The 105,916-nt window shown below is 41.9% G+C and overlaps 9 protein-coding genes and 2 long non-coding RNA genes across 18 annotated transcripts; 6 read left to right on the plus strand and 5 right to left on the minus strand.

The window, feature by feature from the left end:
- Positions 1-532: 532 nt before the first annotated feature.
- LOC148320155 (uncharacterized) lies at positions 533-4,185 on the minus strand. 2 transcript variants are annotated; one of them, XM_088278887.1, is made up of 2 exons: positions 3,159-4,185; positions 533-3,075 (listed from the first exon to the last, which is right to left on the minus strand). In XM_088278887.1, the coding sequence occupies exons 1-2, from the start codon at positions 3,829-3,831 to the stop codon at positions 2,108-2,110; spliced, it is 1,641 nt and encodes a 546-aa protein (XP_088135013.1). In that variant the 5' UTR covers positions 3,832-4,185; the 3' UTR covers positions 533-2,107. The 2 variants fall into 2 exon arrangements, with proteins under 2 accessions (XP_088135013.1, XP_088135014.1); XM_088278888.1 differs by having other exon boundaries at positions 535-3,054.
- A 2,477-nt stretch (positions 4,186-6,662) lies between these two features.
- On the plus strand, positions 6,663-10,383 carry LOC148320156 (LRRN4 C-terminal-like protein). Its single transcript, XM_088278900.1, has 2 exons — positions 6,663-6,791; positions 8,294-10,383. The coding sequence occupies exon 2, from the start codon at positions 8,302-8,304 to the stop codon at positions 9,007-9,009; it is 708 nt and encodes a 235-aa protein (XP_088135026.1). The 5' UTR covers positions 6,663-6,791; positions 8,294-8,301; the 3' UTR covers positions 9,010-10,383.
- Positions 10,384-14,802: 4,419 nt separating this feature from the next.
- On the minus strand, positions 14,803-35,069 carry klhl13 (kelch-like family member 13). 4 transcript variants are annotated; one of them, XM_088278876.1, is made up of 9 exons: positions 34,987-35,069; positions 33,872-33,942; positions 26,191-26,262; positions 23,343-23,484; positions 23,015-23,147; positions 22,287-22,483; positions 21,242-22,037; positions 19,124-19,237; positions 14,803-15,728 (listed from the first exon to the last, which is right to left on the minus strand). In XM_088278876.1, exons 2-9 carry the CDS (start codon positions 33,922-33,924, stop codon positions 15,241-15,243), a joined length of 1,995 nt encoding a protein of 664 aa, XP_088135002.1. In that variant the 5' UTR covers positions 33,925-33,942; positions 34,987-35,069; the 3' UTR covers positions 14,803-15,240. The 4 variants fall into 4 exon arrangements, with proteins under 4 accessions (XP_088135002.1, XP_088135004.1, XP_088135001.1 ...); XM_088278878.1 differs by lacking the exon at positions 26,191-26,262; XM_088278875.1 differs by lacking the exons at positions 33,872-33,942; positions 34,987-35,069 and adding an exon at positions 31,072-31,426.
- Positions 35,070-36,151: 1,082 nt separating this feature from the next.
- On the plus strand, positions 36,152-44,383 carry wdr44 (WD repeat domain 44). 2 transcript variants are annotated; one of them, XM_088278865.1, is made up of 20 exons: positions 36,152-36,656; positions 37,036-37,069; positions 37,583-37,657; positions 37,941-38,550; positions 39,604-39,752; positions 39,828-39,923; positions 40,053-40,189; positions 40,462-40,545; positions 40,638-40,744; positions 40,827-40,978; positions 41,064-41,202; positions 41,277-41,341; positions 41,418-41,534; positions 41,617-41,739; positions 41,821-42,012; positions 42,611-42,712; positions 42,838-42,953; positions 43,274-43,401; positions 43,488-43,622; positions 43,707-44,383. In XM_088278865.1, the coding sequence occupies exons 1-20, from the start codon at positions 36,580-36,582 to the stop codon at positions 43,793-43,795; spliced, it is 2,727 nt and encodes a 908-aa protein (XP_088134991.1). In that variant the 5' UTR covers positions 36,152-36,579; the 3' UTR covers positions 43,796-44,383. The 2 variants fall into 2 exon arrangements, with proteins under 2 accessions (XP_088134991.1, XP_088134992.1); XM_088278866.1 differs by lacking the exon at positions 37,583-37,657.
- LOC148320159 (uncharacterized) lies at positions 38,870-42,292 on the minus strand. The gene is made up of 2 exons (XR_015839557.1): positions 42,154-42,292; positions 38,870-42,070 (listed from the first exon to the last, which is right to left on the minus strand). It is a non-coding gene; the product is annotated as an uncharacterized LOC148320159 (long non-coding RNA).
- A 76-nt stretch (positions 44,384-44,459) lies between the features above and the next one.
- Positions 44,460-54,796, minus strand: LOC148320160 (U2 snRNP-associated SURP motif-containing protein). Its single transcript, XM_088278868.1, has 24 exons — positions 54,675-54,796; positions 52,739-52,823; positions 52,538-52,649; positions 52,355-52,464; positions 52,180-52,247; positions 51,966-52,066; positions 51,487-51,551; positions 51,242-51,407; positions 50,963-51,162; positions 49,966-50,009; positions 48,641-48,745; positions 48,501-48,567; positions 48,109-48,278; positions 47,772-47,934; positions 47,297-47,376; positions 47,131-47,218; positions 46,900-47,028; positions 46,636-46,825; positions 46,471-46,551; positions 46,346-46,409; positions 46,097-46,244; positions 45,265-45,375; positions 44,869-45,041; positions 44,460-44,786 (listed from the first exon to the last, which is right to left on the minus strand). Exons 2-24 carry the CDS (start codon positions 52,814-52,816, stop codon positions 44,672-44,674), a joined length of 2,628 nt encoding a protein of 875 aa, XP_088134994.1. The 5' UTR covers positions 52,817-52,823; positions 54,675-54,796; the 3' UTR covers positions 44,460-44,671.
- Positions 54,797-55,518: 722 nt separating this feature from the next.
- On the plus strand, positions 55,519-68,524 carry lrch2 (leucine-rich repeats and calponin homology (CH) domain containing 2). Of its 3 annotated transcripts, none has more exons than XM_088278871.1 (21): positions 55,519-55,940; positions 61,260-61,404; positions 61,515-61,641; positions 61,717-61,822; positions 62,096-62,232; positions 62,324-62,454; positions 62,544-62,631; positions 62,871-62,967; positions 63,104-63,201; positions 63,424-63,491; positions 63,682-63,786; positions 63,968-64,036; positions 64,579-64,638; positions 65,245-65,293; positions 65,372-65,512; positions 65,833-65,883; positions 65,960-66,023; positions 66,561-66,673; positions 66,907-67,044; positions 67,128-67,205; positions 68,184-68,524. In XM_088278871.1, the coding sequence occupies exons 1-21, from the start codon at positions 55,628-55,630 to the stop codon at positions 68,301-68,303; spliced, it is 2,298 nt and encodes a 765-aa protein (XP_088134997.1). In that variant the 5' UTR covers positions 55,519-55,627; the 3' UTR covers positions 68,304-68,524. The 3 variants fall into 3 exon arrangements, with proteins under 3 accessions (XP_088134997.1, XP_088134995.1, XP_088134996.1); XM_088278869.1 differs by having other exon boundaries at positions 55,604-55,940; positions 63,128-63,201; XM_088278870.1 differs by lacking the exon at positions 63,968-64,036 and having other exon boundaries at positions 55,604-55,940.
- Positions 68,525-71,856: 3,332 nt separating this feature from the next.
- il13ra2 (interleukin 13 receptor, alpha 2) lies at positions 71,857-75,137 on the plus strand. Its single transcript, XM_088278898.1, has 9 exons — positions 71,857-71,896; positions 71,984-72,072; positions 72,227-72,378; positions 72,457-72,613; positions 72,676-72,796; positions 73,480-73,664; positions 73,738-73,886; positions 74,297-74,457; positions 74,550-75,137. Exons 2-8 carry the CDS (start codon positions 71,985-71,987, stop codon positions 74,441-74,443), a joined length of 999 nt encoding a protein of 332 aa, XP_088135024.1. The 5' UTR covers positions 71,857-71,896; position 71,984; the 3' UTR covers positions 74,444-74,457; positions 74,550-75,137.
- Positions 75,138-75,342: 205 nt separating this feature from the next.
- On the plus strand, positions 75,343-76,953 carry LOC148320163 (uncharacterized). The gene is made up of 2 exons (XR_015839556.1): positions 75,343-75,621; positions 75,772-76,953. It is a non-coding gene; the product is annotated as an uncharacterized LOC148320163 (long non-coding RNA).
- Positions 76,954-77,914: 961 nt separating this feature from the next.
- LOC148320164 (transmembrane protein 47-like) lies at positions 77,915-84,677 on the minus strand. Its single transcript, XM_088278901.1, has 3 exons — positions 84,265-84,677; positions 81,622-81,762; positions 77,915-78,682 (listed from the first exon to the last, which is right to left on the minus strand). The coding sequence occupies exons 1-3, from the start codon at positions 84,572-84,574 to the stop codon at positions 78,501-78,503; spliced, it is 633 nt and encodes a 210-aa protein (XP_088135027.1). The 5' UTR covers positions 84,575-84,677; the 3' UTR covers positions 77,915-78,500.
- Positions 84,678-90,986: 6,309 nt separating this feature from the next.
- Positions 90,987-103,766, plus strand: LOC148320165 (neuronal migration protein doublecortin-like). Its single transcript, XM_088278897.1, has 7 exons — positions 90,987-91,084; positions 93,148-93,577; positions 95,057-95,400; positions 100,747-100,849; positions 101,848-101,937; positions 103,388-103,482; positions 103,556-103,766. The coding sequence occupies exons 2-7, from the start codon at positions 93,214-93,216 to the stop codon at positions 103,610-103,612; spliced, it is 1,053 nt and encodes a 350-aa protein (XP_088135023.1). The 5' UTR covers positions 90,987-91,084; positions 93,148-93,213; the 3' UTR covers positions 103,613-103,766.
- Positions 103,767-105,916: the final 2,150 nt, after the last annotated feature.

Here is a 105,916-nt window from a genome sequence, read left to right on the forward strand (position 1 = left end):
TTTTCCCCCTTTAATGATAAATGCAGAAATTGTCACACGTCTTTAATGTTAATCCTTCAACCACACCAAATGAACACATCAGCAGCAGTTTGCGTGCATTTGCGACCGCAGCTGTCATTACTTAAGTGTTACTTGGGATGTGTGCGGGGGCGTGTCCAGAGACCGCCACCATGTGTCTGGCTGCAGTACAGTCGTGATGCAAATGAGATCATGCAAGAGTGCAAAGAGAGGCGCTGTGACGTCATCTCACGGCACGAAAGTTGGACCGAAATGTTTTCATTACTGGCTGATTGGTTAGAAAGGGAACAGAGCAACAAACTTACGTTTCATGTTTAGTGGAAGCAAGATGTTAAAACTTGAAAGCTGGTCCACAGTATAAGGGGGGTCGCGGCTCAGGCCACTTTGGTGATGATTTCGCAATCAGGGCAAGTGGGGCAGTGCAACATCCCAACCAGCAGATGGTGATGTAAAACAAAAAAAAAACAAAGAAAAAAAAACGAACCTACAAACCTTTACAAAGAATTTGATGCAGCCATGGAAAAGGGTGATTAATTCAATTGTTTATCCAATAAAATTTAAATATAAACAAGTTAGTACAGTAACATTTATCTTAGGATAAAACGTAACATGTGGTACATTACAGTTTGGACACAGAAGCATAGAAAAAAAAATCATTGCACATTTAACAGGGACTTCCTGTTTTCATCTTCAAGTGACATGCAAAAAGGCCTCTTTTAATATCATTTGAGAAAAAAAAAAGAAAAATTACAGCATTATCAGGGTAAAGCTACCTTGGCAAACCACACTGTGGGTATACAACAACAAACAGTTCACATTTGGAGCATCTTCCATGAAGATAACATATACAGTACTTTGTTTAGATAGCTTGTTTGAGTACAAGATACGAGGAGAAAGACAAGTAGCAGTACTGCAACTATTTTTCCGTTTGAAGGCTGAGGAGATTATATGGGACACAACTGGGAGGAACTTCAATTAAGTGTATTTACACCATGAGTTAGCGATTTTAAATATGAAAAAAAAAAAGAACTTTACCGCACTTCTAAAAGAACCGCCATGAGACAAAATTATTTAAATGCAGCCATATTTACACTACAAAAAGTGCATTAAAAAATACATTTGATGGCCATTCTTTTTCTTTTTTTTTCTATTTTGTTAACCTAATGATATGGCTGGTGTCAATAATATAAGTAATGATCATTAAATAATGCCTCAAGTACCCTGTGAGCTATACAGTAATTACATGTTTAAACCATTTCATTTTTGCGACCAGAGTTGTTGTGTTAACAATAATAGAAGAATTAGTTGTCTGAAGTGGTTCGCCAGTTGAATCTAATTCCAAAATTTCATAAATACGTGCAACTTGGGAACTCGTGACCAGAAACACGCCAGGTAAGAATTACATTCAGTGACAGGACTGACTGATCATTTTAAAATCAGCCCAAAGGCACTTTCTCATTTTTTAAAAGGTTCGTAAATATCCGCTCTAGGTTTTGTCAAAGAGCAGACCCCAAGTAATTACTGTGTGCTCCGTGTGGCGCTGGATGAACTTCATGTGAACTATTAACAACACCGAAGAATGTAAAATATTAAAATGCTTTAAGAAAAAAAAAAACACATTCATACAAACGCAAGTTTGAAAATGTTTGTTTTTCAATTCTGTTCTCACAGATCTTTTTTCATTGATGCTAGCTCATCCACAACGCTAATGAGGACAAGTGTAATAGAAAAGGAATTCTTATTGTTAATCGTTAATAAGTTGCCAATAATTCCCTTTTTTCCTCACTTAACTACAGTTCAAAATCAAAGCAAAACAAGAGTGTCATTTAAGAAAAATGGTTAAACTTTCCCTTAAAAGATTCTTTTCTGGTTCTGATTGGCATACAATGATTTACCGTTAAGGAGCAACTCGACTGCCTTGACCTGCAAAAGCATTTTGTGATGACGCAACGGATACGGGCTCAAATTGTTTGTCTTCTTGATCTGTGGTGCCAAACTGAATTTTCAGAGCTTCTGGATTCTTTGTTCATTGTTCTATTTAGAACCACTTTCCCCCCCCCCACATTGTGGACACGTGAGTATTCGGTCTCTACACACAGTCGACAACTGCGTTCTCCTCCTCTTCCGCCCCCCACTCCTCAAACCTCATCTGTGGGGACGGCGCCGCCGGGTGGAGGTTGTTCATGTTATCGATCGCGTCGGCTTCGGCATCGGCTTCGTCGGTGGTGCCGACGGCCATGTGGCCGCCCTCCTCGCGGTGCGTCCGGATGTGCTTGCGCAGTGCGGCGGGCTCCTTGAAGCTGCGATTACAGAAGGGGCAGCAGCACGGTCTCTCTCCCGTGTGGATAAGCTGGTGGTGCTTGAGGTGCTGCAGGCGGCTCAGCCGCTTGCCGCAGATGCCGCACACGTACGGCTTCTCTCCGGTGTGCGTGCGCCGGTGTTTGCGCAGGCCGTCTAGGTGGCGGAAGCAGTTGCCGCACTCGGAGCACGAGTACGGCTTCTCCCCGGTGTGGATTCGCAGGTGAGTCTTGAGGGCGCCGGACTCGCGGAAACAGCGGCCGCAGACACTGCAGGGGTACGGCTTCTCTCCCGTGTGGATGCGGATGTGCTTCTTCAGGCTGGAAATCAGACGGAAGGTCTTTCCGCACTCTAAGCAGTGGTGAGGCCGATCTGCAGAAGGCTCGGCGGCCGTGTCAGCGCCCGATGGTCCCGCTGACTCATTTGCTCTACCTGGTGAAATACTGGGACCTCTTCCGGGTCCTGAAGTCCTCGCCAGTGGCTTTTGTCCATCCATCATTCGTGGCAGCTGGGCACTCCCGCATTCTCGAACAGGCCTCTGGTGGCGCAGAGGTTGGGTGAAAGTACGCTGGGAACCTCCCCCATCTCCAACTTGAACGTAGCTCAAGGTGTGGGACGATTGTTGGCCATCGCCAAGGGTGTCCTTCCTGTTGTTGTGACTGGAGTTTGAAGCTTGTCCCTGCTCCACTTTTATCTCAAAGCTGCCCGCTTCTCCCGGTCCCTGAGACGGCCTTTCCTCTGAAGCACAAACAATATGAACTATACATGAGTTGTAAGACTAAGACACTTTGTCACTTTCTGCGTTTTTCAAATTTTTTTGCAGGGTATTAGAATCGCCGTACCTGGTCTGTTGTCGTCAGCGCACATGTGAGACGTGTCTGTTGCAAAGGAGTCCAGAGCGTGGTTGGTCACAGAACCATCGGGTTGAATGGACAGCTGACACATCTTGTAGTCATCTCTTGGCTCAAACCCATGAAGCGAGTCATCCACGGAACCACCGAGACCCAAGTCGACACCGGCTCCGCCGTTTCGAGAATTCGGAAGGCCCCGGTCGACGCCTGCCGTCATGGAGGGCAGAGATGGAGCGAAAACCGACTGACCGATGTTATGAGGGCCACTGTATGAGATCTGAAGCTGGTCTATGAGCTTCTGAGCGCTGCACAGACAATCCTGCATCGTCTTCAACTCTCTCTCAGACACCTCCAGACGCACTTTGAGCCTCTCGTTCTCTTGTTCCTTGTGCAGCAACTCTTGATGGGTCTCGTTGAGTACAAGCACCACTTCGCCCAGGAGAGTATCAACTGCAGCCGACATGGCAGATTGAATGGTCGGTGCAAGGCGGGATTTCAGCGATGTTACACTCACGCTGCCGTATACAACCTTCTCTGGTTTGCGATCGTAGCAGGATTCTGCCCCAGGCCTGTCAGGAATGTTGTTGATACTCGGTTTGCGATTGCCACTATTTGACGAAGGAGATTCCACGGTGCTCGTATAACCTCCCCGCCTGGAAGCCATTGCTTTATTTTTTGTCAACGGAGCCTAACGACGCGTTAATAAGCAGAGCGGAGAACGGCCAAGTATACTCGATAGATGGTAAGAGTCAGGTGTCACCGTTTAGTGTGACGTCACCGACCAAAACAATGCAGACGACTCGGTGATTAAACAAGGCCCAAATCCGCAAGCTAGCATTAGCCTGCTAACTATAGCTCCAGTGTCAATGCGAATTCTTGAAAACGCGGCGACGACCGTTTATATATAGGAATAAAGTTCAACTGCGTGATTTACTAAAATGTAAACATTTCTCCCTCTGCCGACTCCTCCTTTTGCAGCTTCTCACCTACGGAATTGAATTTGGCCTGTCGCAATGAGATGACGTTTGCACCAGTAATGAGCTTTGATTGGACTGAAAGGCACATAGCAATACGTGAGGCCAAAATGATATAACGCACGTGAAATTAAATACATAAAATATGTCAAAATATTTACAGTAATTATTCCTGTATTTATTTAATTACTACATTTGAAACGTAGCATTTCACCGAATAGTGAAATTAGTAAATATCTTAATATTTTAATATAGGACTAATAATGCCTTTATTAGTCCCACAATGGGGAAATTCGAGATTCGAACCCAGGCCTCCTGGGGAGACTGGGTCCTGAACGCGGCGCCTTAGACCACTCGGCCATCCTGGCAGCCACGAGATTCGAACCCAGGCCTCCTGGGGAGACTGGGTCCGGAACGCGGCGCCTTAGACCACTCGGATAAATGTTGAAATAATCATATAAATGTTTTAATAATAAAATAGATCTTGTAAAAATAATAAACATCGAAACGATTAAAAAAAATACTTAATTTTGTGTTAGGCATTATGTGTTTAACACTTTTGGTTTGCTAAACCAAACCGTAGACACAAATATAATATAACAAAGTCACAAGCTAATAATAATGATTCTATTTGCAAAACATATTAACACTCATGGTTTACATTTAAATTGAATGACCATGAGTTTATCGACTTCCCAGTATAAACGCTTTGAAATAACTGACGTAAATGAGGTTGCATGCGGAATTTTAATTAGAGACATTGACAACCACTCCACCGAGCAGCACGAACTCAAACTGATATAAACCTCAGCGCGTTGTTTGATTGAAGTAAAAACAATACAGCGTCAACAATACGAACAGCGTTGTGCCCCAACAAAAAGTGCTGTTTCTACTTAAACACGACAGAGGGCGCTGTTGACCGCCACGAACATACACAGACGGTTCGTTAAGTAATACAATAATCCAGTGAAATAAAATTTCTTATGCAGTGGTTCTCAAACTTTAAAAACAGATTTCATTACATTCCTCCCCTCAATGGAAATCCCATGAAAAGTTACACGTTATATCACAGCAAATTAAGTTATGACAGCCGTCACTCATTGATTCCATATTAAAGGAAAATGCGGGACCCATCCCATCCATCCACAGAGGGTGGGGGGGAAACTGACTTGGTTTCTTGCACGCATTTAAAGGTAATGAAAGGAGCTGCTTTGATTGGTCATGATTGAATTTGGATGTGACCACCCCCCACAGCGGCACAGCCCTCCTTCTCACGGTTCCGCTGGCCTGTGCTGTACCTGTATTGGGGTCCAAGCCGTATAAATACTTGGAAAGCTATAGCGGTCAACTCAAATGTGAATACAGAAATAAAGGAATGTTACAATACTTTTGGAAGGGAGTTTAGACAAGCCCAGATCAGGTCATCACTCGAAAATTCTGTGGTACTAGACAGATGTAGTTCACTGTTCCCATGGGGAGAAGTGAGGACAGTCCAATGAATCATTTTGAGTTTCACTGTTACAAAGATGGAATACTTGACGTGTGTGTTGTATCAGTTTGCTTATAAATACCATTGTTTGCTGTCAAACTGAGTGGCTTTTTGTCCCTGAATGTCTCAACAGGCCTCTTTTTACTTGCATTCTCGACATCCAGCCTGCATGAGAAAAGAGGCAAATGTGCAACAGGGCATCATGCAAGTTGGATCTTGTGTATTTCCTGGATTGGGTGAACAGATGTCCCTCAGCCGCATTCCGTTTCAGTTTGGACTTTGTTGGGATCTTCCGTGCAAAGTCATGCATTTTATTTAGGTGAGAGGTCTAACGAGGCGCGAGCAACAGTCTGGAGTCACTTAGTAATCGTTCATGGATGAAGCAGTCATTATGGTCATTTCCTGGCTCCCTTTAAGTCGATGAGAGCTCATTAACAAGCCAGACATACTCCTAAATTTTAAAAATGTGAACTGGGTAAAGCAGATTTGTCTATACCGATGAGAAATGTTTTTAAAGTGCATGTAAAAAGTCTACACACCCCGGTCAAATAAATGTTAAAATTTTGTGATGAGAGCAAGATAAATCAGTTCAAAATGTAGTCCACGACATCATATATAATCTTTAGAACCCAATTGACAAAAAATAAGGGGAAATTAAAATAACTCAGATAATGTGGTTGCACAAGTGTACACCCCCCTCACACTTCTGTGGTTGTGTTTCGAACAAAGTGATCACATTTTATTTTCAGATGTTCCTGTAGGCTTTTCATTATATATTTTTTCTTTTCCATAGACATGTGAAGGTTAAAGGTCACATTAACGGAGAGGAAAAGATATGAAATATGAATTTTTTTTTGGAGAGTCTCAGTTTTTACATTACAAAAACGTTGTGTCAGCTTCTTGCATCCACTGTGAGTGATAGTAAACTTTTTCGAAAAGCATGCAGACTCATTTTACTCTTGACAGGGCGGGCGGTGGTGCGGGTGCATGAAGGGTCCAACTGGGGGCGGGGGGGGGGGGTGTAGTGTGGGAGGCTGCAGTCGTTAGGGAGAGGAGAAGCAGAAATAATACATAAAGGAGAAGCAGGCAAGTGGAGGACAGAACAGCGGATTGAAGAGCTTCCTAAAGCGTTTAAACAACTGAAAACTCTCCAAGCAACAAGTAAGATATTCCCTCAAACATTTTAATTTTCACACTTTGTAGAAAAGCAAAAAATATCAATGTGCTTCCTGCGCAACCAAACAAAAGATTTATCAAGAGGTCTTTGCGATATTTGTGTTGATTCATTGTAAAAATTCCACCGGGGAAGCTTTCCTGTAAGTGGATCCAGCTGACTGAGCTGCACTGTGTCCCGCATGGGTGTGTGTAGGCATTCATCGAACTCTCTTGCGCAATACCGTCTGGAATGTTGAATTAGTGTCAGCCACCTCCGCCAGCTTAACATGTGAGGTTTAATCCGAGCAGATACAAATACATTGCTTTAAATCCTGCCGCTAAATAGTCATGTTTCTGTACTTTTTAGTTTACATAACACTCCAAACAAAAAAAAAACCAAACAGTTCCATTTGGACACAACTAAAACAAAAACAAAAAAAAGATTCAAAATGTTACTTAGTTTATTGTCACTGCCAGACACTTTTTGTTGTTTATCGAATGGCACTTAATTTATTACACATTAAAGACACTCATTGAAACTTAGAAAGAAAAAAAAGGAGTATTATCAAATATCTCCACAGATCAGGTGTCCGCCGTGTGCCTGGGTTTTCGCCCGCTACCTTCTACATTCACAAAAACATTCCGCTCGGGATAAACAGTCATCCCTAAACTGTCTTATAGGCGTGACTTGTCAATAGTTTTCCATGTGCCCTTGTAAATGGCGAGTAACCAGTCCAGAGTGTACCCCCGCCGCTCCCCCTTAAGTCATCTAGGTTGGGCTCCTTCTGAAGTGAAACATTATCAACCATTCTTGGCACATCCGAAATTCTTTTCCACTTGCTCTTGATGTTTTTCCACATCCTTGTTTTCCCCGATGTAAGATGACGAACAAGGCGGGTGGAATTTTCTTGCATTATTTTTTGACAGCGTTGGCAAGTGGACTTACACTCTGTACTTAAGTACAGATAGGCGACATGCCTTTATAAAAAAAATAATAATAATACAAATACAAAAAAAATCAAAATTAATTTCTATTGTCAGTTCTACACAAGATCCGTTTTGACAACTTGGGGGCAAAAACAACAACAACAAAAAAACACAAAACAGCTTCCCTCATTTTATCAAATTAGTGGTTGACACTGAGAAGAAAATGTTGAATATCTTGCATTGTCTTGACTACTGTAAAAAAAACAACAACCCAATAATAAACCAAACAAATTTAAAAAAACAAAAGTCAAAATGAAATAAAAAATAACCAGAATAAAAAAAAAAAAAAAACTGAAATTATTACAACCCCGATTGGTATTCCATTAGTTCCCACAACCACAATTCATCATTCACCCTTGTCCTCCACCAGTTTAATTCGCACGGCAGTGGCTCATCATATCAAATAAAATACCATCAAAATTCCACCCCTCAGGGGGATTAGCAAGGACCCAATGGGGTCCAAGAATTGACTATATAAGTCCATATGGATCCTGACTGTATTTTCTTTGTACCATCTCCAGGCTGTGTGATGGCTGTCAACAGACGTGTTCCCTTGATGGTCATTTGCCTGCTTCTCTCAAGTGGTTCCACTTCCCAGCCTACAACCAATCGGACACGACCCCTCAAACCCAGGGCGTTCCCGTCCGAGGCCCTCACGCTCCCCCCGGATGAATATTACGACACAGAAGACGACATTATCACCGTTCCACCGAAGACCGTATCTGCAAACGGACGAACCTCTAAGAGATGCGACTACAAACCCTGTGAGGAGGACCAGCCGCCTTGTTTTGAGCTCTCAAAAATCGATCACTGCTTGTGTCCGGGGTCAACGTCTCACCTTGTGGCACCGCAGCCTCCGTTCCTGAAAACGGTGACCTGGAACGGTTCCGACGTGGTCCTGCGCTGGTGTGCTCCTTACTCCTTTGTGAAAGCCTACAGGGTAACGGTTGGCGGGACAGAGAGGCAGAGGTTCGGGAGCGGCAGACGCAGCGGAGGCGTGGGCCACGTCGAGAACGTCTCCGAGGTTTGCGTGGTGGCGCTGAACGATGTCGGAGACAGTGAGGCCTCGTGTATGATGTACCGGCCCAAGGACAAAAGTGCGTCTTTAAGAGCCGGGCTCATCGGAGGCGCTCTGGGTCTCTTGCTGCTCCTCTTGTTGGCTGTCCTGCTCTGGAGGCGTCGGCAGCAGAGGAAGCAGCAGAACAGCATCACCGTGAGAAGCACTGCCGGAACCTAAATGAACTAAACGCATGAGACACTTTTTCAACTTTTGAGGCGACTGGTTTTCTTTGTAAATATTGCACGAAAAGTTTTTTTTTTTGTTAGTGTCACACAAGGATAATGCTGAGCGGTATCAAATTCTCTATATTGCCCCAACAAAATAGTGGCGGAGCTATATGACATGAATGTGATATATATAAATATATATAAAAAATGAAATTGACGTACGATAAATATGATGAGGATTTTTTTTATTTTTGGTTATGTCAGGCCAGCAAAGAAGGCCTTGGACACGTTCCCTTGATGCCCTTTCCTTCATTCTGGAAGTCGCGATGTCTTCATAAGAAGGGGCCAACGCCATATTTTCTTTCTATTTTTATTTCCTGTATTACGCAATGGCCAGGTGTTCCAATACTTTTGTCCACGTAGAGTACCTCTCAAGCACCCTCCTCATAATTTAAATCTCAAAAGGAGTGACAAGGCATAGAATGTGTTTAGATTAGATGAGAACAAATATGTTTTTATTTTCTTGTGAACTGTTTGTCATTTCCAGCATCTTAAGCGAGTGACAGAGCAGATTACGGATAAGTGATTCTCTCTCTGGGCATTTTGCCACGTGGTCTGCATCTGACGAGGATCACTAACTCAATCAGGAGTCACTTTGAGTCACCCAATTCATCATCAAGGTGACTCGTATATCCAGCAGCAATTTTGTCACAGACAAAAATTACATTCACAAAATTTAGGTACTTTTGTGTTTGGGTGCATGTGTCACCAAGTTCCTGGTTTGGTGACTCACGGTGACGCAAGCAGCGTTGTATTCATGTGTTTGTAATCTGTGGACTAATGCTTCACAGTTGTTCGTTTTGGATTGTTGCAATAATTGCTGTGAAGTCAAGCGTTCTCCATTTGGAACATGCAGTGAGGAGGTTTGTCTGCCACTGTTCATTACTTACTAATGTCAGCTCTTTGCTGCTCTCTGCTGGTTGAATTACTAATTACAGTCATGAATCAGTTCATCTGAAATTTCTCAAAGCCCGGCAAAATTTAGAACGGGGGTGACTGTGGATATGTTGAATGTGTCTTTATTTGGGCGTAATCCTAAAAAAAAAAAGGGGGAACAGACAACGAGGTGTGTTTCTACATTTTGAAGATCGTTTATATTTCTGAGGAAATTGAGGAGAGTTTTTGCGCATCACATTGAAAATACAGAATACTGAAAATTGACACAAAATCTAGACTCAGAGCATTCCAATCTACTCAATATAAAATATGGCATATGGAGTACATGTTTTAATCGGTAAATTTAAAAATATAGCTTCACTAAATTCGGAAATATTTTGTAAATTTTGAAACATCTTCACCAAAAAAAAAAATCATTAAATTCTAATTCAGCGAGATTCAATTGTACTTGCATGGAGAAAGAATGGATAAAAAAAATGCATTAAAAAAAAAAAATCACTCTTAGTTTTTGACAATATCCTCCGTGTTTTTCCGCTTAACACAACATTCACCACAACTAATTTTAACTCAAAATTTAGCCAGGCTGTTAATAATTCAGGGCTTGAGTTTAAGGGATGCATAGACAGCAGTGGCAACACACACACACACACACACACACACCCCCACACACAGGCACGCAATTTCAGTGAAAAACTAAAATGACAAGGCCATAAATTCCAATTTGGATTTCTTGCATTTTGTCATTAAGTATGAAGCATAAATGATTAAGAGAAGCCATACTTGATAGTTATCTATTCTGTCTGGTCTTGCGTTCATATATCTTGCAAAAACTGGAGGACGTATTACTTAATAATGAGCGAGTGGGTCAACATCACTATACAGCGCTTTTGGTGTCCGAATCACTTAGTCATCATTAAAACGTAGCAGAATAATTCCACTCCGAGATGTTAATATAAGTGGTTAAACATTTGCACAGATGAGACAACAATGAATCTTAAAATGCGTTTCTTTCATTTCACAGCGCACCATTATTTTTTTCATTGGGATTCTGGCATGTCCCACATATATTTTAAAAAAACAACAACTACTGCAGAAATAATTCTCTTTACTCAGCTTCCGGGATCAACTTTCATAGGGCATCCATTCAGGGCCATTGTTGCAATGAGGTCTCTCTGCAAACTGTAGCACATTTTACCAGTTCAGAGTTTTTTTTTTTAACGTAGGTGTCAGGCTTGTGTATCCTATTTGAATTATACAACTTTTATATCCGCTCGAATGACATTCAAAGCACTGTCCTGTTCTCATTAAGATTACCAGTGGTCGTTATTGTCGAGCGAGTTCCTAAGCACCTTCGGCATCAACTCAGGGATCAGGAAACGTGAATGGAAATGAGTCGATCGAATGACAATGAACATTTTTTTTTGCACTGCTGTTTTGTTTTTGTATCGCGTGTTAAAAGCCGTTTTTATTGTTTGCTTGACTTTTTTCCCCATCAGCTGCCCGCCAGGCAAGCAGGACAGCGGCGTTCTCTGCAAGAGTGTGCCGTCAAGTGCTTTTTCATTTCATGTGCGGAGGAATTCAGGTAACCATGGCAACCTGCCATTGTACAGTGGGACATATAGGCAAAAGCACGGGCGATCCGTCAAGACTGTCACGCACACACGGAAATGACCTCAACGGGCTGGCAGTTATTCCCACTCAAAACGAGGGCACGCAATAAACGACACGTGCACATTTGAGCTACGGATGTAAACGGTGACACACATGACTGGATGAGCGCCATCGTGAATGTTATTACAGCCTTGTAGAGGCATCAACCTGCAATTAATTGTGGCATGGCATCTACATGCTGCTCGCTCTAACTTTTATCTATTATGTTGCTGTAACGTAAATCATTTATTCAACGCGTATCATCACCACCACAATGGTTATAATAAATCAAATTTGTTTTGATTTCTAATCTCAAATATGCTTCCTGGTGGCTGTGACACCAGATAATCATGTAATGACACTTACAAATGATTACTTTTCTATCCTAGAGATCAGATTGATCAATATAAATTGAATTTCAAATTAAAACATTTTTTAGGCTTGATAGAAAATGAGCAGGAAAATGAGCCGCCATTCGTTCATTGACGCTTAATAATATTCGACAAGACTCATTAGAGATGCAACATACCTCATTTGGTTGCCGAAGGACTTGAGCAGGTGCTGCCAGCCATTTGGGTCTTTAACCGTGTGGTAAACCTGCAGGGACATGAAGCCAGAGCTGTATTTAACCTTGCGAGATCCCTGAGAAGAGCAGCCGTTCTCCCTGTGCCCCATTTCAGAGCGTCAAAGGGAAATCTCACCATTTCAAGTCTGCAAACGACTACTTCCTTGATGGACAGCGATGTCGGGATGCATCGAGTTTAAGGACAAAGACCGCAAGGGCCGTCAAAGATGAAATAATCCGAATGGCGTCAGAAAGCAAACATCACTGCAATAGCGCGGCAATAACGCATCATAAACACAAGCTCCGTGGTGTATTATTTATTCTTCTGCACAGATGCATGAAAAGGATTAGCCGTACAAAGTCAGGGAAGAGATGCGTCAGTTCAACACACTTTTTGCAAATTGAGGAAACAAGCCGTGCGTTGAAAATATAATCTAGGCCTGTGACATGGGCAGATGTTGAAAAAAAAAAAAAAAAATCCCAATTATCGATACCAACTCTGGCATGAGCGCGGGGGCGCACACGCGCGCGCACGCACACACACTGCAATCCAGCTGTTGTTGGAAGTAGAGCCGAATCAAGGCCGGATGATTCACTACACATTCACAGGGGACCGAGAGCCAGAGTGGAGCACAAAAACTTGACCTATGAATATTCATTAAAGAGGATTAATAAAGACATGTAAACCTTTCTGAAGCATGTAGGCTTTAATAACGGGAGGCAGCGTTTGATTCGGTGCATAAAAGATTTCATGAATACCATTATGCAATGGGAATAACGTCGAGATACTTTGGCCGTCTGCCATCCGCTGGGATCAATAGCCATTAACACCATTGTGCACGCAGTCAGAAGACAGCGAGGATGCGCATCTCTGCGGAGTGTTTCATCACGATTTTGGGGGGTCGGGAGCTTTAGTTACAGTAAGAGCCACCGCCATCGTGCTGCCCGCCCCTTTCTCACCGTTGCTGCTGAGATGTCCCTCCTGACTGACAATGTCATCAGAGCGCTTGGATGTAAACACACCCAACAGGCTGGACAATCTGGGTCACTTCCTGGCTGCATGAGGGAAGACATGGCGAGCCAAATGTGGGCTAGGATGTCGAGGCACACACACACACACACACACACACACACACACACATCTCATCACTTGGCACAACAAGCCAACAGAGCTGACGAAATCCACCAAGAAGCACAGGTAGTAAAAATGATGAAAGGAGGACGTGACGAGGGAGGACGTCTTTTTTTTTTTGGTGTGTGTGTGTGTGGTCTCGAGTTCTCCTTGCCTTCTCTCTTGAGGGTGCATTGTTCATTAAAACGCAGGCGCCATCATGCAATATTGACTCTGGCTTGCACAAACTTTGGGATTTAGAGGAACTCCACAGACTGCGATTCTGCTGTTCCAACTGAGGCAGTTCAAAGAGTTTTTCTTTGAGAGGGCCCACGCATTCCCTCAAAGATTACGATAAGAGGACAGGCTGCGCAGCTCGGATCGGACTACACGGTGTGTGTTGCGTGAACATGGACGGTGAGATAGTAAGGCAACATTTTCATTCTGCAACCCTTGAGTGAGACGTCACGGGGGGCGAAGTGTGAAGGTGTCAGGCTGCAACGTCGCTTCCATAAAAAAAATTTAAAAAGAAAGTCACCATAAGTATAAACTCAAATGAAATCTGAGCCGGCTTGTTTTGACCGCAAAGCTGATTTTATTTCAGGAAGCCATTAACTTCTTCTGGCAACAGTTGAACCTTCTGCAATCTAACGGAAGAGCATTTAATTGTTCTGCCTGTCATTATAGAGCGCCAGCATTTAGATGAACAAAGATTCATGATTTATAGTCAATAAATCATTTTTGGTCATCTGTTGATCTCTCCGGGCACAGTGGTTTTCTATAAAAGATTAAAAGATTACCTGTCTGATAGTGTCGATCTGGGTTGTCAAACTAAATCTCCTGCGCGGGCCACATCGTCGTCGTCATGATTATCCTCAGACGGCTGTTGACTGTGAAAACAAAATCAATGTATAGTAATTCATATTACACAAAACTATTAAAAAAAAAGGCTTGTAATATCCTTTAAAAGTTAGTTTTTTTTTTATATGCGGATTTTCTACCAAAATGAAAAGAACAAACAAACCCATCAAGAAACAAATGAGACAAATTATTGATGTGGTGGGCCAAATCTGTCCCCCGGGCCTTAGGTTTGACACCTGTGTTGATAGCTGGTGCAGGTGTACCTAATAACAAAGGGGAACCAGCGGCAGGACAGTAATGTGCAATAACGAGAGTATAATGAGGATATAACGGCGTGGCCCAAACTCACCTGATGATTACGCAAACCTTTTGTTCCCGCTAACAGCGTGAAGTGCTCGTCTCGGACACCATATGTTGCTATTATGGATTTAATCGGCTGGGAGCAGGTGGGCAGACTGGGCGACGCTTCCGTCTGTCGCAGTGCCAGCAGAGGTAGAGAGCGCCAGTTTCCAGGTAACGGCGGTCAGCGGATTGTTTACACCGGCAGTAAACAATCAGCAGCTGACAGGTGTCGCTGGGAATCGTTCCAATCAATCACAGTGAGGAATCGGAACATTTATCCGAGCAATCCCGTTCCCCGTAATGATGCCACAAAAGGCTTCTTACTTTGAAAACCATCTTTATTAAATTTAGAAAACACCACTTTGTTAACAGTTTTGTAGCAATCGATGGAAAGTAAAACCGAAGGAGTGCTGTTTAAGCGGGCCTGGTACGGAGCCCTGAGCTCTTCCTGGTAACCTTCTTCTCCGCAACGCGCCTGGAGACGTACGACAGGCGGCAAAATCAGGTAGAAAAGTTGATTTGCAAAGTCCCTTTTCACGCCAAGGTATTTCATGACGCAATATAAACAGAGTTTGCAACACGAAGGTGGAAATCGGGTGCCGTTAGTGTAGCGGTATGTCGGTTTAACCGCTTGAGGAGCTTCTGCACAACTGAGTACTGACTTAGTCCGGAAAAGGAAGTGCAAACAATGTCGATGTGTGTTTGTTAAGGTTTTTGGGGGTGTGACCAAAATAGGGCTCCCCCCACATCACTCATCAAGGTGCTGAAAGCGGCGACTCTCGGGACGGCGAGCCCGAGATATCGTCAAGCGGGAACACTGTGAGCGTGCAGGCTCGAATACCGCCGAGCGACTCGGGCAAGTCAAACACTTTGTGCCACTCGTCTTTCTCGGGGTCGTACTTCTGAACTATTTCCACCATGCAGCGATTGTTCCACGAGTATCCGCCCACCACGTAGATCTTATTCTCAAACACGGCCACGCCCACGTCGCTCTGACCTCGCAACATGGCGGCGATAGGAGTCCATAAGTCCAGGGCGGGGGAGTAGTACTCGCAGCTGAGCACGTCGTCGTAGTCGCTGGTGCCGCGGAAGTGGTTGCCGCCGATGACGTAGAGGCGGTCGCCCACCGTGCACATGCAGTGGAGGCCGCGCACGGTGGTCATGGGCGCCTTCTGAGTCCATTTGTCTGCATCTGGGTCAAAGCACATCAGCTCCTTCTGAAAGGTGTCGTGAGTGATGCCGCCTGGAGCGAGAAGAGAGGGCTAATTAGCCTCCATGCCAACCAGCGCAGGAGGAACGTGTGATGCCATCAGCCTATCTGACTCAATCGCTCTCGTACATGTTGGTCAGCGGGCCGAGCAGATGAAAAATATGGTCGCATTCAGTGATGCCATAAAGGAGGTGGAGTAAAAAAACAAAACAAACTCAAGTCATTTGGCATTCACTCTCCAGTGAACTGATGACTACAAAAGCAGAGGGCCACAATGTGCTCACGCAAACATGCACAAACAGACTGTAGACGTCGAGACGCACAAAGCTGAGGCAAAGTGGGGAGGAAAGGGAGGGGAAGAAAAAAAAAAAAAAAACAGGACATGTCTACAGGGAAGGCTTAAAATAAAGAGGAACACAATCCCAGCATGCATTTGGGTAGAAGCCAGCCCATCCCCGCCCCACTCGCACCCCCCCCCCCAGGCAGAAAGACACTCGGAGCGAGAGCGGCAAAGATTTGCGGTGAAGCTACAGCACAAAGCGCTTCGGATGCTGCCCACAGATCGCGTGCGCGCTCGAGTGAAGAAGTTTGAGTCGCCTTTTCGGATGCTGCGATGGGGCGCCTACTCAAGTGATCAAGTCAGACTTTCTTTCGTCAACTGGCCCACACATTGAAGGCGCTGGCGAGAAATCCAGCCAGTATTTAGTCTTGCGACTGCTTTTCAATTGCGCGTCAAAACTCAAATTCGTTTACATGTTGAAAAAAGGTAGATGTTTCATATTTAAATTTTTAGATCGGATTAAAAAAAAACAAAAAAACATGAGAAAATAAGTGACAGTCACAATACTGAATTTAAAAGCCGATTTTTTAAATTTTGTATTTTCGATTTGAGCCTCAAAATGCGTTACGAAGATTCACTTTTTCACTTTCTGTGTTCGATGACAAAATGAGGATCAGAACTTAGATTAGATTATTGATTGCCAATTGAAAACGGAACGAACCAACCCATATGGTTGTGTTAGTCTGGAAAAAAATGTTTTTTGGGCGACCAGAAGAGGAAATCTCGAGACTAATTCAATCAAGAGACTGATGCATTTCTGTATAGGTGCTGCAATTTTTGTTCGCAGCAAACTTTAAATGAACTCAGCGGTTTTAAATGCCTTGTGTTTGGTGGATTAGGCATTACACAGCTATACAGAAAATATTAATAAATGTTTTTCCTTCAATCTGACAAGTAGAGAAAACTCAGTCTCTGGTTTTAGTGCAGGACTGTACTCTTTTGTGTGACACGGATGTGATGGAACAACAAATTGACAGCTCAGTTTGCATCAAATCAAGTCAAGGTTAAGTGGTCATGTTTGTGTTCCTATCAGATGTGTTTATCATTCAACTGTTGCCCCACAAAGGTAAACATGCTCTTCACATGGCCAGTTTCAACTTTAGGCTTAGAATGTATGAGATCTTGCAATAAACGCAATCCTTGAAAAGACACCAGAATGGATGATTTTATATAAAAGTGCTGCACAATCATCCTTCGCACCTCCTCAGTCAGCCCACTTGCTTGCCGGAGGCGTGTTGTGTGAAAGCCAACACTTAACCTCAAGTAGAAGCCATTTTAAAGGAATCGCTTCATGAAAGAAATGTTCAACTTTTCTAAAACTTGTCATTTGAGGAAAGTTTACCCACTGGAGCCCAATTGGTCATGCGGTTGACTAAAAAAAAAAAATTTTTTTAAATAACTGGCTTGAACCGCAGCACCCCAGCTTGCTGCCCCTGCCCTCCAGAGGCGGCGTGGCTCTCGCTGCTCCACTACTCGCATCTTGAACTGCGCCACAGCACTTGAGCTGTGACGGTGCGTGTGCTGAGTGCATGTGTCAGGTTCATCCCGCTGACAGAATACCTTCCGACAGCCGGGCGGCGCGGCCATACAACGGGAGCTGATCCGCTGTGACAGACCAACACAGAAGTGCACTTCAGCGTGGATCACCTTGCAAAGCGGCTCTAATCCGCCCCCGAGACCCCACGGTGCTGCAGGGCCCCGGTGCAACAGAATTCCGCTAATTGGCCATTTACCTGCCTTTAAGCATTTAAGACTTTTCCAGAAGCGGTACTTGAAATCTAATGTTGGTGACTCAAATTCCTCCTGCACTAATCTAACTAAAGCCACTCATTTTATTCCTCTTGCTCTGTGTCTTTATTTTTTATCCAGCGAAAGCAAGTTGGATGCATCCGAAAAAAAAAAACTTGTAAGCAAAGTGTAGGCTGAAAAACAAACATTGCTCAAAAACTAAGGCTCATCATGTATGTTGCTGTAAAAACACGATGCCCACAGCCAGTGCAGATTAACACACAGGATCTTCCGTGTGACACCTCCCACACAGACTTCATCCAGTTATCGCATCCCCATACCCCATCACACACACACTTCCGATTTAAAAAAAAAAAAAAAATGCTCAGGATTCGTCACACAGAAACTAGGGCTCATCTCCATAGCGCATGATACGCTCGTTTCAATCCCATGAAGTGAACAACTACGAATGTGACACCCAAAATGAAGCAAGCGAAAAGACCAACGCTAATGTCGATCATTACCCAGCAAACAAGATTTCGCAAAAGATGAAACAGTTTAAGGGGTTACGAGGCTTACATGTCTCAAAAATAAAATCAGCCTCTTGCTTTGTCTTGTGTCTTATGACTTTCACTTCTACTGCTACTTTGAGCTCTCTCGTCCGATTCTATCCAACGAAATTGGGTCTTACATAACCAAATCAGTGTGTTCACACCTGACAAAGCGAATTACACCAAGTGGGTAAAGTAAGAGATTAAATCAGACTACAGAACGCGGTGTGAAAGAACCCTTTGGCTGTGTTCACACTCGCACATTTGGTGTAGTTGCAACGAACTGTGGTGAGATTGCCCTGAGAGCGATTCATTTGATCAAGTGCGACCACTATGGTTCTAGACTTTGTCCAAGTCAAGGAACATATTTGACTTTAGAAGAATCTTGCGGCAGCGGTAAAAGAGGAATAATCCAAAGCCTTAACAAGTGTATGAAAACGCTGACATTTCAAAAACTCACGGGACTGTTAAATAATTGACTCAGGGAGCAAATGGGTTCATTCCGATAAAGACATATTAAGGAAAGCTTCTGTCAGGCAAATGCACCGTATTAAAAGAGCAGGTGTTAAAAAGATGCTTGATAAGCGGCGAGCAGAGACTTGAAGTCGCTGTCGTCCCTGGCGTGCCAAGATCCTCTCAATGAGGGATCCTCCAAAGGCTTGCACTCATTTTGCAACCGAACCAACCAACGGAAGAAGAAGCATTTGCAGCTTTTAAAATAAATAAAAAATTTTAGTTGAGTTATAATAGTTGAGATGTAATAGCGCATTTAAAATGAGAAACTGTATTGTAAGACGTTCGCAACTTACCTGAAATATACATATATCCACCGTACACCGTCCCAGCATGTCCATAGTGCGGCTCATTCATTTTGGCGACATACGTCCATTCATTCGTCCTGGGGTTGTAGCACTCCACGGTAGCTTCAAGACGACCAAGGGAGAAAACGGCAACGTATTAGTACAAAGTAGGTCAAGACACAAGTGAGGAGGACAAACAGCAGCAAATGAGGCCTTGGAGGGTCTCAGCGTGGGAGCTGAAAACACAACTTTAAAACGCGGGCGGCGCATCCTAAAAACCACATCAGCAGGGAGCAGACAGGAAACTGGAAGATGGTAAGATTGTGCAATCATTTCTATCAAGGTTCCCGGGGATGTTTTCAGAAAAATCGGCAACCATCTGGAAATGAAATCATGTCATGCATTGAATGATGTTTACGGGTAACTCAGTGAATTTGACAGGCTGTTCCGTGAGTTTGTGTGCCTCTTGTGTCAGTCTCCATAACACGAGAAGAATTAAGCGTGGAGCTCTGCAGAACATCGAGAAACGGCTATGATATTGTCATCGTCCCTTATTAGCAACGCGACATCTGCATAAACTGAAAAAAAAATCTCTACAGCAGGCAACGAAAACACGTGCAATATTATCTTTGCAATGATGAATACTGACCAGTAGCAACACAACACAAGACTATCAAACAACAACACTTAGTGGAGCATCGAATACGTCTTGTGTCATTTTCCTGACACGACTAAACTTGGAGAAATAATTTAATTAGTCCGGATATTTGCTGGCGAGTCTTCTCCACCCCGTGGGCAAGCAGAGGGTTTCTCAGTGGGTGGGACGGATGAATACTTTGCCCACTCATCATTGGTCATTAAAAGTGACCTTGAGCTGTGCACAGAAGCGTACGGTTGCTCAAAAGAAGAAGTAAAAACATATTGAAGTGCACTTTCATATTGGAGATTTACACCAGAACATTCTCGTTCCTGGCATGCTTTTGAGTTATCAGATGAAAAGCCTGATTGTTATTAGCGTGACCTTAATAGCCTGCAGGGTTTCCCTCCCCCCGCCCCCTCACAAATCTTAATGGAACCAGTGGGCAGCCGAGAGACAACGGGCAATAGGAAAGAAAAAAAGAATGAGCCACGGTATTTTTGTGACCTTCAGATTTGGTCCAAAACACACGGGGGACAGAACACAGTAATTGGATCGGCAAGCGACAAGTGTTCTGTGGAGGCCGATTAGTCTTAATAATCTCAGGGGATTAAAAAAAGAGGGAAGAAGGAGGGAAAAAAATGCATAGCGTTTAGCTTTAGAGATTGCTTTATTGCAGAAGAGCACACGCGCCCCCCCCCCCCCCCCCAAAAAAAAAAAAGAAAACTGACTGACGAGCACCAATAAAAAGAGAACCTTGCTGACTTGGAACACTCCGCTTGATAAAGAACTATAAGAGAAGGTCATAAAAAGGATCTGATTTAATCCTAAAAGACCATTAAAAACAACTTGACATATTCCAATGACCTTAAAAGACTTCCAGTCACAAAATGAAATCTCTCATTGGTGACACTGAGGCTTACTACGCTGTAATTACTTTGCCTACCAAAATGCCTAAAAGTCTGGCCAAACCCACAAAACCAACAATGTGGTTCAAAAGAACATCGAAAAAAAATGGATCCAATTACAATCACTATATTATGCCTTTGTTCTTTTTCAACTCATATTCACACAATGAATGGTAGGACCGCAACCAAAGAGTTAAAAAAAAAAAAAGGGACTAGCGAGACAATTGGAAGCAGCAATGGGCGCGCAACCTGTGAATTGGGCCGCTGCTTTTTAGTCTAATTACTGCTTCCAGGGTGGCCATTTAAAAAAAAAAAAAACTTCAAATATTGGATGGAGCAGTGTGCTCCACAATTCCCGAGACTCCTTTGACGATGTGTAACTGGTTATATAATTTTTACACCACTATATGGCTTTTTTTGTTCAACGCATCTACTTTTCTACAACTTACAGTCTACTTACTGCATGTGAGAACGGCGGTTCATAGTTGCGGTTTAAAATTCAATTCCAGCACAACAGTAGAACAAAATATACAACGCGCACACTCATATAGAAGCAGCTGTCATCCACAGCAACAAACTTACCGAGCTCCCCAGCCGCATTCCTTCCACCGACAGCATAGAGGTGTCCCTTGAGTGCGCTGAGGTGGAAGAAGGTCCGCTTCTCATTAAGGCATGCCACCTGCATCCACTTGTTATAACGAGGGTCGTAGCGGAACACCGTGTCCACTGCGGTCTTGCCTTTGGTGTCGTAGTTGCTTTGGCCGCCCACCACATAGAGGAAGTTGCCAATGACAGCGATGCCGTGTTGGTAGCGCGGCGCGTCCATAGGCGCCAGCGCTTTCCATTCGTGGGCCTTCTCGTCAAAGAGACGCAGCTCCTTGCTCACCACCAGCTGCTGCCGCAGGACGCCGCCCAGCGTGACCAGGTGGGCGCTGTCCGAGCGGATGGCTGTCCGTTCCGATTGCATGACGGGCTGCATATAGGGCATCATTTGGTAGTTGCTAGCTTCCAGGAGAAGGTTGACGCACGTGTTGTCAGTGCGCATAAAGTCCACCGTCTGGACGTGATTGATGAGCTCCTGCGGGTTCATGAGGGGGAAGCGGATGTTCTTCATGAGCTTGGAGGCAAAGTCCATGCGAGTGTCTTCGTAGCGTAGCCAGCGGCAAGCGGCCTTGAAGAGGTCCAATTCTGTGCAGTGTTTCAAGCTGTTGCTGGACAGCACAAACGCCAAGCGCTCAAACGGCAGCTTGACAAACTCGCCCGTGCCCAAAAGCGAGGGGAAGTTTTTCAGAATGAAATTGTTGACGTATTTGTCCACCTCGGTGAGGTTATATGTGTTAGCGATACGGCCCACCTCGACGCAGTTGTCGAGAGAAACCTGTAAAGTTGGATGAAGAGAACAACATTTGGTATGACGACAGATTGGAACTGTAGCTTTAAAAAATTTAAATAAATTGATTTTTTTTTTCCCTACAAACTCTTTTGGGAGTTCCGTCCAATAGAAATAATGTAAACGCACAACTTCAATTCATTCAAAATGGTTGTATGTAGCTCAAGAGAAAAATGCCATAAAGTACCGTACAACTGGTGAAAATATCGTGCTGTAGTAACGCACACGCTTGCTCACCCCAGATATAAGAAAGACTTTGCAGAAATCCAACACCGGAAGGATTTGTAAGAAGCTGGCTGCCTCGAGTGTGTCTTGCAGATTCTCCATGTTGAGCGACAACTTGGCTGTGTAGATGAAGTCGATGATCTTCTTCAGGCCTATTCGGTTAACTCCGTGGAGCTTGATGCACATTAAATCCTGCTCTTTCATTCCACCTGCATCAGGGGCAAAGCAAGAGGATCAGCAAAAAGTAGATTCTGCCACGCAACTAATACATAATCTTCTTTGACTGACGGCTCTGTGAGCAGCTGCACCCAGGCGATGCTTTAGTCTGGAGGATAAAGAGTTTGAATTTGGCTTTATACAACGTGCATACCATTCGTCAAAAAAAATAAATAAAATATTTGGGGCTTTTTGAAACCAGTGTCAGTCGGTACATATAATTCTGCACCAAGAACTTTATCGCAGCTCATTCTTAATGGCTTGGCATTCAGATTCTTACAATGGTGGAGGTTGGAACCACAGGGTCACTATTAGTGGAACAAGTAACAGTGACATAACAGGTACTGTGTCAAAGAATGGAGGGCCTCATGAATAACAGAAAAAAAAGGATTTACTTGAGAACACAATGAAAGCAAAAAAAAGATGAACCAGCCATTTAATGAATCATGGAAGCACATCCCACGCACAAATTATAGCAGAAAGACACAGGAGGGAGCAAATATCCTGAGTCATTTCTGACCCACCTGTGAACATGGCTTTGAAATAGTCCGAGGATGAGGCCATCATCGCTCGATGAACGGGGAAGGCTTCGTCGCCATCGCCAGCAACCAGCGTGACATCGCATAGCAGGCCCTCTATCCTAAGCTGGTCGAATCCCTGCAGCACAGAAATGACAGATGTTAGTGTGACGACTATTCAAAAAAACGGTGAGCCATTCCAAGCTTCCAATTCTCGTTAAAGAGTATTCAATATTTCATACAATCCGGCTCTTAAAAAAGATGCGATAAATGATGGAGAGAATAATTCCGTTCTCATCTCAAGGTTAACGTTGAGATTGAATCGAGCTCGCACCTGAAGAACCACTGAGCTGTGTGTGTTGCTTGTGAAAAAACGCGTGTTTCCAGTCTTTGATGCCTGAAGGTGAGCGCAGATGCCCATATCACCGTAGCCCAGAGCCACTTTCATGTGAGTGTCGTCGTCCTCCACGAGGGATCTGTGAAGAGAACGACAATTTGATTTGATTCGTGCCACTTCAAATTCCACAGTGGACAGTCCGCTGCAGCTCCACACCAAACAACTTGGAGAAGCAAAACCTGCTGATGGTCATACTGTGACATCATTACAACAGATGAAATGGCATGGAAAGTCAAATTATCGCCGCCATCAATAAGATTGACACTTTAAATAATGTTTTGAATTTTATATATTGGTCAATGAATAGAGCATCTCAATTATTTTCTGTTACGCCCCCCCTAGCAAGAAGAAAACATTTCGCGCCACCACCCACTCTCCGCCGCAACTATAAATAATAGCATTTTCGCCACAAAACAAACCTACACCGTCCAGTTAATACTCGCTGTGCACAATGAGCAAGGAGAGCGCCACTGCCAACTACTGGAGTGGATGTGCAATTACACTTTATTGTAGTTCGGAGGGAACAAAACATGCTCCCCAGGTTTGCCAATTCAAGCATTTTCATAAAGAGGTCATTCATTCCTGCTCCGTCTGCTACTTCAGGGATAATCCCTGTTTTCCTTCGACTGCAGAAACGAGTGAAGACAGTAAACGGCAACAAAAATAAAAAATTAATAAATAAAACAAAAATCAATTCATCCCAAATCATGAACAATTTATTCAAACGGGGACATAAATGAACAGACCATTCGCAAAAGGGCAACAATGGGAAAACAATCCATTCTAAATTCCACTTGAGGGGATATCAATAAATGGTATTTTATCTTCATGCTAAAAAAGTGACCTGACGAAATGTGAAAATTGTGGTACGAAAAGGATGAAGATGACCTTCAAGCAATGTTCAACTCTTAACATTTTATGTGGTCCTCACCACAGATCAAAAACCTTCGTTTGTTTGAAGTGATTTGTAGTTCATGGCACACAGGATATGATTGCTTGTGATGTGTCTCTAACCTTTTGCTGACCTTTATACATGCACATAAAAGATCACAGTAAAAAGACAAAACGTAAGAACCATTTCCATTGTCTGTTTCCAAAACCAGGAGCAGCTCTGCAGTTTTGACATTTGCACGATCCGCGGCATCTGCATAGCAGCCCGTAATAAAGTGTGACACACCGAACGGCCATGAACATGACGTCAGTGCATGTGAATAAAACGTGCATTACCGAAAAGCAGCTTTAAACATGAACAATTACAAACATAGAGCGAGCATGCTCAAATGACCTAGGCGACTTTTCCCTTCCTTAGCTTTGGAGCTGCTCTCCAGAGGTTTCTTGATTGCGCTCGTTTTTAATGCGTAGTGACATTTTTGTGTCTAGACTCAGGCAAGAAACTAATGAGCGCAAAGTGCAGAGATGTGTTATGAACAAAGAACATTATTTAACAACTGGCCCCGGACATTATTGCACTAGATTTTAGAATTAAGAAATCTTTCGAGAGATCTTCATTTTTCATTGTAGTAACTTGATAAAAACGACAGCGTGTGATGCTATTTGAATCAGTTGCGAGTGGAGCAACGGATCATCATGCACCATGGTTCGGGCGGGAAAAAAGACGCAATCACGTTAAGGCAGTATTTCTCAATCGTTTTCTGTTACTCCCCGCCCGCCGCTATCGAGCTCCTGTAAGTGGACAGGCAGTATTTTTGAAAGAATAAAGAAGTCAGTTTATCACCGGAAAGGATCCCGTACAACGGCCCTTCTATCTCCCTTACGTGGACATTTATTCACACCTTCAGTGAATACAAGGTTTAAAAAAATATATTACAGCTATCCTCCGCTGGATAAGAAGATTGAATTGTCAAGGGTTTCCCCACACTAGCGCCGTTTGGTTGGCCTGATTTTGATCAAATATTGTTTTAGAAAAATGTTTGGCTCAGCATAGCAGTAAATCTGTCTCAAACAGGCTCTCAGTCCCTAAGCGAATAAACGTCAAACGTGCATTCCCAGGTGCTGAAACTTTATTTCAGCGTTTTTAAACCAGAATGCTTCGGAGGGCTATTAAATGTTTGATGGGATATTGACAAACAATAAAGCTCAACCTCGTGTTCAATTAGCAGATTTTGGCTGATGCAATACATCAAATAACAGAAGAAAATAAGACGTCTAAAGCTGCTCAACTAACAATCGACAAATCGGAGGCCATAAAGCCCAAAAAGTAACGTTTCTTTCCAGCGCCTCCCAAAGTGATGACAATAAACACACAGTTCATACAACAACACATGATTAAGAAAGTCAAGACTCACTATCAAACACAGTCGTTTAGAAATTAAAGCACGAAAACAGCAGAACCACAACGGTTGAAATAAAATGACTTCAACTCCTTGAGTTATTGGGAAATAAGAGAAATTTTTGTAAACGACAACGCCACAACTATTTGTGTTCAAACTTTGTGGTTCCACTGTACGTGCGACTAGGCATGGTTACAAAGAAGCCAATTACACAATGGGCATGTGATGGATAAACAACTAAGCTTGTGGCTACTCACTACACAATCGACGGAACAGCAAGTCTAATGGGAATTTGTCCAAAGCAAAACAAAAGCACACGGAACAGACGTCACTGCTACCACGACTCGCTTGAATCGTTTTTTTTTTTTTTTTGTTTCTTGAAATGGAGGTGAAGGGTCACACAGGATGGCGAGGACAACTAGCAGGATTTGACACCACCACTGCTCGAAACGCACGGTGATCACAATCACAGGAAGGACACCATTTACATTTACCCTGTCAGGTGGTAAGGCGGACAGGCGGCGAGGAGAGAGTGGTTTGTCCACACCACAAAGGAGTGTTGGTGGCTGCCGGAACGAAAACAAAGAAGACAACAGCTACAGCATCCAACATGAGAGACGGAATCTCTTGCAGCGGTTGAAGTCCATGTTTAGTCGCTCGCCACTCATTTTGACGTATTTGCTCATATTGTGGCAAGGGGGCATTGATTTACTTGACTGCAGGTTGGTCTATTAGTGGTGGAAGGGGATCATTAAACATACTTTTGGATCAACAAGGAATATTAGATGACTTCTTCCTCATTTTCCAACCAAACAGATAATGATTATCGCTATTACAGTCAAGTAAAGTTAAAACAAAGTCAAAAGAACTATTACGGAGAAATGCAGAGAACCCCGGGCAGACTGGGACGAAGAAATAAGTAGTCCCCGGATGCCAGTACATAAACAAAAGCGATCACACATCATTTAATGCCGCAGGGAACTTGTTTGAAATGCGTACTTTGTAGTAAGTCTCTGAATTGGATTTCAAGCAGAGAGACTCGCTTTGGTGCTGCTGTTTTGGTTCGCAGAGTTGGCAACAGACACGTTACGGTCACATTAAAAGTTGCATGTGTTTTTGTAACGTGAACACGTGCATAAAAATATCAAATTTAACAACAACAACAAAAATCCGCTTTGGGCATCACGCCTGTAGGGTCAAGGTAGCCTAAGGCGGTTTGCATCTGCAGAAAGAAAGTAACCCATATTTATCAAATTTGAGAATAGAAAAAAAAAATTGGAAGTCAAAGAAACCACTAAAAAGTGTGAAGTGAAATGAAGAAATGACTAAGGAGGGAATGAAAGTGGCAGTGTATCAAATCCCCTTCATGTCAGTGGAAAGCTTAAAAAAACCATCCTTCCACCAGTGACAGTTTAAGAAGCTAAAGTCAACTTGGCTTTTCCGCGAGATGACAGTGGCTCTTGAAAGATTTATAAGAATAGCTTTGCAGTCTTTCGTTAGCTAGCTGCGAACCAATCGGAAGGCGTTGAAATCATTTAATTTAAATTGGGAGGCATATGACAGACAACGCTGCGCTCCGTGAAACTTAACACGCCCGCAGGGACATGTTTGGAAGAATGTAATTGAAAAATGCTGTTGATGAATGCTTCATGTTTGTTCAAGGACAAATGCAAATACTTGTCATCAAATGTTCTTACAGTCCGTTAGAGGTTTGTCAACTACGTGACAGGATGGAAAATGACAGTCGAGTTAAGAGCAATCGACAAACTCTCTCCAACGCGTTTGACTTACACACGACGTATTGTGCGCGTAAACTCAATCGCTCGCATTTTTCAGACCATCTGCTCCCTTTGTGTACATTTCATAGAACACAAGAAGACTTTTTTTCTTTTTTTAAATAACCCAACATCCCTAGCCATACATTCAGGCATACCTTCCACCACAGAGGAACTCATCCCGGATCAATGGCGGCTCAGAATAGCAACAATGCAAAGGCAGTTGAAGAATGCAGTCCAACATCGACTTGATGACAGCTAAATCTCTTTCAATACACTCCAGATAAATGTATTCTGTTTTTTTTTCGTCATTTCAAATGATCCTGCTTGGATGCTGCTTTTCAACGAGCTTCCACCTGCTTAGATGGCGATGACACACTTCACCCTGCTGATAAACTGAAAACTCAAAACACTAACAGTTCAGTAAAATTTGCGCCAAAGGCAGCTGGACAAAAAAAAAAAAAAAAAGACACAGCCTTGCACTATTGTTGATAAATGTTCTGTCTCACAGCCTGATTCCTTTACTCATGTCCAACTATATGACATACACGTAGGCAGATTGTGCATGATCATAACCATCATCATGAATTCACACAATTTATTCTGCAAAGAAATTAAAATGCATGATAACTTATTTGTAGATGCAATTGGGTATTCAGAATTGTCTTGTAACATACGTCAGAAGACTCAATTCTTCTACCAATTAAGAGAAAATTCTCCAAACTGAACTAGATGAATAAAAATAAATAAATAAAAAAATCCCGGAAACTATATTTACCATATCATCTCTAGTTAATGTTAATTGCTAATCATCAGAATATCAACATTTCTCCTGAGTATGCTGACAAATAGTGCATGGGTGGCACGTTTAATGAAAAGAAGTGCTTTTTGTGGAGCGTCTCAAAAGAAAAATGGACATACCTGAAGCACAAACAGTTAAGTGGGGGGGTGTGGGGGGGCGGGGGAATCAAAGGCTTGCGTGTGGGTGGCGTAGACAATCTGTCAACACGCACAAAATGCTAAATCAACCTGACGGATACTGCGGCAGGAAGACAACCCAGAACAGGATGCGTGCGACTAAAAAAGACACGGGGCGACCGAAATAGCGCTTGCTTCGAGATACTTTACATTTTTAGGAACAGATATGAACACAAGTTGTCACTGTACCACAACCGCAGCAAACACAGCGATATTTTGACAATGACATGATGCAACAAATGTTGCCGGTGCAGAGCAGCAGCATGGAGACGTAATTGCTTGACAGAAAAATCTCTATTAAGGGAAGAATGTCAATCCAGAAATGAAAGAGATCATTAACATTGTGAACGAGTAGAATGAGTGAGCACAGGGCAAAGTGTCGTCTGCTGTAATAGTAATGATGAGCAATAGGATTTAGGTCTGGGTTCTGGGCGGGCTATTGGAAATAATTTTCTTCGAGTGGAACCGTTTGTTCTTTGCACTTGCAAGCAAAAATGTGCCTCTTTTATTATTTCTTGATGAAGGGAAAATGTTTTTTTTCTTTTTTTAATTAGATGATATTTTTATTTCACCATCAAACAAGTGAGCTATGTAATCAGACGACTATTTGTTGAGGGAAATGTTCAGTAGTTTAATTCAATTTCAAGTTCTATCTGCCAAAAACATTGCAACTAATTATTCCATCTATCTCTTGCCATGAAAATGCGTTTTTATTTATTCAGTAGATGTGAGATTCAAAGAGAAATTGATAAAAAAAAATAAAAAAAATCCTGCAGCGCATATTGAGTCTGACGATGTCAGCTGTCAAATCAACGCCATTTTGATTATTTTTGGAACGCAGATCCTGTACTTTGATTAACAGATCAAAGACCCCCGGGTTGGAATTGAAGCAGGTTTCTCAAACTGCGCGAACCGTTTGCCTGAGTGACTGCCAAATTCATCACATGAGCGCAAGCACAAGAGATTCGGCTGCAGTACGAGTGTCTGACAGGCACTTGAAAAAACGACTTGCGGGAAAACTGTCAACTGTAAAGTCCGCTGTATCGTACAATAATTTGATTTGCCCACATTCGCTAGTTTGCAGAACAAAATGAGCCCATATGTATTCAAAACCTTCGCTGTGGATATAACCTTTACCCTAGCAGCATGCCGATATAAATATCACTGAAACCTCAAGGGCTCCACAGTCAAGGACCTGCAAAGAGCGACGTTTCACCGACCACAGAGTAACCTATAATTGGGGGCCCGATATCAACCTACCCCAAAACACAGCTTACAATAGACACGTTTCAAAAATAGCAAGCGGTCTGGTGAGACGGAGTGAGGTGGAGCCTCGGGGCTTGACATGCTTCGCTTGGCAGTGTGCACGCACAACCTCCTTAACAAGACACGCAAACGCCATCCTCGGCCACTTGCGTGCGCTTGATGAGCCCTCGTGCGGCTTGTTGTCCACTAAGAGACATTCTGACCAGACAAGTAGACAAGTAGTGAAATCTCGCTGCATTTTTTTTTTTGGGGGGGGATTTTGTAGAAGTGACTGAGGCGCGCTGCACAGTGAGGAACAAACAGCAAAAAATAATAATAATAAAAAAATAAACGCCAGTCACAGACTTCCAATTCAACATATTGGAGAGGAAGATTGAAGATACGGCAAGATTAGAAAATGTGCTCGATGGTGATGATGGGGTGGCTGGTTGTTTGATCTACAGAACATTATAATGAATCTGGGTGGAGGCCTCAATGGTCACAACTATTGTGGCAAGCGGGTACATCTGAACAAGACAAGTCAATCGAGTTCAAGTGTAGGGAGAAAACTTCGGATATATTCATGAATAAAGTACCAACGTGAATCAAGACTTAATAACAGGCAATGTGTGCACATCTGTCAACCTTCGAGCTGCTTCACTGGTGATTCTTGTGTCAATTTTTTTTTTTTAAATAGCGTTGCTACAGTGTTGACGGTCTTTAAAATCACAAAATTAAGCTTTTAAGTAGCTCAAAAGTAAATCTGTGCAATAATTGACAAATGCATACATCCACTCGAGCAAGAAAAAAAAAAGAAGCCAATACAATTATCCAAGAGGTAGCCTTGCTTGCCCTGCAATTATTGAAACCCACACCCTTATTTTTACTCCTTCCACCCTAAAACATAACGAAGAGGACCGTTAGCGGAGAGCTGATGAAAAGAGGGCAAAAAGAGAGGGCTGGCAAAAGGTTGTGTGAAGACCTTCTGGTCTACCCTCCCCCCCCTCTAGAACAGTAGCAGATGACAATAGCTTCTAAACCAGGGCAAGCCAGACATCCTGACAAAGGCAGACTCCTCCCAAGCCGGCCAGTGCCCGTTTCCAAATAAACAGAACCACAGGGAGACAGCAAAAGTCGCGCATGTGGTCCTTGCAGTGACCAGACAAGCAGCGAATTGAGTGTTGCCCCCAAGGCGTGTGCCAGAGAAACAACCAAATGCATGCCGGACAAGGCGAATCTCTTGAAACGCGACAACCCTCAATCACATTTACGGAACCCGAAACTGAAACCCAAAATGAATTTTAATTCCCCAAAAGTGGGAAACAAACAGAAATATCCCCACATTCACGTTAGCGCTCAATGAATGCGATTACTCACATGTAGGCAGGTGAAAGCGGTGAGGACCGGGACGTTTTAAGGACTGGCACTGGGAATTTCCAGCTGACAGGAGAACCGCTTTTCCATTTCAACGGCATGTTGTTGTCACCAGAATGGTGCTAGAGCAATACCAACAGCAAAGACCATTTCCATGCGAAGCTTCTCAATGCAGTCTTCCATCCCACTCCTGCCCACACCATTAAAGGGGGAGGGAGAGCAGTCGGCGGCGGCGGCGGCGACACGAATACACGGGTGGAGGCAGTGCAGGGTTGTGACATTAGCGGCAGCGCCAAGAAGCCAATAGATTGCATCCACCGCGACTGCTCGCCTCGCTGCATAAGCGGCAGTCTGGTGGTAGGAGGGGGAAGGAGCTCAGCCTCGCAAGGGTTCAGCAAGTGTAGCTAAGCAACAGCGCCACCTTGTTAGCACAGTTGTGATTACCGCTTTGGTCATGCGACGGCATTCTTTGAAGCAAACAGATTAATCAAACATTATTGTTGAATTGCTTTGGACTAAAATGTTGCTTTTCGTATGATGTACAATTACAAAGTGCCAATACAGTGGCACCTTTGAGGTAAAACACAAATCAGTTCCGGCATGACGATTAATCTCCAATTTGGTTGAAACTTGAGAAACTAATGTTTGTTTTGCATTGTTTTTTTTTTTGGAAGGTAAAAAAGAAAAATGAAAATCACCTCTAATGAACATTCATCAATGGTAACATTTTATTTTCATCATACGCTTACAAAGCCATATTTAATTCTGCACATCTTATTGAAATATATAAGTGTAGCCTACATCAGCAGGCTTTTCTTTTTAGTTTACAATAACTTCAGTTTCATTTCCAGGTTGCCACGCTGTAGCCGGGCAATTGACAGAACCCAGAATGTTTTTTTCCCCCTCTCTGGTCCCATTTTAAATCCATCCCTGTTTTTTTATACTCTCCTCGTCCAAGCTAGCACTAAGCTAATTCAGCCCTCAGGGCCGGCCGGTGTCCAATTTTGCAAACGTCCTTTCGTTTGTTGCTAGGACAGCATGAGAGGCCTAGCTTTGGCTTATAGTCACTGACTGCTTAACAGTTGAAAGACTGTTACTGTTATTACTTGCAAGCGTTCAATTGGAACGTAGCGCATATGTAAATTTCAGGCATGTGCATTCCCCACACAGATATGTGCCACTTCTCCTCCTCTTCACAAATTGACTGCGGCCTAAAGTGACTTGGGACTTCATTCCAAATTTGAGATACATCACATGCACATGAACACAGCACAGTGGAGGTCCGCAAATATTCCACTGTCGCCGGGTCAAGAAAAACTTTGCTGCCCCATCTGTCATCCCCTCACTTATACCAGAAGTCATACGCTGACTATCAGCTAAATATAGCCAGCGGTAATACTACAAAGCTCTGAACTTTTCACATACAAGCCTCGGAGGCCTTTTAGAACACCGGTGACGAAAAGGTTGCGCAACAATTGAGGATCAACTACATACACATTTTGGTCAACATGACTCAACCCGAAACATTTCCATTAAATATGAAGCAAAATGTGAAATAGCATGGTAGTATCTTAATTGAAAATAGACAAACCAGTCACATCATGACAATATTGTGTAATGATAAAAATGACAAAACTAGTTGAGGTAACCAAAATACTTGACAAAGCCGTACTGCTCTACGCCACAGCAAACGACAACATAATTTTTTTTTTTTTTTTTTACACAAGTACCTTGGCGGTGTCACTCAAAACTGAGGATTGTTACCGTCTCAAAAGCAATTTCTGTTTTTGATTCAACTTTATTGTTGGATATAATTACATTTCCCAAGTGGACATGAAGTGGCATTTTCACTTCCTGTTGGTGCAATTGCCTTGTGTTCCGATATAATTGAAGCCATATACTGAAGTGGGTTGCAATTCTACATTACCATATTATCATAATGCCTCTAGGGGAAATTCACATCACACTGCAATCTATTAAATGTTGCACAACACAGAGAAGCAGACACCACTCATGAAGGCATGCGAGGAGAGAGGTGAGAGCGATTGAGCATGCAAGCAGCGCATATTCTCTTGCAACGAGCGACCAGCATAATATTTCATTATTTGTTATGAATTCTGTGAATTGTGTGCAACTGATTGTTGCTTCATCATATCAATGGACTAAAAGTCTCCCTTATTTTCTTTTTTTTTTCTGGCAGTTGAAGTTTTTTTTTTTTGTCTGGCCATTTTCCAACTGTTGTGAATGGAGCTGGAATTTAACCAGGAAGTAACAATCAATTGTTTTTTCAAGATACGTTAGTCAAAATACCCAACATTTCGGTTTTGATTGATATTACTTCCCATTAAATCATCGTAGGTTTCTTTAAATAGTTACTGGTCACATCACATTCAAATAGTTGCTCTTTGGCTAAGACCAGTATTATCGATAAAGTAGCAACATTCACACAGGTTGGAAGGGATTCCACAAGAAAATAAAACCACTAACTTTCCATCAGGCTATAACTACTCATTTGTCCAATACTTCTACTGTAGAGATCCTTAAGCACGATCCTCAAGCATCTTAACGCCTAATCAGGTATTACCTAATTAACACCTCTGATTTCACATGGAAGCTTTTCTCCAGATGGTATGACAGATTTACAGCCAGGTCAAGACAGGCCAGCAAACCACTGTACTATATCGTCAACCTTTCATCAAAAATTGATTGCATCTGCCTTAATTGAGGCTTTCATGTCAACTCTCTCATTAAAGTTTAGTAATTATCACTTATTTGCTACCCGTGTAATAGCATTGCACATTACCTGTCATGCAGTCCAATGGGCATTGCGTCCCCTCTGTGCACAGGGTGCTCCATACCCTTGCCAGGCCACACCTTTTGAAACAAAACAAATATTTTCAACCAACGACATATTCAACATCAGTATATCAAAAATAGCGCAGGCAATATTCAAGAGTGAGTTTAAGTGTGGCCCATGTTTTAATGTCTTAAATTACCTGATGGCAACTAGTTCAAAGAATTCCTTCCACACTATTGACAGTTGACTTATCATGAAATTACAATCCAAATGCTGCTTTTAGATTTGGAAATACTCTACTCATCTAGGCAAGTCTACGCGAATTGGCAGTGTTTCAAGTCATCTCACAATGAAATGTGCCATTTTTTTTTTTACCTCAAGGCTTGATTTAGGCTAATAAAATCTAAAAATATCTGTCCGTTGACTAGCATCAAAAGCGCAAAATTCATCATCAATGGAAACGGCTCCGCTGAATTCGAACGCGTCAGTGACTCCCAACATAACCAAATTAAAGTTTGTTTTTTTTAACCTTTCAGTGGCGCAATGCAACGTCTTGCAAACGCGAGAGAAGCGACGGTCATGCGTGCAAAGGGAAAGTGTACTAATGAGTTAGCTAACTTGTTTATGACCAAAGAAAATTGCCGTTCGAGCTGGACGATGTCAACGAGTCGATTAAAACAACACATCGTCACATGAGCAGCGCTGTCAGGCTCCAATAAATGTCATTTTTCCGGGCATTTGCGCTGAACGTTGCCACCAGCCAGCAGGCTAATGCTAACGGCATAGCTAAGCTAACTCGTCAACGTTTATTATTAAGATAGCGCAATAAACGTTAAGAACAGTCGACCGTGATGTTGTCAGTTGTGTTTACTGGTACATTTATATATATATATATTTTACTTTGGTAGTTTAGAACTGTTAAGCAAGCTGGATCTTGACGTGAGTTAGTTGGTCGCATAGTTAGTTGCTACTTGGTCCGGTTGACTTGTCTCGACCAATTAATGGACAGACTAGTTGTCAACCTGTTGTCTGTTGAGTTAAATATGTTCGATAATAAATTCGATTACGGTGTGTGTGTGTGTTAAATCCACTCCATAAACTTTAAATGGTAAATTCCATACCTTCAACGACGAGGTAACGCTGACTGCTGTCCTTGTTTTCCTTCCAAGCCCTCAAATCCACTTAGAGAAACGGAGCCGCCCATTTGGTTTTAGCCAATCGGATTCTCGGTTACTGGTGAAGCACGAGCATACAAACTTTTAATTGGTAGAATAATATGGCAATCTTTTCTTATTGGTTCAAAACTTCCGTTACTAAATACAGTGTTTCTCATGAGACCTGTTCATCCTTTTTCAAAAATAAATATTCCTTTAATTATTAAATAATATTCCTTTAATTATTAAGGTACAGATCAAGACTACATACATGACTAACAACACTTAGGAGGAATTACATTTCCAGTCAGAACGCAGAAAGTCCAATGTACATGACGTGTGATCTTGAAACAGGAAACGTTACTGACTTTTACTTTGAAAAACACAGAGGCTAATCATCTGTGATTTTCAAAGTAAAAATCGTAAATAAATATACTGGGCTAAAATACAGTGTACCAGAGCCGTCAGTGCGCCACCACGGGGCCCTAGTCATGTTTAATTTAAGTTAAAAGAAGAGAATGCCTAATAATTAAAATATAAATGATTTCTGAATTTGAAAGCAAATTACAAAAACTATTTTTCTTTCATCTTACGTTCTCCATTTGGAGAATCCTCAACATATATGAGCATGGGGGTATTCATGGTGTGACAAAACGTTTTGGAGCTACGCAAGCCAAAAACAGTTGGAAAGGCAAAATGCTAAGCCAGTCATGACAAGTCATCAATTTTCCCAGGTTATAAAGTTATTTGATTGACACTTGACAGTTGAGCGGAGCGTGCTTTTATTGAACTCATCGGACACACCCACGACGTTGAAGAGTGGAGAGAATAACTTGATTTTTCACAATTTTGATGCACATTTTATATACTCATTCAAACTCGACAGGTTTGTTGTTGACAACACTCTTCTTTCTCTCTCTGTGGTGTGCCAAATTTACATTCATTTTCACTTTGAAGGGACTTTTAATTGCGCTAGGTTGGCTGTATCACCTACACTTTATTTATAATTATCATTATTATTATGACTGATTTAATGCGTTCAACATCCACATCTACTCCTATACAGCAGGGGGCGATGTGTAAACCAAAGACTAAGACGAACACCACGGCCTCTGCCCCGCCTTCTGGGTATTGGCTGACATTTTTTTATTTATTTATTTGTTTTTGTTTTTTTTCAGAAATGGGTATGTTTATAAGGCTGTCCACTGCCTCCAAACAACTAGCAGGATAACTAGCATAAAGACGCCATTTTTGCTTCCCGGAAGATACCCCGATTGCAAATAAGTAAATGATCGCCGGCTTGTTGGTCGATTTTGTTGTCGACTTGCAGCCTTTCGCTATGTGTCGGTGTAGTCAAGCACAGTGTAACGTAATGCTGTGACGTTGACAGGAAAGTGTTTTCCGAGACAAGACCAAGCCCTTTCCATGTTACCGTTACTATGCGAAAGCAACAAAACCGACACGGGTGTCATTTAGTTTAACTCGATCGCATGTTGTTGTCTTAGTTAGCTGGTGTTTAGACTGGCTAGCTAGATCACGGAGAGCTCATTTCATGTTAGCATGGCGTCAGACACGAGTGACACGGACGAGTTCTACGATGCTCCGGAGGACGTGCATTTCAGCCCATCTCCCAAAGTGTAAGGGAAACACATTCTGCTATTAGATATAAGTAGCTAAAACCAACATGTAGTGCCAGTTTTCCCCGTGTGTTGTGTCGCGCTTCCTAAATAAAAGCATGGAAGAACGTTGTTTTCGCCTTTGGTTTTATAGTGTTGACAAATTCAATTTAATTTTCAATCCAACAAAAATCTTGTTGATAACAAAACATTTTCAATTTTTCAACGCAATATATGGGCAGCGTTGCAAGACTCTTGAATGGTAGAAAGCTTTCAAGTAATGCTCGTTAGTCATGACATTAAAAATGGAAACCAGATGTATCATCTGATCATTTGGAGGTTTATCATAACCAGTAATCTGATGATTAGTAATTCTTAACCATGTTTCTGTGCCCTGTAGGTCTCCTGCGAAATTCGTCATTCCTTCACCTAAGGTTTGTTTATTGAAGTTGTAATTTTGTTGTTTTGTCTTTGGCTTGACAGCGTGACTTACTTACTTTCCATTGTATGTCTGTAAAGTGCCTTCATAGTGGAAGTAGTTTATTCTGAAGTTGCTTTCTCTTTAGACTTGTGTGACAGTTAAGAATGTTAAACCTTAGCTAAAATATTGCCTCTTCATTTAATGTTTTATGATGGTAAGAATTTGTTTAAATGATTTCCTTTTGAGGAAAAGAAATGTGTAAGGCGACCTGTGTTACGGAGCGGATTATTTGGCTTTCGAGTTTCAACTTTAAATCTTTTCAACAGAGAAATATCAAGAAATTTGGGTTTCGAGAGTGGAATTTTAGTAAAAGATGTAGTAAACTGCTGACACTATTACTGAGCAGCTGATTCATTCATTTGAAGGCTTACTACAAAAAAAATCAAGATTATTTGATCTCTTTAACTAAAAAATAAACTACTGTGATTAAATTTCTTAATTTCACAAATGTTTTCATTATGGACAGCTCTCGCATAGATCCGATGAAGATGAGAGCTGCGGAGAGGCTGCCTCTGAGACTACTCAAGATGATTCCCTACATGTGTGGTTTTCTATTTTATTGCTCAATAACACACACACACTCACACAATAGACTATAGTCTTTTTAAAACCACAAGTCTCAGACATGGTGTGTGAGGTGAGGATGACAAAGAATCATAACTGCACCTCACTCACATTTTTTATCAAATTTTATCCGATTAATGGATGGGAAAATTGGCAGAACAATCAATTCTAGAACTATTCCATAGCTGCAGCCTCAGTTAGTAGATTTGCACAATAACTATTTTATGAGTAAGATGGATTTTTTCCCCTCTATCTTGTAGATCATTGATAGCATCATTGAGGAGAGTCAAAAGGAAAATGGTGCTGTCGCTGAATTGTTCGATCAACTCCAAGTTGATGTGACCGCGGAAGCGGAGTCAAAGGAAGGGAATAAAACTGCCCAAGTTCCTGAAGAGGCGTCCGTTGCAGCTGATGAACCGAAGCCAATCGCGAGGCCCGAGGAACAACCGGAATGTTCTGCGACAAACGGAGTGGATCCTCTACCTGCCCCTGACCCCTTGGATCTCCCAGGACCTTCCGTTGGACCACGGGAAGGTGTTCAGCCCCCAGACATCACCAGCACAATAGGACAGAGTCACCCCGATGGGACACTCGTGGTCGCCGAAGGGGAGCAGGAACCAAGATCCGCAGACATTTTAGAGCAGGTTTCATTCGCGGACGGATCACTGGACTCTACGGACACATCCGGGCCGACAAAACCACCGAGGCAGTTCACTGTAGAACCAGACATTGTAGCCAGCACCAAGAAGCCTGGGCCGTCACGACCCCGCCCCCCCAGCGGAGCGCCTCCACCAAGACCGCCTCCACCGGCGATGCAGCGTCTCCCTTCCAAGAAATCTCAGGAGTGTCTCAGGCCCAGTGGGCTTGAAGGTAAGATATCGCGTGCACGGAAATTTGGAAACAGGAAATGGGCCTCGGTCAAGACTCGAGCACGTCTTTTTAAACGTTGCTTTGTGCAGTGAGGCACAGTCAAGAGGTAACAGTCAAAGACATTCAAAATATTTTCACAAGTCAAACTCAGAAAATGATTAGATTATGCAAGATGTGTCTCAATAGCTCAATGCGCGAGAGCTTTATGTTTGCGTTTCATTGCAGCCTTTAAGGAAACACAATAGTCCGAGGCTTGTTTGCTTATTACTGACTTATGCAAAATGGAAGTAAATGAATAACAAGTCTGCAATGTTCCGGGTTAATCATAGATGGACAAACTTTTTTTTTTTTTTCATTACATCCAGAAGCAGTTTTGTGAAAAGTGAATGTTGTGGTAGGTGAGGGCAAATTTTTGTGTTAAAGGGCCACGTGTGATTCATAAAAACAGCAGATGGGCCAGCTCGTTTGTATATGAAATGAAAGAAAAATAGTTCAAATATGTAAGTAAAAACTGTTTATTTTAATAATAAACTAATTATTCAAACTATTTTTAGGCATATTTATCATTAATTCCCTCACAATTGACTAATTATTTTATCCAAAAGTATTACCGGTATGTGTCGAGATACATTTATTGTATTTGTATTATTATTTAAAATCAGACAATTAAGCAATGATTAGATTTTTAATACTATTAAATGTGCATGTAAAATACTTTTTTTATATTAAAAAAAAATCAATCAATGAACACATTGTTTCAAAAGCTATATACATGCATTTAAAAAACTAAATACAAGTGAATTAAACAATTACATAATTTTAAGAAAAAACAGCTAATTTGATGCAACAAATTTTACTTAGCGGGTGGTACCTTTTCCACATCTGTGTATCTGTCAATTTAAATTTGAAAGCTGCATTAATAATTATAGATAGTAGAATCGACAGTCAAGCCCGAAATGAGTCAACCCTTGGACTTGACTGTATATACTGTACTAGTGATTAAAAAAAATCATTTCTTGCACACATTGACTAAATCGCTTTTTGTCTTTGCAGTATCTGCAGTGAGTCCAGTCGACAGCGACCCTCTGGAACCGTCTGGTCTGTTGTCTCCCAGTAGCACTGTGAGGAGTTTAACCAGAGAGTTGCAGCACTCCTTGGATCTGGCCAGTGCCACCAGTGGGGACAAGGTGGTGACCGCACAGGTCAGTGACGCAATCTGTTTGACGTGTGGTCTTGAGCGCAGCGGGTGAAAGAATGGCTGTTTGGGGGATTTTTAGGAGAACGAGGGTGAGGAAGTGTCATCTCAGGGCGAGGGACAAGTTCCGGGCCCTCAGCGTCCACGCTCCAACTCTGGTCGAGAACTCACTGACGAGGTAGGCCCTTTGTGTGTGTTGTTCTCGTCTCGGTGGCCTTCATTTGTCTTGGCTTTAAGCCACGTCCATGTTGTTGGTAGCGCATTCCTTACGCCAAGATTCACTGGACCGTACCGAATGTTCAAACAGGAAATCCTGGCCAGTGTGATGATCAAGAATCTAGACACGGGGGAAGAGATCCCGCTAATCCAGGCAGAGGAGAAACTTCCGGCTGGGATTAACCCTCTCACTTTGCACATCATGAGGAGGACCAAAGAGTACATCACGTAAGTGAATTGTGTCCATTCATGGATTTATTTTAGTGCTGTCGAGCGATCAGTTTTTTTTTTTAACTCAATCACAAAAAAATAGTGTAATTAATAATTAAGTCACATTTTTCCAACTAATTCTTTGTGATGCTTGGAACAGATATGAGCTTATGAGCGCCAGTCAATGAATTACTTTGCTTTTGAGTGTATACACTCATTTGGAAAAATATTGTCTCCAGTATTAAAGTGCTTTAAAGGGAAGTTCAGTGTTCCCTTTTTTCCCCTCTCAGGAATGATGAAGCGCAGTCAGATGATGATGACAAGTCACAGGCTCCACTGGCAGACACCGATGGAGGGAAACTGAAACAAAGAACGTAAGGATGTGCATCTCATTCGATCCTCCGGTGCGATTTTCAAAGCCAATTGGGTCATTGTACGTTCATCTGAAATCGGTCCTTATTTCCAGTACGCAATTTAAGAAATTCCTGGGCAAGTCTGTGAAGAAGGCCAAGCATCTTGCGGAGGAATACGGCGAAAAGGCAGTAAACAAAGTGAAAAGTGTTCGTGATGAAGGTATAAAAAATAAATAAATACAAATCAGAACTGATCACTTTTTACTGTTCTATAAATTCAACATTTTTCTTGGGTGTGTCAGTTTTCCACACCGATCAAGACGACCCGTCCTCCAGTGATGACGAGGGGATGCCCTACACCAGGCCTGCCAAGTTTAAGGCGGCACACAGCTTTAAGGGTCCTTTTGACTTTGATCAAATCAAGGTCGTACAGGATTTGAGCGGCGAGCACATGGTAGGACAATTTGCGCTTCCCTCCTCCTATATCGTGAAACAAAACCAAACTCGTCTGATTGCGGCAATTTGTTCCTTGTTCTTAGGGCGCCGTGTGGACAATGAAGTTCTCGCACTGCGGCAGGCTGCTGGCAACTGCCGGCCAAGATAACGTGGTTCGCATCTGGGTCTTGAAGACCGCCTTTGACTATTTCAACAACATGAGATTGAAATACAACACGGAAGGTATCGCCCGTCAGTCCGCGGACGTTTGTGACGACACTTGAATGAGAAGTGACGGATTATGCCTGCTTCCCCAGGTCGAGTGTCACCTTCTCCATCTCAGGAAAGCTTGTGTTCCTCCAAATCTGACACTGATCCTGGGGTGAGTGAAGTTTTGAGAATATGGGGATAATCCAGATGTTTGAACATCTGCATCACAATTGTGATTGTGTTTTCAGGCAAGTTGTGCTCCAGAGGACCCAGACACAGAAGACAGGAACGCCCCTTTTCGCCAGGTCCCCTTCTGCAAGTACAAAGGCCATACGGCAGATCTACTGGATTTGTCCTGGTCAAAGGTGACCATCGCCACCGCTTTCAATTCACCCTCCATTCAAACGCTGTCTTTTCTCATACGATGAATTTGCTGCGTTACCGTAGAACTTCTTCCTGCTTTCGTCGTCCATGGACAAAACGGTCAGACTGTGGCACATCTCCCGGAGAGAGTGTCTCTGCTGCTTTCAGCACATTGATTTTGTCACGGCTATCACATTCCATCCAAGGGTAAATTGATAACATCGCTCAAAAACACTCAACTCACAAAAATTCCAGATTATTAACTGCAGTTGTTTTGTTTGTTCGCAGGACGACAGATACTTTTTAAGTGGCTCTCTGGATGGGAAGCTGCGATTGTGGAACATTCCGGACAAGAAGGTGGCGCTATGGAATGAAGTGGATGGCCAAACGCGTCTCATCACTGCTGCAAACTTCTGCCAAAACGGGAAGTACGCCGTCATCGGCACCTATGACGGAAGATGCATCTTCTATGACACAGAGGTATCGTGCCTACAACCTTCCATTTGGTTTTTACATCCAGGATTGTATTCCAATGAGGCTGGTTGTCAGTGTGGAGCAGGGAAGATAAGATTCAGTCACGTAAATGTGGATGTCATCAAGCATAACATTGGAAATTCAGACCTGTCAGGCTGTAGATGGTGAGAAGGAAGAGGCCCGAGCACAGAACCCTGCGGGTCGACCTTGGGAAAGTGGGCTGGTGGAGGAATTGCTTTTGGTTTAAAGCTGAACCGAGAGTTGACTGTAAGCCTGTTCCAGTTGGTAGATGGCTGCCAGGATGGCTGAGTGGTCTAAGGCGCCGCGTTCAGGACCCAGTCTCCCCAGGAGGCCTGGGTTCGAATCTCGAATTTCCCCATTGTGGGACTAATAAAGGGAATATTATTATTATTATTATTATTATGAAAATGAAATAGTTGAGTGTTTCCAAAGGCTGCTGTGAGGTGATCCATGAGGAGCAAGTGGTCATTTGTGTTCATTCCTTAAACCACATCAGCTTTTAAGATATTCTCTTTACTGTTTGGCTGCCTTGTTATCATCACGTAAAATAATGTGCTTTTTTTTTTTTTAATGCATTCTACAGCGTCTGAAATATCATACCCAAATACACGTACGGTCCACCAGAGGCAGGAACAAAGTTGGGCGAAAAATCACTGGTATCGAACCATTACCTGGAGAGAATAAGGTAACAAACTCATTTTAATGTGACTCGACTGCATTAAAAAAAAAAAAGTGAGGGAAAATCTCAACCTTGTTAGCAAATTGGCTCCCTTAAGACATACAGATTTTCATTCGCTTCTCTTCTCACAGATTTTGGTGACGTCAAACGATTCCCGCATCCGCCTTTACGACCTGAGGGACTTGTCTCTATCCATGAAGTACAAGGGTTACGTCAACAGCAGCAGTCAGATTAAAGCCAGTTTCAGGTGAGGAGCTTTTTGGCCAGAGCAACGTTAATAACCACAAAGTCATAAAACCTCGCCCCAACATCCATTAAAGGCTCGGTTGTGGCCTCGTTATGTTAATTGAGCTAATGCTGTGCATTTGCTGCCCGGGCTTTCACTTTGGATTTATCCAGCACCTCATCATAGAAACCATGTATACAAAAAGGCAACTGTGCCACAAAAATCATCTGGAGTCGTTCAGAATTAGTATCGAATAGCATAACTAAAACATAAAACAGTTAAGATCTATAATTTGAGTCTCTTTGTTCACCTGGTCTTTTAACTCCACCGTGTTCCCGCAGCCACGACTACTCTTTCATCGTCAGCGGCTCAGAGGATAAATACGTGTACATCTGGAGCACGTACCACGACCTCAGCAAATTCACATCAGTACGACGGGATCGCAATGACTTCTGGGAAGGGATTAAAGGTAGAACTGTGCTGCTGTGCATCCAACTGCATTTTAATGCAACCACCTGCCCAACGCGCGTATTTCAACTTTCTACCCTCCCTTAGCGCACAACGCTGTCGTCACGTCCGCCATTTTCGCACCTCATCCCGGTCTCATCGTGCCACAAGAGAGCGGTGTTGAAAAAACAGATGCCGACTGCAAGAGCCTGGACTCCAATGAATCGGAAACGATCCCTTCAGGTATTGTGTGTGTGTTTCAATTATATGGTGGGAACCAAATTTTAAGTGTTGTTAGTTGTGGCGCTAAAGGAAATTTTGTTGCAGGTGCCCTGAAAACGGATCACACCGAAGTTCTACTCTCTGCTGACTTCACCGGAGCCATCAAGGTTTTCATCAATGTGAAGAAATATTAAGCTCCATGAGACTTCTATTTGTAAATCACACAGATACGTAATTGTTTTGGCTCCGGGCGTGACGGCTGCGTCACCGCTCTGCCGTTCATATTAAATACCAAGCGACTGTGAGTAGTTGGGCACATCTCAAAGCTCTAATTGCCAACGTTACCGTTATGTGGTTTAAGCAGAGACGACGTGTTCGTCGATGCAGAAAAATGTGGTTAGCTTCTTGTGCGGTCACATTTCTCAGAGGAGACACTCTTCAAAGTGTAAGTCGCACATTTCAATGTGTCTTGAAATTATCGTTATCTGTAAATGTGCCTACATTTTTTTTGTTTGCTTGGTTATTTTTTTTTTAAATGTTTCAGCTTCTTGACATTTCCTCTGTTGATTATAGCAACGTTTTAGATACAGGACATCTGTATATGTTTATTATTGGGGGTCAGGTATCTTAAAATTGTACTTTTCAGAAACACTAATGGTTCTCTATTTGATACATGTCACTAGATTAAGACTGTCAATTTACAATGTAACATTGCACACTTTGCTTTTGTAAGCAACTTAACGCTGTATTGATGTCCTCAATAAAAATGTTTGTTGTTAGTATTTTTAAGCAGTGTTGATAACCTGGCCCTAGCACTTTTTTGCCCTGCACCGCCAAGAGAACTATCGCACACGCAAATTCATATCATCACTAGGAGTGATTTAATTCATGTTTGAGCATCGCACATTTCAAATTATTTTATAAAGAAACGTAAAACAAAAATATAATTACAGTGTTCAAATATGATACAAAAGAGAGCAGAATCTTGTGGGTGGTTTGTTTGGGACCAAGATGACGGAGCGTTGTGAGTGGTGGACACCTGCTTGTCGTTGCAGGCTTGGAGGCGGGAGTCAGTGTTTACTTTTTTTTGTCTTCTTGTGGGAACGATGTGGGGACTGTGACCGGGACCTTCGTCCCCTCCACTCTGGAGATGGAGATCGAGACCGTTTGGACTGTCTGGGACACCTGGAGGAGGGGGAGACGATATCATTTTGAGAATCATAATTGTTCTATTCTTTGCTCAATATCAACAACACGTGGCACTTGCTTTAAAGGAGAGATGCTATTTGATTTTTGGCTGCGCTTGTCAGAATCCCGACTCCGTTGTCTGTCTCCGTTTTCACTTTTTTTGCTCTTCTTTTTGTCCTTTTTGTCCTCTGTTGGCCTCTCTTTTGATTTGGATGTCGATCTCTCGGGCTTCTCGTCATCTTTTTCAAATTCCTGCAGCGGATGATAAAATGGCTCGATTTAAAAACTCACACAAACATGTTTTTATTAGCAAGCTGGTTCTTGAGGAACAGTATTTTCATTGTGAAGCCAGATTAAAACTATGTTGCACCCACTGAACGATGTTTTTGTGCTCCTAATTGTACTCATGCGTACTTTTGTCTTTGTTGCCATTAAAGAATTCTTACTGAGAAGTTTGCTTTTCTTGCTCAAATACCTTCTGTAGCAGTTTGTTCCGATAGTGTTCCACGTGCTGTTGGATGCTCATTCCGGACTTCCTCTGCTTTTTGCCACTTTCCAGCTCATCTTGGAACTTCATAACCTTCAACTGGGTTACAAGGGTTGTGTTAAAATGTGTTCACTTGTATGGAGGTGGAAGTCAATTGTGACTTTCAAAATAATTTAAATATATATTTTTTTAAGGTAGCGAAAGAAAACTTGTGCAACATTGTGAATTCATAGAACACACAGTTGATCATGTAACATGGGTTCATGCTTTAACGTCCTCAGGTTTAGGCGCTTTGCCGCCATCTTGTGGCATTTACGCAGAATTAGAAAAATTATTTTCACATTTTGGCTATGTGATGCAAGGGTCAGACGCTAAACCCTGGAGGGTTCGCTGTACAGTACAGTATGGTGCAAATAAACCAAGCTGAAGGAAAATCTTGATGAAAATGCCTGTGACTACAGCAAAAGCATGTTGTCCATATTAGAACCAATGCATAAAACCAGATTACAATAGCAGTTCAAACATATTTCTTATCCATCATTTGGTGGACCATGGTCAAGGTCCTGGCTGATTATGGTGGCCAACAATCTAACTAAGCTTGACTGATTCTTGTAACCAAAACTTAAGTGTCTTGTAAACAAGACCCATGAAATAAAAATCAAACTCACTGGCCCAATTTTTCATATTTTTGATCTTTGTCAAACACTGGCTGCCCAAAAGAATATGGCCTTTTTTTTCCTTTATCTGTGATAGAAAGGAAATTTTTAAAAAATGTAGACAGTTGGATTGGCTAACGTCAACTTCAAAAAGATTCACTTACTTCCAGCTCTCGCAGCTTTTTTCTTTGGCTCTCAGACAACTGAAAATTTCTGAGTGAGCTCTGGAAATGTGCGCTGTCATGTTTGGGGGAACTGTTCGAGTCATCACTGCTGTCACTCTCAGAGTTGCCTCCATCCACTGACTTGACACTGTTCACGACAAAACCGTGACCGTGTTGACGCTGAACGCTTTTGAAATGTGTCAACAGACTGTAGATGAAGCAAAAACTACGACACAGGCACTTACTTACCTTACATTCACTTTTTTGTCATTGTCCTTCCCTGTTGAAGTGCCCCACTTGGACTCGGGCAAGGCTGAAAGTAAAACGTTACACACAATCTGTGCTCTGCAGAGGACAATTGTGAGCTGCGTTACCTTGCGAGAAAGTCTCGTCGTCGGCTGTCTTCTCCCACTTGGACAACGGCCCTCTGGGAAGAGTCACCTTGCTGTCATCCACTGAGGACAAAGGCGAACGAGGTCAGGACACTGTCACGCTTGAAGTCACACGCCATGCATACAAAACAACCGTGCGCTACTCACGTGGCATTCCGTCAATGTCATCGATGGCACTTCCCAAGGGAACGCCGTCTATGTCATCAACGGGAACGCCGTCCAGAGGGTCCCAGCCCATGGGGCACCCATCGAGGTCATCCGCTGGTCTTTTACTTAAAGGCAACCCGTCTAGAAGAGCAGCGTCCAACGGCACGCCGTCAAGTTTAAAGGACGCATCCTAAAAGAGGAGCGTCGAGTCATTTGGATACCGCATAGAGGACGGATAAAAGGAAGAGGATCGTTTCCACTCACTCCTGCCACTTCCGTCAAGTCTTCTCCAGCTTTGGCAAAGCCCAGGAAGATGTTTTGAAGGTGGATGAGATAAGGCTGCGGGTATATGGCCCAGTCTTCCCAAGCTCGAAAACAACTTGTGACCTTTTGCTACAGGAGGCAACAAAGAAGGCAGAGTAATTGTGTTTTTAGCTTTTTTTTCTTTTTAATACATTTATGAGCAAAAACTCCTCATCCATGAAAGACAGTTACCTTAAACTGTTCAGCTTGCAGCCTGGCTTGTATGTTTTTGTACGCTTGATGAAGCACCCCAAAAATCTGCGATAGCTTTGCTTCAAAACTAAAAAAAAAAAAATAATCCAAATTATAGTTATCATGAAACCCATGCATAAAAGGATGAATAAAAGGCATCTCTTACTGTTTGCGATAATACGAAGCCCCGGCTACTTTGGCGCTGGAGTTGTACAAAATGTCCGATACAAGATACAAGCTGGCGATCTACAAGAGCAAAAGTAGTGACAAAATGTCCGATACAAGATACAAGCTGGCGATCTACAAGAGCAAAAGTAGTGAGGTTAACACTTTATGTGTAAAATACCACCGACACGATATTGCAGTTTATCAATGTCTCATTTTTAAGCCATTGATTCTTTAAGGGTTTTTACAGTGCAATATATATCCCTGAATAATCTCTTTTTATATGTGTTGCTGCTCCATGCATGCCATCTTGAAGCAAGCACACTTTGGATCTTATTTTGAGAACTGTGCAAGTGAGCGAGTGAGGACTGCTAGAAGGATACAGGCTTTTTTTTTTCTATTTAAAACATGAGAAGCAAAAAAAAAAAAAAATCTATACAGCGTAAGTCTTGACGCGTGTGTCAAGAGAATCTCGCCTTTTTCTGAAGCGAAGTCTGAGGCGAGGAGAACGATTCTGTGACGTATCCAACGACTTCCTCCGCTGCGTCGGCGCGTTCGAGACAGAAGAGCATGGCGTCGGCGATCAAACCTTTGCTGGGAGTGAGCTCCTGAAGCAGCACCTCCAGCCTCTCTCTGTGCCTGCGTGTTTTGTATAAATAAATAAATAAACAACACTTAAGGTTGGGTGATTAATTTCTTGGTAATTTGATTCAAGTTAATGTTTGAAAAAGAAACTTGCTGAAAGTAACACGACTTTAAAGCTTGTTGGCATCAGGAGCAAGAGAGCAAACGACGACTGTTTGCTGTACTCACTCGGTTCTGAGCTGTCCCTTCTTCACCTCCTCCTCGGGAGAAGCCACCTCCTCCCTTTCCTCCTTTTCCTCATCTCCGTCCATGTAGCTGTTAAAACCGGGGGGCCTCCAAAGGGAGCCTCCACGGAACATCCGGAAATCTGTGGTCCTCCATTTTGTCAGGGATTCTCCCTGAGAAATGGAAGGCAAGACATACTCACATTAAAGGGCATCGTGTTCACGAGGAAATTACTATTATCGCCATTGGCTTCAGAAATTGGCCTTAACATCCAAACCCGACACAGGAAAGTTGCCGAATTTCAAACCCCCAATCATCCAAACAACTAAATTATTAGAAACAACTCTTAGCATGATGCAAACATTTTTTAGGGAAGTGAGTGATGTAATAAATACCTGGAGGATGGAGAAGAGTTTCCAGCGATAATAAACATGATTTTGACTCTTGTTGTCAAAAAGGAACCTGTGCCAAAAGAAAATTATTAGATACTCACAGGCGAAATGGTTAAAACAAACACAAATATCGTTATTTGTACCTGTACTCTGGGTTGTTTTTTTCTTTGTTCATTATTATGGCTTCAAACAAAGGACCTTCACGCACCACAAACTCTATCATTCGATGGATGAGGAATAATAAATTTCTGTTGGGGGGGGAGGGAGACAAAAAGTGATTTATTTATGTCAAATGTTCAATGTTCTCTTTGACTCAGTTCCGGTGGGGAAGGAAGATCTCTTAATACCTCTTTCCACTGAGCTAGTGACCCGTGCAAACTGCAGGCCGGCTCTTTTTTTTGCCAGTCTAACGGGCGTCAGTACTTGTCAAAGCGTTTACTGTTTGAAAATGTGGAGCATAAATATTTGCCCGTCTAAAAGAACCCCCCCACCCACCACCACTCCCCGTTTTCACTCATGTGCACAGTCACTGTCGTCTAAGAGCATTCATGACAGACTCGGATCACTTATTTATGGCTCAGTCAAAGAGGTAAAAAGAATTCCTCGGCAACAAAACATTTAAGACGTTCATTCCGACTTGCGCTATTTGACCTTCGATGATGACAAGCAATAGAGATCTTGCATCGTATCCATATGATGATTTGTTAGAAAAGTCCACAAGTTAGATGTGAAATAAGGGTAAGACTCACTCAAGACAACAAGAGCGTATTTATTTATGACATTATGTGTCCGGAGAGTAAATGACCGACATAAAATCATGATCTCATCCCAAATGACTCTAATCTGGGTCACACCGCGTACAGCAGGTGACGATTTAAATTATTACACGTTATGTTTTGTGCAGTGCACATTTCAGCACTTCTTAAAGCGATTCTTTACATTCAGACTACACTATGTGGATACAAATATTACCAAGATATTTTTACGGCACTGATTCAAAGCTAATTAGTTATGCAATTTAATCTGCTACCTTCCTGCTGTGGAGGCAATGAACAGGTCACGTCTACAATTTTTCTATCATAAAATCGATTTTTTTTACTTTATGCCATGTCTGCTCTGCAGGTTAAATAACACAAACATGGCGGTATCAGTCATGGTAAACAATCGCCTGTATTTTTTCCCCCCCTTTAATTTGAAAAAGACGCCAATTTGAGGTGTGGTATTTATAGTTCCGAATTGAATCATGGCGCACCCAAAAATTAAGCAGAGCAAGAGAGTGGAACCATCTAGAAAAACTGCACTGAATTAGAGGCCATACATATTTATCTACTTAGTCATTGTTATTTTTTTTTTCATTTAATTTTTTTGCGCGGGGCAAAGTTTTATTTTAATAAATACGTTTAGAGCACCTGCCTCTGTCCTATCACTTCTAACAGCTGGTCAGTCGAAGGAGGAAGAGTGTGTGTACCTTTCGGTGGGGATAACCACTTTGACTACGGCTTCGGACAGAGTCTGTTTGTGAAGTCAAACCAAATAGTGAAAATATGACAAATGTGAATATTTGTACAGATGAAATACTTCAGGACACAAACAGCAGAGAAACGATAGCGTACATGCTATGGCAAGAGGAATGGGTGCTAAGTGTGGCACAGGTTTACTATTCCGCTACCTTATTGTGAATAAAAACTGAAGACCATTCTAAAATTGTGCTTCATCAAACCTCTTCCAATAAAACACACCTGTCTAGAATACTCTCAAGTGACATAAATACAATTTGGCCTCCAGAGGATGAAGCTACAGTATAAGAGGTTAGAGCCCCCACTACTTCACTGTAGCTTGTTAAATGTCGACACTAACTGATGATAGGCCCGTATCGAAAAGTGAGGGATTATTTTGCTAGACTTCCCTTACGTTTTATCCTTCAACAAACGAACACAGACTCAGCCTACCAGTGATGCAAATTGAATGGCCATCACATTAGGTACACCTGCACAATCGACAGGAGTGTTTCACAACCCTGAATGAGTACTGTTTTTTTTAATGAATTAGAAAAATATCTCACAGCACACCACCATACAAAAAAAGTATTTAATAGTCGATACACATCTCAGTTTACTCAGTGTGCGCGGTTCCACATTTTCTCTTCAATGAATGAAAACAGGATACTCTGCGATATGAACCTTCTGCCATCTAGTGGAAAATTATTTAATTACTCTTGTCACCACTAAAATAAATAAATAAATGAATAAATGATATATATGCAGATGCAAATTATTTGCTAAAATCAGGGAATATATTCTATCAATATATGTTAAATTGATCACCCTCCCACCAAGCACTTTGAAGATCAATTTTTAAAACGGTTTGTCTCATGAGATGTGCAGGCGTACCCAATGACGCGTCTGATTGGCACGGCTGCTCTGATTTCATGCGCATGCATAAAGCAAAATCAAACAAGACGATACCTTGTCGAGATCGACTTTGGACAAGGCCAGGGGTTTGGTGAAGTCATTTCGAAAGCGATCCCTTGGCTGAGCGTTGAAAGGAAGGCCAGACTGCGGTGGCGGCGCGGCCCTCACCCCGACCGGAGTGTAGAGCGGCTGAGGTGGAATCCGAGCTGGTTTGCCCCATCCCAGCTTCATTTCAAAGCCCATAATCACTTTCCCTAAAACCCCACAAAACAAAATCGGTATCAGAGATATCCATGAGAATAAATATTCAAAAGAGCTTGTTTTTCGAAGTACCATCTAGCGCTGCCAAAGCGCGCTCTGCATCTTTCCGTGTCATGAAAGCCACAAAGGCTCTGTTTGAAGTTCTGCAGCGCTCCTCGTCCGTGCGGGGCCACATGATCTTGACGCTGGCCAGAGGACCGTACTTACCAAACTCTTTGCAAAGGATTTCCTCATTCATCTTAGGAACAACAGCGTGCATTGCGTTAGCGGCGGCTAGGCTAAAATGAGCGCACGCCGCGATCCAGTGCGAGGCTTACCTTTGGACTGATGCAACTGATGTATAGATTCGTGGTGGTCGGTATTGTTGGGTCATCATAAAATGCTGTGGAACACAACGATGTTTAGTAGGGCAGTGCTACATTTCATTTGAAAAATAAAAATCAATCGAGGATTGGACTACCATGCTTCCGTTTATTATCCTAAATGTTATTTCATGTGGTCTGCAAAAGCTTGACACTTTTTTTCTCTAACTTCTATGCAAAACTAAACATCTGTCATGACAATTACAATAATCAAATGCAGGGGCAGTTACATGACTGAGCAATTTTTTTCAGGTTCGCATACAGAGCATGCTGACATTTTTTTTTTTGGACAGAATGAGGTTTTTTTTTTCAATGGCCACCGTCGGCTTATTGACGTCGCACACCCTGAAAAACCCGCAAGACGGGTTGCTCATATATCAAGGCACCATTTTATTTCGACATTTTTGTCTAATGGAGCATGACAGGTTTCTTACTAGGCCGCCCTAACAATGGTGATTCCAGAAGTCCGTATCCTCCGCTACCAGTTGGTTCCGTTTGCTTTCTTTTGTGTCTCTCTTCACGTTCCTCCTGAATTCTAATTTTTTAAAAACCAAAAAAAAAAAAAAAACATACAATAATATATATTTTTTTTTAAAAACTGCACATGGTTTAAGGTAAATACCACATGAGGAACTTGTGTAGACTCACAGCTTAAGTTCTTCTTTGAAGAGCTCCAAGTTACTCTTCTTTTTTTCCTCTATCTTTCTTTTAAAAGCCTGTGAATCAGAGAAGCCATGGTACATGCCACTCACATGTTTTAGTGTTTTTTTTTTTAAATAAATGCAACGGCTAAATTTGGATATTCAATTGGGTCCAGACTTACAGATTTTTTGCTGTCTGCGGATGATGCTGGTGTGACATCATCAGGCAGGGGAACAAACTTTGAGGCAGGTCGATAAAGCCGACTTTTGGAGGCTTCCGCGGCTTCCTCATCTGCAAGAATAAAGTGTGCACTATTTAGTGTTGGCAGAGACATATAAAACCGTAGCAAGTCTTAACACCTGACCTTTTGTTGGGTTCACAATGCCACCGCGAACAAAGGTTTTCGCGCCACTCTTCTGGTTAGGCTCAAATGATGCTAAAAATTCTTCAAACACAACAGCTGCCTTTTCTTGCTCCTGTAACAGAAACAAAATCACGCAATTAAGTTTGTGAATCAACACATTTAAAACATTTCCTCTTCAGTTGACGTTCATAAGCGCCGTACCTTTTTCTTACGCACTTCTTTTTCCTTCCTTGTTAGTGTTTTGACTGGAGTGACAGTGTTTCCCTTTTTGTCAGCCATTCTTCACCTGCAAAAATAGAAACTTTTTTTTATATAAATTAATTCGCATTGAAAAAAAAAAGCATGGCAATGACAATCACATGACCCGAACAGCTCATCTCTTTTTGCATAGATCAGCCAAAGGTAATTCGTGTGTAATGGTTTAAGATAATATGATGTAATCCCAAACCTCCATCTTCTGAAATGAACTGTCGCACTGATTTGGTATTCAAATTAGCAAGGCTTGAAATCCCGTTACTGTTGCCCAGTATCTTTGCCTATGTCCTTCCATGCATTCAAGCATGACTCATGTCGTGTAATCGCTGCACCTCTCCTTGTAACCTCGCAAGCACCCCAGCGATAGCAGGAAGCCGCTAAGGTCAGGCAGTCATGAACCACAGGCAAGGCCAGATGAAATTGAGACCCGTCGCGTCCTCTGCATCCAACATCTTAAACAAGCTGCTAAGGCCTAAGTCTTTTGGAGCGAATCTAAATTCAACAGCAAGGCAAAGGCTGGAGATCTGTCATTTTGGACAACATCCTTTTCTCTGATTGGTCAGTGGGGCTGATCTGATGATAATAACCATGACTATATACGTACTTGTTTAATATTGTACTAATTATCTGGCTAATTATGGGACTTTGTGTTTGCTGATAAAACTTTGTGTCTGTGACTCATCCTGCATACATGCATGCGTTTCTGTGTTTAATGGTTTTTGTCACCCGCATGTGCTAAGGTTTTAATTAAGGCCGACAGCTGCTCACATACATACCTGGTCCTTGACTCTTTCTGCAATATGACCTAATCTGATGAAGCCCCACACACTTTACTTTGACGTCTACCTTGAGGCAAAACTGGTAATTTTAATAACGCTGGAATGTCAGCTCTTTGGCCAAGAGTACTTTTTTAAAAGGCAGGCATAGAAAGTAAAAATAGTAACACTTCAAAAGTCAAAAGATTAATAAAAGGGCAGGAAAAACAGATGCCACACCTAAATGAATCTTTCTTTGCATCTTAGCCAGTCCTTTTTATGCAAACTCCACTGTATCCTTTCATGAATGCTTGCCTGTCTCCTCCCATGCACTGTTGTATGTTCAGTTAACACTTGAGTACAATGACAATAAAGGGATTTCTGATTCTGAAGTATCGTCCCATCTATCTGTGCTTTAATCAATCCTTCAACGCATCTTAGCCCCAAACCCAGGCCTTTGTCGTTTCATGCACCTTTGCCTGTAATCATGTTCTTCCCCTTTATGCACGAGCATTTCATGGAAATGAAACAAACAACAGTCTAGTAGTCCACCGCTAAATTTGCACACAATGCGGTTATTATAACGTGACACAAATGTGGAGTAAATTCCAGGCGGCGTGTGAGGAAAAACAAAACACACCACAACTGTAGTAGTTTCTACATGGAGCTGCATTATTAGTGTAATCACATAGTTAGTCACACACGTCGTCGCTGGTTTAAAACAAAACAATAAAGACCGTCAGAGGTTAACACTTAACAAACAGCACTTTTAGAAATAACGATTATTTTAGAAGGCCTATGTCTCCTTACCTCCTACCAACGCTTCGTTTTGCTAGCATCGCTATGCTAACATCAACATTTCGTTTCGGGGAGATGCGGGCAAGCCTTTAAAGAAATAGACGTTTCTATAACATACCACCCCTCGAAACCTCCCTCACAGACGACAGAAAAAAAAATACAAAAACAAAACTAAAAACAATGTGAAGTAACCAAGCTCCCCCCAGTGCCAAGCTAACGCATCAGACCGCTACTCATTCGCTACGCCTAGCGAGCATCGACACACGTTATTAAAAGCACAACGCATACACACGAGAGCTTCCCAGCTTCATCTCAAAAGTGCGACTTACAGTGTGTTTAGTATTACTGCTTCACCATTCTGCCAGCGACGGTAGCGGATAATAAGAACATGCTAGCACATTGCGAAATGCACGGACAACCCGAGTTGAGTCGGCAACCATTGAGGGTTCATACATAATCATGAGGGGGGGGGGCATTTCACTCTTTGTTTGGTTCACTTTGGGCTCGCTTGGTCTCAATTAGACGTCGACATCAGTGTTGGACAATTTTTATTTAGCCAAGACACATTTTAAATGAGGACAACTGTCAAAAGTTATATCCCAGAACCTAAATCATGATACAGCCCTACATAGGTTAATTGCACCTTCTGCCATCTAGTGAAAGAAAATGTAATTTTTCTGCCTGTCACAATGTGTTGCTCGCATAGATAGTAAAATATCTGTAATAAATTGAAAAAAAAAATCCTCATGCGATTTCAGTGGAATTTGATGATCTCTCTCATGCAAAGTGGGTGGGAATCACTAGAAATTCTATTCATCCAATTTGGGCGAAACACAGACTAAACCCTCGACTGGTCGCCAGTCAATTATGTGACCATATGATGACGGATGATTCACATTCACATAGCGTGGGAACTGAGCCAAGTCGGGTGAGTATAACGCTACACAATGACTCAGTCTATATTCCAATTTTCTCAAATAATCATAAACTTAAAGAAAGGTACATTTTATTTGATTACCCCCACTGCACTTATTAATCAATTGGAGGGGAGATGTCAATGCCTAAAATGGCCACTGTAGCCCATCCACCACCGCCAGCATCATCATCATCACCTCCACCTCGGTGGTGCCCCCCACCCCACCCCCCACGCGCCTCCCCTCAGTAATGCACGCCTCTGCACCGCACGCGCATGGGCGTAGAATCTGCGGCTGTGCGCTGCTGCTGCTGTTATCATTCTGAGACTCAATTCCTCTTTCTTCCACCCCCTTTTTTTTAAACGAAAATGGCGTCTAGTCAAGGAAGTGTGGGAGCTGTGACGGCGCTCCAGAACCACCACCACTACCCGAGCGGACCTCACTGGAGCCCGGGTAGCAGCCAGTACCAGCAGCAGTACCACCAGCAGCAACAACACCACCACCAACAGCAGCAGCAGCACCAACAACAGCAGCAGCAGCAGCAGCAGCAGCACCTCACGGCCCGGAGCTTGGAGCGAGCTCTGGATGATGCCGTGTGCTCCGGGATACTCAACCTAAGCGGGCGGAAGCTGAGAGAGTACCCGGGCGTGAGCTACGATCTCACCGATACGACACAAGCAGGTGGGTGGCACCAATGCATTTTGGTTTTTAAAAACGTGTGCTGAATGTTCGCCCGAGTACCCGGATGTTACATTGTGAGGACAACGAGTGCGCGATTCTGCGATTGTCTAAACGTGTCTACACAAAGCGACCACTGTGATGATTTGGATTATATATTTTAAGCACAAGGGGCTCGGTGACTGCTCGGTTGTTTAGGGCGAAACCAGCACCCCCCCCCCACCTCTGTCTCCCCGCCTCCCCTTGAGATACATGAATGAGACATCGGCAGGCGCACCCAAATCATCCTCTGTGCAGCGTAGAGCAATGAACGAGAATATGAATGAAGACTTTCTATTAAATTCAAAAATATATTTTTTTTATTACGGTGCATTCATTTTGCTCGCATGCGGACGAAAGATAGTATTTGCAGCCTCACCCTTCTACGTGCATGCGTGCATTATGCTTAAAGAGCATGCAGAAAGGAGGAAGGCACTAGTCTCGGTTCCTACCTCTTATTCCTATTTTGTATGCAGTCGTTTGTACATTTTGAGGTTTTCTATTATCTTCAGCTCTTCCATACCCTGTAATTTCACTGTGCTTTTTAGAAGATGAACATGAAGGATGATTTAATTAAATCCCAAAGAGTCTTATCTCGTAGGCAGCCGGATCATTCAGTTATTAATCATCCTGTCAGCATCTTAAGTCATTAGACTTGCCAATTAGACGGTTTATGTCTCCTAATGACAACTTTCTTCTCTGATGTCCACATGCCATGCTGTTATACTTTGTCATGTTCCTCGGAAAGCATAACAGTGATTTTTTGAGAGTGTGCACCCGAGGCAATTAAATGTGGTCAAATTCTATTATATCCACAATAACTTTGCAACAAATGCTTACCAATGATGTTGGATAGACAAAACTCAACCTAGGTTCCAAAATTTAAAATTGTCCTTCAGTGTCATGCAAAGCACACTGAATGATCCAATTTAACTCGATCGTTGTACTTGCTGCAAGTGAAAGTTTTGTGGAAATTGTTATAAAAGTAAAGTTTACCTGGGCTGGTAGTGAATGAGTTTTAACCACGAAGTTGCCTCAGACCTTAAAAAGATTCTCCTTTTATACTTTTGTTACATGTTTAAACATGTTTATTTTTTATCCAAATGTGTGCAAGAGCAAAAAAAAATCTCACTTCTCTAAATGTGCAACATATCGTGACTCCAAACGACTCTTCAATGCTGCCAGCACCCTTTACTTTTGCAGGTGAGCTTTCAAAGCCGATTGAAAGGCGAGGTTTTGTGTTGTTGCTGTTTGTACTCAGGGCCTGGCTGAGTGCATGTCATCTGACTAATGAGCGGTGTTGTGCAAACGAAAGCAAGGAGTCTACTCGCATAAGGGTGTCTGTTTGCAGTGCGCCACTGGCACTTTGTCTCCACTCGGTTTGTTTTCTCATGGGAAAGAGCGACGGGCGGATGGCCTGACCTTGGAGAGGGTCAGTTTAGTAAACCTGGGCAGATGTTCAGGTTCATATGTCAGCGTTAGCTCACTCTAGCGAGGACCCCCATAGCCCCCTGATAGATAGTGTGACGTGTTTGCAAGTCACAGCATGCACATAATGGCTTAAGGGACTTTAAATTCTCCCGAATGTTCATTTACTGAATTGAGCAGTGATTCTCAACTGGTGGTTTGGGACAAAAAAAAAAAAAAGTGGGTCAAGAAGCCATTTTGGATGGTTCGCAGCCAGGTTGTAAATATGACAAGCGTTCTTTGGTTCTCTAAAAGTCGGTCGCGAATTAGCCACAATAAGAAAGAAGCAACACTCTTCAGTGTTGGTGGGCCAGAAGTTGAGATTTGGGTTGTATTTTTCTTGTTGTGCAAAAATCTTAAAGAATCGATCATGGCATTTGAAGAAGGGGTTGGACTTGTATTTAACTCATTCAGCACCAGCCGAGTTAAAAAAAAAAAAGGATCTTTGACGTCTTTAGCCGTCAATGGCATTAAATGAGTTGTGAACATTCCGGCCCTGGAAATATTATTGTATCATTACTATTAGTTATTATCATGTTTTTTTTTGCCTTCAACTCCCACTTGACTTGTTAAAATGGCTCTTTGACCAGTAATGGTTAAAATGTGTTATCCAGTTGATTTGCATGCTCAAGCACAACGAATAAAAGTACTTTTATGGCTTGTGTGTGTCCTGCAAAGCTCTCCCAAGTCATGTGTCATCCTCACATTCCTGTGCTTGCTTTTCCAAAACGCTTCACGAAGAACTGTCGGCCCTCAAACACGCATCTCGACATTCTCGAATTTAATGATCAACCTGTGTAAATACCGCGCTCGTCATTATATTCTAAGCGCGATGCAGGGCGGCTTAGACTTAAAGAAAAAAAATTACATCGGTTGCTGAGAATTCTAACTCCATTTGGCATGGTCGCAACCACGTGAGTTTCAATTCCTGCACAGTGATTTTCCGGCCTCGGGCTCTTTCATGATGTGCTTGTGCATGTTGAGGCACGACATTTGTCAGCGCAAAAACAAGGCCATATCACTTTAAAGGATGTCACAGTTATATATCTGACTTGAAGTACACGACTCCAGTAATTATACGTTGAATTTAATCTGTCATTAAAGGTTGTATTTTTAGCGCATTTAACAGTTAATGCATTTTCCATTTTATTCAATTATTTGACGTTGCCTACTGTATGTTTGCCCTACGCCAACTTAATTGGCTCTCGCTTATTTTTCTCTCTCTGCAGTCATTTAATATTAATGTGGCCAACATTTCACGCAATGAGGTCAACACGGGCACAGCTATTCAGTCTGATCACTAAACACAAGCTTCACACGGCTCGGTTTCCATTCCACTGCTTGAAGATTGTAAATCCACATTTGAACGATTTAATTTGATCCAATACTATAGCTGTATATCAAAACTGTTGCTTTTACAAATACAGTCGTACTTAGTTTACATTGACACTATTAGATGGTTGGTGGATAATTTTGTCTTCATTGGAAGCGCTCAGTTATGACATTGTAGTTGAATAACAAAAGTGTGAGGTCTCATGATAAGTATAGTATATTGTAGTTCGCACAGCTTTGATAACTATTAGTGAGTGTAAGAAGTAGTTGAGTACCAAATGCAATTCTTTAAGTTTTAAAATAGTTCTTTGTGAAAATGAGTCATCAGTTTGTAATTTCTATTAGATTTTGCGTGCAGATTGATGTTAAATACCATATAAAAATAATAATAATTTATAATACTTAGATACCCCTGTATTATAACTAAATGTGGTCCCAATATTTAGATAAATGTATTGTTACAAGCCTCCTTTTTGTTGATGACATCTTGAATGTTTAAAGGCTTACTTCCTGTTAAATCATTTCAAGAGCGACAGCAGTGAGCGACGCGGCGCTCAGCAGGATGTCTATTTTAGAGTTTGCTGTGTCATTGGCGGAAGTAGCCAGACATCATCTGCACCTCCAGCACAAATGAATGGATTGATGATTTGGCATCGAGGTGCGACAGAGTGGACTCGTGCTGGGAGCGCCTGCCAGCCAGCAGGTGGAAGAGAAGGCCCACCGCGGGCCACAGATGGCGTATGGTCTGGCCTGGAGGAGGGAAAGGGAGGTGTTCACGCCTGAGCTCCACCCCCACCGACCGATGGTGGTGCTAGGACCCCCAGCTGTGAGGTTTCTGTGGGGGGAGGACGGAAGGGAGTTTTCCCAAATGCAGCTGTGTTACAGCATCATACTCTTAATGGGAGGTGCTTACACGCTTTGACCGCAGCTTTGGTCTTCACACGGTGATAATTGGTGTTTCCTTTATCCCCCGAGGGCCGATTGCTGCGGACTGATGAGTGCCTCATGTGGTCTTCTCACTTCTGCCTTCTGGCTTTGGCTACTACGCAACGGTTTTATATCCTTATTGCCCACAGCATTCTGTATACCTGATTGATCTATTCAGCGTTAATTTAAGAGCTGTATAAAACATGTTTGTCCTTTCAAATATTTTCTTTTTACTCCCCTCTAGGAAGCAGAAAACATTTTACACACACCCTTATAAAATGTATCATTCATCTATAAAATTATTCTAATTACAAAACTGCAAAATTTTGTATTCATATTAAGATAAAAAAAAATCAAAAAATTAAATATAGATAAATTTATAACTAAGATTAACTTTAACATCGCCTGTAACAAAAGATTTGACATGCATCAATTTGCCAGAAATAAAAATAAAATAAGAGAAATGGGAGTGCCACTGCCACCTACTGTAGTGCTTGTGCAATTACACTTCATTCCAGTGCAGCAAAACAAACAAAAAAAAAAAAACAGAAGCATGTTCCCTGGGGTCGCATGCACCCCATTTGAGAAGAACTGCTATAATACGACAGACATTTCACATTTCTATTCAACCCTGTAAGCCCAATAATTAATAAGCACATATTAGTCGCTATAAAAAATCACATGTGTTAGGTTCGTGGACGAAGGCGCAATGACGTTGACTTATATTCATTGTTTATTTGTGGTTGGGCACTTTTTCAGGTTGGCCGCTAATGAACATGTCAGTAGGAGATGGGATCAGCAAGACACACATTCACACACTCATTTGCACAATCAATTGGTAGCCAAACGACATGCTCAGTATATCACTCCACTATGTCCCCATGTGCCCCCTTTGGTTTAAAAAGACCAAGCTTGCTTTTGTTGAAGGCATGGAAAGAGCAAACAAGATATTTTCAAACATTTTGAACGGTTGTATCATCACATTTATATACAAAATCACCCCCCCAAAAAACTATCTTAACTTTTGTTAATTTACACCCATAATAAAAATAGAAGCCATTTTGTTGTTTTCGTTCCTTTTTTTTTTAACGTCAATAACAATCATTGTTCTGTCCATTTTTATAAATCACATGCCATTACTTTAAGGCATTAATGCCACTTCCAGTGGGATCGATAAAATGCTGATATAGCGCAGGCAGTAAGACAAAGAGGGTTGTAATTTTAGACCGCTGCTCAATGATGACATGCTCACCACTCACTCAGAATTATTGATCCGTCTGTCTCGTAGTCAATGCCTCTTGCCGACTGCAAAGGCAATGTCCACATATAAGGTATGTTCTCAGTAAACATTATGCACCATGTGGACAAAAGTAGCTTACCAAAACAGTTTGGACAATTTCATATTCTCATCTTTTTGGCAACAATGATGTCACTTTGACGCCAATAAAACTTTGCCATCTGGATAAGCTAACATCTGGGGCAAATCATTTTTTTCCGTTTTAAGATACCATGTTTTTTTTTTTTTGTCTCTAGAGTGCGTTTTGTTTTTGTTTGCAGATCTGTCCAAGAATCGTCTCTCTGAGGTTCCTCCGGAAGTTTGTCTCTTTGCCCCACTAGAGTCGCTCAACCTCTACCACAACTGCATCAAGTGCATCCCAGAAGCCATCATCAACTTGCAGATTCTGACGTATCTTGACATCAGGTAATCACGCCATATCCGGATATACAATTATGTTTTGCATGTATGGTTTTATGGGCACACTTCTAAATGTATGTTCTTATGTTTCTTTTTTTTTTTTTTTTTGTCTCCAGTCGAAATCTAATATCCGTTTTGCCCAAACACTTGTTCAACCTTCCGCTCAAAGTTCTGCTTGTGAGCAACAACAAGTTGGTGTCCATCCCTGAAGAGATCGGCAAAGCTAAAGAACTGATGGAGCTTGTAAGCAACTTTGTTCTCGCCATGCTTAAAAAGCAAAGCACGCAAAGTATGTTTTTACTCTTGCGCCCCCTGCAGGATGTGAGCTGTAATGAGATCCAGGCGCTGCCAGCCCAGGTCGGGCGACTCCATGCCTTACGAGAACTCAACATTAGGAAGAACTGTCTGCAGATTCTTCCTGAAGGTCAGAATGAAAAATTGACGCCGAACCTAGCTGACTTTGTGTTTGCACTCATTGCGGACTGTTTGGATGTGACTTTTCACTCACAAACTCATTGTCCCCACATTTCAAGCGTCACGTGACAAACAATTATTTTCAAGCCAGCATTAAAAAATTGGGTTGACTAATTTCTAGATTACGACGCCAGCGATATAATCTATAATTATGTGTAACAATACTAATGACCCACAGCAACGGCAGCTCTTTGTGACACTCGTACGTCCTTTTTGCTGACAGAGTTGGCGGATCTCCCTCTCATTCGACTTGACTTCTCTTGCAATAAGATCACAGAGATCCCAGCAGCCTACAGGAAACTCAGGCAACTGCAGCACATCATCCTCGATAACAATCCTATGCAGTCTCCTCCAGCACAGGTGAGTCCAAAACATCAGCACCGACGATACGCATCTGGCACAACTGCGCCATCTAGTGGAGGAAGGACCACATCTCTTGGAAACGTTTCAGATTTGTCTCAAGGGAAAAGTGCACATTTTCAAGTACCTGAACATTCAAGCGTGCAGATCTGACAAAAAGCCAGACACCCTGGACCTCCCCTCCCTCGGAAAACGTTGTCTTCCACAGCCACTCACAGATAGGTGTGCCTTTGCTAAAATTTGGTTGTGTTAGTTCTCACAATTTTGTGTACCATACCCACTCGCCCACGCGTTTTCTCACCTGTGCACAGCATGGAAGATTTTTATCCCAGTAAGAACCACGGGCCCGACTCTGGGATTGGGAGTGACAACGGTGACAAGAGGCTGTCGACAACAGAGGTCAGACATAAAATATGGGAATGAATTATTGAAATAAGTGTTTTTTCTTTCATGTGGTGCTTCTGTCTGTTTAAAAAAAAAATCCCACTTTTGAGTGTAAAAGCTTTCCCTCTGCTGGACTAGGGCAACCAATCCCAAATTGACGACAAATTTGCGTCACTTGATGACTTCAAATCAAATTGAAATGCGACCGAAGCGCACGCAGGCTCACAGAACATCTCTTTGCCTCCTTCACGCAGCCTTCCGACGACGACACCGTCAGCCTCCACTCTCAGGTGTCGGAGACAGCCCGCGCCGATGCCCTCTCAATCCTTTCCAAAATGGACTCTTGCAAAGGTTACCAACAATAAGTATCCGATTACCCCTTTGAACGCAATAACAGAGACGAGGGGATTATTGAATGAAGTGCCTTGACGTATATACATAAGTGAGCGTTAATGTGATCATCGCGGATGCTTCCTCCCTCTATCAGATCAGGATCTGTATGACTTTATAGAACCCAACCCGGATGAAGGTCCTGCTCTGTCAGAGTGTGATGGACAGCAGAACTGTCATGTGTCGTGTATGAAGGTAAGAAGATGTCTGCACACGAAAACACGCTTGAATTCACAAGATAGTTGCCTAAAGCTCTGACTCCGAAGTGACAGTTTTCATCGGAAAGCCATATTAGGCAATAGGAGAAAAATCCTACGGAAAATATGTAAAAAAAAAAAAATAAATAAATAAATTAAAAATATATGTATATATAAATATATATAAAAATAAATGTGTTATTTCCATTGTGTATTTCAGGAATTGGAAAAGGTTCTTAACTTGTCTCACCAAAGCAAAGACAAGGAAAGCTGGAAAGAGGAGTCAGGGTAATTCAAACACAAATGAAAATGTCAATATGTAAATTGAAAAAAATAATAAATAAATAATCTTCTGCTTTCGGAGAAACTAAATACGGACAGCAGAAGTTTAAAAATGTATCTCAGTTTGTTGGCTGGCGACCCGTCCAGGACAACAACGCCAGAAAATGAATTATTGTTTGTATTTCCCGCGTTGCAGCTCCGACAAGGAGCAGCTACTTGAGGAGGAGGATGACGAACTGAAGGAGGTGCTGGATCTGAGAAAAATTGCCGTGCAGCTTTTGCAGCAGGAGCAGCAGAACAGGTGCGCGGCTCCTCCGCGACTCATCGCCACGCACGTTTTCATGCCTGTCCTCTCGCACTTTCTGCTTAGCACGAACAATCTTATCGGCTTCACGTCACTTCGCATCAGTTTGCCCTTCATCTTATTTATTTTTTTTTCCTCCTTCTCCTTCTGCGCTTCCCGTGTGATATATTGCTTCTAGACGACGGTCCTTAATTTGCAGAGCAGAAAGTCTGATCCATCGACGCAGAGTGACTGGTCGAGCTCACAGGTAGAGAAAGACGCTTTCCGTGCAACCATTTCCTCCATCATTATGTTTACACGCCCGAGAACACCAAATGGTGTATCATCTACAACCCTTAAAACATTCCAGTTACTACTTTCCCAATTAGCCTTTCTTTCCTGTTAGCATTTTCCTATTAGCATTTATGACTGCGGTGCTACAGCGACACATTTTTTTTTTTTTTTAATAATAGTGATCCAAATGTTTCATCTTGCATCATGCAAAACTGGGGCCGGAACTCTACAGGAAGCTTCCACCAAGCTGCTTTTTGCTGTCAAGCCTGTTAGCTATCCGCTGGTAGCCTCTGCTAGCCACGCCTCCGCGCACATCACAAAAAAATGTATTCAATATTGTTAGGCATCCTTGGGTCTCTTGAACGGTGCTATAAAAGTCTCAGCAATGTTTCTAAATGAATTATTGCTAACATTGTCAGGGCCGGTGCTAACCCTGAACTGAAAAGTTGTAACGGGAATTTTTAAAGTATTGCATCATGGATGTAACGTCTTTCTTATACATGATTGTGTCTGCAGATTCCTAAGTCACTCCGGGAGCTCCGGCAGCAAAGCCAGGCCTCCTCCTCAAACTCGTAGGTGCGTTGCTGTGCCACACGCACATGCTTCCCTGTTCCGCACACGCCCGGCACTGCTGGTGGATGAAGCTGCACTTTTTGAATCAATTATCTAGTAGACCATCTGTCCCCAAACATACCGTATTTTCCGGACTATAAGCCGCTACTTTTTTCTTAGATTTTGAACCCCGCAGCTAATACAATGGTGCAGCTTTTCTGTGTATTTTTCTTTCACCAGTAGGGGGCGCTCTATAGATCAGAAAATACGCTAATTAAATGTTTCTTTTTTTCCTGGGTCTGTTCTGTTTTAATTAATAAATTTGTTGCCATGTTAAAAGGCACTGTTTTAACTCATTCGCTAGCAGCCGAGTTAAAAAAAAAAATAAAATAAGGATCTTTGACGTCTTTAGCCGTCAATGGCAGTGAATGAGTTAACAACCAAAATTTAAATACTTAAAATAAAGCTGCACAATCTATTATCTTTTTTTATATTATTTTAGTTTGCATCGAGTCTCTGATTCGTGTGCTGGTAATTTAAATCCTTATCCTTTTTTTAGGGTTGCTGATGGGATAATGTGGTGCATTTATTTTTAATTGATGGTACAACTGTGTCTGTTGTTCATTATAGCGCTTCCTTGGACGAGGGAAGTAGTGGCGCATCGGTGCTATGTGGACAGGTAGATCGACATCCATATATCTTTTAGTTTTAGTTTTAGTTTTATGTCTGCAACCGAGTCTCTCTCTTGTTGTCCTAGCCTCCATCATCCTGCTCCTTTGACGGCAGCCTGAAGACCGATCAGTCAGATTCCGAGTCCAAATGGCCGGAGGTCCCGCCTGTTCTCAATCAAAATGAAGATCGCAAGCGAAACAAATATCTGAGGAAAGATTATCTCAAGGTGTGCTCACGCTCGTTAAAGCCGACCCCATTTCTCCTTCAAACGGATTTCTTGCTGAGCAAACCAATTTGATGTGCTCCATTCCTCTTCGAGCTCTTCCGCTGTTATCTTAAAATGTCGACTGAATTCCCAGTTATTCTTAATTCTCAGAGTTGCTTTTCTTTAAAAAACACAAAAAAAAAACAACAACAAAAATAGGGCTCCACCCTTACATGGAAATGACATAATCTTGTTTATGATCAAATGAGGCATTTTTTTGCAAGGAAGGTATTGCGCTAACGAAATCCATTTTTTTTTTTTTTGGCTTGCTATCGTGTCAGTACAAATGCCAGAGCGCCCGGAAAAACTGCAGCGGGAATGACGACTGCGAGGTGAGTGCGTTTATGGGAAAGAGACTTTGTGGTTAAACGCCTTCATCGTTACAAATGAAATTCATTTTGTCTGCAGGAGAGTTTACGCAACTCGGATTTCAGCACCTCTCTCACTGTGTTTGGACTCAAGCCAAGATCAGGTACTAATGTGCGCGCTAAATATGCATTGATATGCAAACATTTACGTTATGCGCGTGTAAAAATATAACGTTAAAAGTCACATTTTCTTGTCAAGCACTGTGTTTATTTTTAGAATATTTTAATTCTGTTAACAAAATAATGACATTTTATTTGATTGTTTTTTTGGGGGGAAACACGTGCTGCGGATAAATACACAATACAATGATGATTAACACTTACTAGGAAAATAGAAACATCCGATTTTTTTTTTTCTACTGAAGCTGAACTAAAGCGGAGTTCTGTGGAAGTGAGGAGGTTTCTCGGGAAACGTAAATAAAACATTTCATCACAGTGGAAAATCCTGGAGTAGTGGGTTCACGATCAACACTGTTGACATTTCAAGAAGCCTGATTTAGAACTAATAAATCAGTACAAATAAGCATTTTGTACTTCGCTGTTTAACGGAAAATGTTTCCCACTTCTTTTGAGGTTTTTTTTTGTTGTTTTTTTTTTTATTACCTGGAAGTCTTAACGGTTTTCCGAATTTTATGTTTCAGCCTTCACAAGAGGAAGTCATCAGGAGTTGAGCTCGACTGAGCCCAGCTTCACTATGAGGCGAAAGATGGAGCATTTAAGAGAGGAAATTGAGCAAATAGGAATCCTACGACAGGTTGTCTCATATCGTCTGTGGTTATTTTTTTTTTTTGAAATTATTTTACATATATCCACAATGGTGCGGCCTTCCTGTGTGAAGTTTGCATGTTCGGAATCGAACCCTGCACCTCCGCCCAATTTGAAATCCTATATTATGTAAATAGCTAAGTAAAAAAAAAAAAACTTTGTCGAATGAATCCCTCTCTGCCAATAAACACCACACACTCTTATTTTTGTCATTTTTTGCAGAACATTGAGTCGAGACTGAAGGTGTTGCTTCCAGACGATGTCGGGGCTGCTCTGATGGACGGCGTGGTCCTTTGTCATTTAGCCAATCACATTTGTCCTCGCTCTGTGGCCAGCATCCACGTACCGTCGCCTGCAGTGGTAGTGCAATTTGATTTAGTACAACATTTTTAGTGCAGAGGTGTCTGCATTTTTATGATGATCCTCTTTTTTTGTCATCTCAGCCGAAGCTCAGCATGGCTAAATGCCGTAGAAATGTGGAGAACTTCTTGGATGCCTGTAAAAAAATGGGAGTTCCGCAGGTAATCATTTACAACCGGGGTGTCAAACTCTTTTTTGTGGACGGGCCACATCATAGTTACTGTTTCCCCCAGAGGGCCGTTAAGACTGTGAACCTTACGTCATCGCATACACACAACAAATTGATGGAAAGCCACTTTTGAAATCAGAAGTCAGTCAATAATTGTTTGTTCAACAATTCTTAAATATATTTTAAAAGGGGAGGATTGGTAACAAATAAATGGCAATATCTCATATCTCGATATTGTGAAAAGTCAAGAAAATGTGCTAGAAACAGGAAATTGACACACATTATTTGCCCTCCGCGGGCCACATAAAAGGAGGTCGCGGGCCAGATCTGGCCCCCCGGGCCTTGGTTTGACACCTGTGATTTACAACTTTCCACACTGGCACACTATACTTGCTTTTAGAAATTGAGGATTTAGATCCACTTTAAGTATCGGAATCAGAACCAGTACTTCTGCTTTAGTACAGCGAATGAGTAGGGCCGGGTTTAAGAAAAATCGATTTATCGATTTTCCTTTTCGTAACCTGATATCGAGTCATAAAAACATATATCGATACTTTTAATAGCACATGACATGTTGTCACTACACAAAAGTAGCGTATCAAAACAAAATGCTTCAAATCTTAATGTAAATATTACCGTATTTTCCGTACTATAAGCCGCTACTTTTTTCCTCGATTTTGAACCATGCGGCTAATACAAGGTTGTGGCTTTTCGGTGGGTTTTTCTTTCAGCGGTAGGGGGCGCTATATAGTTCAGAAAATACGCGAGGTTAATCTCGATTTTTTTTTTGTCTGGTGTCTGGTTTGTTTTAATGAGCAAATTTGTTGCCGTGTAAAAAGGCACTGTTTTAACCGTTTATGTATCTTTGATGTGCATTCACCACACATTTTTTTCAACATGGAAAACTGCAGCTTTTAGCCTGGTGCGGCTTGTATATCATTCCCTAGCTTTTTTTTTTCTGCTAACGCAGGACAAGCTATGTCTGCCCCATCACATCCTGGAAGAGCGTGGCCTGGTGAAGGTGAGCATGACCGTGCAGGCGCTGCTGGATCTACCCGCCATGAAGCCCACGCAACTCTCAGCCGCTTGACGCAAAGCCGTCCGACTGGAACCCACGCCCACTTTACCAGGGACCACCTCCTCTTCCCACCGAGGACCCAGTGGCTCTTGGCTTTGCTTGTGCCTGACTGCAACTTGTCGACAAGAACGTCGACATCCTCCTGTCTGTGCGTATGATGTCAGACACTTGCTGTCCATCACGACTTTGGCTTGTATCCTCGTTCTACTTCCTCCACTGGGACTTTTTTTTTTTTTACAAAAGACAGTGGCTCTAAAAGAAGTTTCTCTGGATGCTCAGTGGTTACCGAGCTCACTTCAAGTGCCGGCTGTGACTTGTAACTGACTCGCCGAGCCGCACTCATTGGCGATCATATATTTCAATTCGGTGGCGTTTGCGTTGGTTCTCCTCTCAACAGCTAACTTGTCTGCCAGTTTGCTCTCTCTCCTGTTCCGAAACTTTGCCTTTCCAAATGCATGACGACCACATTTGTTGTTCAAGTCATGCCATAGCAAACCTTTCTGTAAACTAGTGTACAAAAATCCTCCACTGTGATGACAAGCAGCCCACTGTGGTTTCAGAGCATTTTCTCCTTGTTTTTATTTAAAGTCATGGATTTTTTTTACATTTTCTACCGGTTTTTTTATACTTTGCCACGCAAGATACAAAGAAGCTTTCTATCCTTGCTTTGGATGCTTTTTTCCGTGGAAGGATCCCGAACATAGCGGGATGAACTTCCACAAAGCACAAAGTGCACGCACTGTTTCATGCTCAGTCATGTCAGGGAAAGCAGAATGATTTATTGTTTGTTTGGCAATTTGGATTTTTGTTTTGCACATTTGTACTTTTGGCCCCAGCTCTGATCGTGATGCAGTTTTGAATTTGTAATCATATCCTCAACCTCATGTGTACTGGTGTGATTTTTATTTTGAAATTTGAGCTATTATTTATTTATTTAATGATGTTTTTTTTTTTTTTTTACTTTGAAAATATTTGGAGCCTTCTTGCACTGCCATCAACAGAACTCGCGGGTCATTTCCAATAACCTAATTTGACTGGAATATTGTGCAGGATTTGACTGAACTTCTTTCCCCAATTTTGACTCTCAGTAATTGTTTTGTAAAATGAGTGAATTTTGACTTTATCTTTTCCTTCCAACAAACACATACTTCATATATACTTTTTTTTTTGAAGGGTTGCAGAATTCTGGAAACCTTTTCGGGACTACATTATATGGGAATGTGCTAAACTAGGAATATTTTTTAATTTTTTTTTTAAACTGTCAAATGTTACATTTATGTTAACATCGTCGAAGCAGTCTGGTTGATCACGAGTGATGGTCGCGTTGGAGCTTTACTACCGTCATCTGCGTGATTCAGGAGGAAAAAAAAAAAGAAATGAAACCAATATGTAAGCTACCTCAGGCGTCACATGATTTGACTTCACCACCATACCCACGTATCTGTTTTTGTTTTCATTAATTAGTTTAGAATCACACAGCCAATATGCAAATGAATTGACACCGGTCTTAAAAAAAAAAAAAGCTGCTTGAGGGAGGGGGAAGTGACTGTCTTCTTAATATGTTAGCAACTGACTGTAACAATCTTTTCTGTGTACAGGTCGGTCCATCATGAATCATATGCTGCTGATGAGTCACATGACCCATACTTTGCATTTGTCAAATGATCAGAACCATGCGAGCACCTTTGAACGTTTTAATGATCTATGACTCGAAATGACCAAAAATTGACTACGCAGACATTTCCCTCTTTTTGCTCGAGGAACACAATGAACTGAGGTGCAAACAAAGAAATGTAAAAAAAAATAATAAGTCGTACTATTTTTCCATAGCATTTGGATTTATCATAACATGCACACTCATTCTTTATGTGCAAACACTCCCACTTGGTGCAAAAGTTGAGTGATATTTGGCCTCTGGGTGAAATTTCAGGATGAACCTAAAATGCACTTGACAGGTGAAGTTAGTGATGGGAAAATGAAGCTTCAAATTTGCTTCATGAACCAGTTGTTGTATTTTTGTGTCCTGTAGATGGCACTGTTGTTTTAAATAAAGGGTTTTAAAAAATGGCACGCCAATGTGCTTTCAGCCCAATGTTGAACAGAGAGTGCCATCTACTGGAGTCAAAAAATACTACAACTGGTTCATGAAGCACATTTGAAGCTTCATTTACCCATCACTAGGTTACGTTCATTTTAACTTGTCAAAACCTTAGAACGTACATATCCGAATGTCCTCTTTCTTTGTACTTTTTGCCACTTGCTGTTAACGAGCTCAACAGGCAAAATTCTGACGATTTTTTTTGTTGTCCAGGAATCGACTAATATATTTCCTCGTTCAAATAAAATGATATATTTATAATTCCTCTTTATTATGCTGATTTCGAAATGATGACAATTCTGTCAGGAGGCGAGGACAGGCAGGGATGTACGGAGCTAAATCATTGATGAACAAAAACACGAGCAGATGTAACTGGAGAAGACTGGAAAACAAAATCGGCAAAGTCTTCAAAATCAAAACTCAAAGTAACAAATGAAACACGTTACAACCATGAGTCACATGACATAAGACACTGCCAGAAAACAAAAACTGTACACAAACTTTTTTTTTCTGTATTTTAAAAAAAGGTCAAGTGCATGTGAAACAAATGAATGACCCAAGCGCTGTACATATCATGTGTAATAACTTTCCTCTAATTTTCTTACCCAAAAAAACCCAAACAATGATAATTATAAATAAATTCTTTGCAATTCATTCTCTTGTGTTCTTTTTTTCTAATATTCTTCAAATTGCATGTTTCAGTGTGAATATTGTAGCAAGCAATCAAAAAGAATGTGCACTAACAGTTTTGCCTTGACCAGTAGTTTTGCCATCATTAAAAAAAAAATATATATATTTTTTTAAATCAACTCACTTACTGCCATTGACGGCTAAAAAGGTCCAAAATCATTTTTTTCATTTATTTATTTATTTATTTATTTTAAAATCGGCTAGGAGCGAATGAGTTAATAATCACACCATCATTTTATTTTCTATCGTGCTTATTCTCATTTGGGTCCCGAGTGAGCTACAGCTGACTTTGAGCAAGACGTGACGTACCCACCGGGCCAGTGAGAACATGAAAACCACACGGGAGGCCCTGCTGGGATCTTGACAGTGTGTCAGATGTGCGAACCACAAGCCCACAAATAAAAGTTGTGTTGACGTCAATCCAGGATCTTCATTTGGATAAAAGTAGTGCTTTGCAGCCACATTTTGGCAACTTCAAGGAACAATGTTGAAGTTTGTGCTTTTCCACCATTTTTGGGGTCATTATGAATGTTTTAGAAAAAAAAAACCGCCGGATCCCTTTGTAGGCGTGCTGGATGAACATCAGGCCCACATTGAAGGTGAGCAGTTGGGGAACTTCTTGCGATGACTCAAGGGTGCAAGAGTCAGCATGAATGAATGCAAGAAATCTTAGATAATGCCGGAAAACTTGCCTTGTCATGATTTTCTTTTCAATTTTGAATAGCCCCGCCCCCTGGCTTTTTACTTAGAAGTGCAAAACTCCACCGAGCAGGCGAGCATCATTCACTCACTTGACACACATTCGTGGAACAGTCATGTAAGTATTTCTTCTGTGGGATTTTCTGTATAACTTTTTCTTCTTCTTTTTTCCCTCCATTTTTAATCCATAATTTGTTTTTCACAGAATGTTGTTATTGAGACTGGCTCGCGGAGCTTTACTGATGCTGTTCTCAATAATCTGCATGGAGGAGTCACGTTGCCGCGCTTTTCAAGGTTGACCGGAAAAAAAAAAAATTCTTACTACTTTGTGCTTGGAAATGATTTTTATGTCATCCGTGACTAATTGTACAGAAATACGCAGCTTCATTTGAGCTTGCATCCACCGCATCAGTCACCCTCATCTTCTTTGATGTCATTTTCTTTGCAGTGGACCCCCCCGCGGAGATTAAAATCATAGATCCTGGTTATCTTGGCCGTCTGGAGATTACATGGACCCTCCCGGCGAGCTTAATTAATATTCAAGAATGTCCTAAGCTTTACCAGTTGGAATACTTCAATGCATATACGCAGAGTTGGGACGTGAGTATTGTCAAGCAGGGAAGAACTGCTTGAATAGTGACTGAGAATATGATTTATTTATTTATTTTTTCTGGTCAGGTTATTCAGACGCCTCAGAGGACATACAGCGCTCAGTTTGATCTGATGAAGGAAATCCGAGTACGAGCGTATACCCTGCTGAACGGACACTGCACTAATAACACTTGGATCAAGAGTCAGAACTACACCGAGCTGGTGCGGAAACCTCCGAGCGCAGGTGAGTCAGGCAGCAATGCTCGTGTCGATCGTAACTGACTTTGTGTGGCTCCGTTCCAACAGGACGTCGGGTTAATGCCGTCCAACATTTTGAGTGTGTCTTTCATAACATGGAGCGCATGATCTGCAAGTGGAGAAAACACCCCAAATCGCCAGCCAGCTCACGGATAAATATGTATTTCTGGTGAGTCCCTGTTTGGCGAACCAAAAAATAATCATTGGTTGTCTTTATACATACCAGCAATACTAACAACACTGCAGAAACGCATTTGTGTACCGTACTTCACCGTATTTTTTCAGACTATAAGGCAAACTTAGAATCCTTTCATTTTCTCCAAAATCAACAGAGGGCCTTATAATCGGTGCGCCTTATTTATAGATGTCGAATGGAAGTGGGATGAAGTTTGATTTATTTGCTATACTGGTTTGTTTCCCCTAATGTGCAGAGATACGCCTTATAACCCCACTCTGTATGCGGAATTTTCCCAAAATCGACAAATCGATTCATTTAAATGTAACGATTTATCTATTTGAATAATACATGCTATCGTACCTTGTACATCATTCTAATAAGTAACTCTTCATTTTTTTTGTCTTAAGTTCTGTCTTTTACATGCATGTCTCTTACACCAACATTAACAACCGCAAGACGGCAGATTCTATAGTTGAATATTTTATCGCGATAAAGTGATTCAAAGATTGAGTACACGAGCCGGTGAAACCACGCAAGTGAACGTCCCCCGTGATGTCTTTTGCTGCGGTTGATTGTGACTTTTGTAATCATCTCTTCCCGTCACTGCTGAGTAAAGTTTCAATTTGAGGTGCATGACATCATACGGTGTGAAGTCAATGTATACATCTCCGCAGGCACAAAGAACTAGAAAAAACAGAGGAGTGTCCCAAATACCTCTTTACAAAAACAGTTAGGAGTGGCTGCAGCTTCACTGGAAAACCTCTGCCTGATTTTACTGATGTCAATTTCTGCGTGAATGGCTCCTCTGCAGAAGGCCCCCTGAGGCCAACGTACACGTCCCTTCAAATCCAAAACTACGGTACATGCAACCACGCCCGGCCAAAGTCATATTTCACATGTTCGCATCATCATGTTTTCTTTTATAAATTCAGTGAAGCCCGACTCTGCAGGCAAGCCGATTCTTCTGCAAGGTCAAGATGATCGTATCAAAATTCTCTGGAGGAAACCGAATGGGAAAGTTCCAGGCCACTGCCTGGAATGGGAGGTGGAGCACACAAAAGATGGAGCACAAAATGAATCTGTGCGTTGGGTAGTATGCAAAAGTCTCAAGAAAAAATACTTCATAGCTTCCCACCAGGAATTGGATTAGCTTTGTGAAAACAAGGAGAACATGACAGCACCCCCTGCAGACGAAATGCTAGTATTGCAACAAAATGCTTTCACATGACTGCAGCAGTGAGATTTCATGCGATTTAAAAATGAAGCAATATGACATTTTTTAATAAAAGGGATGAAAAATATATTAGCCCTGAAATTTGCAAGGCTAGGCTCCAGATTACCAGCAAGTATTGGTAGATGCGAAGTACATAAATTAACATGTAATTTAAAAAAAAATGTTTTGTATATTTCTAGTGTCAGGAATTCACTTATATATTTTTTTTCACTTTTTTTCCCCCATTCTGATGTGTAAACTCCTCATATCTTCCACAGAAGCGAATTTCCACCACGCTCACAAGCCTGACTTTGCCTACAGTGGGCAATGAAAACTGCTTCAGAGTACGCTCCAGGTTGCACAAATATTGTGCAGCTGGAAGCTTCTGGAGTGAATGGAGTCCCCAAACGTGTACGGCATTTTGAACGCGACACAACAAGTACAAGAAACTACACATTCTTCTAAAATGTGCGTGCCCCATAATCCATAACTGTGCCGTATGCTAAAATATTTTTCTCATTCTCTTTCCAGGTGATTCCGAATTTTGACAGTTTGACAATTAACGAAACGGACTTGGAGGATAAACAGAATATTGTCACTTTACATGATCACAATGCACAGAAAACCATTTGGAATCAGAGATATGAGTTTGGGAAGAATAACATTTCACGTTATGAGTCTCCAGCACTTGACTGACTACGCCGTCCCACATGGATCCCACATGGGGCTTCTTTACTTTCTACTACTTAGTGAATTTCTTTATTTTTTCATGTTTTATATACAGTCATTTTTTGTCATTTTAACAAATCGCATATAAAGTACTTACTGGGAATGCAGTCGCTGCACAAACTTTAATATGATATGATATGAGGGATCTCCATTCATTTCAAGGTGGGTGGGGGTGTGATTTTTAAGTTAACACAACAATATTTATACTTACTAATGTGTTCATTTTAAGACAGCACTTAAGGGGAAAATGACAATTTAATTTAAGTGTGATGTGTTTTTTTCTGTAAACTCTGAATTCATCACCTTGGTAAAGCGCTATAGTATAAAATGCACTTTGCCTGATTTAACTTCATAAAAAAAAATACAAATAAAGCTCATTTGGGTTGGACAGTTTTCTTGAAGACTTTTGTATACATGCAGTGTGTTACTTTCAGTTTGGGAATGAAACCACCTGGATTACAGATGACCTCAGCTTTTTTTTTTTTTGATGCCGTGTACAAATGATACTGACAAGGTCAGCCACCTGCAGGATTCCCACTCGCGATGCATAAATGTGCATTACACACATTTGTGTCAGCGTGGACTTTATCATTCCCTGCCATGCCTCAATTTGAATTCCGCCCATTCGCACCATTGCTGCTTTTCCTTGCTTTTCTTTAATTCATGTCCCATATGCGGCATGTGAAGGCCCAAGGAGACACGATAGCGAGGGAGACGTGACACGTTTCAAGTTAATGTGTAATTTTGGTGGGGTCACGCTTGATAGAAGAGCGGAGTGGTGGTAATGTATAGCTCAGGTGTCGCTCACTCACTTCACTTTGCGGCCGACGATTTCCACAGCTGAGGACCACGAGACGAGCTGCAGCGCTTTCAGGTTTGCCCGCCTAATTGCATATCTCTTCAACCTGCGTTGTAGAAAATCAGTCCAACATTTATTTTTCATTTGTCATTAAGAACCACTACACCAGCAAAAATCCTCTTATTTTTTTCTCAGAGTTCAAGAAAGTTTGTCTCCGTCCCCCAGGTTCAGTAACTGGAATCTGTCCCTGCAGTTTGAAAGGTTGCAGGGCCCAGCTGGTTACTGTCCCCAGGGGGCGGCTTGCTCGACCAAATATTTACCACCACGGTGGGGCAGCTCTGTATTTTCAAGCTGCGCTCGTACAGCAAAGTCAACATGCACGTGAAAGTGTCTTTCATGTCCTCGTCGCGATCATTCAGTCGACATGAAAATGTAGCAGGATAATGACACTTTTATGATAATAAAATTGAATAACATTGCTGTGGTTGTCTATGTAACGCGGGGATAAATGATACAAAATAAAATCTTGTGATTTTGATGTTCAATTTTCATGATCATATCGTTGATTGAGCTTGTGTTTAATTTATTTTTAAAAAACTACAAACATGGCAGCTTGGCTAACCTGCATCCCTAACAACATAACGTGATACTGCGCGATAGTAAACATCAACTTTTGGGGGTAAACAGGATAGTCTCAACGACACCTTGGTGAGAATGACTCGATCAACTGGAGTTCAGCATTAAATCCCCCCCCCCGCGCCCATCTGTCTGTCTCTTCCGTTGCTGGCACACGTAAAGTTGTTGTGATTCTTTGCACTGTTGGGAAATGCTGTGGTCGCATCCAAAGTACTCACAGCTGTGCGCCGGGAAACCTCACCGGAGGGAATGGGAGATGCTTTTAGGTCCATGTCATCTCATGTGAAGTCAAAATCTGGTTGCTCAACTTATTTGGTCATTTTAAAAACAGAAAAATTTGTTTAGGCAAGCATTCAAGTAATTTTTTCACCCCCAATTCATTTTTATCTGATTTATGGTTTTAATTGTCATTTATATTACTGTGTGTGCATAACTGTGTTCTAACTATGCGAAGCACTTTCACCTACGTTGGGTTCAGTCAGTTCTAGACAAGATTTTAAAATTATGCTTCGAGTGTATAAATGACTGAATCGCTTGGGTCCTGGATTAATTCTGGAAATGCTCATGCAATACAAACCCGTAAACCTCAGGTTAATTAGTGGAGGCCAAACCTCAAAGCAAACATGTAAAAAAAAATGCCGACAGAACTTGAAGTTACCCTCAAAAGTGAAAATGCTTTTAAAGCCCTGTTAAAATCTTCAACTGTTTAATTGTTGTTTGAGTTACCTTGCATATGAAACACACAACATAAATAAAGCTGCCTTGCTTTGCCTTTGAGAGTCCTCTGTGAAAGGTATTGGAACTACTTTCTAAATAACAAACACGAGACATCTCCTTGCTGGAAAACAAACTCCCAGATTAACACAATCATACGATGGACTGTAGTGTACGTGTACAGTAAAATGTCACAAGAACACTGCAATATAACTTTTGGCCACACGAGGGTGGAAGAGAGTAAAAAATGACACAACGGGAAATTCCATCCCGAATGAAGGCTGCACAAAGTAAACACAAGCCTGTGGCCGGAAACATGCAGCTGGCCTCACTCCTATCTAACAAGCTTCCTTTGTCAAGGTGTGAATGGATGGATGACCTTATACTTTCGCAGTACATCATTTTGTTTGTGTATCTAATGTTATTAATATTCATTTAACAATATGCTTGCAGTTTTTGAGAAAATTCGCCCCAAATATATATGACACCTCTTCCCATTTCTTTTGCAACTCCACCCGGATCATGTTTCAATTTCAGCTTGCTATTATAAGAAACCCACTAAAGAGACACTTCTCACATCTAAGAACACACGTCCAATGCAGACATTTGGGACTTTCCCCTTGGTGTTGGTTCAATCCCTTAAAAACATCAAATAAAACTCACGTGGTCATTTATCCAGATGCTGCAGCTGCTGAAACGGATTATTTGCAGTAGTTCCCCACGCAGCTGTTGCAGTGAACACTTTGACGGGCGACAACTTCACACCAGTCTGTTTCACACTAAACATGCGAAGTGTGAACGTAATTGCAACAAATGGCAACAATGCAAGCAATCGCCAAAAAAAAAAAAAAAAAAGTCTTGAGACTGAAACGTTGCCGTGTGGAATGTAAGCCCTTGATGATGAACACGTTAAGTCCCAATAAGGGGGTGCCCCTGTTGCTTTTTTTAACACATGGGTCAAAGGTTGACATGTTTAAACCTCTGCTGGCAGGACACACTAATAACTTTACACTCCTCGCACCCAAAAACGACACTTTTTATTCCGGAAAGTCCTTCATGTACAAACAGTTTTTACACAATTTACATTTTCAAATAAAGTGAGTTTGCAAACAAACTATAAATACAGTAGCTCCAGCATATATAAAAGCCGAGTCTTGTGATACGATAAGACATTCTATGATATGTTCCAGGCAGAATGCAGGGAAAGTGGAGCCATGAATACATTGAAAACAAGCTCCTCGTTGTTATGCGACAAAAACGAATAGGCCAAAATAAAAGGCCAAACCACGGCGATGCACTGTTGCCTTTAAATGTTCAGAACCGACTGTCCATTTAGTCCAACAACAGACATCCAGGTCACCATGCAGTGGAAATGTCCAGCAACCAGTAGGCGTCGAGAAAGGGACACGCTGTGAGCAAAGGGTGGGAGGTGGTGATAGTAAAGTGAGGGGGTTCTATTCAAACAGACATGTACTACTTTGGGCCGTCACAACTTGACTAAAAATAATCAAGATGGCCAAGGGAGAATTTAGGTCCATGCTCCTATTCACAATGTCGAGAAAGTTATTTGTGTGTGTGTGTGTGTGTGTGTTCATGGGGGGTTGTCAGTACATGGCATCCTCGTATATGTCCGTCCGCAGGCAGAAGAGGACTCCGCCGCCCAGCATGAAGATGGTGGCGCCCCATCCGAGGCCGTAGCCCCAGTTGAATTCGTGATACGTCTGCAGAACCGTCCCGTCGATGAACTTGATCGGGTACAGGACCAGAGCGCAGGCCTGCAGCACGACTGGCAAAGACAAAACGCAAAATTGATTTTGTTATTCTCGCAAAAGACAGAAGGGGAGGTTTAGTGTGCTGTTGCTATGGCGATGACGTAATCCGAATGTGAACTCGCGGCAGAATTCACTAAAATAAAGTCAGTTACAGTAAAGACTTCTGGAACCATAAGCAGAGCCCAATCTAATAATAAAATATTTATTTATTTTATGATTTATTTATTATATTTTGATTTAATCCTGAAGAACTGTTTTTTTCAAACTAAAAACTCCAACCACGATAATAAACATTGTTAAATGAATACAAAAGCAGTCTCAGCATTATCTATGCAAGATAAATTTTTTTTTTGATAGCTGCAGTAATCGGAAAGGCGAGATGAGCAGCGACATGTCAACCTTTAAAGCAGCATGTAAATTTTTTTTTTTTTAGTTTTTGCGTAATCTGGCAGACCAACTAAGCAAAACACTTGTGAGCTCGGTGAAAAAAAAAACAAAAAAAAAAAACTCTGCACAGCTTTGCATGGCACAATCCTAAATCGATGTCAGTGTCAAGAACTTTTACCCTTGCCATAAAAGGAAAACGACTTGGACGCTTCCATCACTGTGAGTCATTTTCCTTGAGCTAAGTCTTTTTGCGGCTTTGAGCATTTCAGCGTGACTTCTCGTCCGCCTTTCCTTCCTCCCGGTAGGAGTGGTGGCGGCCCAAAAGAATGCAGTCGTGTTGATGGAGCCCAGACTGAGCTGAGGTCATATTTCTGGACAGAAAATAAATACCGCAGCGCTGCCAAGGGGCGTTCGGCGGGGTCCAATATGCTCGTCCGTGCAGCGTACGCATGTAAAGGCGGCCTTATTCTCTCTCGCCGGGGCTCTTAGAGCAATTACGCACACAGGAAAGGATAACACTGGCTTCCCATGCTTTTCAGTAAATGGCTAGCAGGCCAGCGGTTGAACCATTAAGTCGACGGCGCACACTGGCCCTTTATGCCTCGTGTTTTCATAGAGGAACAAAGACAAAGTTCCCTCACAATCTCTACTCAACGTTCATTAATGACGACTCAGCAGATTAAACGAGCAAAAATCACTTCTGGGATGTTGGCTGACCTTAAATTTGTTCGACTTTAGAATCTTTGTGAATTGAAGTGATCAAATATAAACTGGAATGATGACAACTTTTAAAGCGGCACTCCGCAGGATTTTGCAACCAAAGTTTTCCCAATTTATGACAGATTTAGACATGAGCGATTCGCGGTGGTTATCCATGCAAGCCTCTTGGAAATCATTTTCAGACTGGAAACAGGTTTGCAATTCCAGCGCTCTTTCTACAGATGTGACATCAGGCGCGTTCTCGTCGTTGTCTCACAAAGTCGCATCCAGAAATTTGAGCGGTGGCGAGTACTGAGATCGGACTTGTGTTTTTCTTTCTACTCCAAATTGTAAGAAGTGGTGATATTCCCAATTAGAACGTGAGTCGTATATGCGAAGAACAGAGTGTGTAATTTTATTTTTTGGGCCGCAGGTGGCAGTAGCGATTACATACTCAAAATCAGCTTTAAGCAATGAATATTTGAATACAAGCGGTGGAGCAACACATGTAGACAGTATGTAACAATATATTAATACTCACGGTTTATATTCTTTATACTTTCTGAATAATGACTAATGTCACTGCATCTTATGAAGTCCGTTGTGACACTGTTTTTTGTGTTTCTCGCTGTGCGCACACACCAGACGGAAAAATCGCAATATCCATTGAACTAAAGTAGAAAGAGTTCAGAGTTACGAGCATGGGCACCACTGTACAAAGACTTGACACTCAAAAGAATATTTTGGATTATTTTTCTTTTACTTAAACCTTTACCTGTAAATATTGAAAACCTCACACCAATTAGTGTGTGGCGTGGAGTAAATTTGTTATAATAAACTTTGTTTATTCTGACAGTGATGCTCATAAAGTTCCATCATGGAACTTGGCACGAGTGAAGGAGCTGTAATTGGTTAGTCCTTCAACGCTCGTGAAAGTTATATAAGCACAAAATGGCCAAGACTGTTTTTAATAAATTCCCAAAATAGTTGCAAAAAAAAATCAAAACTTTTTGGTCTTAATTATAGGCTTAAAAGATGGACACTCCCCCACTGGTGTCAGCATTTCCCCTCTCTCAAGTATGCAAGTAATGCTTTTTTTTTTTTCTCCCCCTCCGCGACTTCCCGTTGTTGGTACCACTGCAAATTCTGTGGCTGCTTTTTCTTGGCCGGCGGGCCAAGCGGGCCTCTGGGCTGCTCGCCACAGAAGAAATGAGCTCAAGCAACGCACCACTGCTTCTCTCCTTCAGCAGCCTTTATTTCGTAGGAGTTCTGGAACAAATAAAACCTTGTCTGCTGGAAAGGCTTGTGGTTGGGCTGTGGGCGTACGTGCCGCCTTCCTGCTTCTTTTTTGGTGATGTGCTTTGACCAGTGACTTGGGATTTTTCACCATAGTTTTAATTTTGCGTCATTTTTTTTTAGAGTGGGTTTGTTCGGTTTATTTGATTTTTTTCACAAATCTTTATTTCCGTTTAATTTTTATTAGTTTAAATATTATTTTTTTTAATAGAAATTGAGTATTTGGTATTATCTTTTTTTTTTTAAGAATTTTTATTTTGATTTGTTTATGAACATTTTTTTCAATGTTAGTTTTAGTGATTTCGATGCGATGTAACAGCAATCATTCTGAAATCTGATTGGACAAAAAATTTAATAAATAAATCTGACAGTTGTACATATACTGGAAGCAATGCAGCCAAAATAAACATGACAAAATTAAAACAAAGGATTGCATTCAATGGTCGAGCAAGAGGGGGGCCTGAAAATATTATTATCGAGTGCAAACGTAGATCAGGTCTTGCTGACCATTTCAGATCACGATACATATTCAGCACAAATAGTGATAAACAGGAAGGTGAGGAAGACTGACCTGCAGTGAAGAGGAAGACGGCCACAGTTCGGTAGTGCTTCCTCTGCGTTCCGTGGCACAGGGAAATGAGACCCACCAAAAAGGCCACCAGGGTTGCCGCGGCGCCGCCCACGAGCAGCACAAGGGTGGCAATCTGCCAGTCTGCGGGAGGGAACACGTGCAATAATCTTAGAACATCATCCAAGCAAAATATCTAAGGAGTCACAAGGCTGTCATTGTTACATAAAAAAAAAAAAATCAAAGTGGTTGTCACGGAGATAACTTTGGGCCTGGGTGGCAAAAAAACCTTGTGATCATTTCTTTGGCGTTTGAAAAGTCAATATAAATATTAGACGCGTTGTGGTTTGTGGTTGCTGAGGTCATGTTCCAGCCGCGCTGACGTTTTGACTCTGTAAATTTCTTTCAGAGACGACAAGTCAAAAACAGCCCAGGGTGCAGCTTGACTTTCGGTTTGTTTTCATTTCGAAACTCTCTTTATTCGTTAGTCTTAAATTTTGGAGGTGACTTTTAGCGATGGGCAGAGCACCCTGGATTGGTCGCCGGTCAAGTAACGGCAATTACATTATTCTTCCCTGGAAGGTGCAGCATGACTTTAACCGTGAGCATTCTCGTCAAGCACGCAAAATGATATTCCTTCTCTCGCTTGGCTGCTTTGTTGTGCATCCCATCCTTGAAATCCCTCTTGTCAGTGTCAGGAGACCGTCGACGGGACTGAGCTCAAAAGAATAATTTGCACGGGATGAGGCGACCAATCGGTGAGCAAGCCTCGTTTGTCATTGGGGGGGAGAGGGGGGGGGAGCGGAGAGAAAGGAATGTTTCCCCTGTGCGATAACAGCTCAATGGCATTTGAATAAGAAGCACACAAGGCGAAGGCTTATTGCTTCCAGCTTTACCACATCATGTGCTTAGAATTTTGATCAAACGCCTTTCACCGGCAACACATATTTTTAAGGTCAGGTCATTTCATCATTGCTGCGCTGCTCACTATTTCTGTGTGGAGCTGAGTCTATAGATGAAATGAAATGTTAAGACTGCGCCTCACACCTCTGCTTATTCTGCCTTTTGGCAAAGTGGCACTTTACCCCCCCCCCCGACCTAGCCCTCCGCTGTTGCTTTAATGGGACCTGCAGACACTCAGAAGCGACAAATCCACCTCCCATTTGGCCCCACACATTCCACAACATGAGAACTCGGGCCAAAGCCTTGTCAATCAAACTTCCTGAGAAAAACATTCCGCAAATCTTTAGCCTATGGGTCATTCCAAAAATGTTACTTTGTGGATTTCCTTCAGAAATTGAGTTGCAGCTGCAATTTGAACAAATATGCCAGAACACAAATTGGTTTTAAACCCCTCTCAAGAGAGCGATAGGCTAAGAAACTTGCAACTAATTAGCAATAGCGCTCAAATGGGCTGCTCCGGAGGAGTACGAGTGAGGGCACAGAAAACAATGGCGATGCCCAACAAGGAGGTGAGAGTGTAAACACAGCAGCCGCGTGATTACAACCTGGTGAGTCCACGTGGCCGTTGAAGCCCACTCAAAGCCTTCGTTGTTCCACTATAAGGGATCCCCATCTCAGTTCCCCACCTTCACATATTTAACCTGAGCAAAAAATGGTTTCAAAACAAATCGGACGCTCACTCACAAGACTGGTGATGACATTGTTGACTGTAAAGTCTATTCAAAGTCATGTCCTGCCTGCTTATGAATCAGCCTGCACGGTTGTCAGACGGCTCCCTGCTCCTGTACGCAAAGGCCTGACATGATCATGAGGATTAATCAGTAAGGATTAATTATTTTATCGCAATGTGAGCACAATTTTTTTTTTAATAAAAAAAAACCTCAGATTTTTTTTGTAACTGTAATGACAAATGTTAATCCTGCAGGATCTGATTTCAAATGACTGAATGACATCAACCATCCGACTCTCTCTCTTTATTATTATTTTTTGTTTATTTGTGACATATGGGAATACTCCAGCACTTCAAAATAAATAATCAATTGATCACCAATGTTTTCTTTTTGTATATGATTTGGGTATGTTTTTAAAAGTCAATGTAGAACATAACACCAGTCAACGAATGTTTATTTATTTATTTTTTTTTTAAATCGGAGATGCAAGTAAACTTTTCTAGATTGTTTTTTTTTTTTTTTTGCAAAAACTCCGAATCTGCCCTCTTTTGTTCTGTAGCACATCAAGTTTACAGAACAAAAAAATAATAATAAAATAATGTATTGCATTTAGTAATATTTATAAATTAAGAGTTAGGTTCAACATTTTTTTGCAACGCCTTAGCCGCACATGTCAAAAATCCGTATTGCGCACGGTTGTGAAAAATTGCAAAAAAAGTAACAAGAAAATATCTATTAAACCTTATGTGTGGGGGAAAAAGAATCAAGATATTTCTTTTTAAATGACCGTCAAATATATGTTTAGGCATAGTACTGACATAATTAGGGAAGCTTATCCAGTGACACATTAACACGTTATTTCATCTTTTGGGTGATATTGACATAAGTAATTTTGAAAAATTATGTTTTTGTTGTTTTTTTTCCTTTAAATCCAACTTTTCCCGGTCGTAGCCAAACTCAAAGAGCATCCCAGCAGAGATGAACACACGCGAAAAGAGTGCAAGCTTCTTACCAGAAGTGAGAGTGGAGAAGCAGCTCCACGAAGCCTCCTCGTCCGGCTGCCTCGCCTCGGACTGGGAGCACGACTCCCACAGGGACAGCGAGAAGTGGTCGGCCGTCACCCAGGCCGGACTGAGCAGCGCCACCAAGTCCAGACAGAGCGCCAGGAAGACGCACAGCAGCGCGATCAGCTTGAAGGGTCGCAACACGTACACGTCGTTCATCGACATGGTCCGCTCGTCGCACAACGCCGTGGGGCCGTCGCCGTGGAAAGAACCCGAGGAGGAGGCGGAAGAGTGGACGTGTGCGACGTCTGCCACCATAACACGCCACGCACTAACTCACCAAAGCACTCCGACTCACGCTCGCTACATTCGAGCGCTTCCCGCTTGGAAACTTTCGAGGCGAGACATCCGGGAAACCTCCACATTAAGAGTAAGGCGTCGAATGCGCGTGGTAACAAATTAGGGCTGCTTGATAATGAAAGAAAATATTATAGCAAATGTTTACTCTGGTTTCTTACATCCACGGGAGGTAATTTTAGAATACTCTAAATAGTACAACCTTAATTGCTCTTTTTTGTCGAAAAAAAAAGCGACCCAGTATAAAAGCTTTTATTTTGAAGATTTCTTATGGAAGTCTGAATTGGTTTTAGTTTAACTTCATATTCTCCATAAACTTAAAACTACTTTAAGAAGGTTGTGTCAGTGTATAACCATAAAGTAAAATATTATATTTTTCAAAATGATGGCATTTGATATTAAGTTATTGATATATCGTATCTGTCTTCAAGTGAGCGTTCGAAGTAAAGCATGAAAGAATTATTGTGGTTGTAATATTGTAGTCCTCCAGCAGAGAGCAGTATTTGTTCGTTGATGTAAGTATGGTGAATATAATAAAAATCATAGCAGTCCCACTTTCCCCCTCTCTGCATTCCAAATGGGCCATTTGCAAATTTGTTGAATGTGATTTCATGAATGATGTGTATTATTGTTGTCCTCTGAGCCTCTAAGTCTTTACATAATGTATGTCCTGTATTCCTAATTTTTGATATTTCTGCTCACTTCTGATATAGTAGAAAAAAAAAAACATGCTGTCAATACCTGTGCAGAACCTACTGAAGACAGGAACTGTGTAAGATTTTGCCACATCTCCATCTTCAGTTGCATTAAATGTCCTGTTGAATGGCTGATGAAAATTGACAAATATTAGGTGAAGCACTATTGCGGGATAATGTTAAGATAACCGTGAGGATACATAATAGTTATGTGCATTTTTCGTATCAGATCACATTTGATCATGCATGTATACTTGCTGAGCGTCTAATATAAAGAGGCTCATTGTTGTGGCCTAGTTTGGTTTCATTGTACCCCTCCCATTTTGGAGACTAAATTACAGGTTTTCAAAGTCTTTGACATAATAGCAGTTTCAGACTTCTCTTTTGCTAATGCTGCTGCCAAGATGCCAGCAGGGCATCAGAGGAGGGCTGGTGAGCGGAGGGTGTCGTATTAATCGGCATCCACCAAGCGCACATTGCTCATTTCCTTTAAACGCCCCTCCTCACGGACACGACAAGCCAAGCGGCCCGTCATCCTCCTCCAAAAAAACCCCCTCATTAGAAAATCCTCCGGGCAGACAAAGCTACTTGCAATAGCACATGCACTGACTCCCCACAAAGAGCAGACAGAGAAAAGTCTGGTCTTGATTTACTTTTTTTTTTTATTAGGTGATCCTCGGATTAAGTCTAATTTATCCACCTAGACAACCACCTACAGTACAATCCGCCTGTTAGCGCTTATCCCGCCGCCATATTCTAAAGCCTCCCACATGCAGGAGGAGTGACTCATGAGCATTCTCGGAATGATGGAGAACAATGGAGAAGACATAAAAACAAAGCAAGAGGTTGAGACACGCGAGTGATTCAGCAGCAGTGCGGCTGACGCTGCCAATGGTTAGCAGGACGCTTCCTAATAAAGGACTCATCATGTGACCTCATCCTTTGTTGCCTTCATCCTTCCCTGCCGCTGATTAGGCTCCCAATAATCCTCTCAAGGCTTTTCCGGCTGTGAATAAGCTTCCATGGTAACTGATGAGGCTTTATTTACTGCTGGCTTTACGGCACAGGTCTAACGTGCTCATCTCTTCATTTACTAGAAATCCACTTCGGTCCTTCATGATGTCATTCATTGGAATGTTTTCATTGCTGTTTGCATCGATCGTTTTTGGGGTGAAGGTATGAGTTCCATTTAAAAAAAACTTTTTTTTGTGGGTGCAGGATGATTAAAAAACTACTTGATCAGGAATGAAATGTCAAACTGGAGTTTGTCGACTTCCTGTTTCTTGTTAAATAGGTTTTTTTTTTTCATTTTGGTAGATAATTTATAACCAAATTAGAATTTTAATTTGACATATATGGCATGCATTTATTTTTTCACCCACATGAGCATAAATTGAGCAAGATGCTTTTTGTAAACTTAAATGTCAACATGCCACTATTTTGCATGACTTCTGATTTTAAAATAAAATGTGTTGTTAAAAATCTATACGACTGTTCAAAAGAGTCCACAATGTTGTCTTTTAATGGAAAATATGAAATTGTCTGATTTATTTTAGCGTGGGAGGAAGCTGAGCATAAAACATGGAAGTGCTTGAACTTCATATCTGTGACGCAGACATGCTAGCCACTAGTCACGACCACGATTTTGACCAAAATCTTCATTTCTCAGCAACTCATGAATATTAACTCATTTAATACAAGCCAAGAAAAAAAATGGATCTTTGACGTCTTTAGCCATCAATGGCAGCAAATGAGTTAATGACCAAAATTGAAACACGAGCAAAATGTGGCTATGTCAATATACAGAGTAATAATTTCAATATGGGAGAGTTCGGCCTTGCTAGATAGTTGCACTCAACTGAAGGTCATAGTTTCAATAAACCTAGATGTCACTCTGCGAAAACATTAACTTTGTCACAAGCATGTTTGTCCGTTCTCGTGCGAGTATTTGAAGTCGGTGCCAGCATGTAAGCGAGCCTAACAGCACGTGGCTTTCGAGCGCCTACCTCAAGGTCACGCTGACACAGAGTGTTGACGGATGCCACGACGCCTGCGTGTCCTTCCCGCCCTTCGTGCCGATTCGGCAATATGCTGCGGGATTCAAACCGACGGCGCTGCTTTGGTTTTGTTTCCTGGAGACTGCTGCGGTGACTCCGCAGAACGCTGAAGTGGGCTTTAAGGGAGACGATGATGGAATGCGTTGGGACTGCTGAGATGGAAGCTTTCCCAGCGCATCATCCTCACTGTCGCGCCATTTCATGAAGTCACGAACTGTTGGGAACAAATACAAAAGGACGGCAATTTTGGATTGAGATGCATTGGTTTGGTGCCATGACCAAAATAATCCCGAGACATATCTCATGTTCATCCTGGGGTGTTATGTCCCACACCCGGCAGCCACAAGTGAAAATCTACGCTAAAGAGAGAGACCATATATTTTGGGAAAAACAGTTTACGCCTTAAAATACCTATTAGCGCTTCCTTACACAAAAAACTAACCCTAAACATTAAATTTATCCAAAATATGTCATAGAAATGGATTGAGATAGAAAATAATTGTTTTATGCCTTTAAAAGGGAAGTCTGGTTTAATGAGTTGCGTATAAATAAACAGAAGAGGACTTATAATTGGGTAGCTATATGTTAGCGATAGCATTAGCCAGTGTGGTGTCAGTTGAAGCTATCGGCAGGTGAGCAAAGAATGTGCTTCGGTTTACTATTTTTGTTTACTGTTTATTCAATAATGTGAATCAAAGAGTTCTGAATAGAAATGAGTTCTACCTGGCGGTGGTAGGCTATTACGGTTAGCTAGCAGTGTTCACGCTAGGGGAGACGTGCAGTTGAGAATCACACACATTTTTTTTTAAAAACGATATCTTCAAGGAATATTAATTTCACTTTTTGTATTGAATAACTAAAATAAACAACCTTTTCAGACATTCCATTTTATTGAGATGCACTTAAAAGATGAGACGTGGCATAGGAAGCTTCTTGTGTCCCAGGATGGCCAACTGGCTCTCAGTGTCCTCATCACCTACCGCTTGTCTTGCCAGCTTGTGGACATCTGTTTACTTCCTCCTCCATCCGTCGCAATGGCTGCGACCTCCGTAACGCCCGCCATCACCAGCAGGCCCTACCCCCAAAGCCGGCAGGCCCTTCTCCACCCCTCTCCGCAGACACCAGCTGTGAGCCACTTATGCTTCTCATTTCAGTCGGCCTCTTCCAGGCTCCTCGTGGCCTCCGCCGGTGCCGAGGTCACCAACTCGTCGTCGTCATGTAAAATACGTGAACTGAAGCAGGCTGCGTCCATTTGTCGACTGCGGTAGAATATTCAAATGGGATTCTGAATGCCTCCATTATGAGTTATCACTTTACAGCTTTTTTTGGCCAGCCGGGACAAGGGTCACACTCGAACCTCATGTTGCTCACCTCTGGGGGCGATTTGAATTTTATGACCTGTTTTTTTGTTCTATGTGATCAGACAAAGTCATTTCAACACTGTTTGGCATCCATTTTCTGCAGGAGATATAAAAAGTCTACACACCCCTGTTCAAATGCCAGATTTTTCTAGCATAAATAAAAATCCGAACAAGATAAAACATTTCAAAACTTTGGCACCTGGGGTTGCATAAGTGTGCACACCCTTTTGTAACTATGTTCTTAAGTAACCAATCACATTCTAATCCACGTTAAAAGGGTGTAAGGACACACATGTCACTAAAGTGCTTCTGATTAACAGCAAAGATATTTCACATGTTCTAGTAGGCTTTTCCTGACATTTGTTTCCCCACCTAGCAGACACTGACTGCTATTTTACATGGGTTATAATTCCTTCCGCCTGATTTAAAGCCCCATGTCCAACTTAAAAAAAAAAAAAAGCATGATGCTGCCACCACTATGATCCAGTGTTTGGTATGGTTCCTGTTGCATTGTTTTAAAATGATTAATCATAATCTTGTTTTTTTTTTATGTATCACAAAAACTTGGCATTTGAACAGGAGCGTTTTGTGGAAATTTTAATAGGCTACCGCTTATCCTGTTTCGTGCAGCATAAATTTGAAGCATCTCAACTTTGAGCTTTTTAAGAGCTCACATTTTTTTTTCAGGTCCGAGTCATGCAGCGTGTTCCCATTCCCACTTTTAGTATTTTAATGCAAATTTCACGGTAGGAACTGGAAACGAGAGATTTGGCTCCTGTATCCTCCATGTTTACTTGTGTCCACAGGAACTGTTCTCTACAAGGCATCCAGCTAAGAGCGGAAAATCCCAATCTGCTGCTCCCCCCGCCCCCACCACTCCATCTTGCCCTGTATTGACAGCCCGTTACCGGCCACTCTGTCACACTGCAGGCAGTCGGGCGGGGCAGGGCATCACTGAGGGAGCCCATCAAAGTGCATCAGAGCTATGTGTGACATGCAAAGGAGAGGCGCCACAGTGTGGCAACAGCTGAGTTCAAAAGTGATGCTAAGCGATGAAGAGGAATTGATATTATTCATAAAACAATCATAAAACATCCTGCATATGTTGTGCTTAAAAACAAAAGCACACCACTTTCCCCAAAATGACAGAAAGGATTGCAAAGTTAATAGGGACAGTTTGCATTTGCACTGTGGCCCACTTTGTCATTTTTGTTCATTGAATTTCCCAACAGAGGAGTTCATTTTATTCAAATTGTTTGCATAGTCGGGTTTTGTTCTCGGATGTTGCGGGCCTGTGGGGAGTATCATGTGACCCCATTGTAGTCTGCTCACCTTGGCCTCCATTTGACAAGCTTTGTGTCCAAAAGATGCTTCAGTCTTGAATATATCTGTCTCAATGCGGCATTCAAGCATGCACATTACTGGTATCCATTCACGCCAGAACTCCGATCCGCTCTTTGAAGGCCACAGACACAACAGACATCACATTTCCACCACAGGCCGACATGAGGGGCTAACCTTTCAGCTCCTCCAGCTGTCATGGATAATTCTGGACTCAAAGTTCATGTGCCCTTGAGCAAAGCTTGTAACTCCCCCAAAGTGCTCCCAGGAGTACATTTATATTACTTAATGTGCAATCCATACTAACAAAAAAAAAGCCTTTGTCTTTAATACCCTTTTGTGAACATCCTCCTTGAGCGTTCATGTTCTTCTTCTCATATATTCAAAATTTAACAAACACTGCCTCTACTGCCTGCACCTAAAAAGTGCTCTTCATGTTTCCTTAATTGCTTCAAGATACCAGAATCAATCACTTGATTCTAATCAATTAATTTATTGTACCTGGCCGGCCCTCAGTCTGGCTCACAAAATAAATTTAACAAATCAATCAAGATAGCATTGTATTAGCAATTTAACTGCTTGTTATTTAACCCAATCAAATTTTAAATTTGCCTCACAGTCAGTTAGCCGTCCCAAAAAATATTTCACGCCTCTTATTGGGTGATCTGCGCAAGCAAAGTTTGACAAACAAAACACTTTTGTTGTCATCCATAAATTTACTAAACACCATCTCAGGAGGGTAGGATGAATTTTATTCATCAGTACTGTATGGTGCTTCAAGTGAGAAGAACCTAATGACCCACTTTTTTCTGGCACCAATAATACTGACCAAAGTGGGCGTATTCTGGTGGCCGGCGCTAGGACCCGGCGGCTGCCACGGTGAGGCAGGCAGGCAGCGGCTGGCAGACAAAGGGGAGCAGAGAGGCGGCGTGGAGTTTTTCCTGCAGCATTGACTCACGCGCTCACACACTCCCACTTCTGCACACACTCCTTTCACTTGTACAAGCATCCTCGCAGGTGAGTCCACTCATAGGTGTGATTACGGTTGCGTGTTGACTGCACAAAGCAGAATCGTCTTTTTAGTTTTTAGACTTTACAACAGATTTGAATTATTTTCCAAGTTCTGCATGTGAGAGTTGCTTAATAAGACTTGCGCATACAAAAGAAAGAAACCCGGTGTCTGTCTTCTTTTTTTTTTCTTCCAAGAAATGCGGTTTTAATTGATTGAACTTTTTCTTCACCCCTTTGTGTGCTCATCTTGCGGGAGAAAAAAAAAAAGCTAGATAATATTTTGTGTGGAGGCAGTGTCACATTGAGTTTAAAGTCACCAGTCAGTAACCAACCAAAAATGCTACAGCACATTTTTTTTCTCTCCAATATCGTGTTTTTTTGGAACAATTTTCCCCTTTGGAACAATTTTCCCAATCAACCCTAGAAGATACTCTCCACATTGTTAGGAATCTTGAAAAGCTGAAAAATAAATGCTTTGTTGCTAGAAATGCTACTTTCAGCACTTGAGAGAATCTTGCAGGAATTAGATTGTACGCAGACAATGGAGTGTCCTTCTACTTGGTGCTCTGAAGGGGAAGGGTCATTTTTGGAGCAGCAGATGGGCTTAAAACCTGCTCTTTGTCAGCTGACGAGCACCACTGGTCACACCCCTGTCACCGTGCCCCTCATAAAACCGAGCGGAAGGCTTCTTGTACATTTGAAAGAATGGATGATTATTATTGCTGTCATTCCGGTTTTTATATCGTGCCATACCACTGTGCGATATTTTATTTTGTGACTATAAAACAAAAATGGCTGGACTCCTGCCATTTGTCACTTTGATGATGGGTTGGCCTTTGAAAACAAGGCTTTCATTTGCTGTCATTTTCTTCAAGTTCATAGTGTCATGGTTCATTAAAAAAATGGTTAAATAATGAAAGTGTTAGGACATGCCAGTTAATAAAGAGGAGTTGCACTAGACCCTTTAGTTGCGCCTGAACTTAATTCAGAGGACATTTTGGACCGTCCCATGCTTTGAACTTTGTGGCATCGGTAAGGTCAAACCAGGTATGCAAATCCTTGGTTGGGTGACTTTGGTGTAAAGGGATTTGCATATACACTCAGTCCCATCAAACAAACATGGGATGAACGATAACTCCAAAGCTTTCAAAAGCTGTTAAAATGCCAAAGAACGCCGCCTTCCTTTCCTTGTTCCCTTCAGTTAGTCACCATCCCATTGTCCTAATTGAATTGTAGAAACTTGTGTATCCGTTTTGCTTCAATTTATGCCAATCAGCATACTTGACCATGGAGAGGACCGGAATGGGGTGCAGGTGAGGTGTGGGTGTAGGTATGCGACTGTGCTCCAGTTTGAAAGAAACGGATGGTCCTCCAGTCTCAGGAAGGTTCATCTCAAAGCACAGCTTGGTGATTGTTTAATGGACAATCATTTGCATATTTCCTGAAGTGGCAGGAGGCACCTCAACCTCATTTAAATGCATGCCTCTCTTTTAGATTAGCTGCTTTCCAAGGGCACATCCAATTCACCACTTGATAATCGTTTCTATTTTTTTTGTTCATTTTTTTTTTCAGGAGTTGTAAACTTTAAGTATTCTTTACCTCGTGACCAGGGACAAGGTCCCATTTGAGTGAAGGTGATACTTTAAAACAATTTTTTTCTTTTTTTTTTTTCCATGTGAGGCCCATATAAAAAATGCACTGTGAAAAGGAAAAATAAAAGTAGATACACAGGGCTTTAGGCTTTCCACACTGTGATGAGACATGCTAGCTACCAGCTAGCTTACTACCAGCTAGCTTATGTGCTAACAATGCTTCGGCCTCGGAATAAGAATTAACTCACAATCACACCTGATGTGAACATAATCTCATGCCTGATTTTGAAATGCGTCACTGGGTGCCATTTTAACTAAAAAGTGAGAAACTGAAATGGTGCTAAACGGTTGATGCTAAATCTGCGCAATTCAGTTCTAGCTAGCAATCAGCCTTGGCATGTTTTTACAAACAAATCCTTAAATTCCCTTTCCAAGGTCTTTAGCCACTTAACATGACTGTCTCGCCTCTATTTGTAGACTCTGTGGAGCTGGTCCCGCCCCCTCACCACCCAGAAGTCAAAAGTATCCCAAATCTTGGTCGCCATGGAGCCAGACTTCGCACACTTTGACGAACGAGACGAGGCGTCCCGGACCCCGCGTGGGGGCCGCTTGAACGGACTCCCCAGCCCGACGCACAGCGCCCACTGCAGCTTCTACCGCACGCGCACCCTGCAGACCCTGTCCAACGAGAAGAAGGCCAAAAAGGTCCGCTTCTACCGCAATGGAGACCGCTACTTCAAGGGGATCGTGTATGCCGTGGCCAGCGACAGATTTCGCACCTTCGACGCGCTGCTGGCCGACTTGACGCGCTCGCTCTCCGACCACATCAACCTGCCTCAGGGTGTCCGCTTTATCTTCACCATTGATGGCTCCAGCAGGATCTCGGCGCTGGATGAACTAGAGGAAGGTGAACCTTTTTTTTTTTTTTTTTTTTTTTTTTTTTTTTTTTGTGTGACAGATTTTAAATCGTTTCTAGATTTATACCTTTCTGTTGTCTCACAGTTCAGCGGTTTGCGTATTAAAGTGATTAGCCTCATCCTTCATCCTCAACATTTCAGCATGGGATAAATGCGCCGTTAAAGGACATTAGCCTTTAATTACATTTTTTTTTAACTGATAAACCCTTTAAAGCCACAAATGGTAGAAATCCCTCTTTACAAGGATTATATTGACTGCAGGAATTTTGCTCCATAGTCCACGTGGAGATGTAGTGTTTAGTTTTATGGCGTCTCGACGCATGATGGCAATTATGAGGTTAAAAGCCGCACATGTATATTCTTTGCTACTTTTTAATGATGTCATTAAGACTTGAATGTCCTTTATACGCTTAAAAGAATTCAACTTGTTTGAATGACTCAACTATTTTCTGACATGTACGTGAGTCGAGGTGAGCTGCCATTTTTATTGTACATTCTTAAAGTGCATTGTGGCAAAATGCATTCAACAAGAAGTCTGAATTTGCTTTGAATATTGAAATTTCACATTGGTTGGGGCCAAGTGTAGTTAAAAAAAAAAGTAGGAAGCAATGCAGATTTTTTTTTTTTCATTGTTCATCTTGTGGGGTATAATTAATTGCTCAATTTCCTGGACACTGTGTAATCCTGCTTTTTGTCTTTGCTGTAATCTTCTCACATTTGGCCTCATTGTTGCCTTCTGGGTTCTTTTTTTCTATTCTTTCCAAAAATGTCCTGCTCGTTAACTCCCACTATCCGCCTGCTGTCTTGTTTCTCCTTCTCTCCACGCTTTCCGATAAGATGCAGTTGCAGCGTGATGGCTGCTTCCTAAAAATGGGAGTTTATCTGGAGGATAATATTGGAATAGTAGGATATATAGCGCAATCTTTTGTGGTACTAAAAGAGCGCAACACAGTTTCATACTCTCTATTTGGTTTTATTTCATCAAGGTTTTTTGAAGCATTTGCATCAGATCTCGTTAGATTGAGCCGGTGTACCTAATGTTGTGGCCAGTGAGTGTTGTGTTAAACTAAAGGCCCGGGGGCCAGATCTGGTCTGCCAAATCATTTTCTATTGTCCACCAAGGCAAATCCTGTGCGTCGAAGTATCAAAAAGTGACTTTACTTTTATTTTTTGTTGCCAACCCTGCTTTTAGTGGCTTCTGACTTCAAAACTAGCTAGCCATCAATGTATTGTCATACATTTGGCTTCACGCGTCAGTCATAATGACACTCGGGAAATCATATTGGCCCGCAAACAGAAATGACTTTTGACACCCTTGATGAAAACAAGGTTTAAAACTCCCTTGGAACATTAAAATCGGATCTCAAGCTTAATCTGCTGTGTGTGATATGTGAGGACACCACCGCGACGCTCTGGTGTCCACAATGCGGTGTAACACTAACCTAATACGATATTTGCTGCCATCTCAGGGGACAGCTACGTTTGCGCTTCAGAGAACCTCTTCAAGAAGGTCGACTACACAAAGAACGTCAACCCCAACTGGTCGGTGAATGTGAAGGCCTCGTCCAGCCAGAAGAACATTCAGTCGTTGGCGGCTTGCGCTGCCAACGAGCCCAGAGAGCAAAGCAAAGACTTTGTTCGACCCAAACTGGTGACGGTGATGCGCAGCGGCGTCAAACCCCGCAAGGCCGTGCGCATCCTGCTCAACAAGAAGACGGCGCACTCTTTCGAGCAGGTGCTCACCGACATCACTGAGGCCATCAAGTTGGAAAGCGGGGTGGTCAAAAGGATCTACACGCTTGATGGCAAACAGGTATGTCATGGCCCCGCCCATTTTATAACTTTATAAGGTTTGCTTCGCTTGAGTCAAGCTGTTCACTGCCTCTTTGTGTTGAAATTTACAGTAAATCACACAAAGAGAAAATTACATTTGACATAAACGCGTAGCTGTCTCATCTCAAAAGGCCGCTAGCATAATGCTGACATGATTATTCCGTCTGTATGGAAACACAGATCCGCCCAACTTTTATCAATCGAAAAACAATTGCAACAAAGTGCTGTAAATCGTATTTAACATGAAACACAAATATTATTCCATGTTCAATAAGACATTTTAATCATTTGAGTATGAGTGTTGAGTGAAACTTAGGCCATCTACTGAGCAGCTGCTACAAGCGTGGCAAATCTGCAGTTGTTTCCTCAATTTATTCAGTGCAACAAATTTTCCTTGTTTTTGTTAGTTGCTTATACAATTTGAGTCTTCACGATTTGAACTGATTTAATCCCAGCTGTTTTCACAAGAGGAAACAACCCAATCACAGAAGTTTCTTTTTCTGGATTTTGACTGATTTTTGCAAGGCCTATGGAATATTGTGTTCTAAAGATATAAAAACATGGAGCTCTGACGCAAACGGCAAAGACGTATAAATACGTCTTTGGGAGTCGGGGACTACAATTCTGAAAAGACGTAGAGAAGTCTTATGGATTGAGTTAACTGAACATGTAAAACGACTAAAAGTGTAGACTAAATGAGAGAGCTCTGTGGCATCGGTGTACATTTTCAGCCTCTTTATTATAAAACTGTCACAAAATCGAATAACTCTCTTGATGCCTCAACTCATGAAAACCACGGCACAACATTCTCCCATCAAGTCACATTCGGAGCAGGGCTTTGTCCATCGTAGAACTTGGTGGATGCAAGGCAGAACTTCCCAGGACTTAAAAAAAATAAATAAAACGCACTACAAAGGACACTCATGTCCTGAACCACAAGGCAGGTGAACGCAGATTAAAAGACAACGAAGGTCATTGTGCACATTGCTTCGCTATTCTCTTGGACTTGCTGACTCATGGCGCGCAATAATACTTTGTACTCGACCTTACATGTCCACTTTGATGGTCTGAAAGCACTTCCGATGAATGATGTATGCTCTCCACTCGATATAAGCGCTTGCAATCTTTTGATCTTAATGGGGAGGATTTGAGTAATGAACTCAACCTCAAAGCTCGTCCAAAGATTTGCCCGTTGTCGTGAACCTAATTTTTAAGCTTAAATGCAATTCTTTTGTGTGTCTCCTTTTTTTCTTAAATAATGGCCGTTATGATAATCGGTCAAACTTGTGCAATTAAAAAAAATCTTTGACGTCTTTAGCCGTCAATGGCCCTCAATGAGTTAATATGGTAATAGTCAAAATAGCTCTGAACATCCTCTAATATTGTCACACGAATGTCAAAAGTCACCTCCGATAATATTAAAAATGAGGAGGATGAGCCGAAGTAGAGGTGCAATTATCCGCTTGGAATTTATGCTTACTAAGTCGGTCTTAGTGAGAAGCGCTCTCTGTAGTTCTTCCACTTTCTTCTATATGGTAAGACGAAGACCTTGCTGGAGGGGAGATGCCGTCTTGTGATTTGATTTCAATGCGTCCTCCCCAGGGGTGCCATCGGTTAGCCGGAAGGTGTTGTGGCGCTGGCGTGGAAACGGCAGTCATCATAAAATACATTTTGCTGTCGTGCACATTTGTGCATCATCATCAAGCGTTCAGATTATTATTATTTTTTTTAAATCACGACATCCGAATCGCTGAATAGTGAAAAAAAAAAAAAAACGGTTGGACGATTTCTGTCATGGTAGACTTTGTAACGCCGATGCGTTGGCGGTGATCTGCTAGCAGCATTATTGATGCAGTGCCTGCTCCTCCCTGACTTTGCGCCGCTCCTCCTCCTCCTCCCTGTGCATCGCGATAGCTGCTAGGTCTGGTTGCTAGGAAACCACATCCCCGGCACAAAGAGCCAGCCCAGCTGGTGTGGACCGGTCTGCCGGATACTTCATCCTGCAGTCTCGTGGCTGTGAAAGCTGACTATTTGCATTCCATTACGGAATGCGATTGATTTCCCATCTCTGTCAAGCTCAAGATAAAATTTTTTTTTTTGGAGAAATGCATTTTTTTTTTCTCTTCAGACGTTAGACACCCTTCCGTCCTCACTTTGAGAAAAATGGCCCCCATTTTTCTCCTTCAAACATTGCTGCTTTCCACTTGAGTCCAAAAGGGTGGGGCCGACGCATTCAGCCGTAATTTTCCATCCTTTGAGCCAATTGCCATTTTATCTTTTTTGCTGACGGGGGGTAAATTGCTCCCTTTAACTTAAAATGACTTTTACAAGTGTAGCATTAAATCAGTCTTTATCTATTATATTTTTTTGGGGGGCTTAAATCTGCAATGTCTGGTTTGCGTCTCGTTTGTCTGTCATTTAATAACTGCCGTATGCTGCGCGGTGCTTTTTTTTTTTTCCCCCTCTCTGTAGCACTTTATGTGCCTCCGTGTGACCCTTCTCTAAATGCCACCTTTTATTTTTTTTCCTGAATTTTTGATTCGAGCAGCGTTGGCATGAGGATGCTTCCCACAAGGCAAAATGTCCTGCGATTAGAGAGTCTTCCCATTTGCTTTAAAAGCTAATTACAGGGAATTATTTTCTACATGGGAGACGGACGCAGACATGTTTGCGGCGTCTTAACGACTAAATACATCTGCTAAGAGGGGAGAATTGTCTGTTTTTGCAGTCTGCTCGCTCTCGGCCTCACTGCAGAAGCGGTTGTCATGGCGATAAGCTCTGCCGGGCTGGATTCGGGTTTTGACAAAGGCTGCGATATGCTGAGTGGGCTTTTTGTAATTGACGGTGGATCTTTACCTGGCTACTTTGCTCGTTTCATTTAGTCCGGTGACGATATAATCTCAACCCCTGACACGCGCACACACGTGTGCGTTTAGGTTCATAGAGGGGCGTGGCCTGCCATGCATGCTGCAGCCATCTTAGCAGCATCAACTTGTGAACGTAACCCAGGGGGAAGCGGAAGAATTGTTTTTTAATGATGCTCTGGCTAACATCAGCCCGACAAATGCGACGCTGGCTTCCTCCAGGATGGGGAAGGAAGGGGTGGGGGGGGGGGTGATCAGATCAGACACCAGCTGGCCCCCATGACTGTGCAGATCCATCTTTGCCGGAATCGCCCATCTGTGCTGCAGATGAGCGTCGATGGGAACGTGCTGATGCTGCGAGTTGCGGCACAAAGGTTGCGAGTAGGTCACGGAAGTTTTTGGAGGAAGACGCAAATTGTGAGATGACTTTCACTGGACTCGTTCTCAAAAGGATGTTGGCGGTCATCTGTGCTTCAAAACTGCGAATCAGCAAAATTTCTCATCTTTCTGGTGACAAATACACTAATGGCCGTTTTTTATTTGCCAAGGTATTTTAAAAAAAAAGGGTTGCGTGAAACTTGGACATGACCTAAGCATGATTTGCACCATTTATTTTGATGTGGGATCACATTTATTGAATTTCTTGTGAACTTTTAAATGCCGGGAAAACCCCCAATTTCTTTTCTCTTGGTCTCTCCACAACTTGACCACTGGTCAGTGTGAATAATTCAGTTGTTAGTTTTTGTGAGGTCATGTTTTCTTGACAGCTGGTCAAGCAGCGATTAGGCGATGGGCTGACTGGCATGGAGAGTGGATGAAGTTTTGGGGGAGGGCGTTTATGGGGGATCTGAAATGTCCCCCCCCACTAATTTGCAATGCGCTCAAATAAGAACGATACAATTGGTATTTTTCACCGGAGCTCCACTGGCAGCGGTTATTTATTTATTTTTTAAATACAATCCGTAAAGCGCACCTGTGCAGATAATGTGAAACTTTTATGATCCCTCCTGGCTATGGGATTAGTCTGAGTGCTTTGCTCACTGTTGTTGTTGTTGTTATTATGCAGGTTATTTTTGGGTTTGTAGACACTCTTTATCGAGTTCCCCGCCGGAGTACAGTTTTGACTCCTCCGGTAAATTAAACTGAAAGAAAATATCAAGTTGACATATTTAATCTTTATAGTCTGGCAAAAAAAAAATCAAAATCCTGCTTTTATTTTGCGCGCATATTCCTGCTGAGAGTTTCAAATGGCAGTCTTTAGGATAACCACGTTATCCCTTTAATCAGCTCTTGTTCTTAAAGCTATTAAAACATTCGAGCCTCAGCCCCTGCAGGCCCATTTCGGCCCATTTCTCCTCCTCAGGGGAGGAAACGAGTGCCTCCCTGATGCTTGCATTTCTTCTTGCCACATTGTGGTAATGAAAGTAACGTGCGTCTAATCCCTTTTGTTAACGTTCATGGTTAAAAAAAAAAAAACACCGTACACATTCTGGAAATTGCCCCAGCTAGCTAATTAACATTTAATCCCGAGAGTCAAAGCACCATCTCTGTGCATCAATGTGGATCATCCTGCCTTTAATCTAGTTGGCAGGGGCTGGAGGGAGGGGGGGGGGGGCACTACGCGCACTAAAAACCATTGAGAGGGAGGGTACAGCTGTTGGATGCCATGCCAGAAAGTCACCAGCTCACACTTGGAACTTGTTGGCCAGAGCAGCTGCTGGGCTGGGTGCGACCTTCCCAAATTATCTGCAGCTCATAGTTCAGATGTGTCTCACCAAATGTGTCATGATGCATCTCGGCCATCTTGTCACGTGATCAGATGGCACACTTATATTTCGTTTCGTTCCTTGCATGTACTCATTTTTTTTTTTTTCTTTTTTCTGTGATCTACTAAATGGACAATCTAGCCGTCAGAAATTTGGAGTCAAGCGATTTCAGCGTGAATGTCTTTAACAAGCATGTCTAATGTGATAAATGAGGCCTTTTAGGATGGAAAGAAAAAAGCAGAAGGTGTGGCTGCAGACATCTGTGCACTCATTTTTGACAGCAGCTGCTCAACAGACCCCCCCCCCCCCCCACCCCCAGGCGATGAAAGTCGAATCATTAAACATTAACAGCGAAAGGTGTAACTTTATCCAAAATTGTCTGAGGGCTTTTTGTGTCGGGTGGGCCTTTGGTCAATGCCGTTCGCTCATGTTAGCGTGACGACAGGTCAGAATTCCAGAGGCTGCTTGGAAAAAATTCGATGGGGAGGGGTTGAATCAACTCATTCAACAAATAAGAATTCACTTTAAAAAAAAAAAAAAAGGGTTTGTTTGAAGTGGCTTTTAATACAATTTGACAAATAATCCAGAATAGAGAGATACAAGCGCTCTTTTAGTATTTATGAGAATTCTTTCTGCCGGTTGACTTCTTGTACTAAATTCCCTCTCACATTTTTTTTTTCTCTTTTGACCTCACAGGTTACTTGCCTTCAAGATTTCTTCGGGGATGATGACGTCTTTGTTGCATGCGGACCTGAGAAATTCCGCTACGCCCAGGATGACTTTTCTCTGGGCGTGAATGGTAATTTGCACACGAGGCAAAAAACAATTTTTTTTAAAAAAAATCTTTTGCAGCAGTAATGCTATATTAATTAAGCTTTTTTTTTTTTTTTTTTTTTTTTTAATAATTTTTAGTGTGCAACTGTACAGCACTATCCCGAAAGCTTGTTTCTATTATTTCTGTCCCTCAAGTGTGGCTAAATGGGCTTAATATTGCATGCGCTGCTCAATGATTGTTGAGGGACACAGTCACAGGGCGGCCAATGAGGAGACGGAACGAGAGTCTCTTATCTGCAGGCAGCAGCGGGAATAAAAAGGTAGAAAAAGAAGCATTAATCTGCCCGGTGACAGGTTTTAGCTCAGCTGATGTGCCGCTGCTGATACTGCCGAGAAATTGTTCACGCAATCCTCTTAGTGAGTCGCCGTTCTCCCGTCATGCCTTTTGTTCTTTCTTTTTAGTTGTTTTTAAAACGGCTTTCTTTGAATATTAACGCAATCAAATGTGATGCTCAGTTATCAAGGTGTGTGGATATTGTTTGAAGGTTGATGAACAATATATTCAAATTTTGTGCAGTCTTCTCTTGATAGTTTTTAACACCGCAATATTTCGACGCCATTTTGTGACGCTTCTATTTGCATGTTCCTTTGAGAGTCGTGTGTTTTTAAAAGCAATCATTGATGAGCGCTGGAACATCTTCATGGTATTTGGCCCCCACCAAGAAGTTACCCGGCAACTGTAAATGTGGTTTGTGGCGAGCGGCCTTGGGCAATATCCCAACTCGTCACATTTTCCACTAAAAGTACACAAGAAGCTGTTTATTTTATTTTTATAATTTTTTTTAATGCCGCCACGGTCATTTTCGACTTTTAGTTCAAGCAGCTGTGAAATTTTTTGTAATATATTCTGTGTAATTGGCACAAAGGATTTTGCGTATTTGAGGTTATGAGGCAACGTTTTGGCAGCAAGCCTGTTCACTGTTGGGAAATTATTAAAATGTTTTGTTTTTGTTGTTATTGCAGAATGCAGAGTGGTAAAGAATCTGAAAGCTCATCGTAGTTTGATCAAGAGTCCTGGTTCCGTCAGACGCTGCAAGTCCCCTGATGGATCAAGTAAGCCTATTTTTTTTTTTTATTAATTTATTTATTTTGTTTTCCCGACTTGGCAAATTGGAATGCAACTGCGCTGGTCTATAACCTGGTTTGTGTTTTCTTTCTGCCATAAAAATGTCCCGCACATCATGTTAATATTCCCGTTAAAATATCTCCAAGTCTTTGAGCCATTGAACGATGTGACGACGATGCTAAATTACATTCCGTAATGAAATGAGGAAAAAGCCTCCCACTCTTTTTTTGTGATTCATGACCTCCATTTTTTTTTTTTAAATTCCTTTTCTAATTCCACTCGGTTGTCTTTCTGTCCTCACTGAAAGCATCCTGATTGGTTTATTGATCACTATTGATTGGTGAGGCCAGGCAGACGCTTGCACGTTAGCTCTTCAGCGCGATTTTAAATTTTTATTTGTGCACCAAAGGGACGTCTGCACGCCGTAAATGAAATGCGTATTTCACTTAAATCCTGGTTTTGATTTTCCGTGGAATATTATGAAATCCTTGTAAGAAATCCAACCCTAGATGTGGTCTGTCATGCTTGAGGGAGTTTATGTCCTAATGTGATAATGGTTTTGTGGCCTTCTTCTTAATGATGCACTCCGTCTGACCGAGTGGTTTAAACCCAGCCTGCATGCTTGCTTAACAATGAATCTTTTGTCCAAGTTGTTTAAAACACTCCGGCCACCTGGTTGGCGGTCTTTTTTATCTCTTGTAGTCGTACACAAAAAGCTCTTTTTAAACCACTTTGAAAACTCTTGCGCTGCTCTTGGATGTGGATGGAATCCAACAATGAGAACCAAACAAATGACTTTTTTTATTTTTTCTTCAACTTTAGGAGGAATTGAAATCGCAGGGTAGGATTGTGGTATTGGAAGAAAACCCCGTGTATGGTGCGCCGTCAAATGAAACGATCCTTTTGATGCTCGCTTGTGCAACGACTGCTTTTGTTGTGATGTTTTTCCTTCAAATGAAACCATTGGAGCGTAAAAGCAGTTTCCATGTTAATCTTATTCCAAATCATAAATTTAGTTACGTAACAGTGAAACGGAATAAGCATGTTAATAATTCCCATAAATGCCACAAGCACTAATTGAACTTCCTCAGCTCATTACAACATGGCTCGTGAGCACAAAGTTGTGACGGCAAAGTATAAAATAAAGCTCATTTCTATATAGTTCTTTGACATCAGAGAAGATGAAGCTAAGGTAATAAATACTTTTATATTAGATGGTGCTTGGTCTGACACAAAAACGGCAAATAAGTGAGTTTTTTTTTTTTAAATATCTTTTATTTTAAGCATATTTCTGAGAATTAAAGAAATTGCATAATTGTCCGAAAGAACTTGTGTAATTGTTTGCAAATTGTGAGTGAGGGTGAAAATTTGATCCTATTTTTTTTTTTTTTTTTTTAATATATATTATTAATAAACCGCGTCCCCTTGTCCTCTCAGCCAATGGGACAACCTCCAGCAGCCAGATTTCTCCTCCCGTCTCAAAGCACTCTCCCACCTCCACCCCTACCAGTCCTGCACTCGGCAACAACAAGGTACCAACAAACTTTTTTTGTTTTGTTTCCTCTCTCTCCCTTAATCAATTAAACATGTTTTGTGTGTCTACAGGACCTCCACCTGCCCTTATCTCTGGATGATGATGATTCCATCGGGGATTCCATGTAGACTGAAACTTTAATTTTTTTTTTTAAACACGGGTGTGGCTTTCTAGCTCTTCTAGAGTGCCACCTTATGGCCTGGGAGATCCCCTGAGGTGTCAATTAGAATTCACTTTGCTGCTTGAAAACACAAAAAAAGCCCAACGTTTGTTTTTTCATTAATTTATCGGTTTTCACCTCTAAAATATTTCTCACCATGGCACAAATGTATTTATCCCATTCACTGGCAAGCAGACTTCACTGTTTAGAGTTTTCACATTGTTTTTTTGGACTCACTTTACACTGTCCACTCACAAAATTTCGAGCAGCAAACTGGGTGACTTCTTTTTTTTTTTTTTTTTTTTTTTTTTTTTTTTTTGGGATTCAGATCTGAATTTTGTACGGCTTTCTATCTGTGACGATACTCCCCTTTTTAGAGCACAAAACTTAGTCTTTTTTTTTTCTTTTTTTTTTTAAATAAGGTCCAGTGTTCTGAACCTGCTGTGAATACTGTCCATAGTTCTCCTAACCCTTCTCTGGTTTTCCGCTCCCCATTGCTGTGCTTCCATAACGTCATCTTAACATTTGCTCAACTTCTTCAGTCTGTAGTCAAAGTAAAAGAAGAACTCTTTGGGGGCAATGTGTGGAAAGTAAGCTATCCTGATCACCAATTGCAATAACTACGACACTGAAAAAAAAAAAAAATCCACACATTCCCCAGGTGATTCTTCTTTTAAATTGGCTCTATAAATCCGGTACCTAGTTGCATCATATACCCTCTATGTTGTACATACTGCATTGCATGATACTGGTGAATTATTTTAAAGCTTTAGTTGCAAAAAAAAAAAGCTGGTTTGAATGACCTAATGATGCATAACATTTACCAAAGTCCATCTTGTTAAATTGGGCCAATCAGTATACAGCAGTGTTTAGGAAACATTTTAATATAAATGCGTAAAGGTCACAAAGCCAAAGTGTTGCAGGATTTATTAAAAAGAAAAAAAAAATCTGGAGGAACTCCTGGTTTTGGAAGCATGTTTCTCCAGAGGCTCGACATAATACATGTTGCTTTTAAAGTATTATAAAGTGTATTAATTTATATGAAGGTCTGAATGTCTTGTTTTTTTTCTACATTTAAATTGTGAGCTATGAGCCCTAGTAATTTTTAAGGCTCCTTGTTCAGCTCTTTTTTTTAATATAATAAAACGTACGTGTGTTGTTTTGTAGCCATTCAAAACAGACTTTTTTTTTATTCAATCGGATGACACTGAAGCACAACCAGCTGCGGGCACTTTGAATGTCTGCTTGGCACTATTTATATACAACGCAGGACCACAATTTACCCCGCAAACTAAGTAAACAAAGCCCACCTTGTGTAGCATCATTTTATTCAATTAAACATCTATGCATTTGGATTTTTAGGAATAGTGATGAAATGTCTCTGACGTCACGATGCTTGCGTCTTTCAACATGCTCAAACATGAAAGTAAATTCCATTTATTCAGTGCAGAAATGCCACACATTAGTGGGAAGAACATATTTAAGTGCCACAACTCATTTAGAAAGTATGCTAAATTGTCTTAATGGGATATTCAATTTTAAAAAAAAAACGCTAAAAGGTTTGCCGTCCAACCATTTAAACGCCCCAATGCTGCCATTGCAATCTTTTTCCAGCAGAGGGCGCTGCCATGCAGGTTTTTGCCCACCGTTTTGTATGAAACATTTTCCCTGTCATGTTGAAGTTCCTTCGCTTTTCCTAATGCTTTCGCATCTAAAAAATGTATGTCTTGTGTAAACTGGCCTCTACAACATTAGATGGCCGGTGTGGTTTAATTATCACCTACATTGGTGCCTTTTTTTTTAAATTAAAACAAGAATTATTAAATCTTGCTTGCTCTTTTTTAGCCACCTTTTCAAATGAGGCCTACCAACAATGCTTTTTTTGTAGACTTAGACACTTTATCATGGTGTAAATAACAACCCCCACCTGTACTCTTTTATATTCCACCTATGCCTTTTCTCATTAAATAAACAACCTTTTTCTTTCTTTGGAATTTTCGAGTGGATCTCTTTTGTGGTAATTTGCAATGTCCAACAGTGACTTTTTCATTTCAGTGCTTCATTCAATGTAATAACTGATAGAATTTTGCAATTAAAACACTTGTACAAGTTCTTCACCTCTGTCGTCATTACAGCAATTTTAAAAGGAACACATTTCAATGTGCTGCAAATAGAGAATCTGCTGCAATTTGTTTTTTTTTTTTTTTTTTTTTTTCTCTCTCTCTCTCGCTCTCTCGCAACTTGGGGGTTAACTCAGTGGAGGAAGTGCTAG

This window comes from Idiotropiscis lumnitzeri, chromosome 17 (genome assembly GCF_059441095.1).
Source record: "Idiotropiscis lumnitzeri isolate Australia: NSW breed Sydney's pygmy pipehorse chromosome 17, RoL_Ilum_1.0, whole genome shotgun sequence".
Lineage (NCBI taxonomy): Eukaryota > Metazoa > Chordata > Actinopteri > Syngnathiformes > Syngnathidae > Idiotropiscis > Idiotropiscis lumnitzeri.

Coding starts and splice junctions, on each gene's coding strand:
- LOC148320155 (XM_088278887.1), bottom strand. CDS start 3,831: ATGGCTTCCAGGCGGGGAGGTTATACGAGCACCGTGGAATCTCCTTCG. Junction 3,076..3,158: donor CGCTGACGACAACAGACCAG/GTACGGCGATTC, acceptor ACTCATGTATAG/TTCATATTGTTTGTGCTTCA.
- LOC148320156 (XM_088278900.1), top strand. CDS start 8,302: ATGGCTGTCAACAGACGTGTTCCCTTGATGGTCATTTGCCTGCTTCTC.
- klhl13 (XM_088278875.1), bottom strand. CDS start 31,169: ATGCCGTTGAAATGGAAAAGCGGTTCTCCTGTCAGCTGGAAATTCCCA. Junction 26,263..31,071: donor CCGCTTTCACCTGCCTACAT/GTGAGTAATCGC, acceptor TCGTTCCGGCAG/CCACCAACACTCCTTTGTGG. Junction 15,729..19,123: donor TGGATATATGTATATTTCAG/GTAAGTTGCGAA, acceptor TTCTCGCTCCAG/GCGGCATCACTCACGACACC.
- wdr44 (XM_088278865.1), top strand. CDS start 36,580: ATGGCGTCAGACACGAGTGACACGGACGAGTTCTACGATGCTCCGGAG. Junction 37,070..37,582: donor TCGTCATTCCTTCACCTAAG/GTTTGTTTATTG, acceptor CATTATGGACAG/CTCTCGCATAGATCCGATGA. Junction 41,342..41,417: donor AATCTGACACTGATCCTGGG/GTGAGTGAAGTT, acceptor TTGTGTTTTCAG/GCAAGTTGTGCTCCAGAGGA.
- LOC148320160 (XM_088278868.1), bottom strand. CDS start 52,816: ATGGCTGACAAAAAGGGAAACACTGTCACTCCAGTCAAAACACTAACA. Junction 52,465..52,537: donor CATTGTGAACCCAACAAAAG/GTCAGGTGTTAA, acceptor TTATTCTTGCAG/ATGAGGAAGCCGCGGAAGCC. Junction 46,552..46,635: donor TGACATTGACGGAATGCCAC/GTGAGTAGCGCA, acceptor CTTTGTCCTCAG/TGGATGACAGCAAGGTGACT.
- lrch2 (XM_088278871.1), top strand. CDS start 55,628: ATGGCGTCTAGTCAAGGAAGTGTGGGAGCTGTGACGGCGCTCCAGAAC. Junction 62,233..62,323: donor TGCAGTCTCCTCCAGCACAG/GTGAGTCCAAAA, acceptor GAAACGTTTCAG/ATTTGTCTCAAGGGAAAAGT. Junction 62,968..63,103: donor CAAAATGGACTCTTGCAAAG/GTTACCAACAAT, acceptor TCCCTCTATCAG/ATCAGGATCTGTATGACTTT.
- il13ra2 (XM_088278898.1), top strand. CDS start 71,985: ATGTTGTTATTGAGACTGGCTCGCGGAGCTTTACTGATGCTGTTCTCA. Junction 72,073..72,226: donor ACGTTGCCGCGCTTTTCAAG/GTTGACCGGAAA, acceptor TTTTCTTTGCAG/TGGACCCCCCCGCGGAGATT. Junction 73,887..74,296: donor ATGGAGCACAAAATGAATCT/GTGCGTTGGGTA, acceptor TATCTTCCACAG/AAGCGAATTTCCACCACGCT.
- LOC148320164 (XM_088278901.1), bottom strand. CDS start 84,574: ATGGTGGCAGACGTCGCACACGTCCACTCTTCCGCCTCCTCCTCGGGT. Junction 81,763..84,264: donor CTTCTCCACTCTCACTTCTG/GTAAGAAGCTTG, acceptor TCCCTCCCGCAG/ACTGGCAGATTGCCACCCTT. Junction 78,683..81,621: donor CGTCTTCCTCTTCACTGCAG/GTCAGTCTTCCT, acceptor TGTCTTTGCCAG/TCGTGCTGCAGGCCTGCGCT.
- LOC148320165 (XM_088278897.1), top strand. CDS start 93,214: ATGGAGCCAGACTTCGCACACTTTGACGAACGAGACGAGGCGTCCCGG. Junction 93,578..95,056: donor GCTGGATGAACTAGAGGAAG/GTGAACCTTTTT, acceptor CTGCCATCTCAG/GGGACAGCTACGTTTGCGCT. Junction 100,850..101,847: donor CTTTTCTCTGGGCGTGAATG/GTAATTTGCACA, acceptor TTGTTATTGCAG/AATGCAGAGTGGTAAAGAAT.